This window comes from Chlorocebus sabaeus, chromosome 22 (genome assembly GCF_047675955.1).
Source record: "Chlorocebus sabaeus isolate Y175 chromosome 22, mChlSab1.0.hap1, whole genome shotgun sequence".
In the NCBI taxonomy this organism is placed as follows: Eukaryota; Metazoa; Chordata; class Mammalia; order Primates; family Cercopithecidae; genus Chlorocebus; species Chlorocebus sabaeus.
Window position 1 is genome coordinate 39,197,114 of NC_132925.1, and position 119,244 is coordinate 39,316,357.

Below are 119,244 nucleotides of genomic sequence, written 5' to 3' on the forward strand. Positions count from 1 at the left end.
TGTCTAGTGGGTATCCAGACAGGAAGGTGATTTTCTTCTGGTGAAACACAAGCAAAACCTCTTCCCCAGGTTATCACCTTCCTTATTTCCCATGTCTTATTTTTGTTATCTTTCCACCAAATCAGTTTTCCTTCATGTGGAGTGTTCTTTTTACCAGTAAGATGTTGCTCTGCAGAAGTAGTAGTCTGATTTCTATAAATGTTTAAAAAATTTGAAGTATAGAGTGCTAGATTAAGTTGCATCTGAGGAGTGGTATACTCCTTATTGTCTCCCCCTTCTTTTTGTTTAACTAACTGAGTTTTGAGTGTTCTATTAGTTCTTTCAACTATGGCCTGTCTTTGGGAATTATAAGGAATTCCTGTTATATGTGTAATTTTTCAGTGATTTAAGAATTTTTGGGAAGCTTTACTACAATATCCTGGTCCATTGTCAGTTTTAATTTTTTCTGGAACTCCCGTTACAGCAAAAGAAGATAATAAATGTTTTTTTAACATGGGAAATACTTTCTCCTGTCTGGCAGGTTGCCCATATGAAATGTGAATAAGTATCAACTGTTACATGAACATATGATTATTTTCCAAATGAAGGTACATGTGTGACATCCATTTGCCATAATGCGTTAGGACACAGACCTCTGGGATTAACTCCTGCCTCTTGAGTGGGCAGGTGTAGTACTTGACACTGGGTGCAATGTGGTACAGTATCTTTTCCCTGTTTCCATGTGACATCAAATTTGTTTTTTAACCCTGCTGCATTTACATGAGTCAAAGCATGAAGTTCTTGTGCTTTTATGAATGCAGAGGATACCAGTAAGTCAGTTTGTTCATTTGTTTTAGTTAAAGGTCCTGGTTAAATTAGTGTGTGCTCGAATATGAGTAATATAAAATGGGAAATTCCTTTTTCTTACAGTTTGTTGTAATAAATTGAACAGCTGGTTTAACTGAGCATCCATGCTATATTTAGTTAGTGCTGTCTCAACATCCCTTGTAGTCTGTACTACATATGCAGAATCTGATACAATATTAACAGGTTGATTAAAATCTTGTAACACTGTAATGACTGCAACCAACTCTGCCCTTTGAGCCGATTGATATTGAGTTTTGATTACTCGCTCTTTTGACCCTGTGTAAGCCACTTTTCCATTGCTGGAACCATCAGTAAATACTGTCAGAGCATTTTCTAAAGGTTCATATCTGGTAATTTTAGGTAAAATCCAAGTAGTCAATTTTAAAAACTGGAAGATTTTTGGTTTTGGGTAATGATTATCAATAATTCCCACAAAATCAGCAAGACCAATCTGCCATGCACCAGAATTGATAAAGGCTTGTCTAATTTGTTCCTTGGTTAAAGGAACAACTATTTTGTCTAGGTCATTACCACAGAATTTTATTATTTATAATCTTGCCTGACCAATTAATGTAGCTATTTGATCCAAGTACAATGTAAAAGTCTTAATTGTACTGTGAGGAAGGAATGACTGCTCCACAAGATCAGTATTTTGAACAATGATGCCTGTTGGAGAATGTGCAGTAGCAAAAATCAAAAGTTGGAGTGGGGCTATTTTACTTATTTGCGCTGACTGAAGTTTTTCTTCCACTAATTTAATTTTTTGTTGTTGCCTCTGGGGTTAATATTCTTTTACTATTTAAGTCTGGGTCTCCTCTTAGGATAGAGAACAAATCTGACATGGCATAAATAGGAATGCCTAGAGTTGGCCGAATCCAATTAATATCGCCTAACAATTTCTGAAAGTCATTTAATGTTTTTAATGTGTCTTTTCTTCTATTTTTTGTGACTTAATTTTTTTATTTTCTATCTGCATCCCTAAATAATGAAAAAGGAGTAGAGGTCTGAATCTTATCAGATGCTATTGTTAGTCCTGCGTTGGCAACCTCTGCTTGCAGAAAAGTGTAACAGTCAATTCATTTGTCTGTTTCTGTAGCACATAAAATATCATCAATATAGTGAATGATATAACAATCTGAAAATTTGTCTCTAACTGTTTGAAGGACTTGACCTACAAAAGTCTGACAGATAGTTGGACTGTGAAGCATTCCCTGAGGTAACACTTTCCACTGAAACCTGGTGGCTAGTTCCTTATTATTTATGGCTGGTATAGTAAAGGCAAAGTTTTCACAATCCTGCTCTGCCAGAGGAATGGTAAAAAAGCAATCCTTTAGATCAATTATAATTAAAGGCCAGTCTTTTGGAATCATGGCCGGGGAGGGCAACTCGGGTTGGAGAGGCCCCATGGGTTGAATTACAGCATTTATGGCTCTTAAGTCTGTTAACATACGCCATTTGCCTGATTTTTTCTGAATTATAAATGCAGGAGAATTCCAGGGCAAGAATGAAGGCTCAGTGTGTCCCTTTTCTAATTGTTCCTTTGCTAATAAACGTAAAGCCTCCAGTTTTTGTTTCAGTAGCAGCCACTGATTTACCCATACCGGTTTTTCTGTTTTCCAAGTTAATGGAATGGGTTTAGGAGGCTCTACAGTGGCCGCCCCTAAAAAGGATACCCTATTCCTTTTCTTTCTTGAGTTTTCTCAGTCTCAATTGGGACTTTAATGCCCTTTTCATTTTTTCCCATTCCCTTTCCTGGTATATATCCCATCTTAGTCATGATCTTTTGACTCGTGGGGCTGTATAATGGAGCGGGCATAATGATTTCTGCACCCCACTGTTGTAACAAATCTCGACCCCATAGACTAACAGGAATTGAAATAATCGTTGGCTCAACAGTACTTTCTTGATTATCTGGCCCTAAACAATGTAAAATCATTGTACTTTGAGACACTTCTGAAGCTGTGCCTACGCCGACAAGTCTTGTAACAGCCTTTTGTTTAGGCCAATTTTTTGGCCACTGATTTAAAGCAATGACAGAGACATCTGCTCCAGTGTCTACCAATGCTTCAAACTGTTTTCCTTGAATAATGGTCTTACAGGTGTGCTCTCAGAGACCTAACTTGCCCAACATGCAGCCTTTCCTACCGGATCAGTGCTTCCAAACCCTCCTGTTCTTTTTATCTCATTGTTTCCAACTTTAATATAAGGTAGGAGTAATAATTGAGCAATCCTGTCTCCTGGACTGGCACTCCAAGGAATTAAGGAACTAATAACCAATTGAATTTCGCCTTTATAGTCTGAATCAACCACACTAGTACGAATTTGAACTCCCTTTAGATTTAAACTTGATCTTCCTAAGATTAGTCCTACAGTCCCCTCAGGCAATGGGCCATATACCCCTGTGGAGATTTTTCGTGGAGGCTCCCCTGGAAGCAGAGAGACTGCTTGTATAGTACATAAATCTACTGCTGCACTGCCGCTTGTGGCGGGGCATAATTGCCGTACTGTGATAACTGGCTTATTCCCTGAGGCACTTGTGACAGTGGGGGTTGTTGTTCCTGAAAACCCTGAGGAACAAAGGGCTGAATTGGGAATGCCCCAGTTTGTTGCGGGGCCTGAGGCTGGCCCTCCTCTCGTTTCCCGACAGTGGTTGCCCATTTTTATGAAATTTAGAACGACATTGATTACCCCAATGTTTTCCCTTTTTACATCCTGTACATAGGCCAGGTGGCTCTTTATCTGTTGTAGTAGCTTGAGTAGTTACATTTTGTTTATTTGAGACTAGGCAATTCTTTTTTAGATGACCAATTTGACCACAATTATAACATTTTCCCCCAAATGTTCTAACTTGTCCTCTTAAAGTAACTCCTGTGATTGCTTGAGCCATAAACGTAGCTTTATGCATAGCTCCTCCAATTCCATCACAGGCTTTAACGTACTCTGAGATTACATCTGATCCTGCTGGGACCCTTCCTTTTAATGGCTTAATGGTTGATTGACAGTCAGGATTGGCGTTTTCATATGCCATCAACTCCACTATGACCTTTTGGGCATTCTCATCGGTAACTGACTTTTGAGCAGCATCTTGAAGCCTTGCTACAAAATCAGGGTAGGGCTTTTTAGAGCCTTGTCTTATTGTATTGAAGGAGGGGCAGGCAGTTCCTGGGTCTTGGATTTTCTCCCAGGCCCTAAGGCAGATAGTCCTAATTTGCTCAATGACCTCATTTGGCATTATTACTTGTTGACTTAGCAGTGCTCCAATTTTGACCTGTTCCTAATAGTTGATCTACGTCTATGATAATTGGAGGATTGGCAGTCATATTTCTTAGGACCTATTCTTGTGCCCCATCAATCCACCAAGTCTTAAATTGTAAAAATTGAGAGGGTGAGAGTGATGATTTTGCCAGAATCTCCCAATCATAAGGAATGAGTCTATGTCCATGAGCAATGGAATCTAATAATGTTCTCATGTGAGGAGAGTTAGGTCCATACTGTTTTACTCCCTCTTTCTTTTAGCATTTTTATAGAAAAGGACTCGTATCTGGCTTCAGCTACGGGAGGCTCTCCCTCTTGGGCCCCTTCTCCAGGTGGTCTTGATTCTAATATTACTGGGAATTGCCACGCTTCAATAGCTCCTTGTTTTCTTGCCTCATCAATAATTTTATGTAATGCACCACTCTGTCCACTAGGCAGTGCTGTACGATTACATCCCATGGTGGGCGGCTGAGGATATAGTGCCTGCCCTGTGGCGCTGGAAACATTCCTGGCTGTCCATATGGATTTTCCAGGGGCAGCTGATACTGAAGTTTGGCTGGCGGCCAGTATTGATAGGCTACTGGTGGCTGGGTCTTATTTTCTACCGGCTGATATTGTGGACACTGTATTTGGATTGGCATTGCCATGACAGAGACTCTGTCTTTTTCTGTTTGATCTTCTTTTGGAGTTTGTACTTGTTTAACCTGCATTTGAGGTTGTAAAGTTACAGGCATCTGAGCTGCTGTAAGAGGAGTTGGCCATCGTGGTTTAGACTCTGATGGCTCTGCTAATTCTGGACCTTTTTCTTCTAATTTTAACGTTTCAGGATCTATCACCTCCTGTAATTGATTATCGCCAACATTTTGCATTGACCGAGCCATTACTGGCTCTGATACACATTTATAATGTGAACTTTCTGTTCCTGTCCAGGATTCTATCCCTGCCTCTTATTCACAATCTACTGCACAACTTTCAGGGACATCAGAAACTGAAACACTATCTTCTTCTGTTTGAAACGGTTCTAAAGCTATTTTAATAATGACCCAATCATTCCATACTGTAAGTGGGATGATTTTACCTTCCCTACTTGCTTGTTGTAATTCTTTGCCAATTTTTTCCCATCTTTTAGATCTAAAGTTCCCTGTTCTGGAAATGATGGGCAAAACTGTTCTATTGTTTGAAATAGCATAATTAGATTATTGGTAAGAGACTTTAACTCCCCCTCTTTTTAAGAGAATTTTAATAAAGCTGCGATAGGCCGGGCGCGGTGGCTCAAGCCTGTAATCCCAGCACTTTGGGAGGCCGAGACGGGCGGATCACGAGGTCAGGAGATCGAGACCATCCTGGCGAACAAGGTGAAACCCCGTCTCTACTAAAAATACAAAAAACTAGCCGGGCGAGGTGGCGGGCGCCTGTAGTCCCAGCTACTCCGGAGGCTGAGGCAGGAGAATGGCGTAAACCCGGGAGGCGGAGCTTGCAGTGAGCTGAGATCCGGCCACTGCACTCCAGCCTGGGCGACAGAGCCAGACTCCGTCTCAAAAAAAAAAAAAAAAAAAAAAAAAAAAAAAAAAAAAAAAAAATAAAGCTGCGATAAGAGGCATATTTACTTTTAGTTTGCCCCATTGTTACCCTAGGTTCTTCCGAGCGCACAGGCTTACCGCAAGGCTGACTGTAGATGTACTCGGGAGTCTCTCGTCGACTTGTCCTCAATGACCAAGCTCGAGCGTACCTTCACCTTAGAGAAAAGCACCCACGTCGGGTACCAGATGAAGGGGTGGCCTGCCCCTCCACACCTGTGGGCGTTTCTCGTTAGGTGGAACGAGAGACTTGAGAAAAGAAATGAGACACAGAGACAAAGTATAGAGAAAGAAACAGTGGGCTCAGGGGACCGGCGCTCAGCATACAGAGGACCCACGCCGGCACCAGTCTCTGAGTTCCCTCAGTATTTATTGATCATTATCTTTACCACCTTAGAAAAAGGGAAGTGGCAGGATAATAGGATCATAGTAGGAAGAAGGTGAGCAGTAAGACATGTGAATAAAGATCTCTGTGACATGAATAAGTTTAAGGAAAAGTGCTGTGCCTTGATATGCATATGCAGACATCTCCATAAACCTTTTTAGTGCATAAAGAGCAGCATTGCCACTAGCACTTCCCACCTTCAGCCCTGAGGCAGTTTTCTCCTTTCTCAGTAAACAGAACATACAATCGGGTTTTACACCAAGATGTTCCATTGCCCAGGGATGGGCAGGAGACAGATGCTTTTCTCTATCTCAACTGCCAGGAGGCCTTCTTTTTCTCTTATACTAGTCCTCCTCAGCACAGACCCTTCACGGGTGTCAGGCTGGGGACGGTCAGGTCTTTCCCTTCCCACGAGGCCATATTTCAGACTCTCACATGGGGAGAAACTTTGGACAATATCTAGCTTTCCTAGGCAGAGGTCTCTGTGACCTTTGGCAGTGTACGTGTCCCTAGGTACTTGAGATTAAGAGAATGGTGATGACTTTTCACAAGCATACTGCCTTCAGGCACTTGTTTAACAAAGCACACCCTGCACAGCCCAAAATCCATTAAACCTTGAGTCACCACAGCACATGTCTCTTGCAAGGATAAGGTTGGGGGTGGGGTCACAGATTAACAGCATCTCAAATACAGAAAATAGAGTCTCTTATGTCTACTTCTTTCTATATAGACACAATAACAGTCTGATCTCTCTTTCTTTTCCCCACAGCATCCACTTCTGGTCTCGTGAATTGTGGAAGGCAGTTTTAGAGAAAGGAGTCATGAGTAACATAGACAGCAGTTTGCTATGTCTTTCCAGTTCTCTGCTGATGTCGGAAAGACCCAGAAATAAAAAGGAGGAAAAGCCATCTTAGGGATCTAAGGAGGCCCTATGTGAAAAGTTACTACCTTAGACATTTGAAGATAGCTTACTGTTTAGTGCGTACACCGTAAACAACAATCTCATTTTAAATGAGAACTTTCTCATAAATGGTTTACAAATGAGGTGAAACTAGCATAAAGCCATTTAAAGAGATTATCAGTCCAATATGAACCAGTTAAGTCTTTGGACTATCCCTTTCCTCCTTGACTACTGCTTTGAGGTACATAAATCATTCATCTTACATGTCAGAGGAAATTAGTTTTGGATAGTTCTACTTTCTCCTTTATCTCATGGGGGAGTGAGAGAGCAACAATAGAGAACACAATGAAAAAAATGGAATACTGGGTAAACAATAATATTTCCATTAGCCTTCTAAAGATATTCATGCCATACTTCCTATGCATTGCATTGGGCTTTTGTAAACAGCAATATAAAATCTACTCTGACATTAGGAAATCAGTCTCTGAAGTTGACCTGATATTGAACAAATTCTACTTCCAGCAGCACTTTGCCTGACATGTATATGTATACACCAGTTAACAGGCCACAGCCAAACTGATGAAGGGAAAGAGCACCAGAGTTAGGACATCTGGGTTCTGGCTCTGGCCTTTATAATTCTGGTCACCTCCCTGGCCCTCAGTGCCTTTGTCATTAATAACACTGGTATTCTCTAAAGTCCCTTCTAGAACTCAAGAATTCTGCATTTAAAAACCCGTTGATCAAGGTCACCAGAGCTACTTCTGTGCCCACCATATTCCTCTAGACACTTCCTGCAAAGCAACTGAAGTGAAGAAGCACCTAAGAACAGATACATAAAGGGCAAGGTGGGGTAATCTTGTCCATCTGAAGAAGTTCTCAGAAGAGGTCAATTGCAAATGGAGCTCGGACCTAAGGAAACAAATGATTACATCAAACCCTATATTGGCAAAGGAGGAGAACATCTTAAATTTATATATCCACATACATATAAATTTTAATGTTAATCTCTTAATTTAGATTTTAATCTCAAGATCAAGGGTATTCCCAACTTGTACAGAGTAACCTTGATAGCTGAAGAATATGAAGGGAGAGCTAAATTATGAGAGAACTTAAAACTACTCTGGCGATTTTTATCACATGAAATATTGATCAGGCAAATGTTTAGTTATTACCAGCTATTACTAAATGACCACATGCTTGATGAAGGTACTCTTCTATGTATGGGGCTATCAGGCATGGTTGCTTTTCTCAGTAAGCCTACATACAGTCCGGTAAAGGATGGAAGGAAGATGTGGTACATGAAAATCAACCTATGCTAGTGGTATGAGATGTGCTCTACAGGTGGAACTGCTTGAGCTGGATAAGATGGCCACAGAAGGCCTTGTGTAGAAGATTGGATACGTGGCTTCATTCTGAAGTATCAGCAGACTGAGCAGAAGACTTTTTAGATAGAAAGTCAAGAAAATAATGACAGAACTGAGCCACAGCAACATCCTGGAAAGGACATTCTGAGGAGTGAGCAAGCATTCAGTGGCAATGAAAAAACAGGATAGGAAGTTGAGAGACTACCTTGGAGGAAAATATGTATAGGCTGGCAGGTTGTAGGGAAAGGAACCTGAACTTGATGTCCAGTTTGAGTCTTGGTTTTATTCTTCCTCTGTATGACCTTACAAGCAAATTACTTAACCTCTGGGAGCCTCTGGTTTCTCTCCCATAAAATGGAAATAGATCCTGCTCATAGAGATTTTTATAAGACTAAGATGAAATCGTGTTTTTGCAAAACAACCTGTTGTATAAGTCTCAGGTATTATTTTTCATTTTTATTTCTATTTCCCCCTCCTGCCCAGGACAATTCTTGCTTTCTTTTATTTTTAAAGATAATTTTGTAGACTAATTTCTTATACTGGTGTTACTCCAGTCTTCACAAGTCAAAGCTGAACTGTTTAGAGAGGCTTGTAACTACCTTAGACCTGCTATCAGTCTCTTGGATTCTAATGTCCCATGTAAGTTTCTCTTGCATGAAAATACCTGGGGATTTGTGACTCACTAAAGCTAGTGCTGTGTTAGGCTCTATTAACAGAATGGACATTCCAGACCCCAGATAATAATTATCTCATTGTATGTAGAGTCATTAAGACCAAATCTAAAGTCTTGGGTTCCGTTTTCCCCATTCATGTGAGGCTCTGGAAACCATGCCATGTGAGGAACAACTGACAGAACTCAAAGGTGTTTAGACAAGAGATCAGGTGGAATGTAGAAAGTTAAAAAGCTTTGAAGCTTTTCCTGTAGGCACGGGGGTCTCTTCTGAGTTTTTGAGTGGGAAAATGACATGACAGAGTAATTCTTTATGAAATTTGGCTCCATGATTGGTCAGTAGGATGAGTCTGTTAGTAAGAGGCAGAGAAACCAACAAAAACGTTACCATATTAATACAAAGTGGCCCCAACCCATGTCCATCAATACTGAGAGATATAGGGAAAAATGAATGATCAGAATAAGACGTTACCACAGGAATATTCAAGACAAACTCAAATTAGTGTTTAATAGGTAATTAAGGACATTGAATTGGCTGACAGGGGAATATTTCAAGATGGCAGAATGGAAACATGGCAAAAGAAGAGGTTGCATTAAGCAAATTACATATGGGGAGAAAGGAGAGGGATGCCAGCCATCTTATAACTGTCCAGCTTAATCCAAAAGGGATTTTTGGGAAGGTGAGGTAGTAGGTAAAACAGCTTAAATTTACTACTAAGAGTAAGAAAACACTTCCTCATGATCCCCACGATCCATGTATCCCCAAAGAGATGACGGAGGCTACCTTCAGATCTTTTCAGCCCCTTGCTTCTGCCGATACGGTTATATAGGGCGTACACTTTCCCTTCTCAATGTCTCATTCCTTCTTCTCTCTCTGCATCTTGGGGCAAAACCTTGGAGACAAGAACAAACAATAAAAATGATTAGTGAGTTTCCCTTGAATTGTGCCCATATATTAATATTTACTTTAGCAAGGCTTCAGACTGACTTAGAACTGGAGCAGTGGTTCTTACATCAGGGGTGATTTACAACCTACCTCTTCACCTCTTTGTCAAGGGGACATTTGGCAATGCTTGGGGATATTTTTGGTTGTCACAACGGGCAAGGAGTGCTACTGGCATGTAGTGATTAGAGGCTAAGGAAGCTGCTAAACATCCTACAGTGCACAGAACACTCCAAAACAAAGAATTATCTTGCCCAAAATGCCAATAATGTTGAGGATGAGAACCCCTGAATTAAAGGGGTAACACTGGATAGTTGGTATTAGAAACATCCTTGAGCCCACCAGACCTCTTTATCCTACCCTTGGGATAAGTTGTTAACAGCACATACTCTCTAAGGAATTCACTGAGCTTTGGGTTTTTTTGGTGCTAAATCCTGGGAAAATCAGCAGATGTTGATCTTCCAATTTTATTTGATCTGCATACATGATTTCTACTCAAAGAAGAATTGGTACCCCTTCATAGTGATTATGGCCTTATTTCAGACCATAGAACTAGCAATTCCTCTTCATTTAATCATAGAGATTGAGGGCAGCATATGTCTAACACCCAAAGTGTAAATTCGTAGGGTAAAATATCTTAGAAATCTCTTCTTTCATCAGCCACTCCTGATCTTTCATCCAAAAATGTATTCTAAATAACTGAGAAAATTGACATTTTTCCAGACACCTATGTGTGTGGCACTCTACTAGGCACTGGAATTACAAAGACAAGAAGTCCTAGCACTTTGGAAAGCCAAGGCGGGCGGATAACGAGGTCAGGAGGTCAAGACCATCCTGGCCAACACGGTGAAACCCCATCTCTACTAAAAATACAAAAAAAAAAAAAAAAAAATAGCCGGGTGTGGCAGCACGTACCTATAATCCCAGCTACTCAGGAGGCTGAGGAAGGAGAATTGCTTGAACCTGGGAGGTGGAGGCTGCAGTGAACAAAGATCGGGCCACTACACTCCAGCCGGGGTGACAGAGTGAGACTCCATCTCAAAAAAAAAAAAAAAAAGAACTGAAAATGTGTGTGTTTGTTTTTTGAGATGGAGTCGCCCAGGCTGGAGTGCAATGGCGTGATCTTGGCTCACTGCAGTCTCCGCCTCCTGGGTTCTTGGGTTCAAGCGATTCTTCTGCTTCAGCCTCCTAAGTAGCTGGGGCTACAAGTGCACACCACCATGCCTGGCTAATTTTTGAATTTTTAGTAGAGACGGAGGTTTCACCATGTTGGCCAGGCTGGTCTCAAACTCCTGACCTTAAGTGATCCACCTACCTTGGCCTCCCAAAGTTCTGGGATTACAAGCGTGAGCCACCTTGCCCATCCCAAGAACTGAGAATTGGTAGGATCACCTGTAGCCATGTAGTTTCTCGACTGTATCAGTGCATCTTGCCCTCCTCCAAGAAAATGATTCTTGGCCCCAAAATTTGTCAATTTGCCTTTTCTCTAACTCCAAATCAAAATTAGAATATCAGCAGGATGGTGGCCATGGAAGTTGGAATTCACTAAGGAGTGTTTAACAACTCACCTGCCAAATTGACTAGCCCTTAAAAAAAATTAGAATATCATTTAGCATCAGAAACATTTTCAAATTAGTTAGCAAACCCCAGTCTCCAAAAATATATGAAGTCAGGGAAAAAATAGATGGACTAAACTAGAATGTGTCTTGAGGGCAGCGACTTCTTAGCTCTGTAATTCCAATGCCTAGTAGAGTACCACACGTGTAGGAGGTGTCGGAAAATGTCCAGTGAATGAACACAACTTACTGAGACAAGTAAAGGAGATGCTAATGTTTCCATAGACTTTCTGTAAATATGAGAGAGAATAGGCTAAAATCTCAGAGAGCTGCTGAACCATGCTAATAAAGTTTGATCTTCCAGAATTGAGATCAGGATGATAGTATGATAGTACTTACAGTAGGTCAGGCAGCATATCACAAAAATTCCATTTACTGAGATTAGGGTAATGGCCCAGGATGGGAGCAGGTTATCAGGAAAATGCTCTTGCTTGGCTGTGGAGGGAAAAGAATAATGTCAGCTGTAATGTGTTTCCTACTGCCTGATATTCATTCTGTGCCTTTTCTATTGATGCAACTGTGGAGTATTCTTTGTCTGGTCAGCCCTCCAGTATGCAGCTGCTAGCATTTTTCTTGCATAATTCTTCAATCAGGCACATACTTGTGGGCAACTAATATTCAGATGTCAGATACTAAAAGTGAAAAAGGCACTTTGAATGTCTGCATTTACTGAGTTAAGTTGATATAAGGAAGATTTTAAGGAAATCTTTTACAAGCCATCTTGTAATATCTTACTTTTATAGCTGATTATAACTATGTATTACTACTAACTGGTTGATGTTGTGTTCTATGTATACTTATTTTTCCTTCTCTAGCTCTGTCATGCCTTCTCCCTTTCTCCTACCATATTGTCTCTCAACACATACACATCACACACATCCTTACCTCACAGTAGCTGCCCTAAAGCTGCAGGAGCCACTTTGCATTCACTTTCGGATACAGGTTTTTCACCCTCTAGCCTAGAGCTACTGGAAATACAGAACAAGTCCAGCAAAGAAGTAAGTGTGGATATGGCTTGGTATTAGATGGGACCATCCTAGAAGAGAGCTCTGAAGGTTATCAGCTGTAGTTTCAGTCCCACAGAGCACAAGAAGTACACAGGAAGGATGAGGGTGGGGAGGAGAAAGGTGTTGGTGGATATGGTGCTGCTGGTCCATGCCTCCAGATCAGGAGCAGCAGCTACACTGTTTATTCTTCAGCTGCTTTGAAGAATAGTTAGCAACATCTGGAAAAAGGGCAGGGACACAAATTATAGCAGCTCATCTGGTTTCTCTGAAATGGCTTACAAATAAATGAATATTTACTAGCTTATTGTTTTTCCTTTTTTTTCCCCATGCTGAAGTTTTATTTAAAACATAAAAGAAATGTTCCCCAAAAATGCTGGTGAATAAAGCAAAATGGTACGATACAGTGCTCTCTCCCTATGAGTTAGCCAGCCTATCCAAGTACAGGGTAATATACAGTACTCAATGCTGGTAGAATTTCACAGTAGTTTAGTGTTAAAGATTATCTGTGCCTAGATAACGAAGAGATTATCAGTGTGTGATGCTTAGTTCTGGGTTTACACCTTACTGGGCATGAACAAGAGCCCCTGCTCCTTGGCCATAGCCAAATCCCTTGGGCCCAGAGTTCTTTGCATAGCATCCTTTACAATAGATTTCACCGTCTTTTTCAGTGGAGTTGTTGATTCAAGACTCTTCCCACACTTTGCACATCAGAAACAGTTTTTGTGCCAGGGCTTTCCAGCTCCAATTATCTTCTCAGCAGCATATACCGAGTCCCCACATCTGGAACAGTTCTCAGCACCTCCATATTTCTGAGCAAATTTAGAAGTGTTTGGATTTGTTGTAGGCCTGTGAGGCTGAACACTCTCTGGCTTGATGCCCAGCCTCTCACCATGTTAAGCATGCCAGCACCCTGGCCATAACCATAGCCGTTTGGCCCATATTTCTTTCCATAGCAGGATTTGCAGTAGATCTCTTCATCATGAATTGCCACTGTTGTGCTCTCTAAATTTTTCCTGCAAACCATTGAGTCAGAGGCAGGAGCATGCACCGGATGCGAAGCTAGCAAAGCTGGGCTGGAGACAGGGTCCAGGGAGTCTGAGATCCCTGTTTTTACTTTTCTGATTACCAAACCTAGTGGTAAGTTTTATTTATTTATTTATTTATTTATTTATTTATTTATTTATTTGAGATGGAGTTTCACTCTGTTCCCCAGGCCAGGCATGCAGTAACGCGACCTCAGCTCACTGCAGTCTCTGCCTCCCAAGTTCAAGCAATTCTTCTGCCTCAGCCTCCCAAGTAGCTGGGATTACAGGGGCATGCCACCATACCCAGCTAATTTTTGTATTTTCAGTAGAGTCAGGGTTTCCCCATGTTGGCCAGGCTGGTTTCAAACTCCTGACCTCAGGTGATCCTTCCGTCTCGGCCTCCCAAAGTGCTGGGATTACAGGCGTGAGCCACTGCGCCTGGCTTAGTTTTATTATTTTTCTTATTGGACTTCTCATCAGCATTTGGCCAGTTGGAATCTTCTCCTTCTTGGACTTCTGTGACACCACATCCTTCTGTTTCTGTTTGTTGCACTCAGTTTTCTCTGAAGGCTTTGCTTCGAAGACTTCTTCCTCTTCTTGTCCTCTAATTATTGTTATTCCCATGGTTCTGTTTGTGGTCCCATTTTGCCGTTACTGGCCCCAGTCTTCCGGGGTTATATCCTCCAGACCCAAGATTCGAAATGCCATTTGAGGCCGGGCGCAGTGGCTCACACCTGTAATTCCGGCACTTTGGTAGGCCAAGGTGGGCAGATCACCTGAGGTCAGGAGTTCGAGACCAGCCTGGCCAACATAGTGAAACCCTGTCTCTACTAAAAATGCAAAAACTTATCGGGGCATGGAGGTGCATGCCTACAATCCCAGGTACTCGGGAGGCTGAAGCAAGAGAATTGCTTGAGGCTGGGTGTGGTGGCTCACGCCTGTAATCCCAGCACTTTGGGAGGCCGAGGCAGGCGGATCACGAGGTCAGGAGATCGAGACCATCCTGGCTAACATGGTGAAACCCCGTCTCTACTAAAAATACAAAAAATTAGCCGGGCGTGATGGCGGGCACCTGTAGTCCCAGCCACTCGGGAGGCTGAGGCAGGAGAATGGTGTGAACCTGGGAAGTGGAGTTTACAGTGAGCTGAGATCGTGCCACTGCACTCCAGCCTGGGCCACAGAGCAAAACTCTGTCTCAGAAAAAAAAAAAAAAAAAAAAAGAGAATTGCTTGAACCAAGGAGGCAGAGGTTGCAATGAGTTGAGATCGTGCCACTGCACTCCAGTCTGGGTGACAGAGTAAGACTCCATCTCAGAAAAACACAAATTAAAAAACAAAAATGTCATCTGATTTTTAAATTTATATATTGGATGGATGCCAGAATCTCCACTTGATTAAAACTGAATTTACTACATACTTTCCAGATCATATCTACCACCTGTATTCTCCCATTTCAGTGAATAACAATACCATTTAGTTACCCAAATAAGAGTGTGGTATTTTCTTTGTGCTCACTTCCCAGTAGGCTCCCATGTATTTTCTGTTCTATATTCAGAATATCTCTGGAACTTACTGCTTTTTCCCAAATCTCTTGCAGCAACTGCCTTAGCTGAGATTTTTCTCATCTCCCACTTAGTAGCCTGCAAACCGGTCTCTTTGCCTCAGGTTTCCTAGGCTCTAATAATTCCTGCACATTGCTGTCACAGTAATCATTCTAAAACACCTGTTTAATCATAGTGTATCTACCACTTAAAGATAGGAGAGTTGGTTTTTCTTTTTTCTCTAAAACACCAGATTGCATGGAGACATCAAGTGATTACCAGAGTTGACCTCTACAGATTAGAATGACACAAAAAATAACAAGCCATTGCTGTTATCTTGGGCGTCTAGAAGTTTCACAGGCTTCAGCTCATTCCTGGCTTCCACTCCGCACCCATCCACAAGCCTCATTCAACCTAGAGAGAGTATGTGTGTGAGGGAAAGAGGGAGGCCTCGGTAGCAGCAAGCCAGGTCTGTCGTGACACCTGTTAGAAACCTGGTAACACCCCACAGGGGCAGACCCAGAATCCAAGGTGCACAGCTGTGTGAGGGTATCTGCACATGTAGCTTATTAGATACCATGAGTATGACTCTCCTAGATTTATCTCCTTCCAGTTTATCAAGGGAAAACAAATTTGGTGGGACTACACTAAAAAGAATCATATGCCCAATCTGCTTAATTAATACATTTGGGCTTTTTTTTTTTTTCCTCCAGATCAGTTATTTACTGATACGGTTTGGCTGTGTCCCCACCCAAATCTCATCTTGAATTATAACTCCCACAGTTTCCACATGTCATGGGAGGAACCCAGTGGGAAGTGACTGAATTATGGAGGCGAGTTTTTTCTGCTCTGTCCTTGTGATAATTAATGAGTCTCACGAGATCTGATAGTTTTATAAACAGGAGTTTCCTTATAACAAGCTCTCTTTTTAGCTGCTGCCATCCATGTAAGACATGACTTGCTCCTCCTTGCCTGCTGCCATGATTGTGAGGCCTCCCCAGCCACGTGGAACTGTGAGTCTAATTAAACCTCTTTATTTTGTAAGTTGCCCAGTGTTGGGTATGTCTTTATCAGCAGCATGGAAACAGACTAATACATTTTCACGTCAAAACTTTACTCACATTGACCTGTAACATTTCTATGAACTGTACATCTAATGTATATTTGTTAGTGCAGTCAGCCCTTGACCTCCCATAAATGCATTATTTGCTTTTGAATCTTATTCTAAAGAATCCCCACACGGTCCAATTAATGAGATTTGAGACATTTATACACGAAAGCTCTCCAACCACAAAATCTTTAAGTTAGCAAACTATAGCACATGGGCCAAACCTGTCCTGCCACCTGTTCTTAAAAATGAAATTTTGTGGCTGGGCGTGGTGGCTCATGCCTGTAATCACTTTGAGAGGCTGAGGCAGATGGATCACCTGAGGTCAGGAGTTCGAGACCAGCCAGGTCATGAGTTCGAGACCAGCCTGGCCAACATGGTGAAACCCCATCTCCACTAAGAAAATACATAAATTAGCCAATTGTGGTGGCAGGCACCTGTAATCCCAGCTACTTGGGAGGCTGAGGCAGAAGAATCGTTTGAACCTAAGAGGCAGAGGTTGCAGTGAGCCGAGACCACACCATTGCACTCCAGCCTGGGCAATGAGAGCGAAATTCTGTCTCCAAAAAAAAAAAAAAAAAAAGCAAAGAAAGAAAGAACGAAATTTTGTTGGAATATTTATGTCTTGTCTGTGGCTGCTTTCATGCTACAACCAGCAGAATTGACTTGTTGCAACAGAGACGGTGACTGCAAAGCTTAAAATATTTACTATCTGGCTCTATTCGGAAAAAATTTGCCAACCCCTGTCCTAGAATGTCACATATATCCATATTCCAATATGAATAATGTCCAAATCAAAATGTAGTTCAAGCTAGTATTACTGATTTAATAATCAGGACTCTACTGTTTTCTACCTTCAATCAGAATAATGTAAAATTCGTTAAATAATTCTATAACAAGAAGGTAAAAATAGAGACTTAATAAACTATCTTTATGATTGAAGCCTCATTTTAATAAAATTTTTACAACACATAAAAGATGACTGAGACTGGTAAGTTTGGAGTATCAATAGTCATGTCAATGTTTGGTTTATAGTTGACCTAATTTTCCCACGAAATTTTATCTCATTGAGGAAAATAAAGAATCTGCTGTAGCTGGGCGCGGTGGCTCACACCTATAATCCCAGCACTTTGGGAGGCTGAGGTGGGCGGATCACCTAAGGTCAGGAGTTTGAGACCAGCCTGACCAACATGGTGAAGCCCCGTCTGTACTAAAAATACAAAAATTAGCCATGCGTGGTGGCCGGCACCTATAGTCCCAGCTACACAGGAGGCTGAGGCAGGAGAATTGCTTGAATCTGGGAGGCAGAGGTCACAGTGAGCCGAGATCACGCCACTGCACTCCAGCCTGGGCAACAGAGCGAGACTCTGTCCCAAAAAAAAAGAATCTGCTGTAACACTGAAAGATCTAGAGTAAATCATATACTAGCATGAATTACTAGACCATCTAAAATAAATTATCCACTTCACAACTCTAAGTAAAGACATACTATATAATATATATTGTGCTATATACTTATGTGCAACTGTATATCAAACTCAGTGTATTGTTTCTTACTATAGTCACAAAACCTACCCTTGGGAGTGGGGCTAGGGGTAGGGAGAGAGACTGTGGTCTTCTGTATGATCAGCCATACAATTTAAACAAGCATTAATATTTTGAGCATCTGAGTTCACCTTGTAAGCCATCTTAAGCCATTATAGGCCTAAGATGCATATATTCATGTCAACCCAACGTTTTCATTTTACATTTTCAAGTGATTTCACCTCTTGGGGAAAGAGAATTCTCTGAGTTTACTACCAGTAGGGTAAAATATTTGCTCCAAAATGACCTCTTTTCAGGCGTTGTCTTCAAGCAGTTTGTCACTCACCTTTCCCAGACTTGGTTCAGAAGGAACCAATAGTTCTTAAAAAGCACATTCACCCACCAAAAAAAAAAAAAAAAAAAAAAATTGTTTGGCACCATGGAACCATGTGGTGGCATGCCCTAAAAGAAAGTACCAAATCCCTCAGGGCAATTCCAAAGGGCACATTTTAATACTTTCAATAACAATATTGTTACAATAACTTTCTAAGATGATGGATAGTGGTTATTAGTATATATAAATTTTAGAATATTTATTACAAGAAAATAAGGCCAGGCACAGTGGCTCATGCCTATAATCCCAGCACTTTGGGAGGCTGAGATGGGTGGGTCACGAGGTCAGGAGTTCAAGACCAGCCTGGCCAACATGGTGAAACCCATCTCTACCAAAGATAGAAAAAAATCAGCCGAGGGTGGTGGCTGGCGCCTGTAATCCCAGCTATTGGGGAGGCTGAGGCCGGAGAATTGCTTGAACCCGGAAGGTGGAGGTTGTGCCACTGCACTCCCGCCTGGGCAACAGGGTGAGGTGGTCTCAAAAAAATAAAATAAAAAGAAAATTAGTAACATTATCACACCTTGCACAGTGACTTTATTTTTTAAATTTATTTTAAAAATTATTTTATTTCTTTCTTTTAGAGACAGGGTCTCGCTCTGTTGCCCAGGCTGGAGTTCAGTGGCATGATCAGAGATCACTGCAACTTTGAACACCTGGGCTCAAGTAAGCCACCCACCTTACCCTCTCGAGTACCTGGGACTACACGTATGTGCCACCAAGCCCGACTAATTTTTTAAATGTTTCATAGAGTCAGGGTCTCATCATGCTTCCCAGGCTGGTCTTGAACTCCTGGGCTCAAGTGATCCTCCCACTTCAGCCTCCCAAACTGCTGGGATTACAGGTGTGAGCCACTGTGCTTAGCCCTCACAGTGACTTTAATAAGTCATAATAGCACATGGTCATTTGTGTATCTAAAAATACTATAAAATACTATCAAAGTAAATATGACAATTCTAAAATGTATCTGGCTGAGTTACAGTAATGTGCCACATAACAATGTTTTCAATGACCTACCGCATATATGATGGTAGTCCCATAAAATTATAATACTGTATTTTTACTGTACCTTTCCTGTGCTTACATATGCTTAGATACACAAATACTTATTGTATTACAACTGCCTATGTATTCAGTATAGTAACATGCTGTACAGGTGTGTAGCCTCAAGCACTAGGCTGTGCCATGTAGCCTAGGTGTGCAGTAGGCTATACCATCTAGGTTTATGTAAGTCCACTCTGATGTTCAGACAGTGGCAGAATTATTGCCTAATGATGCATTTCTCAAAATGTATCCACATCATTAAATGACACACGACTATATTGTCTTTTTAGATTCGATATAGTAGAAACTCCCCAGAACAATGTCACTTACGTGTATTCCAGTTGAAGGTCTGATTCACTCTTAAATGTCCATACTTGATGAGACACATGAAACTGTGATTGGTTGTCATATTGAAATCCAGTTTGCTGCTAACAGTATAGAGCTCAGTTTCAGGATCTTGGGAAACTGTTGTGTTGATGGCATTTAATTCTTCTCCATTTTCCAACCAGGAGAGGTGAGGCTCTGGAAAACCTCCAGAGGTTGAGCAAATTATCCTTCTAATGTTAGAAGGTAGAATTTCAAAGTCAGTTATACTAGGTGTAGGGAAGTCAGCTAAAGAAAGAACAAGAATATATAATTACATGTAGTTACAAACCTATGTGTGTAGAGGTTTATTTTTAAATAATTTTCTAGCTTTAATAAGAGTTGATTAAGGCCAGGCACAGTGGCTCACGCCTGTAATCCCAGCACTTTGGGAGGCCAAGGCAGGTGGATCACCTGAGGTCAGGAGTTTGAGACCAGCCTGGCCAATATGGCAAAACCCCATCTCTACTAAAAATACAAAAATTAACCAGCCATGGTGGCAGACACCTATAATCCCAGCTACTCGGGAGGCTGAGGCAGGAGAATTGCTTGAACCTGGAGGGTGAAAGTTGCAGTGAGCCGAGATCGTACCACTTCACTCCAGCCTGCGCAAAAGAGCAAGACTTCATCTCAAAAACAACAAAACAAAACAAGAATGATAAAATGAGATATAACTTGCAATTTCCCATTAATCATTAATAGTTATGTATAATCCAAAGACTAACTTTGATTTGAATTGGTTATATCAATTCTTTACCACTTTTGATGGAGATAGGAGGGCACTTACTAGAGAAAGGAGGTTCGTGTGAATAAATGTTGCCAGAGTACTTGCAATTGTAAGAGATGAAGAGAATAATAATAGACAACATTTACTGAGCTCTTGTTTGTTAGGTCTGGACTTTATCTCATTTTGTCTTCACAGAATCCCTAGAGAGGTAAGTTGTAAATCTAAAAAGGTCAAAGATCAGTAATTTCATATGATTTAACCTAATATAATTTCCATTTTATAAGTAATCAAACAGGTTTAGAGAAATTATAACCAACCAGTAGTGGCAGAATTCAAATCTGTCTGACACCAGAGCCTGTCTTTTCTTGACCTTGCCTTTCTTCCTTTCCTTTTCTTGTCTTCTCTTTGTTTCTTCCTGATGCCTGAGGTACACAGTGGCTTTCTTCTATGTTATCTATTTATTTACTAAACTATAGCGAACACCTGAAAACCCACCATTCAACTTGAGACCCAAAACACTGACAGTAACTGAGGTAAATCTGCTACTATGATGTCACCTATCCTGTCCCTCTCTTTCCCTTACCTAAGGTAATCGCTATCCTAAATTTATGGTTGCATCTCCTTCCTTTTTAAAACGTCGTCTTTTACATGAGGGGCCTACCCCTTTGCTCTTGAGAATGGTTTCTCATGTCCTCCTTTCTGGTCTTATTCTTTGAACATTGACTCTTAAGTCTGATACAGGTAAGGGCTCCATGAAGTTGTGTTCTCTCTTCTCTCTGACTACCTAAACTCAATACATAAATAGAGAAGGCTTTGCCTAACACAGAACTTTCGTTTGGAAAGGGTCTAGATGGGGAGAGAGAAAATATAAATCTGGTCAAGGAGAGGAGATCTTGGAGAAAGGAAAATGCTGCCTAATTTGCAAGCCTGTGACCTGGCTTTTGAGGGGGCATTGTGTGCGTGTGAGTGGGGGGCGGGCGCTGAACTATAGTCATGAGCTTTTGCTTCTACTGAGTCTCACCAACACCCGGCAGTCCCCCAAAAAAACACCCAGGACCAATATTTTTGAATTTGCATATCTATTTCTGGAAGGGGTTTCTCCTTTCTTTATTCTATCCTGAGACCATGGGCAAAGCTCTTTATTTTAGGTGAGAAGAAAAACTGTGAACCATATCAGTAATGTTTTCATTTGAAAATATCATTGAAATTTATTTGAATAAATTTATTTGAATTCATTTGAATTTTTTTATTTTGATAGTAGACATGCTGTTTATTTATTTAATATGTATACGGAAGCCTGAAAAATAGAAAGCTGTATAGATTGAGTTTAGTTGTTAATTGGTTTGGGAGTCTTCCATGTATAATTTATGACTTCTCTGTGTTCTGTGTATTTGTCTGAATTAATTACTGGGATGAAGCTATGCTAGCTTTCAAACAGGAGATACCTTTCAGAAATTTGTATATTGTGCAGTTGCCAGACCAATTAAATACCTGGTTGAAATTTTTTTTAAAAAGTAGTCTTTTACTCAGAAAAACGTATATCCAAACTACAACATTGAGCCTATAACCTCATCCACCATACTTTATTGATTTTCTTAATATTTTGATATGCCTTAAAGGGACAGCAAGGCCTTCCCAGCATTCCTCCAAGACACTTGAAGCACTCTTTCATTTATATATTTGATCCCCATAAGATACTGAAGTACAAAGTACAGGAAAATAAATGCAGAGAACATAGGAGAAAGATCCCCTAGCGACTTCCTCACTTATTCTTACACGTAAAGAGTTTAACTTCTTAGCATGAGTGTGGGGATTCAATCTCCCCATAGAGTTATCTTTCTTTTCAGAATTCTGAGCCCCACAGAGATGTCAAGTAGCATATGATCGTCGAGAGCAGGTTTTAAAACCACTTCTGCCTCGTGACCCTGGGTCAATAACTTACCCACCTTTAGTCTTAGTTTGCTCATCTATAAGATAGGGATACTAATACCCAGGGTTGTAAGAATTAAATGACATCATTCATAGAAATCACTTAGCACAGAGCCTGACACACAGGAAACTAAATAGTCTCGCTCTGTTGCTCAGGCTGGAGTGCAGTGGAACCATCTTGGCTCACTGCAACCTCCGCCTCCCGGGTTCAAGCGATTCTTCTGCCTCAGCCTTCAGAGTAGCTGGGACTACAGGCACACACCACCATGCCCAGTTAATTTTTTGTATTTTTAGTAGAGATGGGGTTTCACTGTGTTAGCCAGGATGGTCTCCATCTCCTGACCTCATGATCCACTAACCTCAGCCTCCCAAAGTGCTAGGATTACGGGATTACAGACGTGAGCCACCACACCCAGCCAATGATAGCTATATTTAAGTGGGTCTTGAATTTATCCTCTCTTAGGTAAGCCCCCTCATTTAAATCAGGTTGCCAGGCAAACACTTCCAGGAATGCCTTGTGGCACCTAGAATAAGATGATAAAGGGAAGCCATGACAAATGATTATAATTGCCAGGAAAGGGGGAAAGTTGGATTTGGTTGGAGGTGAAGTTACTTTTTTTTTTTTTTCAATGAACCCTATCCTTAAATGAAGTTTGATATGTTCCTGAGCCATTTTTAGTTGGCATTGTTATTTCCCACTTACTAATTTATCCTATAAGATTGACTCATGACACAGGCAGCTGACATCTAGAATATTCTCTGTTTCTTATAACATCAATATGTTTTGTGTTATAATTAGGAATAACAAATCCAAATAACTCATATCCTAAATTATTAATATGATTCATGTTAATTTTTGTTCTCTGCTTTTCTGGGAAATAAACTACAGGAATGCCACTTATACCAGGAATTGTATTAAAAATATTTTCAAGGCTGGGCACGCTGGCTCACGCCTGTAATCCCAGCACTTTGGGAGCTCAAGGTGGGATGATCACTTGAGGTCAGGAGTTCGAGACCACCCTGGACAACATGGTGAAACCTTGTCCCTACTAAAAATCAAAAATTAGCCAGGCGTGGTGGCACACGCCTGTAGTCCCAGCTACTTGGAAGGCTGAGACAGGAGAATCGCTTCAACCCAGGAGGCAGAGGCTGCAGTGACCCGAGATCATACCATGGCACTCCAACCTGAGTGACAGACTGAGAGACTCCATCTCAAAAAAAAAAAAAAAAAAAAAAAAAAAAAAATTCAAAATCTGTTTTGGCTTAGAACAGCCCAAACTCCATCTCCCACCATTTTTCTAGGGTGATCTGTTTAGGGCAACCACTCCTAAGGTCTTGTGAGATTGTGAACAATCAAAGACGTTGTAAGACTGTGACCTTTGTATCTCATTTTAATTAGTTAACCCAAGTTTCATAACTCTTAATAGGGAAGGGTAAGAATATCTTATGAGTAAAGGAATAGGTGCACACGTTTTAGAAGGAAAAATCCATTAACCTAGTTAAGCTGTTAACTAATGTAGCTAGTCCTCATACATGCCAGTTAATGGAGGTTTTCATATAGCTATGCTGATGTTATATTACCATTTTGCAATCTTAGACAAATATAGGGTAACCAACTTGTCCTATTTGCCTAAGGACCAGTTTTAGCACCAAAAATCTTGTGCCCCAAATAAACCCTTTGGTTCTGAGCAAAGAGGATAACTGGTCACTCTAGCCAAATGAGAGCTTAATTCCTTGCTTCTCAAATTGTGGTCCTCCACAGCAGCACAGGCATCACCTGAGAGCTTGTTAGAGGTGCAGAATCTCAGATCCAAATCCTAGACCTACTGAACTTAAATCTGCCTTTTTAACAAGACCCTTAAGTGACTCATAGGCATATAAACCTTTGAGAAGCACTGCTTTGACTCAGTTGGAAAATTCAGAATGCTTCTCGGTAAAATTAAGCAAGTAACCTTTTTGTCTTCCCTTTACTGGATTTTGTCCACCTCCACACCCTCGGTTCTGAGTACCCCAGAAATGTCACGTTGTCCCCTTATGGTAATCTGCTAATAGGGCCTGCCCCCTTGAAATGTTTCAACAGGGATCTTTTAGGAGGAAAATGGAGAAACTAGCAGGAATGGCTATGATGATGAGAATTTCAGGAGTCAATGCAGGTGAAAATTGTGGAAGAGGTAGGCTTCTTAGTACCCCTTAAATCACATCACCATATAATAATTTATTCTATCCAAGAGCAGAGAAAACACCGAGTGAAGTTTAAGATAGTTCCATGTAACTTTGCCTTACTCCCCAAAACTTTAGGTGTGATCTGGATGTCACAAGGAAAGATTCATAGCTAATGATCAAAATGAAGAACAGTAAGGAATTCACTAAGGATCTGCTGAAGTTATCTATTATCAAGATTAATCATTATGTTTTATTAAGTGAGAAGTTTGGTTTTCACTACAGGCTCAAGTGCCCAGGGAAAAAAAGAAAATATGTTCAAATTCCATCTGTGAGAAAGTGGCTGAGGCTATAATTTCTTAAGAAGGGCTCTGGCTCCTGCAGTATCCTCTGTTATACTGTGATTAAAGTGAAACCCCCTTTGCAAAATTATGACTGAGACAGTGAAAGAGATCTAACTTAACTGACTCCATCTTGCTTCTAACCTCCAAGCTGTCTTTGTTCATTCCTGGGCGTAGGCTGAACTAACTTTGGGAGAAACTTAGTTTATAGTTTATAGTTTAAACAAAGACGGTAACAGCCCTTTCCCAAAGCAGACCTCCTTCTTACCTGGGGAGTAGACTGCCTTTATAGGGCTAACATTAGCCACAAGATTAGAAATTATGGTTTAGGAGTCATAAAGCTGGAGGCTATGAGATTCTGACCCTCCCTAAACTGCTCCTAAGATCAGTGCTTGAGCTATTTTGCAGCCCCTGCACTTGATGGATCAGCTGGCACCACCTAGATCAATAGACTGGCTCATCTGATCCTGTGGCCCCCACCTAGTGCAAGAAGACAGCTTCAACTCCCTATGATTTCATCCCTGACCAATCAGCACTCCCAGATCACTGGCTTTCCCTGACCCACCAAGTTATCCTTAAAAACTCTGCTCCCCAGATGCTCAGAGAGACTGATTTGAGTAATAATCAAACTCCGCTCTCCCGCACAGCCAGTTGTGCATGAATTACTCTTTCTCTGTTGCAATTCCCCTGTCTTGATGAATTGGCTCTGTCTAGGCAGCAGGCAAGGTAAACCATTTGGGCAGTTACAAAAGCAAGGGTCCTTTCTTTCTGAGACCAGAAATGCTTGCCTTCCACAGTAGGTAGATAAATAGGGCTATGATTCATAGATTAGTTTTTTTCCTTGTGGCAGGAATTAATTATGCATTCAATTCTCTAACTTTTTTTTTTTTAAGACAGAGTCTCTACCACTAGGGAAATGTTCACCCTCCTCTGTAGTCTACTTTTTTTTTTCTTTTGAGACAGAGTCTTTGCTCTGTCACCAAGGCTGGAGTGCAGTGGCACAATCTCTGCTCACTGCAACCTCCACCTCCCAGGTTCAAATGATTCTCCTGCCTCAGCCTCCTAAGTAGCCACCATGCCCCTGGCTAATTTTTGTATTTTTAGTAGAGACGGGATTTCACCATGTTGGGCAGGCTGGTCTCGAACTCCTGAGCTCAAGCCATCCACCCACCTTGGCCTCCTAAAGCGCTGGGATGACAGGCTTGAGCCACCGCGCCCGGCCCAATTCTCTAACATCTAACTTTTCAGGACTGACTGCTAGATTAGAGTTTCAAATATGCAATAAGTAAATGATCACTTTGAAAATATTAGAATATAATAGTAAAATAGCCATAGTAATAGACATTCACATACTACCTGAAAGAGATTTTATGCCTCCATTGTTCTTTTACCTCTTCTTTTCTTTCTTTCTTTTTTTTTTTTTTTTTGAGATGGAGTCTTGCTCTATCACCCAGGCTGGAGTGCAGTGGTGTGATCTCGGCTCATTGCAACCTCCGCCTCCCAGGTTCAAGCAATTCTCTGCCTCAGCCTCCAGAGTAGCTGGGATTACAGGCATGCGCCACTACGTCTGGCTAATTTTTGTATTTTTAGTACAGACGGAGTTTCGCCATGTTGGCCAGGCTGATCTTGAACTCATGACCTCAAGTGATCTGCCCGCCTTGGCCTCCCAAAGTGCTGAGATTACAGGCATAAGCCACCATACCCAGCCCCGTTACCTTTTCAGCATACTTTCACAAGCAGATATTGCTGGGTCAAGTGCAGTTAGTAGCAAGGCTATATCAAGTCAAAGATTCCCCTTGGTAATTGAGAGGCTCTTTAGGTCATTACAGTGCCCCAGGATGATTGTCATGAACTTGGATTGTCAAAGAACAAGAAATGTACATTAACAGATATTTCCAGGACATCTTTAGAAACCAGTTAGGGTTTATCGTACAACTAGAGACTTAACCCCAAGACATGAAGTGAGTTACATCCCTCTTTGGTAAAATTTTCACCTAAATCAATAGTCATGTGTCTTTAAGGGCATTAGGAATCTGCCGGCCTAAAGTAAAATCAGAAAATCCCACCAACCTTTGACGGATAACATCACTTCAGCCAAGTGTTCCCGCTTGAAAGCATCTTTTTCATACTTCAGAACAACACACTCGTATGTGCCCTTGTCAGATGGGCGCAGAGCCAGAATCACAATGGAGAGGTTATTAGTGATATCAAAGATGGTCCGGTTCTTGTACTCGGGCCATATATTCATGTCCCCAGACATCATAGTCAGCACCATTTTCTTCTCCTTTTGCCAGTAGATGCGAGTTTGTGCCAGCTCTTCAACAGAAACATTGTGACCACAGGACAGCGTTGCCACTTCTTTCACTTCCTTGGTCACGTGGATAACACCTATGGAGAGGCAAACAGAACAGGATTGTATATTTATTAAATAAAGATTCCTGCACGGTCAGGAATCCAAAGTTGGCAGTAACAGAACTTAGGGTGTTGTGTCTAGTGACTAAGCATCAATCCAGTTTGACTTTTTGGGTCCTCAATGCTTTTTTTCTCTTCATTTTTTAAAAATTGTGGTAAAAAACACATAACAGGCCGGGCGTGGTGGCTCACGCCTGTAATACCAGTACTTTGGGATGCCGAGGCAGGCAGATCACTTGAGGTCAGGAGTTTGAGACCAGCCGGGCCAACATGGTGAAACTCTGTCTCTACTAAAAATTCAAAAAATTAGCCGGGTGTGGTGGAGGGCACCTGTAATCCCAGCTACTCGGGAAGCTGAGGCAAGAGAATCACTTGAACCCAGGAGGTGGAGGTTGCAGTAAGCTGAGATTGCACTCCAGCATGGGCAACAAGAGTGAAACTTTGTCTCAAAACAAACAAACACATAACATAAAATTTATCATCTTATTGATTTTTAAGTGTACAGTTCAGTAGTGTTAAGTATATTCACGTTGTTGTGAAACAGGTCTCTAGAAATTTTCATTTTGCAAATCTGAAACTCTACGCCCATTAAACAACTCCCTTTTCCCCCTCTCCCCTCAGCCTCTGGCAATTGCCATTCTGTTTGTTTCTATGAATTTGGCTACTTTAAATATCTCATAGAAATAGAATCATACAGTAACAGCCTGTTTATGATCGGCTTATTTCACTTAGCATGATGCACTCAAGGTTCATTCAAGTAGTATACGATAGGATTTCCTTCCTTTGGAATGGTAATGATGTGATCATGAGGATAATGAATAATATTATGCACACACACCCCCCGCACATTTTGTTTGCCTATTCATCTGTTGATGCACATTTTGCTTGCTTCCCAACTCCTGGCTGCTGTGCTGCTGTGAACATGGGTGTGCAAATGTCTCCTCAAGACCCTGCTTTCAATTCTTATGGATATATGGAATTTTGGGGTCATATAGTAGTTCTATTTTTAATTTTTTGAGGAACCTCAAAAAGTAGCAGTTGCACCTTCAATGCTTTTTAAAGGTTTTGGAAGTCACTATTTAGAAAAACTAAATGTGATTGCACAAAAAACAAATTTGGTTTTGAAAACAGTGAAGACAAATCACTAAAATCGGATCGTGGACCAATCATTATAACATAAACTATCCCTTTCCTTTTTCTTGAGAATTTTCCAATGACATGCAAGATTTAGGAGCATATGAGCCTTCTCTTACAGCAGGCGTGTTTAGTCCTATTACTTCTTATTTGGTTTATCTAACACAGTACCACCCCCAAGAGAAGTCAGTCCTGACTAAGGTTCTGGGCACTGTGGTGGTGGAGGAGGGCAAGGTGCTGCTGCCCACCTCTGTCTAGATAGCCTATATTGAATTACTCTTCATAATATTTCCTTTTTTTGCTTCCTCTGTGGTGGCTCTATGGAGGGGACAGGTGCTATTTCATTTAATCCCCCAACAACCCCATGAGATATGTATTATTTTCCCCATTTTGCAGCTGAGGCAACTGAGAGATTGTGAGGTTCAGGAAGTCTAGGACAGGGCAGGTCAGCCTAAGATTCCAAGGGCCTATGATTCTGCAGCCATGACGAAGAATAAGGGAGGGAGATGAGGTCAACTAAGAAGAAAAAAGAGGGCCATACTTTAAATAGGTAGGGAACATAATCAATCTTCATTATTCATGAATTCCCACTTACAGAAGGCCTCCTTCTTGGCTCTGTTGCCTGGTCACTTGATTAGGTAATTTTCAGCTACTACTGCCTTGAGAAATTAGAATTTCACTATAAAGACCTAGTCTCTGATGCTTACTGCCCTTTCCCTTGCGTTTCTCCTACAGCCCCTCTCCCCACAATCACATGATGCAACAACAACACACACACACACACACACACACACACACACACACACACACACACACACAGAGATATGCACATGTACACCCATTCATTTAAACTACAGAACTGCATTTAACCATGGAAAAAATCTAAGGATAAATTTTATCCAGATTAAGTGAGCTAAAGACAATCCATTTCATGTGACTTCACTGGCTTGGCACAGGAATAAAACCTTCATCTGTCACCTTAATACACATCCTGATTCCTCCTCTTTTCACTTGAGTGACTTAGGATTTAAAGCTCTCAGGACTGCCTACTTCCCTACTTACTTTAAAGGCAATCATGACTAAGTGCCCCCTGCTAGCATCCTTGCCTAGAGGCTCCTGGTTGTTGGTGTAGAAAGAACATGGGCTTTTTGTGTTTAATAAAATCCACAGTAGCTGTGTGACTTCAAGCAATTTGCTTTACTTCTCTGAACCCCAATCTTCACATTGGTTATTATGAGGATTAAATGAGATAATTTATGGCAAGCACATACTGTATTTCAGTGCCCAGACGCACACCAAATATGAATCCCATTCTCCTTTCTCCAAGGGGGTGGGGAATTTACTAACTTCTAAGGCTTTTGATTTCATCTTTGGACAGTTTGACTGAGGAAGTTTTGCTTTGCTTTATGTTGAAGTCTGTTTCCCTCTATCTTCTACATGCATTACAAAACACATCTCATTCTTCTTACATGACAAGACTTGCAGATATCTGAGTATAGTGATGTCCTCTCTCAGATAGTTCTGCAGGTTCCCATCTGCCCCTGTTCCTTATTGATGTATTGAAAGTGAGTGCCCTCACTTTCCTCACTACACAGTTTGATTTGTGTGTATATTTTTTTGAGAGAGCAAAGTCCACTAAATCTAACATTCCAGACATCCGCTGTGTGATTGGCTCAGAGTAGAACTGGGTTGTCACCTCCTTTACCTAAATCTATGTTTGCAGCCTAAAGTTGAATTCAATATATTACCAGCCACCTTACACCTTTGATATACCTATTGATATACCGACAAGCAAATTGCCTTATTTTTCCACCTGCACATACCACTGAGTGCTGCTCCTACATCCAGTTCAACACCCAACCAAAGAGGTAAAGCTCTTCCAGTGATGTTACCTTTCAAGAGTTATCCAGAATCTTCCCCTTCCCCTGCATCTCCATATGATGACACCTCTTTCTTTCTCTTCTTTCTTTCTCTTTCTTTTTTTTCTTTCCTTCCTTCCTTCTTTCTCTTTCCTTCCTTGCTTCCTTCTTTCTTTCTCCTTCCTTCCTTCCTTCCTTCCTTCCTTCCTTCCTTCCTTCCTTCCTTCCTTCCTTCCTTCCTTCCTTCCTTCCTTCCTTCCTTCTTTCCTTCCTCTCTCTCTCTCTTTCTTTCTTTCTCTCTTTCTTTCTTTTTTGAGACGAAGTCTTGCTCTTTTGCCCAGGCTGGAGTGAAGTGGGGCAATCTCGGCTCACTGCAACCTCCACCCCCAGGCTCAAGCAATTCTCCTGCCTCAGCCTCCCAAGTAGCTGGGATTATAGGCCCCCACCATCACGCCCAGCTAATTTTTGTATTTTTAGTAGAGACAATGTTTCACTATGTTTGCCAGGCTGGTCTCAAATTCCTGATCTCAGGTGATCTGCCCACCTCAGCCTCCCAACATGCTGGGATTACAAGTTTGAGCCACCACGCCCAGCATGACGAGACATCTTGAGCATTCAGAAATATGGAAAGGCACTTGCTTGTTTTATGTATATAGCCAGATGCCTATGGGCCAGGAGTTGGGGACAGAGACTGGGATCCCTAGCGAGGGAGAAAGTCCACTGGTCCCCTGAGAAGGGCTGGATATAAGTGCCAACCATGGGTTAAACAATGTACTCAGCCTCAGGGGATATGAAAGTCATAGTAAGGAATGTGAGGTCTGGAAGGGATTTCCATGATCATTCATTCTCGTGGCCTTATCTTACAAATGAGGAAACTGAGCTGAGGAAAAGAAACTGCCCCAGTTTTACACATTTTTTTCTTTCTGGCCCAGGCTTTTAGAGCCATTCTTCTTATTTATTGATTTCTCCAGTTTTAGGCCCCAGTTCCAGTAAGTAAGCCAACACTGTCCTCCCCCCACTCCAACCCAGCCCTACCACTGAGCCCTTTTGCTTTAAGAAACAGAGTCCGAGGCCGGGCATCGTGGCTCAAGCCTGTAATCCCAGCACTTTGGGAGGCTGAGGTGGGTGGATCACGAGGTCAGGAGTTTGAGACCAGCCTGGTCAACATGGTGAAACCCCATTTCTATTAAAAATACAAAAAGTCAGCCAGGTGTGTTGGCACACACCTGTAATCCCAGCTACTTAGGAGGCTGAGGCAGGAGAATCACTTGAACCCAGGAGGCGGAGGTTGCAGTGAACCAAGATCATACCACTGCACTCCAGCTTGGGTGACAGAGTGAGACTCCGTCTCAAAATAAATAAATAAATAAATAAATAAATAAGAAACAGAGTCCCTTTCTTTCCAGGTCTGATTGATCCCAATGGTTTCAGACTGAAATGACTCCCATGCTTATACCTTTGGACTATTTCTACCGTCTTCAGGTACCCTAAATAGATCCTATAGCCTGCCTTTATCTCTTTGGCTATCTGCAGTCCATGCTATACAGTTACCCTCCAGCCTGGATTTGCTAGAAGTGTTGTTTAAAACATTCTGTTCATTTCTCCATCCGTATAACCAAGAAATATCAGCACATCAATATCTAAACTAGTCTCTGTGTCAATAGCACCAAAATTCCTTAGCAGGCTATATTTTCTGATTTTTGGTTTAGAAGGCATGGTCATTCTTCCTAGGCTGTTGTAGGACCTAAAAGCAGCATCCCTCTAAGGCCCCAGTGCCCCCTGCCCGGTGCTGTCATGCTATGCCTTCTGGGCCCTGTGTTCCCTGAAGCCATACAGATCCCCTTAGGGAGACCCATGTCTAGGGACTTCATTTCCAAGCCCTCTCTCTTCTTAGATAGCAGGATCATGGGGCACTAGCACCTTTCCATCTCACCAGCCATTCTCAGGCCTCTGTGAGACTGGATACGGCCCCACCACAGCACTGAACAAGAGAGTGTTGTGATGGTGGGTATTTGCATAGCAAAATGAGGTAATGCAGAATAGTCCAAGCACACCTTCAGCAATTGTGTGGAATGTTGCCAGTCCCTGCTTTAGGGAATATATCTGAAAGAAGGGAAGAAATGAAAAGATATACTTGAGGGGAGCGTATTTCAAAGTGAAGCTATATTAGCTAAAGATCAAATGACAACCCAGACACTCCTAGTGTTGCAAGGAAAGCAAAATGAGACATAGAAGGAACATGGGCTATCCATCTCCATTGATTGGATTCTAGTTCCAGCTCAGCCACTTGCTGTTTCATCTGTTTCCTCATCTCTAAATTGGTATGACATCTTCCCCTTGGGATCACTGGAAAATTCAATTCAATTAAATGGTATAAATAAAAAGTCCCAAGGACATAGCAGGTCTTCTGTAAGAGTTTCAATTTTTCTTTCTCCCTCCTCCCACTGCTAACTCTTACCTTTCATTTCACTCAAGGGTTATGTCAGATATAGGACTCTGGTCTTGCTTTGGGCCAGACAGACAGCGACTCACTTATCTGGGCCCCCAATAATACGGTCTTTCCCCACCGAGCTATTTGTTCCCACCCAAAAAGAATCCCATATTTCTCACTGATTTTGGTATGGGGTGATGTTAGCAAAAGAGCGTAACTGAAAGAGAAACCATGTAATTTTGATGATGGCTTCTAAGGCGTTTTTGTCCAGCCTTCTGAGGGTAAGCGTGAGGAAGAATAGAACTAAAAAGAGGAACCAAAATCTTCCGAACAATTTGGAAATTCACACACAGAAACTCAGTTTTCAGGGTTCCACCACACAGAGACAGAAAACAATCATTATAAATTTGCCCAACAAATTTATTTCAGTTTTGTCTGTTTTAGGGACTCTGTCACACACAGACAAAAAGCGGTTGACACTGACATGTCTCTAACGGTTTTGTCTGCTTCAGTGACTCTGGCGGGGAGAGTCAGGGCCCGGAAATCTCAATATTACTATTTCAAACCTGGTTGAACTTCTGAGCTTGCTTTGCCATTTTTGAATGGGCATTGTGAGACCTACCCATCCCAGTGGGTGTGAGGATTCAAAATGAAGTACTGCTCATAAAAGTCCTCCACAGTACCTGGGACATTAAAGGGAGCCAATGTCTTCCCCAGAGATCCACACAGTTCAGGTCTCACTTTGCTCACATCTGCTCTCGTGGCCCCTTGTCAAAGAGGCCTTCCCTGACTCTCCTTGAACAGCATCATCCTCCCTGCCCAGCTCCATCCTGCTACTCTTTAGTCTCTTTGCCTGATTTGTTTCTCTTCAGGCTTGTCTCCAACTGATATATATTTTTACAACTGTGATGTATATTTACATGTATATGTAATACATAATTACGTATGGAGCTATGGAGCAGAGGCTTCCTCCTTTGTTCACTGCCATATCTGCAGTGTCTAGAATGGGACCTGGCCCATAGTAGGTGCTCAGTAAATACTTGCTGAATGCATGTCTAGGCATGAGGAAATGAGGTCTGGCTCCATCCACTGTGTATTAGAATCATAACCATGAGCAAGGTGGGTAACCTCTTTGGGCTTCAGGTTCCATCTCTGTAAAACAGTCATAATACTATTGCTATGATTTGAATGTGTCCCCTAAAGTTTTGGTGTTGGAAATTTAATTCTGGGTGTAACAGTGTTGAGAAGTGGGACTGCTAAAAGGTGACTAGGTCATGGAGACTCTGCCATCATGGATGGATTCATGCCATTTTCTTGCGAGTGGGTTCACTACAGCAGGAGCGGCTTCCTTATAAAGGATGGTTTTGGCCTCCTTCCCACTCTGTGTCTCGTGCATGCTCTCCTGCCTTTTTATCCTCTGCCATGGGATGATACAGCAAGAAGGTCCTCATCAGATGTGAGCCCCTTGACCTTGGACTTCCCAGCCTCCAGAACAGTAAGAAATAAATCTCTGTTCTTTCTAAATTACCCAGTGTCAGGTATTCTGTTATAGTAGCACAAAACAGACCAAGATAACTATCTTCCCTGCTTCACATAATTATCACAGCGATCACAGGATACCAGATGTAAAGTGCTTTCTTAAGTGTAGAAGGCTCTACAGATTTTTAATGGGGCTGTTCTTTCTCATGCACAACAGCCTGCTTTGCTGAACCACACCCCCACAGGACCAGCATCACCATGGTAACTGGCTGATTCTTGAACTAAGTTCAGTGCCCATAGCTGGCATGGGGAGCCCATCCAGCACCTCTACCCAGCAGCAGTCAGAAAGGGGCAGAGGCTGTGAGAGGAGGCGGACAGAAGGCAGAGATGGACAGCAATGCTGCTCGCCTTCTGGCGGATGTGTGGAAACTGCCCCCCTGTATGGCACACTGGGGACACTCAACAGTGCTGGCCTCAGCCTCTGCCTCTCCTAACCCCTTGGCCACCCTCCTGCTCTGACCACTTCAACTCTGGGCTGCTAGCCACCCAGGAGAGGAAGCTATTTGCCAACAAGTGTAGACCACTAGTTTTAGACAAATAATGGACCTCTGGGCCCGGCGTGGTGGCTCACGCCTGTAATCCCAGTGCTTTGGGAGGCCGAGGCAGGCGGATCAGGAGATCGAAGATCATCCTGGCTAACAGAGTGAAACCCTGTCTCTACTAAAAATTTAAAAAAAATTAGCCGGGCGTGGTGGCGGGCTAATTTTTGTGTGGAGGACTTTTATGAGCCGTAGTCCCAGCTGCTCGGGAGGCTGAGGCAGGAGAATGGCGTGAAGTCGGGAGGCGGAGCTTGCAGTGAGCCAGAGATTGAGCCACTGCACTCCACCTTGGGCAACAGAGCGAGACTCCGTCTCAGGAAAAAAAAAAAAAAAAGAAAAAAAAAAGAAAAATGGACCTCTCAGGGACTCAATCTAGGCCAGGCACCCGTAATCCTAACACTTTGGGAGCCGATCAAGGCGGGTGGATTGCTTGAGCCCAGGAGTTCGAGACCAGCCTGGGCAACATAGCAAAAACCCCATCGCTACAAAAAGAAAAAATAGATCTCAATCTACAACAGAATATTATTTCAGAATATTATTTGGCTGTAAAAGCGAATGGAGTACTAAGACATATGCAACATGGATGAACCTGAAAGACATAATGCTCAGTGAAAGATGGACACAAAAGGCCACATATTGTAAGAAATGTCCAGAGTATTCTTTCTTACCTAGATTCTGGAAAAAAAGAAGAGAAAAGAAATGTCCAGAACAGGCAAATTCATAGAGACAGAGAGTAAATTAGTAGTTGCAAGGAGGTGGGGTACAGGGGAATGAGGAGTAGCTGCAAATAGGCGCAGGTTTATTTCTGGGATGATGGAAATGTTCTGGAATTTGATAGTGATGGTGGGTTCACAACATTGTGAATATACTAAAACCCACAGAATTGTACACTTTGTTTGTTTGTTTGTTTGTTTATTGAGGCAGAGTCTCGCTGTGTTGCCCAGGCTGGAGTTCAGTGGCGTGATCTTGGCTCACAGCAACCCCCACCTCCCGGGTTCAAAAGATCCTCCTGCTTCAGCCTCCCGAGTAGCTGGGATTAAAGGCACTGGCCACCTTGTGTGGTTAATTTTTGCATTTTTAGTAGAGACAGGGTTTACCATGTTGGCCAGGCAGGTGTCAAACTCCTGACCTTAGATGATCCACCTACCTCGGCCTCCCAAAGTGCTGGGATTACAGGAGTGAGCCACCATGCCTGGCTGAATTGTATACTTTAAAACGTTGAATTTTATGTCAGTGCAAATAAAACATGAAGGGAAAAAAAGAATCCATACTAGGAAGACCTGAGTCTTCCCCACCCTCTCCATACAGCCTGGAGGCCTGGAGGATGCAGTGGCCAGTCTGCAGTGCCCCTCCCAGGGAGTTCAACCTCAGTAGTCGTTAGAGAGGCTGCCCTGGCAGGGATCTGGGAGCTGCATCGCCACTGCTGGTGGAGAAGGGAAAGAAGCAGTTGACACAACATCTTAAAACTTACCAAATGACAGGGCATACATGATCTCCCTGTAAACGCAAGTGTGCTTTTTAAATAAACATTTTCCCTGACTATAAAATAAACATTCTTAGAAAGAATGGAAGATATAGAAAAGCGTGAAAGTCACCTATTGTCTCACCACCTGGAGATTTTACTGTTCCTGGTTTGTTCACACCCTTCCAACAAGAGTGACCATCTTGGACCCCTCTAAATGTTTGATTAGGTGAACTAGCACCGACAGGGCTGGTGTCAGTCATGGGCTAGGTGCTAGCCACACAAAGGAGACAGGAAGAGCTGCCTCTGGCAGCCGCAGGCTTGAGACCTGTGTCTCCTGGTGTTCACACTGTTCCTGACTTTTCCCCCTGTTTAGACCCCGCTCATATACTCTGTACCATCTGATCCTTACTTTTTCTCTTTCTACACAGTATTTATATCCTTCAAATGCTCAGGGACTTGAACAACTGTTGTCAGGGTGATGATGGGAACAATCACTGGTCATGGGACCCCTGGGCCAGCAGCATAGTGGTATGCGTTGCGGGGAGAGGAGGATGTGTTCTGTGAATGGTGGCACTTTGGGGCATTCTCTTTTCTCCTAGCTCTGAGTTCTCAGACTATAAACTTATAGGCAATGCTTTTCCTGCATCTCTTGCCTCCTCCTGCAGGAGGCCTTTCCCCTCTCCTTAGACCTGACCCTCTCTTAAAGGACTCTGGCTCTGAAAGAAAAGCTGCCCACATTGGTCCTTCTGAGGGCTGCCCTGTTAGAGCCTCAGCCTTACTGCCACTTACTTACTGACCAAGCACTTATTGCACTTTGCTGGAGTACAAAGTCAGGCGTTTCTGCCCCATAGACAGTGCCTGCCGACCTAGAGTGGGAGAGGAGCCTGGCTGGTTCCACCCTGTGCATGAAAGAGGGGTCCCTTCCCCTGGGCATCAGTGACTGGGCAGGAGGAGAGGGGTACACCTTTGCCATGGTATAGCTTCCTGACCCAGGGCAGGAGGCGAAGACCTAGTGTGGCAAATCTCTGCCCTGAATAAAGCCCTCTATAATCCTACTCCACTTTATTCACTCAATCTCGCCTCCCACAGACCATGCACAACTCACACCTACACTCCCATTAGGCAGTCTTCACCAATTTTACATGGTACACACTCTCCATCAACTTCCCTCTGACTCAATTCTTTTCATCAAGCACATCATCAGTTACTGTAAGGACTGAAATAACCTCCTAATAGGTTTTGCACAGTCATGGGAGCTGCCCTACAAGCCCTTCTTCAGTAACACTTTTTCCTTTTTGAAGTTATTTACACCTTTACTACTGAAACTGAAAGTGTATGCAGAGCAGCATCAGCATCACCTAGGTGCTTCTTAGAAATGCAGAATCTCAGGCCCATCCCAGACCCACCTAAGTGGAAACAGCATTTAAAAAACTAGATAGACTTTATTTTTTAGAGCTGCTTTAGATTCATCGAAAAATTGAGTGTAAAGTGCAGAGGATTTCCATATACTCCCTCCCCACGTATTCACAGCTTCCGCCACTGTCTACATCCTGCGCCACAGCAGTCCACTTGTTAAAATCAATGAACCTACATTAACACATCATTACCGCCCCAATCCAGAGTTCACGATAGGGATCACTCCTGGTATTGCATATTCTATGGATTTGGACAAATTTATAATGACTTACATCTATCATTACAGCATTATGCAAAATAGATTCACTTCTCTAAAAAATTCCCTGTGCTAGAGACTGCAATTTAGCAAAACCCCCAGGTTACGGGTATGTGTCAAATGTGAACAGAGCTGGGGTAGACCGCGCCACTACCCTGGGTAAAGCCCTTCCAGCCTCCTGAATAACATGCGGATTCGTGACTATAGCCCACAAGTGCTGCAGGGTCTGGTTTTGCTCACTGGGCCAGTCCCTCCTCTGCTCCTCCCATAGCTCACTGCCCTCCTCACTGGCAGGGGAAGACAGCACTTTCTCAGGCAGTGCCTATGCCCTGCCTTCAAAGCACTTGGCTTTGTTTGTTGGCCAACAAACAAACACATTCATTTGAGTGGCTATTGAATTACTTTCCCTCTTCCCAATGATAGTAAATTTCACAAACGCCGGAGCCATGTCCCCAGGACCAAGAAAAGTCTCTTGCTTGTAGATGATGTTTGTTGAATTAATAAATGATTAAACAAAAGAATGAACACCTGTGCCAGCCTCATCCTTACCTTTGTGCCTTTGTCCAGGCTGTTGCCCTGACTAGAATTCTCTCTCCATCATCCATCTGCCTCTGTAAAGCCTGCCCTCCTTGCTGCAGCCCAGTCTGGTACCCCCTTTCCCAGATCTTGGGCTCCTACAATCAGGGCAAAGCATTTCATTGCTCTTTGCTTGTTTTACATGGGTTAGCTTTGCATTCCCCCAACTAACATATGCAGACCTCTTTGAGTGCAGGAATCCTAACCTCAACTTTATGGCCCACCTGGCACACAGTAGGTGGTTCATTGACTTAGTCACAGCAGCAGTAAAATCAGGATATAGCTGGAGAACAAGGTGCTTTCCTAAACATCTTTCTTTAGCTCAAAGATCTCTTTCCATTTAACTCTGACTCTAATTTTCCTGGTACAGTTTCTAAAGTTTGGGTTTTAATTTTTATTTTATGTCTTCTTTTACTTTTTTATCATTCTCCCTCTTTCTATTCTCTCTCCCTCCCCACCTCCCTTATTTCTGGGAAGCCTGTACAAATTTCCTTCTAAATATTTTAAACTCCTCTGTACTCCCCAGAAGACTAGTTTGGGAATGCTTCCCCAGCTCCCCAGAAGGAAATTGTAACTGTTGGAAATGTAATGTAACTGTCAAATATATACAAAATCTGAGGTGTAAATTGTGAAATGTAAGCCATGGTTCTCTTGGTTCTGAAAACAATGCAAAATAGCTCTGGAGAGAAAATTTTAAATGACTACTATTACAGTCAAGTAATCTGTGTGCCCCCATCTCCTCTTCCCTTCCCTCTACCTCTCTCTCACACCTCTGATATTCTAGCCAGTACTTTACGTGAGAAGTTTTTAAGACAAGGACCCTTAATAGTCGGGTCTTTGCAGACTGGCAAATCATGCTGGAGCCCAAACTTCTTGATTTGTGGGAAACCAGGAGGTATACTGCTCACTAGAAAACAGATCTTTTGTTTTCTGACTTAAAAAAAAAAAAATCAGAACCATCCTGCCAGCAGGGACAAGCCTCACCCTTCTTGACAGTCCCAAAAGTTCAGCACTCTTAAGATCACCTGAGCAGGAACAAAAGCCTCTAGAAGTCAAATTATTACTTTCAGGACATATATGTAATACCTCTGTGGCAGATTAAAAACAACTAAAAATATAATTTTATGTTAAATCTGATACCACTTAAAGTCAGATGCCAATGTTGAAAAAAGATCTCAGCATCCAAAACAGAACAAATAAGATTAATGTATTAAGAGGAACTTAAGAAGGTTAAGAAGATTAACGTCATTAAGAGGAATTGTCCTCAACTACTCTCCCGCCTTCAAATTGGAAAGAAGATCACCATTGTTCAAATTTAGAAGCAGGACACTTTCACTGAGCTGTATCATGAAAATATAGTTTGGGAATGGACTCTGAGGCTGGTATTAGCACATCACAAAATGTACATGAGCATCTAATACTCATCTAATGAAAGAGACCATTATGAATTGGCTCTATGGTTTTGTTAAAATAACACCATCCCTTCCATGCTTCCTTGTACATTCTTGAGTTAACTTGGTTACTAACTTGCTGTGTGATGATAGGAATGTCCTTTAACCTCTTTGAACCACAGTCTTCTCATCTTTAAAATGTTCTGAAAACACCCTGAAAGTTCCTTCCAGCTGATAGGATAATAGAAGGGAGCAGCTCAGAGGACCCCACCTCCTTTCTCTTAACCCTGTAGCAGTTGACTCCGTTAAGTTCCTGAAAGTTGCTTACCTGAACAGAAATGAGAAAGACTAGCCAGCACCAAGAGCTGAAAGAACTTGAGGTATGGACACTTGGATGGTGATATTCCCTGCCTCCATGTGTGGCCCATAGCTTCAGATGCTTAGGGTCAAAAGTGAAAGCCAACAATTTGGAGCCAAGTAAGACCAGGGCACTTCCCAGGCACAAAACAGGCAGGGTGGTGACAATCCAATTGCCGGCCTAGAGGATTCTCCAGTGATGTTAACAAAACACACAGAGATTGGAGGGTGTTCCTGGGTCTCCAAAAGTTGTGGATTTAGTTTCACAACCTGAAAAAGGAACAAATAAAAGTCATCCAGGAAGGAAGGTGTGCCTACTATGAGTTGTAAAACTCCAGAGTTGCCTGCTAAAATTAGTTAGAGAGTTTAACCTAAGCAACCTCTAAAGCAGGGCGTGACCCTGAGGGAAAGAAAGTGGAAATTCTGTGAGGGGACCAGTTCCAAGAACCAATCACAGCCCTTCCATGTAAAGGCTTTCTACTTAATAGGTGGGATTAAGATTTGGTTAGAAACACAGAGAGCTCTAAGGACCCTCCATATCTGCTAGCCAGCCTCCAAAAGTTCAAATTCTCTTCTGAACATACCAAGAAACACAGAGCAGACAGTAAGGGTGTATCTTGTCCAAGGCAGGACCTAAGTTATGAAATAACTTCTTTCTTGACATATTAACATAAGAAAACAAGTATCTCAATTCTTTAAACCCGCTGCTCAAATAGCATATCATAAAGGGGTATGAGATCTCAATAACCAGAAAAGTCTATCCGTAAAAAGGGAGGGAAAAAAGACACTGCACACGTTACTTATTAAAATTATGTACTCCAGGGCCAGGCGTGGTGGCTCATGCCTGTAATCCCAGCACTTTGGGAGGCTGAGGTGGGCGGATCACTTGAGGTCAGGAGTTCCAGACCAGCCTGGCTAATGTGGCAAAACCCCATTTCTACCAAAAATACAAAAATTAGCCAGGTGCGGTGGTGGGTGCCTGTAATCCCAGCCACTTGGGAGGCTGAGGCACGAGAATTGCTTGAACCCAGGAGGTGGAGGCTACAGTGAGCCAAGATTGCACTACTGCACTCCAGCCTGGGTGACAGAGAGAAAAAAAATTATGTGCTCTCATGTGAGACGGCTAGGGTTTAATTTTTCCAGTAAACACGTCAAAATTGAGAAATGAAAATGAACACTGTGCTCCCCCAGCCCCGTGCTGCTCAGAGAATACTGGAGTGTCCTCTTTGGAGACCACGCTGAAGCTAGACTTCGTCACGCCATATTGTTTTGTTAGCCATCATGCATTTTAGGCAGAATTAGCTGAAAGAGACTTATTCACCAGAATTTGTTTTTCTTAAGATAGAATCTTGCTCTGTCGCACAGGCTGGAGTGCAGTGGTGTGACCATAGCTCACCACAGTCTCAACCTCCCGAGCTCAAGCGATTTTCCGACTTTCACTAGAATTTTACTGGCTTGAGAAATTCAAATACAGCCCACAAAAATAATATTTGCTAGCATCTAGGACATTTTAAAATAAAGGGCCACAATTCTGACTATGATGCTCCAAATGTGTTGGGAAGCCACAGCCTCCTGTGGGAATGAGACCCTGAAGTTTCCTTTGAGGGAAAGCATGGATCCAGGAGGTGGTAGTGGCGGTGTGTTTGTTTAAAAAGCAGTGAGGTTGCTGGTAACTAGTTCTACCAAGCTATCCCACAGTAAGATAATAGTAAATGTACTTACTTGCTGAAGAAAAATTCCACTTTTTCTTTAACTCCTTTGATTTCAGATGAGACTCCACTTCTGAGATGTTCTCTTCTTATAGTCTATAAAGCAATGACAAGTCGCTCCGTTTTCTTCGGGAGGGTTGTCTATCAGAGAGGTGGCATTTCCCCTTCTAGCCTGCAGTTGCTCGACAGAAAATTTGAATTGACTCAGAAGTACTTTGTTAGCACCAGCAGTTTTATTGGACAGCAGAGGAAGCTCCCTCTGCTGCTGTCTTCTCCCAGTTGCTTTTGCAGAGGCTGTGTCTGGGGAAAATCACACGGCAGCCTCCCTCACCACCGTGCACAGACTAACAAACACAAAACACCAAGAGCACCACGCGGCATAGGGGAAGTGAAGAATGATACTCAAGAAGAGGGAGGGGCATCCCGCTAGCCTTGCTGTGTGATGGAAGGTGAACTTCATGGGCTGGCTGTTTCTGTGCTGGTCTCAAGTTTTGTTTTAGCACCCAGAGTTACTCCTGAGTACCTGCAGGAATAAGCTGTCAACCTCATATGTAGGGGACACTTCTGGGAGAGTGCTCAGCTCACAAGATCACCCTCAACTGTACTCCCACCTCTGCATCCCACCATCTTCAGAGTGGGCTCTTGCCAGCGATGCTGGACAGTGAATTCTGGTCACCCTAGCCACAGTTGAGTGCATCTCAGGTGGGGTGAGGAAGACTTTAGTCATGCCCATCACTCCCATTTCCAACTAGCTTGCCACCCACCCCTGTGTGCCCCTTTGCAGGATTCTGGAGCCCCTGTGAGTGAGCAGCTGACCCATGCTGGACCAAGATACTTGTTTGCACAGGTGGAACCTGATAGCACCTTGCATGGGCCTGCAGGATCCACACTTTGATTCCATTCTGTCCTCACCCAGGGCTTCTCTGCTGTCTTGGCATTCTTTGAAAGTTCACTCAAGCATCTGCAATCCAGAAATACAGGGAAGTCGATGCCCATGGAGCTGCTCTTGACCAAGAGGGTTGGAAGCTGGTGGATAACTGCTTCCTCCTTTGCCTCTCAGGTGAACAGTTCTGACAGACATTGCACGAGGCTCCCCAGAAAGTCCCTGTGGGATCAAGTACCAGTGGCCCCTAACAGTGGTCACCTCTGTGAGGCTTCCTTGTACTGGCTGTGCCTCCTTCCCAGGCCTGCATTGCTGGACCCATGTTTCCAAATAAATTACTTCACTCAAGCCTTTTCTCCAGCTTGGCTTTCTGGAGAATGCAGGCTAAGACAGCAGGGATATTCAGTGTAGTGGAGATACAATAGTTTTTTTTCTAAATTAAACATGTAGAATGAAGAGTACATTTAGAGAGAAATAAGAAAATGATAGTAGACATGGTATATGAACGTGACAAACATTGTGAATATGGTATAGAAGTGTCTGAATATTAACTTAAGGCCATTAGAAAACAAACTTTCCTAGCAAAAATAGCAATTGGAGCTGCTAGCCATCCTATATTTTTCAGTGTTACTGAAGACACTGAGATCCCTTTAAATAAAAAGATGACTAGGAAGGATGAAAGCATGAGGCTTCTGGGTGTCCATTGGGTTGGGAGAGTGAAAATCATCCTAAAGAAAGAGAGAGGAAGAATACAGGCATTTTCCACTTCTAAATAGGTCCACTTCTAAAGCATCACTACTACTGGCACCCCACAATGCATGCACTTCCCTGCCACAAGATGCATTCACTTGGGCTGAGGCAAGCTCTTCAAACTGAAATACTCGTATCCCTGAGAACAGTTGGGGATTTTCACAGGGTATGTGGGCACTGATAGTTTTTAAGAGAATCAATTCCTAGGTTTTCAGTCTTGTTATGTATTCTTTCCTAAAACTTAACTTGCAGTGAGAAGGATCCTGGCCTTCACCTCATGTAAAAAGAAAGGCTTACCTCTCACCCAACCTGAATCTTACTGTGGTACAACATTCTAGAAAGTAAAAAAAAACTTCAGAGTGTCAAATAAAGGGACCACTTGAAATACTGGTGCTTTTATCAATTTGGCCTCCTTAAATCAAGACAATATAAGCCCAAGATCAGGCCAATGTGTCCTTCCTATCTTGTCTATATTACTATTAAGTAGAAACATGGCATTAGAAATACATGTATTGCCGGGCATGGTGGCTGACGCCTGTAATCCCAGCACTTTGGGAAGCAGAGGCAGGTGGATCCCCTGAGGTCAGGAGTTCAAGACCAGCCTGGACAACATGGCAAAACCCCGTCTCTACTAAAAATACAAAAATTAGCCAGGTGTGGTGGCAGGAGCCTGTAATCCCAGCTACTCAGGAGGCTGAAGCAAGAGAATCACTTGAACCTAGGAGGCGGAAGATGCAGTGAGCCAAGATTGTGCCATTGCACTCCAGCCTGGGCGACAGAGTGAGACTCTGTCAAAAAGAAAAACAAAAAACAAACAAACAAACAACAACAACAAACAAACCAGAAACAAAAAAACAAAAAAACAAAAAAAAAAAGAAATAGATGTATTGTAGTGGGGTGGCAGGAATGACGGCAGCTTTTATTTAATAAACTTGCGTCTTCTACTTCCTACCTATCATCAAAGATGCCAGCCGGGCACAGTGGCTCACGCCTGTAATCCCAGCACTCTGGGAGGCTGAGGTGGGTGGATCACAAGGTCAGGAGTTCAAGACCAACCTGGCCAATGTGGTGAAACCCTGTCTCTACTAAAAATACAAAAATTAGCCAGGCATGATGGCTGGCACCTGTAGTCCCAGCTACTCGGGAGGCTGAGGCAGGAGAATCACTTGAACCTGGGAGTCAGGGGTTGCAGTGAGCTGAGATAGCACCACTACAATCCAGCCTGAGTTTTTTGAGACTCTGTCTCAAAAAAAAAAAAAAAAAAAAAAAAAGACACCATTCTTCCTATACCAGCCAGAAAGAGAGCAAAGTGTGTGGGTGAGAAATACTGACTGCAGCGGCGGCTTCCTTCATCTCAGCAACGAGTTTTTGGCAGGGCTTAGTGGATACTACCCTATTCACCTTAGATTTGGAATACTCAAGCTTTGGAAATCATGCAGGCAGAACTTGCTATGAAAGGACTCCACTGCACTATCACCTTCTGTACTGGCAGAAGGGGCCTGGTGAACACCCTTCTTCACCTGTGTCTTGTTCTGGTCTCAGATGCATATTTTGAATAATTGCAAGGAATATGGACGTGACAATTTCCGCCTTACCTCTGGTAGATCAACATTGAATTTTCAAGTAAAGGGAACACAGATTAGAAGTAAGTTCATGCTTTCTATTTTCTTGAACATTTACTCAGATCAAATAAATGTTTTCACTGATTTTTGCCACTTCTACTTGATACATTATTACAATACACTGGAAGTGATATTTTTTCCAGGTATTTGAAGTAATAGAAAGTTATAGATGTCAACTTAAAATGAGCAAAGAAATACAGAGTTTTAGAAATTTATTTTCTTTTTTTTTTTAGATGGAGTCTTGCTCTGCCGCCCAGGCTGGAGTGCAGTGGTGCAATCTTGGCTCACTGCAACCTCTGCCTTCTAGGTTCAAGCAATTCTTCTGCCTCAGCCTCCCGAGTAGTTGGGACTGCGGGCGTGTGCCACCATGCCAGGCTACATTTCTGTATTTTTAGTAGAGATAGGGTTTCACCATTTTGGCCAGGCTGGTCTCAAACTCCTGACTTTGTGATCAGTCCGCCTCGGCCTCCCAAAGTGCTGAGATTACAGGCGTGAGCCACTGCGCCCAGCCGAGTTTTAGAAATTTCATGAGGGACTATATGAATAAAAATTTTGACGATCACAGACACCCTCAAATTTTAAGAATCCCAGTGAAATCCTAACCTGCCTTGGTGAAACACCCATTAAACACCTTTGCCATTAGCATCTTGATGTGACTTAATCAAAGAGACTGGAAGAAAGGAACACCAGGCAGGTACTTTACAGAGTTTCCTCAATCCTGATTGTAAAATTCAGAAGGCTCCTCTTCCAAGATTATGTACTAATGGGATGCGTTTAATTCCTCTTCCTCCTTCAATGGGTCTAGGAGCATGACCTGTGAACCACAGATTACTAAGGTGCATTTCAGGACACTGGAGGTGGTGATGGATGAAGAAGGGCAAAGGAAGCTGACCCTGAACACCTATATTACTGGAAAACAAAACAAAACAAAACCAAGTAAAAGATCTAAAAGGAGGCTGGGCGCAGTGGCTCATGTCTGTAATCCCAGCACTTTGGGAGGCTGAGGCGGGCGGATCACTTGAGGCCAGGAGTTCGAGGCCAGCTGGCCAATAAGGTGAAACCCCATCTCTACAAAAATAAATAAATAAATAAACAAATAAATAAATAAATAAATAAAATTAGCTGGGCATGGTGGTTCACGTCTGTAATCCCAGCTACTCGGAAGGCTGAGACATGAGACTTGCTTGAACTTGGGAGGTGGAGGTTGCAGTGAGCTAAGGTTGCGCCATTGCACTCCAGCCTGGGTGACAGAGCAAGAGTCTGTTTCAAAAACGAAACAAAACAAAAATCACAAACACAAAAACACTTTAAATGAGTTTGTTCTGAGGAGCAGACCCAGGGTTGGAGAAGAATAGAGCAGGAATTATTGCTCCTCAGTGTAAATTTGTCACCGCCACTTATTTTTTTAATCCATCCTTGGCTTTACTGTAATAAAAGTGAAAGAAATTATTTAAAAAATTTTTATGTGAAAAATTTAAAGGATAAATTTATGAAAGTATATTTTTGTAATTCTAGGGTGAGCAAGCCACAAAACTTGGAAGCCATGAAAAAAGAAAAGATACACAGATTTGAGTTCATAAAAATTAAAAATATGTGTACAATGAAAGACACCATAAATGAAATGAAAACACAGTCACAGACTGTAGAGGACCCAGCAGGAAGAGATGAGGAGAGGGAGATGCAGCTTTGTGATTCAGGAAGCACACGTGGTGCAGAGGTTGTTGTGACACTGTAGGGGAAGCCTGGCCCTTTGCTTTACCCCTGAGCAGGATGATCTCTGTGGAAACGAAGATTCCATCTTTCCACTCTTGACCTCAGAGCCACTTCACCTCCTCATGCTGATAAAGCCGGCCTGAGCTCAAACTTCCTACCCTTCCTTCCAGCATCCACAGGGAAGGCTGGGCTGGCTCCAGGCAGTGGCCTCAGAATTACTGTAAGTGCTGCCATTTGTAGGTTGCCTACTCAGGGCCCACGGTGCTAGCCTGACTGCTGGGAAAACCCGTTTCCCACAGTGCCATGCAAACGAAACCCGTTATTGCACTGACAAAAATTTTCAGGGGAGTTTTTCATAGTTTTTCATGTTCTAACATGACCCTCCCATGGAGTTTAGAAGTTCATTTTTAGATGTGGCTGCAGTCTCGGCAGTGAAGGATAACAAGAAGCCTTCTGACCATTTCAATACAATTCCCCAGCATCTTCACACTGTTTTCTGTCACAGAATATGGTGGCAGTGACCGTCAGCTTCTCTGTGGAGGGTTGAAATGCTCCTGGCTCCTTTCCCTACTTTAACCCAGCACGTCTATAAGGCTTGCACCCCGCATAGGGCGGTTGATCTAGGCTTTAAGGCTATGGTGCTCCCCAGGAGTGTCACAGTCTGCTAAAGCTGGCAGCAAATGTCATCAAAGTGGAAGAGTTCACCTCTTCATCTTAAAATGCTGTCACGTTCTTTCTGGTTCTTCGAGATGGAAATCACCAAAATGCTAAAATGAAGAGAAGTGGACTTTCAGAGCTAGCCCTCATTCAGAGTGAGGGCCCTCTTCTTACTGCTCACTGCCCACTCTCCCTCCTATACTTGGCATCTTACTCTTCCTGCCTGTGACTCTTGACACACTGTCCCCCAACTTCCTTGGCTGCCTTTCCCCATTCTCTCTGCCCATTTAAACATCTTTCTTCCTCAAAGGACCAGGCCAAATGCCACTTCCCCAAGAAACTTTCCTGACTCTTCTAAATCTCTATCTGCTCTTTCCCTTCTCTGAGGTCCTATGTCTGTGTCTGTGTCACTCATTTGGCACCAATCCAATCCCTCCCCACCCACCCGCCCCCAAATTTATTGAGTGCCTGCTATGTGCCTGGAAGGGTTCAAACACTGGAGAAGCAAAGTGGCTTGACCAAGAGAGATAGGACAACGTGGGCAGATGCTAAGAAAAAGAAACAGCAGAAAAAGAGCAGGGCAGCTAGCTGAATTTAAGTCTGCAGTGTGGCGAAAATGCCAACAACATATTGCGAGGTATGAGTGGCAACATGACATACCATGGCCAGAAATTATCTTTTTGGATTCTTTCTACATGAACCCAGATCCTTATTGAAATATTACTTCCAACTTCAAACTAAATGTGGAGAGGATCCGGCAGAAGGTAACAAACAATAACAAAAAGGATGCTAAACCAGGCAGCTCAGAGAACAGAGGAATGGGGAGCCGAGATGTTTTAGACGGGCCAAGTGGTTTTGAGGCATTTGGTAATGATCCTCTGTGGCTTTGAGGTGTGTCTGTTTCTTTGTTTTGAGCTAGTCAGGGACATAAATGCCCTCTACGTCTGTAGGTGACCAAACTGGAGAAAATAATCTACATGTAAGCAGGATAAATTTTGATTGTGTTTAAGGAAAACTTTTTTTGTGTTGAAGCTGGAAAAGGTGACTTTCAAAGAAGGTTGCAAATTTTTATTGCCTGATGCTTTAAGAAGAGAAGAGACAAATCCTGTTTTGGGAAAATTCTAGGATACGATTCTAGGATCTGAGGCATTAAATGTCACTGCCACTGGCTGCCACTCCCCAGCCCTGACACGCTGTCCACCAGAACCACTAACGAAGTTATAAAAGTCACCCTTTTCAGTTTTCTATTTCATTTTCCCTGTCCCCTGAGAAACAGGAACCGAGGGCCAGGCAGTAGGAGAAGCCAGACATAATCTATGCTTTCAAAATGGGCCACCATGACGTGAATGAATTAGAGCTGAAGGGTCATGGAGACAGTCTGTTCCTCCTCCCTCCCTTCTCCCCAGCTCTGACCCATACTTCTTCCTTTTTGTGTATTATTCTGAAAAATAAATCAAACAGTTGCCATTTGTTTTATATTACGTTGGTCCACAACGTCAAAGGTCATGGTTTCCAGATTTCGGAAAAGGAGTTTGATTCTGTTCCTAAAATTAAAGAGAAATTGCAAGACTTGAATGGAAAGGGGAAGTTCCCCTTCACTAACTCTTTCTAGAAGGGTCAACATTTAAAACTTAACCTGTGGCCGGGTGTGGTGGCTCACGCCTGTAATCCCAGCACTTTGGGAGGCCAAGGAGGATGGATCACTTGAGGTCAGGAGTTCGAAACTAGCCTGGCCAACATGGCAAAACCTCATCTCTACTAAAAATTAAACAATTAGCTGGGCGTGGTGGTGGGTGCCTGTAATCCCAGCTACTCCGGAGGCTGAAGCATGAGAATTGCTTGAACCTGGAGGCAGTGAGCTGAGATTGAACAATTGCACTCCAACCTGGGCAACCGAGTGAGACTCTGACTTGAACAAACAAACAAACAAAAACCAAAAAAGTTAACCTCGTGTGGATATTTACCTATGATTTGAATACGAGAAGGAATTTGACCACTTGAGGGTCTGATTTATACAAGTTCCACATGATGAAGAACAGGATTTTATGGAGTGAAGATCCTTAGCAGCACTCTCAGACTGAATCTCTCCGGAGCCTGAATTGATTTCTCCAGTGGCCACTGGTAGAAGTTGAGTGACTCCTCCAATGGCCCCAGACACAACTAGGAAATGTGCCTAAACTGGCTGCCATTTGAAACCTTTTGGTGTCCTTTTTTAGATAGACCACCCTAAACTTCAGGAGTTCTCTCCAGAGAGTAATTTTAGGAATGAATGCCAGAGACCAAGGAATGAGGGACTCTTGCCTCATCAGAGGGAGAAGGAGCTAGCTGGAAAAACGAGAGGAACAAAACGTCCCCTGACTAGATTTTTCTTTACCTTTTGTCTCAAGGACTCTTCTAGAAACAGAAATGAGAGTAGATTCGTGTATGTTTGCCCAGGTTGACCCCAATGGAGGGATTGTGGGGCAGAGGCCGCATGAAAGAAAGATAACTTCAGTAAGGCTCTCCAAACTTTTGGTTTCAGGAGCAGTCACTTTTTACTTCCTAGAAGCTGTATTTTCACCTACTGAGAGTCTAGCAGGCAGTGAAGTCCCCTTAGGATGGGACCATGGGCAGGAGGATTGATGTTTCATTGCAAACCCTGGAAGCGGAACTTGGGACTCAGCTGGCCAGCTGAGCTTCTCTTCCTGTGGGAAATCCCAGCAAAACCAGGAGAAAGGCAGCAACAGAGGTCATCTGCTAGGAAATGTACCAAAGAAGATTTGAAAAGTACTGGTGGATCTCCAGAGCAAAGGCTGGAAAGCCCTGACCTACAGGAGCAGGCTACTGCATTGTTGGGAGGGGCGGGATTCACATCCACATGGACTTCCCTTGGGTCTCTTTCCACTCTACAGAGAAGGGTGGAAGCTGCTCCTAGGGTTTGTTTTTTTTTTTCTTTGAGATGGAGTATGGGTCTGTCACCCAGGCTACAGTGTAGTGGCATGATCTTGGCTCACTGCAACTTCTGCCTCCCAGGTTCAAGCGATTCTCCTGCCTCAGCCTCCCGAGTAGCTGGGATTACAGGCACCCGCCACCACGCCCAGATAATTTTGTATTCTTAGTAAAGAGGAGGTTTTGCCATGTTGGCCAGGCTGGTCTTGAACTCCTGACCTTGTGATCCGCCTGCCTCGGCCTCCCAAAGTGCTGGGATTACAGGTGTGAGCCACCACACCTGGCCACTCCTAGGTTTTAAAACACCAGTTTGAATCCACTTATCTCTTTTGCTCCTCTCCATATAGTCTCCCATCTCTACCTCTTGCTATATTTGATTACTACCTGCTTGTTAGAACTACGATGCATATCTTAGATTTTTCTTTAAATACAACTTTTAGACTGTCATCAAGAAGAGACTTAAGCCTCTTTGGGGGCAGGGTATAGAATATTTATTTATTTATTTATGTAGAGACAGGGTCTCACTCTGTCACTTAGGCTACTGTGCAGTTGTGTGACCCTAGCTTATTGTAACCTCAAACTCTCAGGCTCAAGCAATCCTCCTGCCCCAGCCTCCTCAGTAGCTGGGACTACAGGTGTGCACCACCACACCTGGATAATTTTATTTATTTATTTATTTTGCAGAGACAAGGTCTCACTTTGTTGCACAGGTTGGTCTTGCACTCCTGGACTCAAGTGATCCTCCCACCTCTGCCTCCCAGCATACTAGGTTTACAGGCATGAGTCACTGTACCCAGCAAATATTTTAAAAATCAGACTCAAGAGGTTCATATCTTTAATAGATGTTTAGTCTATCACATAATTTCAATTTTTTTCTAAGTGACAGTAGAAGGAATGGAAGAAGTCCTGGCTGGGAGTTCAAAAGGCATGGGCTCCAGGCCCACTTCTCTCCACGTGTGAAACTGAGTTATATAAACTCTGAGTAACTGTCTTCACTGGCCTCAGCTTCCTCCCTAGAAAGTTATTGTCAGCCAGGCACGGTGGCTCATGCCTACAATCCCAGCACTTTGGGAGGCTGAGGCAGGTGGATCACTTGAGGTCAAGAGTTCAAGACCAGCCTGGCCAACATGGTGAAATCCCCTCTCTCCTAAAAATACAAAAATTAGCCAGGCATGGTGGCAAGCACCTGTAATCCCAGCTACTTGGGAGGCTGAGGCAGGAGAATTGATTGAACCTGGGAAGTGGAGGTTGCAGCAAGCTGGAATCGCACCACTGCTCTCAGGCCTGAGTGACAGAGCCAGACTCCGTCTCAAAAAAAAAAAAAAAAAAAAAAAAAGAAAAAAGGAAAAAAAGAAACTGTTGTCAACTGAGAATTGACAAGTTTATAAATCTGGAAAGGAGAGCTTTATTTTTCATAAAGGGTTGCAGACCGCAGGGTGTCCGTTCTCAGTCTAAGAAGTATAGGCTTCCAGCCAGAAGCCAAAAAGAGGCACTTCGAGGGAAGGGCAAAGGGAAAAGGAATGTATGCTGAGCAGGGCGGCCAAATACACATATTTATTTATTTATGTATTTATTTATTGAGACAGGGTCTCACTCTGTCACCCAGGCTGGAGTGCAGTGACACAATCTCGGCTCACTTCAACCTCTACCTCCTGAGTTCAAGCGATTCTCACGCCTCAGCCTCCCAAGTAGCTGGGGTTACAAAAATACACATATTTAATAAGCTATAGGAGAAATAATGAATATTTATGAAAGGAGAAACATGTGCATGTGCAATTGAGCTTCATGCCCCTTTAAGGTGTCCCTTGTACGAAAAATGACAGCATCAGCATAATCTGAGGGTGGAGTTCTTGGCCCTCTGATGTTAAAAGGTGAAGCAGAGGACACAAAAACCCTCACTGCGGGTCCTCTGTAGACTGGCCAAAACCAATCTGTGACTGGTGGTCTCTCATCAGGACAGAATGACGGTCAGGTGTGTGTCAAAACTGCAAAAGGAAGGGACAGAAGTCATGTGGTTGGTTGAAATCAGCGGTGGAGTCTGAGCCTGTTTTCCTTGATGAGCTGATCTTCTGGATGCCGCTCTCTGAACACCCTGACTGAGCTGATAACATTAACTCTCTCATAGGTGCCAACCATGTACCTTGACCGTTCTCTCTTTCCACACTCTCACAGCCTCATGCCATTGTCCTGTACAGTGTCTCCTCTCCTCATGTGATTTTTGCCCTACCTCTGTAGCTGCAAGAAGCACCAAGCATGTGCTTGGCTGGCACATTTTATTTATTTATTTATTTATTTATTTATTTATTTTTTAATTTATATTATTTTTGAGTCAGAGTTTTGCTCTTGTCGCACAGGCTGGAGTGCAATGGTGCGATCTTGGCTCACTGCAACCTCTGCCTCCCCTGTTCAAGCAATTCTCCTGCCTCAGCCTCCCAAGTAGCTGGGATTACAGGCACCCGCCACCATGCCCAGCTAATTTTTGTATTTTTAGTTAAGATGTGGTTTCACGCTGTTGGCCAGGCTGGTCTTGAACTCCCGACCTCAGGTGATCCGCCCGCCTCAGCCTCCCAAAGTGCTGGGATTACAGGCATGAACCACCGCACCAGACTGGCTGGCATATTTTAGATACTGTATTAGTCAAGGTTCTTCTGAGAAACAGAACTGATAGGATGGACACACACACACGCAGAGAAAGAGAGTTTACTTTGAGGAATTGGCTTATACCATTGTGGAGGCTGGCAGGTTCGACAGGGTAGGCCAGCAGGCTGAAGACCCAGGAAAGAGTTGCAGCTCGAGTCTAAAGGCAGTCTGCTGGCAGAATTCCTCTTCTTTGGGGGAGGCGAGTCTTTTTTCTATTAAGGCCTTCAACTGATTGGAATGAGGCTCATCCACATTAGGGAGAGTAATCTGCTTTACTCAAAGGCTACTGATTTAGATGTGAATCTCATCTTAAAAAATACTCGCACAGAAACATCTAGAACAATGTTTGACCAAATATCTAGGTACTGTGGCCTATCCAAGCTGACAAAATTAGCCATCACAGATGCTCACTAAATCTTCTTGAATTGAATTGACAACACAGGATATGTGAGCAGCTACTTTTGGTTTCCTGTTTCTCCTGTACTAGCTTTCTTCTGCTTTCTTCATTTTCCTTCATTTAAATTCATTTTAACAAATGTATATAGAGGTCTAACCTGTAGTATGTTTTTCTTTAAGCTTTTTTGCTATTTTGTGTCTGCTAGTAAGTCCAAGCGACCCTGCCTATCAACCATTTCCTGTTCAACCAACTCCCTTTTCTTTCACTTTTTTTTTTTTTTAAAACTCCGATTATTCAGCTAGGCAGTCATGTATGTATAATCCACATATTCAGGCCCCAAAGTGGCAAAGCGTTAATTCCTGTTTTTTGATTCTGTGCTTCCATTTGCATACTGTTGAAGCAGTTTTAGCCACGGTGTGGTAGAGGAGCTGACCACTAGGGCCTTAGACTTTTTTGTGTCAAATTGGAAGGGAGTTTATTCAAAAAGTATGACCTTATCTGAACATTTAGAATCAATTACGGTCATAATACTATTGCAAATGAGACAGACACACTTATAATGTAAAAGTAAGTAGTTTTATTTACAGGATATAAAATTGCATACACAAAATTATTCCATTTTTGTTCAAAAAATATGTACATAAAATAAAGACTGTAAATATATACAATCTGAACCATGAACTGTGGATGGTTTCTATTTTGTCTATGTTTTCTAAAATTTCTTCATACACATAATATACAAAAATGCTTATTGCAAGCATTAAGCTTCCCTTTATCTCTCTTCCTACTCCCTGACAACTCTCTCATCCCCATCCTCAGAGATAACTGTAATCATTATTAGTAATTTGATATTTATCCTTCTATCCATTTTATACACATATACGTGCATTTGCACATGCACACACACAGAGCTTTTCTCACGAATATAAATAAGGTCATATATATTCATCTTTTTAAATCTTTTTAATTTTTTGTCTGTTTGTTTTGAGATGGAGTCTTGCTCTGTTGCCCACGCTGGAGTGCAGTGGCGCGATCTTGGCTCACTGCAGCCTCTGCCTCTGGGGTTCAGCGATTCTCCTGCCTCAGCCTCCCAAGTAGCTGGGATTACAGGCCTGCACCACCACACCCAGCTAATTTTTGTGTTTTTAGTAGAGACAGGGTTTTACCATGTTGGCCAGGCTGGTCTTGAACTTCTGACCTTAGGTGATTCACCCACCTTGGTCTCCCAAAGTGCTGGGATTACAGGCGTGAGCCACCACGCCCAGCCTAAAATTTTGTTTTTTTCAGTTAAGTGTCTCTAAGCTCTTCCCATGTGAGCATGTCTATGTCTACCTCACAGTTTTTTTTTTTTTTTTTTTTTTTTTTTTTTTTGAGATGGAGTCTCGCTCTGTCGCCCAGGCTGGAGTGCAGTGGCCGGATCTCAGCTCACTGCAAGCTCCGCCTCCCGGGTTCACGCCATTCTCCCGCCTCAGCCTCCCGAGTAGCTGGGACTACAGGCGTCCGCCACATCGCCCGGCTAGTTTTTTATATTTTTTAGTAGAGACGGGGTTTCATCGTGTTAGCCAGGATGGTCTCGATCTCCTGACCTCGTGATCCACCCGTCTCGGCCTCCCAAAGTGCTGGGATTACAGGCTTGAGCCACCGCGCCCGGCCTACCTCACAGTTTTAAGCAGCTCCATAGTTTTTCCATAAATAGTTATGTCACAATTTAGGGGAAGGAAATGAATACTCCCCTGTAGATGGATATTGAGGATATTTCCAATTTTCTGCCATTGGGAACATTTTATGCAGAACATCCAGAAACATTTATATTTGTGAATGTGTGTGGGTATTTCTTTTAGAACATTTTGACTACAATTATACATTACTTTTATTATAAAAAAGTTACTGTACTTATCTTCAAACTCATCAAGTTGTATACACTAAATATGTACCGCTTTTTGTATGCCAGTCATATCTCAATAAAGTTATTTAAGAAAACATATAAACACTTGTTTTGGTAATTTTAAAAGTAGTTCGCAGCCTAAAAGTAAGATTACTTGGGTACTCTAGAGGAGCAGGGGCTGTCAGGGCCTAGCACATACTTACACAGCAGGTGTTTAATGTCTGAAGAATGTATAAAGATCTTTCTTGTAAGTGACAAGTTTGTTAAGAACAGTGTCATTGTTCCTACCTTATACATGAAGTGTCTAAAGGATCTTAGAGATCAGGTCCAAGGCCTACAAGTTTATTTCTCAGCAAGAGCCTCAACATAGCAATTGATTCAGTATTGGTGAGTAATGAAGATGCCTATGATGTGTCTTCCTCAATAAAACTAAGAGCAAGGAACCAAGTATGCAATATATTTGTTTTTCCAGGACCTGTGCTAATGCCTAGCACCTAGTAAGATGCCAAGTAACTATTTGTTCTTTTTGGCAGAACAACCTTCACTGTTTCCTTCGCAAACAAACACTGGTTTTTGTAAAAGAACCTACCACTATCTCTCAGGGAAGACGTGTCTATCATTGATCTAAGGGAAACATCATAATCCAACCTGCCTGCCAGGAATTGGTTTAGACTTCTGGAGGATCTTTGAGAATAGTTTCTTTATCTTGAAAGAAGAGACACTCTCTTTTTCCACTGGACACTGTCTATAACTGCAACTGCAATGTATTATTATGCATACACATTATCTTAACTGCAATATAATCATAAATATATAATCTGAAATAATCAGAGCTAAACAAAAATTTTCAAAGGAATTAACAGTAAGTGGTTAATAGGCAAGGCCTCTTGGGCTCACTAGCAGACACAAAATAGCAAAATGGTTTACACAAAAACACACCAAAGGATAGGACCTCTACACACATTTGATAAAATGAATGAAAATGGGGAAAAATGTGATCTTGTGCCAGTTAAAAACATCAGTCTGGGGATAAAAATAACTGAAGATAGTAGGTCAGAAAGATAAGAAGAACAGGGCCTTTGATGATAGTATTGAGTTGCTGAATTAACCCTGGGACTTCTTACCTTTAGACATTTTGTTACATAAGATAATAAGTGTCTTTATTATTTAAGCCTGGTGAGTATGTGGTGTTTTGGGGGTGGGGAAGAGTGATGTTATTTGCCATTATTTGGAACCAGAAACATGCTAACTGATGAATTATTCTATTGGTTTACACGACAATGTCCTTGATGCCCCAGAAACATTTTCTAATTTTGACAGAGGAGAAAGGATGTCAGTAGGTGTTAACTAATGTGAAAAGAAGGTAGAATGGCTCATGTGTGTGATGGAGATGAGAACTGGGAATACAGAGAGGTATCTGATCTGGTAGTAATTTTTTCTTGCATGACTACTACGTTGATAAGCACTGTGCTAAAATTTTTCAATTAATTATTTCATGCTATCTTCAAACCAACTTTATGAAATATGTACTATTATTTTTCCTACTTTACAACAGAAAGTGAAGCTTAGCAAGATGAAGTGACTTGTCTAAAGTCACTTACTCAAGCTAGTGTTTTTTGTTGTTGTTGTTTGTTTTTGTTTTGTTTCGTTTTTTTTGAGATGGAGTCTCACTCTGTTGCCCAGGCTGGAGTGCAGTGGTACGATCTAGGTTCACTGCAACCTCCACCTCCGGGGTTCAAGTCATTCTCCTGCCTCAGCCTCCCGAGTAGCTGGGATTACAGGCACCCACCACCATGCCCGGCTAATTTTTTGTTTTTAGTAGAGACTGGGTTTCACCATGTTAGTCAGGTTGGACTCGAACTCCTGACCTCGTGATCCACCCGCCTTGGCCTCCCATAATGCTGGGATTACAGGCGTGAGCCATTGTGCCTGGCCCCCAAGTGTTATCACAAGGATTTGAAACCAGATAGCATGGATGTGTCAGGAGTCTATGCTAATGGTCACAAGTTCATAGGCACCATAAAGTTCAGAGCAAACTAATTGCTAACAACCCCAGTTTTTCTGTTTTGTTTTTGTTTGTTTGTTTGTCTGTTTGTGTTTTGAGACAGGATTTTGCTTTGTCGTCCAGGCTGGAGTGCAGTGGCACAATCTCAGCTCACTGCAACCTCTGCCTCCTGGGCTCAAGCTATCCTCCCAACTCCGCCTCCTGAGTAGCTCAGACCACAGGCGCATGCCTGGATAATTTTTGTATTTTTTGTAGAGAACAGGTTTCACCATGTTGCCCAGGCTGGTCTCGAACTCCTGGTCTCAAGCAGTCTGTCCACCTCGGCCTTCCAAAGTGCTGGGATTATAGGCATGAGCCACTGTGCCCAGCCCCAGTTATTTACATTTAAGCCAAAAACAAAAAATCACCCTTTCCCACGGATTCTCACAGAAAGATCACTATATAATATGAACAATATCCTCAGCAGACATCTTAAGCTGAAACTGTGTTGAGTTGTATCGGGATGCTTATTATTCGAAATGTCTCTTACTACGGAACTTGCTTTGACTGCATCCTCAGAGGCTGAAAATCTTTGATAGTTGAAGGAACGAAGGATGTGTCATCCCCAAATATGCCATATAATATATTGATTATTTTGAGTTGAAAACATTAAAGAAATTATAGTTTCAGAAAGGGTGAGTAAAACTGAGGTCTGACCTGATAAGGCCTGACATTTAATTTGTCTCACTTGCTTTTAGTCCCTTGTTTCTAGTCAATTTTAAAACCTGCATAGCTAAAAGTCACGTAGCTGTACAATACATAACTAAATTCCACTTGCCTCCTTAGAGATAACTTCTCTGATAGGACACCATGGAAATGACTGCTTAAGTTATTTTTCAGGAACTTAGAATCAGTTCTTGTCCAGTTCAAGCCACCAGCCCTTCATCTGGGCCTGCATGAGTGTCCAAGGGGTGAACTTTTGACATCAGAAGGTCCAAAACTCCACCCTCAGGTCATGCTAACATCGCGATTTTGTGAACATGTGTTCTACGAACAGCCATGAAGCTTGACTATGCTTGCTCAGATTACCGATTGCCTGTTTTCCTTACCTCATCTTTTTGGCCACCTTGGACCACCTTCCTCCCCTAACCTATAAGCATCCCTAAAATTCCATCTTTGGAAAGGCAGATTTGAGGCCTGTTCTCCAGTCTCCTGGCCTGGTTGCCTTGTGAATACGCGCTTTCTCTACTGCAAAACTCATGCGCCTCAGTGATTGGCATACTGTGTGAAAGGCAAATGAACCTGGTTCCCTAACAGGAGCTGAACTGTCTCTTCCTACATGTAGCCAGCAACAAAGATTCCTCTAGGAGAGGCATGTTCTCCACGCCAGAGTGAGAAAATAACCCTTATCACCAGAGATTTGGAACTGGAGGTGGCATTTGGACTGGAATAAACATTCTTGCAAAGTAACCATTATCTTCCACCTGTTTTACACCCCACCCCCGATATATCTCCTAGGGGCTCCCCCAGAAATTTTTACCACCTTAGCCAGATTTTCTTTGTCCTGTCATTTCTTCTTTAATTTATCACTCTTTTTCTAAAAAGTATAAAAGCATCTTGCTTTGGCCACTTTCTTCAGGATTCAGTCTCTTAACATCCCCGTGTACACGTACAATTAATAAAATTTGTATACTTTTCTCTTGTTAATCTGCCTAGTGTCAATTTGGCTTCTAGATGCAGCTGATTAGCCCACTAAAAGCTAAAGGGTGTGGGGGGTTGAGGGTGATCTCTGCCTCCCTTACTGGTGAACTTGATTTTTGTAAACACTCAAAAGTCACTTAGGCTAGAGTTGGAGATGGAGATGGGGATTCACTGGGAAGGCCTCAAGAGAATGTTTTAAAGTAATGGAAATATTCCATATTTTGATTATGGTGTAAGGGCATTTCATTATATATAAATTAGATATCAATTTTTAAAAAAGCTCTCAGACCAAAGCTAGTCATTACAGCAAGAAAACAGGCACAGCAAATTTAAAACTTTGGAGAAATACATAGAATACTTGCATATGGTGATTCTGATTTGCTTTAAAAGTGGCATGATTAATGTATTTAGACGAAAATAATCTTCGTTTTTCTTTGCTTTTATTTACGATCAGGATAAAATAATTCTACGCTGCTGCCAAATAAGAGACGAGTTAAAATTAACTAACTGGATCCTTAACAACCATTCTAAGAGGCAGATATTATTATCCCACTTTATGCGTGAAGGCCCAGAACCCGGGCAAGGGCGGCGCACTCAGTACGCTCTTCCAAGCATCTGGGCACACCCGGTCCACTACAGCCCTACAGGGTCGGACGTGAGCACGGGCGAAGGCGTCAGCCGGGTCTACGCGGGACTCACTGACCACACCCGGGCGACAGCCGGCTTTCCGGTGCCGCCACATTCCCGGCACCAGGCTCCGGGCCCTTCAGAGCATTTGGGGCGGGCGACGGAGGTCCTGTCCTCTCTCGCTTGGGTGCAGAAAGGCGTGGCGGTGCTGGGAAGCCGCCTTGGAAGTTCCAAGATTAGCTCAAACTCCGCGCGGCCGAGCGCAGTTGCTGGGGCGCTCGCCGCCTGCACGCTGACCTGGGGACAGTCCCGGAAGCCGGGGACCTGGCTCCGCCCCAGCCTGCGCCGTCGCCCACCGGCAGCAGCCAGGCCTCTTCCCCGGCCCCGGGAGCCCGCGCCGCGCCCTTCGCTCCCGCGTTCCAGTCCAGGCTACGAGCAGGTACCGCCCCCCGGCCCTCGACCCTGCGCTCCTCTCCCCGGCCCCTGGCTGGCGGGGCCGTGAGGATTCCCAGTCTTGCAAAGCGCGAGAGCTTGTCAACCGCCCCGTTTCTCTCCAAAGCCGGGCATGGCCCGGAAGCAGCTGATCAGATCTTAGTTCTGAATGTATAGTTCGGGTACGAGAATGTGACCCGTGAAAGTTCAGAGGAGTTAAGGAATTACAGCGTTCTGAAAGCGAACGTTAAAGGCAATTTACAAACGAAAAAAGATGCCGGTCTTCTTCACCCATCCCAACTTGCAACTCACAGAAACACACATTAGGGTGGAGCCAGAAGGAATTACGGAAAGTACAATGAGGACATTGAGATGGAGGGTATGGGGGGTTAACAGTTAGTCTTCAGAAGCCAAGAAGCGGAGCTAGTGTCTGAAAATCACAGCGCAGGACGGAACTTCAGGGAGCCTATACCTCCCCACTACCCCTCCAATTTACAGATGGGGAAACCGCAGTCCCGAGTGTCTGTTCTCCCACAACTCTGTCTCGGCAGAGTCAGGTCTAATAGCCCAGAACCTCAGTGCCTAGGCTTCACTGTAAATAATAAGCGATGTAAATAACATTTACAAATATCCTTTGTGAGCAGAAACAGCATTACCAGTAACTGGGTACTGGAACGCATCCGTCTTCGTCGTTTACTCCTTCTCCAGGGGCTCCCTAGTCTGCATTCCATGGACAACAGCAGTGCAGCTGCAGAAGCACTTCTGGAAGCCCCGTGACTTGAACTAGACCTTGAGTAAATATGGTTTAGATAAATGGAGGGGAGGGAAAAGTTTCACCTGAGGGGAGAATGAGCTAGTCTGCCGGACCCTTATAAAAGTATTGGCCTGGATGGGATGGAGGGCTTTGACCTGAAAGCCACAGGGAGTAGGGAACCCTGGGGAATTGCGTGAAAGAGGGGGGCTCTTAGGAAATGCAGCGACAGGGAAGCCAGCGCTTTACCAGGGATTTCATTCATGGTTAGTATATTATTAATCGAGATTCTAATTTTCTAGAAGCTGATCATTTCTAAGAGAAACAATATTTAAACATTGCTGTCGAAGGAAAGGTTGTGGGGATAAAATGTTCTAGTTCTAAAGCAGAACACCCATTTTCCCTGGTTGTATATGAATAATACAAATACGTCAAAAATCAAGCTTACTATGTGCCAAGCACTCTAATAACTTATTTATTTATTTATTTATTTATTTATTTATTTATTTTTTAATTTATTTGAGACAGAGTCTCGCTCTGTTGCCCAGGCTGGAGTGCAGTGGCGCAATCTCGGCTCACTGCAACCTCTGCCTCCTGGGTTCAAGCGATTCTCCTGCCTCAGCCTCCCTAGTAGCTGGGGTTACAGGCACGCACCACTATACTTAGCTAATTTTTGTATTTTTAGTAGAGATGGGGTTTCACCCTGTTGGCCAGGCTGGTCTCAATCTCCTGACCTCAGGTGATCCACCCACCTCGGCCTCCCAAAGTGCTGGGATTACAGGCATGAACCACCGTGTCCAGCCAACTTTATGAAATTTAATTTGTTTATTCCTAACAACAAATCCAGGAGGTTGTTACTTTTTAAAATCAGTGCCATTTTACAAATGTGGAGGCTGAGGCACCCAGAGGTTGCCCAAGGTAAGAAAATCTGGGCTGAGGCTGAGTGGTGTGATGCCAAGCATCCTGGCTTGGCTGGAATCAGAAGGTTTGGGTTCCAATACTTCCACTCCTCTTGTTTTGTGAATTTAGCTTATCTGAGCCTGCATTTTCTTATCTGTGAAATGCATACTGTAATCCCTCCCTACTAGTGAGACAATGAATGTGCAGGTGCTTTGTGAACTACGCATTGTGACACCAATAGGAAGTGTAAAGCCTTGCACTTCTAAGGCCAAATCCCAGCTAAGAAGAGAAAATGATGAGCTGGGTTTGACTTGCAGAATTTAATGGGCTTACTACTCACCAAGAGGCAAGAGATACAGTTGTAGTTATAATGATAGACTTTGGAGTCAGATGGACCTATGTTAGGATCCCAGCCCTGCCACTTGTTAGCTCTGTGACCTGAGACAAGTCACTGAACATTTCTGAAACTGCATTATCTCCATGATCCTCCACTTGCTCATACATAAAATGAGCTTTACTTTCTTCATAGAGTAGTGAGGAGGATTACATGAGATGCCCCTGATACAATGCCTGCAAGTAGTGAGTGCTCAATAAAACATAGCTGGAGCCATTGTTTTTTCTGATGCTTCTTCCTCCTCATCTTGTTTCCTTTGTCTTAATTTTCCCACGAAGACACCCTCTCCAGAGCCCAGCAAGTGTGAGGGACTGATGGAGAAGTATGTGGCTGCTATGGTGCTAAGTGCAGTTGGAGATTCCTTGGGGTACTACAATGGGAAGTGGGAGTTCCTCCAGGATGGGGAGAAGATACACCGGCAGTTGGCCCAGCTGGGCGGCTTGGATGCCCTAGATGTGGGAAGGTGGAGAGTTAGTGATGACACAGTGATGCACTTGGCCACAGCAGAAGCTCTTGTGGAAGCTGGGAAAGCCCCTAAGTTGACTCAACTGTATTACCTCCTTGCTAAGCATTACCAAGACTGCATGGAAGACATGGATGGCCGGGCACCAGGTGAGCACAGCCGGTGGGAGGTGCAAGGAAGGCAAAGAATAAAACAGCCTCGAGGAAATCATTAACAATGTTGATGGAGATTTAAATAACAAAGAAACAATAGTGTTTCTAAATGTGATAAAAATAGAAACAACAGCGTGGTGGTGGCTCATACCTGTAATTCCAGCTCTTTGGGAAGCCAAGGTGAGAGAATCACTTGAGCCCAGGAGTTCAAGACCAGCCTGAGCAATATCCTGAGACCCTGTTTCTAGAATGGGGTAGCCAATCCCTGTTCTAGAGACAGGTACTGGTCCATGGCCTGTTAGGAACTGGGGCACACAGCAGGAAGTGAGCGATGGGCGAAGGAGCATCATCGCCTGAGCTCTGCCTCCATCAGATCAGTGGCGCATTAGATTCTCATAGGAGCCTGAACCCTGTTGTGAACTGCACGTGGGAGGGATCTAGACTGTGGGCTTCTTATGAGAATCTAATGTCTGATGATCTGTGGGGGAACAGTTTCGTTCCAAAAGCTCCCCCAACCAACCCTGTCCATGGAAAAATTATCTTCTGTAAAACTAGTCACTGGTGCCAAAAAGGTTGGGGACTACCACTCCAGAAAAAAATTTTAAAACATTAGCCAGGTGTTGTGGCACATACCTGTAGTCCCAGCTACTTGGGAGGCTGAGGTAAGAGGATTGCTTGAGCCCAGGAGGTCAAGGCTGCAGTGAGCTGGGATCATGCCACTGCGTTCCAGCCTGAGTGACAGAGCAAGACCCTGACTCTAAAAAATAAAGAAATAAATAGAAAGAACCTAAATCTCTCATAATTAATTAAGCTGACACATTTGCAACCATTTAAAATTATTCAGGGTGACTGTAGTCAATAACAAGGTATTGTATATTTCAAAATAACCAAGAGAGTAAATTTCAAATGTCTCACCACAAAAAATAAGTGAGGCAATAGATATGCTAATTAGCTTGATTTGATCATCCCACGTTGTTTACATATATCAAATCATCACATTATACCAAATATATGTAATTATGATTTGTCAATTAACATATTAATAGAAATTTAAAATTTGCAAATAATATTTACTAATACTGAAAGGTATTATTATACACCAATAGGTTGTAAAATAATATGTATGTTATGAACCTACCGTCCTTTAAAAAATAGATCTTGTGGGGCCACGTGCTGTGGCTTACACCTGTAATCCCAACACTTTGAAAGGCCGAGGGGAGAGGATTGCTTGAGTCCAGGAGTTTGAGACCAGCCTGGTCAACATAGCAAAAGCCCATCTTTAAAAAAAATTTTTTTGAATGGCCAGTTGTAGTAGCAGGCACTCATAGTCCCAGCTCCTCGGGAGGCTGAGATGGGAGGCTTGCTTGAACCCAGGAGGTCCAGGCTGCAGTAAGCCATGATTGTACTACTACACTCCACCCTGGGTGATAGAGTGAGTAAGACCCTGTCTCTAAAAAAATTTTTTTTTTTTTTGAGATGGAGTCTCACTTTGTTGCCCAGGCTGGAGTGCAGTGGCACAATCTCGGCTCACTGCAACCTCTGCCTCCCATGTTCAAGCGATTCTCCTGCCCCAGCCTCCCATGTAGCTGGGATTACAGGCATGCACCACCATGCCTGGCTAATTTTTGTATTTTTAGTAGAGATGGGGTTTCACCACATTGGCCAGGCTGGTCTCCAATTGCTGACCTCAGTTGATCCATCTGCCTCAGCCTCCCGAAGTGGTGGGATTACAGGCATGAGTCACCATGCCCGGCCAAAAAAAAAATTTTTTTTTTAAATAGATATGTATTTCTGTGTTGAGAAAGGTCTTGAAGAACATGTACAAAGATTACTAATTATATTTGGGTAATGGGAGTATTTATAGTTTTTTATTTTTACTTATTTGTATTTCTAAGTTTTCTGTGATGAATAAGTAAAAAGAAAAATGTGTATTTTTTATTTTTAAAGAAAAATGCGGCTGGGCACGGTGGCTCACGCCTGTAATCCCAGCACTTTGGGAGGCCAAGGTGAGCGGATCACCTGAGGTCAGGAGAGACTAGCCTGACCAACGTGGTGAAACTCCGTCTCTACTAAAAATAAAAAAATTAGCTGGGCGTGATGGTACACGCCTGTAATCCCAGCTACCCAGGAGGCTGAGGCAGGAGAATCGCTTGAACCCTGGAGGCAGAGGTTGCAGTGAGCCAGGATGGCACCATTGGACTCCAGCCTGGGCTACAGAGTGAGACCTCATCTCAAGAAAAAGAAAAAAAAAATGCAAATGGTTTTCTAGAGACTTCTGGCCACAGGTTTGCTCACAAGTGGTTCTTGCCCACTTCGGCAACTTGTCACAGCCACTTGGGCCACCAGGTGATTTTCTCTGGCCCATCTGACCTACCTCTCCTTTTTGAGGCTACTAGGGCTGCCATAACAAAATGGCATAGATTGAGTGGCTGAAGCAATGGAAATTTATCTCTTACAGCTCTGGAAGCTGGAAATCCAAGTCAGGGTATTGACAGGCTTGCTTTCTTCTGAGGCCTCTCTCCTTGGCTTGCAGACGGCTGCCTCCTCGATGTGTCTTCACATGGTCTTTCCTCTGTGTGCATGCATCCCTGGTGTTTGTGTGTGTCCGCATTCCTCTTCATATAAGGACACCAGGTAGATTAGATTAGGGCCTACCCTAAAGGCCACATTTTAGCTTAATCAACTCTTTAAAGGCGGCCCTATCTCCAAATCGAGGTACTTAGAGCTACAGTGTTTGAATTGGGGGGACTCAATTCAGCACATAACACCTCCTGATGAAAGCTTCCCACCACCATACCAAGGGGTCCTTGTCACCCCAAAGATTGGCTTGAGATGCCAATCTCTGTTTATTCTTTCTTGGCATCCGATAGCTCATCAGTTTAGCAAGTGGAAACTTTTTTTTGTCCACCTGTGCCATCCATGAACATTGTTATGAATACACTGACTAGTAAAGGAACAGCAGTGCCACACTCCATCGTATGTTGCTTCCATCGCTTGGCTTGCATGTGTATTCACAGGTCTCCAGTAGGACAGGTCAGGGGGACAAGCCTGCTTACGTCACTGCCACGAGGGGACAGCTGAGGCCCAGAGGTTCAGTAACTCACCAAAGACACATTGTTTCCCTGAATCCACTGCTCCTCATCTGAGCCCAGGGCTTCACTCTAGAATTTTTGGCCTCTTTCTCTCTTTTTGATATTCAGGAACTCCAATTGTGAGGTTTTTGTTTTTTGTTTTTTGGGTTTTTCTTTTGAGACGGAGTCTCACTCTGTTGCCTAGGCCGGGGTGCAGTGGCGCGATCTCGACTCACTGCAACCACTGCCTCCCGGGTTCAAGCGATTTTCCTGCCTCAGCCTCCCAAATAGCTGGGACTACAGGCACGTGCCACCACGCCCGGCTAACTTTTTGTATTTGTAGTAGAGACGGAGTTTCACCGTGTTAGCCAGGATGGTCTCAATCTGCTGACCTTGTGATCTGCCTGCCTTGATCTCCCAAAGTGCTGGGATTACAGGCATGAGCCACTACTCCCAGCCTAATTGTAAGGTTCTTACTGGACTCCATAAGGGATTGGGCTTTGGAGTCCGATGGATTTTACCCAGCCATTAACTAGCTGATTATGTGATTTCGAAGAAGTTTCTTAAGCTCTGAGTTTAAAAGACTTATTTACTTAAAAAAGAGAATAATATACTTATTTCTTAAATTTGTTGTGATGTCTCAGTAATGACTGGTAAAGATTCCAAGCGTCCCTATATAAGTCTGTTGCTTTTATTAGCATTATCTTGCCAAGGGTTATACATAAAGAAAGGCACATTGTTGGGTGGGGTTTGGAGTTTTGGGGCATTCGTCATATTTTTTGGCTCTCCCTCTCCATCAAAAATACTTGGAGACAGAGTTTAGTTATTTATTCCTGCTGGGGCCTTTGCTTTGGTTATGCTAACCCCCATCCCTTATCCGACTCTTCCCCAGGTAATGCCTCGATGCACAACGCCATGCAGCTGGAGCCCGGCAAGCCCAATGGCTGGAGAATTCCCTTCAACAGCCATGAGGGCGGCTGTGGGGCCGCCATGCGGGCCATGTGCATCGGTCTCAGGTTCCCACACCATAGCCAGCTGGACACACTGATCCAAGTGAGCATCGAGAGTGGTCGGATGACCCACCACCACCCAACAGGCTACCTGGGGGCCCTTGCGTCCGCTCTTTTTACAGCCTATGCTGTGAATGCCAGACCACCCTTGCAGTGGGGAAAAGGACTGATGGAGCTGCTACCAGAAGCTAAAAAGTACATTGTCCAATCAGGCTACTTTGTAGAGGAAAATCTTCAACACTGGTGAGTCTGTAGGTGCACGCCCTGCTCAAACATGGTTGAATCTGTGTGTGCGCCTCCACCTGCACATATATATCTTGTATTCAGAGATCACAGCAACCCTCATGGTTTTCACCGCCCAGACCCCTTTCTACCAATCTGCTAGGGATTTCAAGGTCCTTTCCAGTAATGATTGTACAAAGTAGCCAAGTGGGTACCTCAATGAATAGGGCAGCTGTGGTGTTTCCTTCTTACACAGGGATCCTGTCGTTTTTATGGCTATCCTATGCTGCCATGAATTTTCATGCCTATTTCCTACTTTTGTTTTGGAATTTGCTTTTTCAGTGTTGTCTTGGTACGTACACAAATAATATTTTGAAATCCTTGGTTAAAATGCCAGAGACAGGTTTTTCCACTAGCTCACTAATAAGTGGTAAGGCCACATCTTCCCCTTCTTGTGAATTCACTTCACACTCTCTTTCTTAGAATAAAAAGAGGCTTTCTGCTGAAGTCACCCACAGTTATGATGTCCTGAAGTTCCCCCTTGAAAGGTCATTGCTCTCGACCCTCCCAGGAAAAACAAACCTTTATTTCCTACCCTTTAACATGAATGTATCTCTTTATTTAGCAACAGGATCAATGCCTTATTTATGTAGATCCTTATGAAAAATGTATTGAATGAATGGTACTTATATAGAAATAATTTTAATGTTTAAATAGTTTAAGATATTACTGCAAGAAGTCGAAGTTATGTTGGATTTTTCTCTGTTCACACATCCATCTGGTGCTTTTTGTTATGACTTTTCACCTTATTTTTTTCAACTGACTCTAGATTTTTTCCTTTCTACAGGTCCTACTTCCAAACCAAATGGGAAAATTACCTAAAACTTAGAGGGATTTTGGATGGAGAATCAGCCCCTATCTTCCCCGAGCCCTTCGGTGTGAAGGAGAGGGATCAGTTCTACACCTCCCTGAGCTACTCTGGCTGGGGTGGCAGCAGTGGGCACGATGCCCCCATGATTGCCTACGATGCTGTCCTTGCCGCGGGAGACTCCTGGAAGGAGCTTGCCCACCGAGCCTTTTTCCATGGTGGAGACAGTGATTCTACAGCTGCCATTGCTGGCTGCTGGTGGGGAGTTATGTATGGTTTTAAAGGAGTGAGTCCCTCCAACTATGAGAAACTAGAATACAGAAACCGGCTGGAAGAGACAGCTAGGGCTTTATATTCTCTCGGGTCAAAAGAAGACACTGTAATTTCCCTTTAGGAGATGTGATGTTCATTTCTGATGGATTCTTCTTTTGTGTATTTCCTTTTCTGCTATTTCTTTTCACTTTTTCCAAAGTCAAGAGTCTTAACCTTGTACTCAGGAAATTTTGAGATAACAAGTCCCTTGGGCACCTTGAGCTCAGTGTTTTCAGGCTCATCCTTTTTTTCCAGAATCTATCCCTGTTCTTACACTGAAGAGTCTTTTCACTCAGTTGATGGAGTCAGTGTCTCCCAATCAAAAAATCTCATAACCTCATATTTGAGTCTTCATTTTCATCATGTACTTGTTCTAAAAGTTTTTTCTGTTTGTCTCAAGTTGGGTTCCCACAAAGTGGACTTTGAGACAAAGATCAGAATGCAAGCAGTTTATCTGGGAGATGACTCCAGGAAGTACCGATATGAGAATGGGGAAATGAAACCAGGAAGGGAAGGGAGCTAGTACCGGGTATGTCAATGAGCGGGTTTCCACTGTGGGCAGTTGGCACTCTGCCATCTGAGTCCTCTGCCTAAAGCAGTCCTCAGAACTGTCCCATTTGAAGAGCAAGCAAACCTGGGGTATCTATCCACCGACTTCCATCTGACACTGCTTAAGGACCACTGCCAGGGATGCTAATCCCTGGTACTTCTTGGCTTGCCCTTTGAACAAACCAAACCTGAGTGTCTTCAGGTAAAGACTCAGAGATACTTGCAGGGGCAAGCTGTAAGGGGCATGGGAACAGTGAGGGATATATGTGGGGTCCTAACAATATCTGCTAGGCTGGTCTACCTCCTAAATATACTCTAAATCTATCACCTCTATTACCTTCTTGCCCTGAGGATTTTTCAGCTGGATTTCTGCAAGCCAAGCTACTCAAGTCTGGGACATGCTGCTCTGAGCTGCTCTCAGTACTCTCCTCATCATGGCAGTTAACACGTTACCAATTTTGTTATTATCTATTTGCTTGTTTGTATTATTTCTAGACAGAACCTAGCACAGTGCTTGGGCAGCCAATAGGCATTAATCAGTATCTATTGGGTGTTATGAACTAGCCTCCTAGCTTGGGCTTCCCTCATTACCCTCCAGAGTTATGTTTACGAATAACAAATTGACCATGCTAAACTAATCATGGCCTAATCATGTTCTTCATTTCTTGATGCTCTTCCCAATCCTTGTCTACCTGATAATAAATTCTTACTTGTCCTGTAAGACCCAACTCAGATAGATAGAGCTTCCTGGGTGAAACCTGCTCTGACTGTTCAGGCACTTGGCCACCTTCTCTTCACTCCTCCCACAACCTTCTGTCCTGGCCTTGTCACTGCATCAATCCTGTTGTGTGGTACTGTGTGTCTTCTGAGTCAGTCCTAGGCACAGGCTGCCCAGCAGATGTCCACCTGGGAAATGAGATGCCATCATCACATTCATTTGGTCACCCTCAGTCCAGCCAGTGGGCTTACTCTCATTTGGCCTATTCTCAGGGGTGGGAAGGAAGAGCGTCTCCTCCTTCTCCTTTTGAGAAAACCACAGAACTATGACTCTCATGATTTTTCCTTTGTGAAATCCCTGGTTTTCAGCTGAGAGTGGTGGGGAAATGAGGTCTGATGATAGCTGTCCTGCCACCTTCTGGTTTGTCCCATAGAAATGTTTTTCCAGGTCCTTCCAGTCTTTTTAGAACGTGGTGGAGGAGGGTTGTGTGTGTCACAGGGGGTAGGGGTTAGGGGATGCAGGGAGGATCTTAGCATTTGTTGTTTTCTAGTGCAAGGCTTTAGCCACAATTGTAAACAACAGGAAAACGCTCTTTAGGGATCCTATTAGATTTGCTTTGCCGATTGTCACTCTTCATCACAGGCATATTTCAAAAAGAGGTTAGACTTTCAGACTTCTTTTTTCTCGAACCTCAAAACCTCCACCCAAACTTCACTCTCAGCTGGTGACTTTGCTTCCTTATGTGTGTGTGTGTGTCAGAGAAAGAGAGAGAGAGAGAAGGGAGGATGGGAACGAATGGGGGAAAGAGATAAACTTTATGCATAACATTAGGGTAAATCAATAAAGATGGTCTGACACATTGTATGAATTTGCCATTCTTATCAAGTTAATCTATGTGTATTGCACAACAGAGGAGGTCATATGTGACCTTTCAAATGATACTTTTTGGACCTGCTGTGTGATGCTGTTTCATGTGCTTTCTTTGTTAGCCAAGATTGCTACATGTTGTCTAGAAGTCTTGGCAATAGTTGTTTTTTTGTTTGCTTGTTTGTTTGTTGTTTTAGATCTACAAAATTAGCATTGACCCTTCTTCAAGATTCTCCAACCACAACATTCTTAATTTATTCTTCTTTCTGTACCTCTCTGGAGTGAGTAAACTTGCATCTTTTTAAAACAGCCACTGAGCTACTGGGACATTGAGGGGAAAAAATGGGGACTAACTTCACAATCCAACCGGCCTCCCGGGCCAGCTCCTCAACAATGGCTGCCTGGGGTCAGGCTGAGGACCCACAGGTTATTTAGATGGGACTGGAGGGCAGCCTACCATCATTTGTTTTACTCTTTGGGCTTGGGGGTTGGGAAGAGTAACTCCTAGGGAGTAGGGGAGGCTCTTTCCATTTGGGGAAGGATAAAGAAGAGAGGAAGAGAATATTGCTGTGTGTCAGATCATTCACAACAACCCATGAATAGATGAAGAAATTGGGCTCAGAGAGGTTGCCATCTGTCCAAAGTCACTCAGGATGAGATGGAGCTGCGGTTTAAAACCGGGTCTGTTTCTCGTACAAAGGATGGAACCAAACCAAAGTGCTTTTCCCAGTCTCATGCAGCACTCACACTTCTGACACCCAAAGGTGTGGGAGTTGTTTCTCCACGCACCAAGCAAGTGTCTAACAGACACCAAGTGGGTGTCCTCTAATTCAATTCTGATGGTATTCTGGATGATAGCATCAGATTCCACAAGTTAAGGCACAAGACTGCCCCTCCTCACCCATACCACTGCTTCAGATGTTGACCACAAGTCCCAGGTTCTGGCCTGTGCTTCTGACCAACCAGCTGTAAATCAGAATTCCCACAAAACTCTCCTCAGGTTTGATTAATTTGATGGAGTGGCTCACAGAACTCAGGAAAACACTTAGTTTACTGGTTTGTTAAAAGATATTACAAAGGCTACAAATGTCTAGCCAGTTGGAAGAGATGCACAGGGCAAAGCATGTGGGAAGGGGTGTGGAGCTTCAGTGACCTCTCCAGGTATACCACCCTTTAGGAAGCTCCATGGGTTCAGCTGTCCAAACCCAGTTCTTTTAGGTTTTTATAGAGGTTTATTGTGTTGGCATGATTGACTAAACCATTGGCCATTCAGAATCAACTCAGCCTTTAAGCCCCCACCCCTCCCTGCGGGTCATGAGGTGGGTGGGGACAAAAGTTGCAATCCTCTAATCACATGATTGATCCCCCTGGCAACAAGTCCCCATCCAGAGGCTATCCAGGAGCCCACCAAAAAGTCCTCTCACTAGAACAAAAGATGCTCCTCTCACTCGGGAAATATCAAGGGATTTAAGAGTTCTGTGCCAGGAACCAGGGTCAAAGACTAAATATTTGAACAAAAGATTAGCACCCCTATCTACAAGGGTTTTAGCAGCTCTGCATCAGAAACTCAGGGGTAGAGACCAAATACATATTTCTTACTATGTCATCATAGCACAGTCTTTAAAGCCCATTTTCTTTGTACACATTCTACTACACTCTAATTGTTAGCTGTTTAAGTAGTAGAAAATCATTCCTTAGAGTCAAAATGGTATAATATGGTGACAGTGTAAGCCTGTGCTGTCTTTACCTTCCTACAATTAAGTGGTGATGTCAAGAGGAAAGACTAGGTGTGGGTTTGAGATCCACATTTGGCAGCAGGGGTAGGGAAGGGACAGAGTGAACCCAGGAAAAATTGTGAAGTGGGCAGAGAATCTTCACTCTCCTCTCAGGCTTTTTCCCCTTCTCAGGCAGTTCCCCCACCTCTGCACTCATTTTGCCCCTTAGCCACAGTGGAGACCCCACCCAATGCTTCGGACATGATCTAGACTTACCTGTTCACACTGTGGTTGGTTATATCTGTCTCCACTTGCCAAGGTCCTTCACTTTTGTGGGCCTTGAGGTCGTTGTCTCTACCAACTGGTGGCCTCAGGCAAGTGACCCCTCTCAGGGTATTTGAGCTTGGAGCCCCTGGACTTTCAATACTAACACCCAGAGAACATGAGTCTAAAATGGGGTTGTCTGACTTGGAGATATGAGCAAAGAAAGAATCTTTTGGTCTCCCAATCTACAGAGTTGTGGATAGAAACATGTACTTACTAATAGAGAGCCATGCTTCAAAGCGGTGTTTCTCATCATTTTGGCTGGTATATGGACAACCCTCCTCCCCATTGTCAATGTCAGCAAGTGAAAGTGACACAGTCCATCTGTCGGCCCACTTCAGGGGCTGGCTGTGTCTTCCTACTATATCTTCCTTCTAAAATACACTTTCTATTGGAGACTGCTCTAGTGGAGGTGACATTCTGGGGTGAGGTGGACTCTCTACTGTCCCTTATTCCACCAGCCCTGAATCCAGGAGACCTAAGAGGAGGGTGCTCTGAAGGTGTGAATTTTTTCCTTGTTGCAGGAACATGGTAATTGCTATGTAATTAGGACTAAGAAAAGTCATGCTCTGTGATCTTTTCCAGAGAGCCACCATTGAAACCTGGCTCTGCCACCAGATGCCTCCAAGCCTCAGGTTGCTCAGGACTAATGTAAGTTGAGGCTAATAATGCCCACCTTGAGAGTATGGTGAGAATGAGAGTAGGTAGCATGAATTCAGCAGAAAGGATAAGGACCTGTTGCTGGTGGTAGTTTTTCAAATTCAAATCCATGCTATGCCACTTTGTGTAGCCTTGGGCAAGTTATTAAACCTTGCACTGCCTGTTTCTGCACATGGAAAATGGAGTTAATAATAGTATCTACCTTGTGGGATTGTTGTGCATTTTACACAGCATAGTATCTAGCATATAATAAGCAGTTAAACAAAAAATGGAAAAAGATATGTTAACATATACTATCTATATATTACTGGTGGCTTTTAAAAAGTGTATCTAGGGTCTTCTTTTTACCAAGCTGTCATGAAATGAGAGACCCAGGGAAATTCCCAGACAACCACCTCCAGCCAGTTTCTTCTGTCATGTGGGAAACTTTTGACACAACCCCGGGTGCTCACAGGGCCTTCTTTCCCTTCAACCTTCTCACAATACTCCCTTGCCATAATGCACACCCAAAGATAAGCCCTTAAAGTTCACAATTTTATTTTGAAGTTAAGTGATCTCAGAGAATAAACACTAAACCATTGAATTTTAGTATCAAACTGTCATTTTAAAGCTACAAATAATTTTCAGCCCTCTCAACAGTTGCAAGCTTGGCATCACCGGCAGGGTACACAGCTTCTCTGTTCTGGCAAAACCACAAGTGACCTTTTTGTCTGGGCTAATATAAAGCTGGTCTCTACTTATTCTTTCTGGAAAAACAGAGACAGAATATAGATGTTTTTAAATGAAGGCTAAAATAATGTGGTTTGGCATATTAGGGGCATGAAATGTTCTCTTTCTCCGTAAGGTTTTAGACTGTCCTGTGTGAAAAGCAGGTTCACTGTGATTTGTCTGAGTCTTGGGAGACAGAATTCCTATGCACACAATAAGTTACAGGAATCTGGCTTGTTACTTACAGCTAGGCAGCAGATAACAGAAGCCTGAAATTCATGTGAGCCAGTCCCCCAAGGCTTAGGAAAGCTGCCTGGGGCACACGGAGCCTCATCTGCACATGCCCACTTGCACCACAGCTGAGGACCCCCAGGAAGGCAGCCCATCCTGGGTTTTATACTCAAGGGAAACAAGAATCACTGAGCTAAAGCATTGAAGGATATCGTGTAGTGGGGGGACTGGAACAGGTCCCAGGATGTTGGATTCCCAGCACATTCTACAGTTATTCTTGAGAACTATAAGCCAGAAAACTGAAAGAACTAGGCCCAGTCCAAGACCTTGAAAACTGTCCTTCACTGTACTTGTATTTTATGACTTGTTCTGAGAAGGTGCATGTGTGTGTGCGTGCGTGCATGTACCCATGTTCACATGCAGGACATACAGGACAGCAGGAGTGGAGAGCCTCCATAATTGTGCTCTTCACCTCAAATTAGAATCTGGCAAAAGATTGGACTTTCTGAAAATCAGGTAAGATAAGGGCTTCAGCCATTTTGGGTTGAGCACTAAAATTTCAAGACACATTCTATCTGATGGAATTCTGTGCAACCTTAAAAGAAGAATGAGGCAATTCCAAAGTATTTTGCTTAGTGTGAAACTCAAGGTTCAAAAGAGTTTGTGTAAGAATAGGCGTGGTGGCTTACACCTACAGTCTGAGCACTTTGGGAGGCAAAAGCGGGAAGATGACTTAAGCCCAGGAGTTCAAGACCAGTCTGGGCAACATGGTAAAACCCTGTCTCTACAAAAAAAAAAACAAAAAAACAAAAAAACAAAACAAAAAAAAACAAAGAAGGAAAGAAAGAAAGAAAGAAAAATTAGGTGGCCATGGTGGTGTGTGCCTGTACCAGCCACCTGGGAGGCCAAGGGGGGAGAATTACTTGAGCTCAGGAAGCCAAGGCTGCAGTGAGCCATGATTGCACTGCTACACTTCAGCCTGGGTGGCAGAGCAAGACACTGTCAAAAAAGAAAAAAAAAAGTAGTAGGTCAAAAGAAGGGTGTAAAAATCTAAAAAGCATGAGATAGAATATCTTTAGGAGGATGTGCAAGGAAACAATGACATTGCTTGATTTCTGTAGGATCTGGGAAACCTGGGGGAAGGAGATGGAGATTTATTTTTAACCGTGTTTTTGTATTTTTTAAAAAAGTGTATATGTGTAGAGCTATTAAAAAATGCATGTTAGGCCAGGTATGGTGGTTCACACCTCTAATCTCAATGCTTTGAAGTTGAGATGGGAAGATTGCTTGAGACCAGAAGTTTGAGATCAGTGTGAGCAATACAGCAAGACCTCCATCTCTACAAAAAGATTTTTTAAAATTAGCCAGGAATGGTGGTAAGTGCCTGTACTCCAGGCTATTTGAGAGGCTGAGGTGGGAGGATCACTTGAGGCCAGGAGGTTGAGGCTGCAGTGAGCTGAGATTATACCACTACACTCCAGCCTGGGTGATAGAGCAAGACCCTGTCTCAAAAACAAACAAACAAACAAATAAATAAATAAATAAAATTAGCTGGGTGTGGTAGTGTGCACCTGTAGTCTCAGCTACTCAGGAGTCCAAGGCAGGAGGACTGCTTGAGCTCAAGAGGTTGAGGCTGTGGTGATCCATTATCACATTACTGCATTTCAGAATTTTGAACGTTGATTCCCTGGTCACTTGCTCCTTGTGTACCTGGATCCTAGGCAAATAGAACCATCTGACTCCACTTTAAAATGAGTGAGTGGGACCCCCTCTCTAAAAGAGGGGTGGGGACTGACCAGCACACCCTACCAGTTGAACAATGCCTTCCCCTAGCAAATATTTATCGACTACTGACTGTGTAGCAAGTACTGTGTTAGGTACTGGGGTATCTCAGTGAGCAAAACAGGCCAGGACTCTGCCCTTCTGAGGCTGACGTTCTCCTTGGGGGAGACAGACAGCATACACTGAATATGAACTGTGGCTCTCTCAGTGTCTCCAGGTAGAAGGGTCTCATCCTCACCTTCTAAAACATGTAATCTCACTTTTCAGAAGGACGAGGTTTAGTCCAGTAAAACTCTTGCATATCTTGTTTCGCCTTGGCCCTCTCAAGCAGTGTCCCTAGGCCCCTGGCCTATCTGAGCTTCAGTTTCTCCACTGGTGAAATGGACATGGCTGTTGTAAGTATTAACAGAAGACTAACGGTTCTAGCAATCACCCGAGGAGCCTGCTGGAGCTGCAGAGTCCTGGGCCCTGTTCCAAAGATTCTCATTCTGTGTGTCTGGAGTGGGTCCAGCAATCTGTCCCAAGTCAATTGGAAGGTTGTGAGGCAGGTGGTTCTGGAAGGGACCACTCTGACCCTGCTCGGAGAGCACTGTGCTAGATGTTGGATGTGAAAGAAAGTGAAAGTGCTCTCTCAGTGTCAGCTGTGTTCATGCCAGGCACAAGGGCGCCCGGGATTAACTATCTCTGGCCACGGTGTGGGTGGCCAGGAAAACAGCCCTCAGGTCTCCTGCTGTAGGGAAAATGATTGACTGATGGCTCCAGCTGCTGCCTTCTGAATCTACCTCTGTCTTTGTGCTGAGGTTGACCCCAGCTAATGACTAAGCAGGATGTGGCTGCTAATGCAGGCTCATTTCTACAAAACACAGATCTGCTGTCACAAAAGACTTTGGCCTGAGGAGTCCCCATTGGCCTGGTCAGAATATTCTAGAAACTGTGCTGCAGCCCGAGATTCTTCCTATGTAATCCTCTGTTTCCTGCCCGTTCTCTTTCACAGGTGTCAGATGTGCACCACAACCTAAAGGCTCTTCCTGCCTTCTCTAGCACCTTTTATTCTTTACAGGTGTTAGTCCGATAAATCTCTTGCATATCTTGTCTTATCTTGGCATCTTCTTCTCTGAGGACCTGAACTCATACACTCAGCTTCATCTCTAACATCAAGACTGCTTTCAGTAATGACCTCTGCTGTGCCCTACTTATTGCCACACTCCTTCCTGGTTGCAGCAACACTTGAGCAGTGAGATCATGCGCAAAGGGGAAGTAAGGGCTAGCCCCTCCAAAATAATCCTATCCTGTGTTCAGCCATGATGGCATGGTCCCAGTGCCTCTTCAGGAGTTGTTGCTGTAGAGTATCATTGCTCAGAGCATGGATTCTGAGGCTGGCTCATCCTGCTTTAAATCCCAGCTCTGCATGATCTCAGGCAAATGACTTAAATTCTCTGTGCCCTATCAGCTGTGTAAAACACAAATGTTTGTACTTAATACACATTACTTAACTTCTGTCACAGAGAAGTAATTCGTACTTATCTGTGATTATTAACTGTGTAATTATCACAGTTAAGTAATTTTTACTTAATACAGTAGTTATTAATACTCTTTGATAATACTCACCTCAGAGAGTTATTGTTCAGAAAAGATGATCCTGGCCCTGCTGGTGGGCTGTCTGCCTAACAGCAATGTGTTATGATTTAGGGAACGGCAGACAAGTGCCCCGCCCTCTGCCCCAGCCCCACTGACGTGCCTAGAAATAGTTCTGTGTGGTTTCTGCCACTCCTTTGGGTGGAGAGGTCATATGGTGCTGGAACCACCTTGGTTCCAGGCCTGGCTCTGCCACTTCCACCAATGTGATCTCTATAGGTCATTTTCTTTTCTAATATTCAGTTTCTTTGTGAATTCAGGAAGTTGAACATCTCCAAAGTTGGACTTGACTTCTAGCCCCAAGATTCTACAAAATGATAGTACTCTCCAGAGGGAAACTTTATCTTCTTCCCTTCTGTCCGTTAAATGGATACTTATATTATTATTTCAGTCCTGTGCTAGGCACTGGGGATTCAAAAATGAAAAGAGAAAGCCTTTGCTCTCAAGTCACTCAGAATCTTCTAGGGAGACACACATGTCCACAGATAATTCCAACACGATGAGGGGTTTCTGGTCACCCAGAGATGAAGGACTTCTGCCTTGGTTATTAGTAACATCCTATCATGGGAAGTGGGAGAGGTGCAGGAAATAGTTTCTTGATCATGTTTGGCTCAAAGAGGAAGGACAGTGTGTTTCAGTGCACTCTGGTTAACACAAAAGAAAGTGTATTTATTTTCATTGAGAAGAAGAAACCGAAAACTCTGGCATTTAAATAAATAAGGAAGAATTTATTTTTCCTTTTCAGGTCATGAGGCTAGTTAATGATTAGTGAAATCCACGTGGGTGTTTTCTGAGAGGCTGGGTTATGTGATCTCTTTGGCTTTAGGGAATTACTCCATACCAGCTCTGAGATTTCCAGCTCAGCAATGCCCCCAGGTCCCTGGAAGAGCCGCTTCTGGGTGGGGGGCCTACTTTTGTGGCTCAGCGTTGGAAGTTCAGGTAAGCCAGGGCTCAGGCCTTGGGAGGAACTTATTTCAGTCAATGATCATATATCTCCAACTACTTATGCAGTACCAACTTTTGGAAGCTCCCCTAAAAGCCTTTTGCCTCTTCTGAGGTGAATTTAAAAGAGTAGGGGGGAAAAAAACCCCTTTTATCATAATCAGAATGATGGTAAACAGGTCACAGAACCTGAACTTTCCCTGGTTATCCGACTCATTTTTTCTAAAACCCACATAAAAAACCCCTTTCACCTTGCACAAGCCAGCACCCACTGTAAGAAAATAAAATTTGGTTAATTTTAAGATATTCATTTTTCATCCCATAAATATCCACCATTCTAAGATATATTTAATTTTAAAATTTAGGTTTTCCAAACTAATAACGATTTTGTCACTGAGATTGTTAGATGTCCTTTCTAATCTGGCAACCTAACTCAAGTGGTTTATCATCCCAGCTAGGTGATGGGAACTAGTCCCTGCTAACCCCAGATGCCCCTAGGAAAACTTCCCTCAGATGCCAATTTGCATTTATCTTTCCCCAGTAAAGAACTGACACACTGATCCCACTTGCCTAATATAGCAAATTAACCTGCTCTGCCTTGGGTTCTCAGAAGTTCTCAGGAGACTTCTTCTCACTGTGGTGGTGACCTCACCCTTAGAAAAATCCCCTCCCTCTGCTCCCAACGCAGGCTGCTTTTCTTTCTTCTCTGCCGGACATTTAATTCTCATTCCCTGGCTCTAGAATATGTCATTGCTTCTGCCTGGAGTTGCTCACATCACCTTTGGATTGATTTCTGTTCTTTGCGTCTTCCAAGGGGGCTTCTGTATTCCTATCTCCCTTGTATTCATTATTTTTCTGCTCAACACCCCTCCCTGCTACAAAGTTCCACTTAGGTGACTGCATACTCTCCTTGCACTCATGGGTGGTTTCTCAGAGGTGCTGTTGAGCTCTGTATGTGCTTTCTCCTACCTCAATTATTTGTTCCTAAAAGGCGAGGATTTGAGGTTTCTGTCTCTTTTAACATACTTAGTGCTGTGCTCTGTATACTGCAGATGTCCAGTGAATGTTGCTGCATTGCTGCTTAGAGGAGGCAATGGGTTGAGCTGATGGGAAGTAGGCTCTGTCTGGGTCAGACTAACCCTGACTGGAATCCTGGCTCTGTTTCTTTGTAGCTATGTGACCTTGAAGAAGTGGCTTTCTTTACCTGTAGTTGGAGATGATCCTTACCAGATAGGAATGCTGTAAGGACTGAATGAGATCATCTGTGCACAGGGTCTGACTTTTGCAGTTGCTTATTCCCTTACGATTTTATTATTAGCAAATTGTTGTCTAGGCTAATGGAAGTGGAGGGAACAGGGCTGTCATGAGCCACCTTGGAGAGAAGGTGGGAGGTATCGCCTAGGAGAGCTGTGGGTCCCATTCTGAGAAGTGGGCTTGGCAGGCCCACTTTGTCCCTGCTCAGGAGCCCCAGGCCTCCTTAGGGGCTGAAAGGCATTTGCTAGTTGTCCTGATTTGAAGGTTGAGGAGTGGGAGGACTAATAGTAAATTGGCATCAAACTCCTTTTGGAAGCTCATCTGTCGGTAAGCCTGGGGTCTCTGTCACACAGATAAGAGAAGCTCAGAAATTCGGAACCAGGTAGCAGGGTTAGGGTCAGGGCAGAAGCTGATCAGGTTCCATCCACATATGTGGGAATCATTCTAGATACTCTGGGCAGGAAGTGGGCTTATGAAAACATGTTAGCAGGACCTGGGTGTTCCCTTGCCCTGTCCTCTTGCCTTTGTCTCTGGTGTCTTTCTTTTCACACTTACCCAGTGAGGTATTCTCTATTTCCCATTTGCTTCTCTTCCTTTCCCACTGTAAACAGCAACAATATTTATTAAGTTAATGTTCCTTATTCTTACTTTTAGCAGTGCTATCTCAGAAAGTAAGTAAGTTGATGGATAGGCAGAGATAGAAGTGTGTGTGTGTGTGTGTGTGTGTGTGTGTGTGTGGCTGGCAGGGATAGAAATATGCCAAAGGGAAAAGGAAAAAGGATATAATTGTCTTTAGACAGCCTAGATGAAGTAGGTGGAAATAAAGAGGATGCCGGATGCAGAGAGCTCAAGGTAAAGGAAAGGAAGAGCTCAAATGATCGGGAGGGAGGAGGTTCAGGAGGTATCCAGGTGCCTGCTGTCACACAAGGGCAGTAGCTGACCCACATGGGCCTCTTGGAAGTTCAGCCTCCACTCACTTTCCTGACTGTGTGCCCACACAATCTTTCATGGCAACCCCAGTCACACCCAGCTTTTCCTTGGACTATGGAGCTTGAGATTGTTGAGCTCCTTGATCAACCTGGCCCTTGAGCTTCCAGGCCGGCTCAGGCGTCCTCTCCTCCAGATGGGTGCACAAGTCTTCCTCCATCTGGGGTAGATGGCCTTTCTGTGTGTTCTCTCAGTACCTATGTTTCCTGGTCACAGATCTTACATCCCTATTTGCTGTGGGGCTTCCGGCTTATTTTCCCCTTCTCCGCTAGACTTTGAGCTCCCAAAGGACAGTTATGGCTGGCGTCTTCTTCATCCTGGAATCCCCAGAGCCTCACCCAGGCCCTGACACACAGGACACATTCAATAAGCCAAAGGTCTTGGTAACTGAGAAGAAAGAAATTGAGCGGGCTGCAGTCCTCATCTCTACTTCCTGACATTAGGGCAGATTGATTAAATGACACTCATCCTGAAACAATTCAGCCAAAGAAGGGTTCCAGAGGTTGGCCCATTTCAAAGACACTCCTGGCTGCTGATGCCTCAATCCACAGGTCATCTGATAGCACAGCTCTGTCTGTGGGGAGCCCAGGGCTCAAGGGGGTGGCAGGAAGTTCAGGGGCCCGTAGTGCTGAGCTGGCGGCAGAGACAGCTGAGTAGAAGCAGCCTGTGACACCAGCCTCTCCAAGGTCAGCCTGGACCTGAAGGTGATACTGCACCCTGCATGCATGGCAGAGCCACCCTCAAGTCAGCTACTGGGAGGGGGCCTCCGCCCTCCTCCCCTCCTGCAGTGTCCTCCCGAGGAGCCTGGAGAAGGGCACCCGCTTTCCGACACATGCACCAATGGCTCCTCTGTCATCTCCACATTTGATAAAGTGTCTGATATGGTTTTGTGCCAACTCTGTCACTGCCAGAGCACCCATCCGTTCTTGGTCCAGGTCACACAATCAAAACCGTTTTAGCAAAATAACACTTCTATGAAACAAAAGCACATAGGGGATACCGATCTACAGAACACAGCTGAGAGAGGTGCAGGTGGCAGCGTAGAGGAGCACATTTCCAGCATTTACAGATCACAGAGGCCACCCATGGGAACCACGAGCATCCCAGGAGGGTGAAGGGAACTCTGTCAAATATGCCTGAGAGTCACTTCCCATTATGGAAACATGGTTGTTACCAGGCTTTACTCACCCTTCTCTAACACTTCTTCAGTGTCAAAGATTCAAGAACAGAAAACTATAGGCTCTTTTCAGACTCAGACAAGCCAGTATTTCATTCTTCACCCCTCCTTTCTATTGTTTGTAAACCTCTGGTCAGCCTGGCCAGATACTCAGCTGTCACTGTTCTTTGGTTAGAGTGGTGCTAGGTAGAGTCAGTATCTGAATATGCTTCCCTATTTTATCAGCTTCAAATACTGGCAATTTTCTTCTCTCCCTTTTCAAACTTTATAACTTTTATCCCATTGTATTGCCTTGTTTCAGTGGTTAGGACTAGGACCTCTAGCACAATATTTAATAGAAGCAGTGGTAGCAGACATTTCTCATCTGTTCCCAGTTCTAGATGGAATACTTCTAATGTTTCCCAGTAAATCTAATCTTTACTATAGGCTTTTAGTAGATATTCTTTCTTATGTTAAAGAGTGTTGAATTTTGTCAAGCGTTCTTTTTTTCTGCTCATCCATTGAGATGAGCATATGATTTTTCTTCTTTAGTTTGTTCATATGTGAATTGCATTAATACTTTTTCTAATGTTAAAATAAACTTTAATTCTTTACAAAGAATTGACCCAGCAAACCCTGCTGGGCCATGATATACTTTGTGGTCTTGTTATCCCGGATGGATTTAGATTTGCTGACATCTTATCTTAGATTTCTGTTTATGTTCATACATGAAAGTAGCCTTTAGTTTTTCCTTCTCGCCTGTCCTTGTGCAGTTTTGGTATGTTGGATATTCTCATAGAATGAACTGGAATCCTGTCTCCCATTTTCTGTTCCTGGAACAGCATGTGTAAGCTAGGGATTGCTGGATTCATAGAATTCCTCTGTAAAACTCTCAGGCTTCTTAGACTTTTTTGAGGGATAGTTTTGAAACTAGTGTTTCAATTCCTTTATGCTATAGTTTTACATTTGATTTTCGGTTTTTCCTTTCTTGACTAAATTTTGGTAAGTTACATTTTTTCTAGGAAATTATCCATTTTCTAGCAAAATATCAGTATTTTCAGTTTTGGGGTACATATAAACTTTTTTATGGTTCAAGGAAATCTACTGTATTCTGTATTTATATCCCCTTTTTATTCCTGATATTGTTTATTTGTACCTTCCCTTTTTTCTCTCATTCTGTGTTATCAAAAGTACATCTAGCTCATTCTTTTTCAAGAGCTAGTTTTGGGTACTGGCCCTTCGTGTGTGACAGTTACTTCTTTAGGCAGTAGAGTGAATAAAATGGATTTAAAAAATCCCTGCTTTGTTCAAAAGTACATTCTAATGTGGACTGACCACCAATAGACAATAGTATAATAACTTGGCAAATTCCATAGTAGATTAGAAGGTGATGATTGCTAACAAATAGACCAGGGTAAGGAAGATTGAAAGAAATGAGGTGAGGAACACAAGCAGGTTACAACTGAAATAGGATGTGAGAATAGAGAAGAGAGCACTTGACAAGCAAAGACTTGAAGGAGGGGAAGGAAGTGCCATGTAGATACATAAGGGAAATGCATTACAGGCAGAAGGAATGACCGGGCAATGACCCTCAGGCAGGAAGCCATCTAGAGTGAGGAAGGGCCAGGAGAACAACTGGCTGCAAAAGTGAGTGATTGTAGCATAAGGCAAAGGACTCTTGGAGTGGGGTGGATTAGCTCAGTTAGGGCCTTACAGTCCATTGTTAGGACTTCAGGTTTCTATCTGAGTGAAAAGGCTTGGACACTCTTGCACAGAGATGTAACGTGACTCGACTGACTTAAAGAAAAATCTTGACTGCTGTGTTGCAAATAGACTGAAGGGGCCAAAAGAGAGGGCAAGAAACACAGTTGCAGGCTATGGCAGTGGTTGTGAGAGATGATGATGGCTTGGACCAACGTGGTGAGAAGGGTTAGATTCCGAATATTTCATTCTGATGTTCAAGCTAACAGAACTTACCAACTGTATGTGGGAAGTGAGGGACAGGAAAGAGTCAAAGACATCCCAGGCAACTTTGCAAAGCCTGAGAAATTGTAATGACTAAGTTGCTACCAATGTTGCTCATATTTCCTTATTTTCTATTTCTTCCATTTCAACTATTACCTTTATATTTCTTTCCCTATATTTTATTTGGGATTTCTGTGGTATTCTTTTCTGAGTTAAAATATTAACTTATCTAATCTAAGTCTTTCCCTTTTCCCCCCTAACATTTGCATGTAAGGTTATACATTTTTCCCTATTAAAAGGTAAACTTAACACATTAAAATTTTAAAGAGATTATTTAAACAAACAGTGATTCATGGTTTGGGCAGCTTCACATTGCAAGTGGCTCAGGGCTCCACCAAAGGTGTGTGAGGAAGAAATTTTATAAGGTGCCTATGGAGCAAGGCAAAGAAAATATTTGATTGATTAAAGTGGAGCAGTACCTTAAGGTCCCTAGGTTAGTTGGCAGCTTCTGAGTGCTAAAGCTTAAGCCTCATAGGACATAGCTGTTCACTATGAGTTGAGGTTTGGTGAGCTTCTATAGGAACTCAAGCACTAGAGCTGCCTCAGTCTAATGGCTTCCCAAGTAATTATTTTAACAACCCAAGTGCTGTTTTAGCCACTCTTTGCAAGTTTTGATATGTGTTGATTTTATTGTCATTTAGTTTTTAATATTCTGTAGTTTTCATTGTGATTATTCTTTAACCCATACATTCCTTAAAAGGTTAAAGGGTGTTTTTCTGTGGGTAGGAGTGTAAATTAGTATAGCCACTATGGAGAATAGGATGGAGGCTCCTCAGAAAACTAAAGATAGAACTTCCATATGATCCAGCAATTCCACTACTGGGTATATATCCAAAAGAAAGGAAAGGAAGTCAGTATATCAAAGAGATATCTGCACTCTCATGTTTATTTCAGCACTGTTCACAATAGCCAAGATATAGAACCAACCAACCTAAGAACCCATCAACAGATGAATGAATAAAAAGAAGATGTGGTATATATACACAAAGGAATACTATTCAGCCTTTAAAAAGAAGGAAATCCCGTCACTTGCAGCAACATGGATGGAACTGGAGGCCATTATGTTAAGTGAAATAAACCAAGAACAGAAAGACAAATATCACGTTTTCACACATATGCAGGAGCTAAAAAGGTGGATTCATGATGATAGAGAGTAGTAGATTGTGGCTCCCAGAGGCTGAGAAGGGGAGAGGAGTTGGGAATGAAGGGGAGAAAATAATATATGTGTATTTATTACCACTGAACTGTACACTTAAAAAAGGTAAAGATGATAATTTATATATTTTTTTACCGGAATATAAAAAATTTTTAAAAATCTTGAATAAGTTTCAGCAATATATGTCCATGAGGAATTGTGCCCAGGAGCTTCTCTTTTTATGGGCTGGTAAAAATACCACAGGCACATGGGATGGGCTTGTCTTATTGGAAAAAATGGGAGGGGGTGTTTTTACATTTCCAAATGTATATTAAAATAATTTTTGTTATTGATTTCTAGTTTTATTACATTTTATTTAGATGATATTGATTCTTTGGTGATTATTTGGGCCTGCTTTGTGACATATTATGGTTATTTAAAAGGACTCAGACTCTCTGCTGGATGCAGGCTGCCCTATATGAACAGCAGAGCAGATTGACTCATTAATGTGGTTCACATCTCATGCTGAAGCACAGTCTTTTCGTCTTTTCTTTAAAGAGCCAAACACTGGGGGAGTGTTTATCCCCCAGTTTATCATCGCTGATAAAACGATGGAGTCAGGCACTAGCTCTCTCATGTGCTGTGGGAGTTCAAGCCGCAGGCTGAAGAGCTTAGGGCCTGCACTCTCAGAGTGAGCTTCTTCCCAGGAGCCTCCAAACCTGCCTGCTTGGTCTGGCTCTGCAAGGGGATTGGGGATAAAGTCTGGGGCTCAGAAGCAGTGATGGGGAAACCTCTAGTCTACTTCAGTGATGCTCCAGAAGGCCTCGTGGCTTGAGGTATTCTCCACACTCATAGCACCATATCCCAGAGCATCCCAGATCCACACCCCAGTTGTATATGGGCTCCCAGTTACCTCTGATAGCAGATGATCACTCCAGAAACCTAAAGTCACATCTTCCTTGACAAAAGGGCCCACACAAACCAAAGTCTGCAATCCGGACCTCTCCTCTGAACCTCTGATTCTGTGAATCACTTTGTCTGGTGGCAGCAATGCTGTGTGGGGCTGTTCTGTGGGTCAGCGTGCACCCTGCTGCTCTTGCCAGTCTCCCTGTGGGATGCATGGAAGTCAGGGACCACACCTCTGCATCACAAAAGTGGGGATTAGGGTGGGATGCTAGGTACTGAAAATGGGCCAGATTTTCAGCTCCCTGGGAAGCAGGAGTTTCACGTTGCCTTTTCTGTTCAGTGTTTTTTAAAGGCCTGCAGTTATCTTGGCCAGAGAATTTCCATTGTAAAGGTATCTATTGTAAGGTGCTGTGAAGTAGGTGGGGCTTGTTAAGGCTCTTCTCTACCATCTCTCTAGGCCATGGGCTGGGCACTGGAAGGCTATGGCAGGGCTCTTGACTGCTCATAAGGACAAGAAGTGATTAGGCGGGGCTAAGCGGTTGGAAATCCTTCTGGGTCAGAGTGTTCAGACTAGAGTGAGGCTAGTCCCCAGGGCAACTGTTCATTTGGCTGACCAAGGTTCTATTTAGACTTCTCTACTAGTTTACTAGGGATGCTCTTATGAAGTGCTGTGGACTGGATGGCTTGAACAATGGAAATGTATTGCCTCACAGTTCTGGAGGCCGGAAGTCTGAGATCAAGATGTTGGCAGTGTTAGTTCCTTCAGGGCAATGAGCAAAGGATCTGTTCCAGGCCCCTGTCCTTAGCTTGTAGATGGCCACTGTCTCCCTGTGTCTTTACATTGTCTTTCCTCTGTCTGTGTCCAAATTTCCTCTTTATATAAAGACAATAGTCATATTGATTTAGGCCCACTCTGTTGCACTCCTTTTAACCTTTGTAAAGACCCTATCTCCAAATACTGTCACATTCTGAAGTATTGGGGGTTAAGATTTCAACATATGAATTTTGGGGGATAAGACTCAGTTCAGCCCAGAACAACAGCCATTTCACCATGGCCTTTAAGCTCATCTAGTTGAGCAATATCCCTTCTCTGCTATTTTGTCCTTAGGCATGAAAAATATTCACAGAGTTTCATTACAGAAGTGATGCAGGCTGTAATAAATGAGTGATTATTGCACTAAGTGATGTATAATAAACCCCATGACTGCAGGCTCCTGTTTCTTGCTTCCTTCCAAGGTTGTCTTTCTTCCTTCTAAGAACAGATGACCTCACCTTTGGATGTTTCTTGTTTGTTTTGTTTTCCTCCAGGGGATGCACCTCCTACCCCACAGCCAAAGTGTGCTGACTTCCACAGCGCCAACCTTTTTGAAGGCACCGATCTCAAAGTCCAGTTTCTCCTGTTTGTCCCTTCGAATCCTAACTGTGGGAAGCTAGTAGAAGGAAGCAGTGACCTCCAAAACTCTGGGTTCAATGCCACTCTGGGAACCAAACTAATTATCCATGGATTCAGGTGGGAGTTAACTAACCAACAGGACCTTTCAGCTAAGAATGATCAAGTAACCATAATACCATAAGAAGTTAGTGGGGAACAAGAGGCAGAATGAGTTTACCAAAGGTCACATGTTCCATCCCTCATGTCCTGCTGTCTTTGATGGGTCTCATGTCAACATGCACACATGGTGTTCATTCTTATTGGTCATGTATTGTACTTCTCCAGCCAGTCTTGTCTACACACTCACAAACAGTACATGTCTGTTACTCTGGACAAATCTCCATACACAGAGCCTTTATTACCCAGGGTTGTATTTCCCCTTCTTCACTTCTTCCCTGGTTTTATGACCTAAGAAACTTCCATTTATGGGTGCCACTTCCATCATACCCAGAGGTTATGGGTGTGATGGAGTTATGCACTTCTCTTCTTCAATTTCTCTGACACTCTCCAGTCCACATTTTGTTGTAATATACAGTCACTGAGTCTCAATTCCAATCACCATCCTTTCTTTGAACAGCTTTTCTCCAAAGCCCATCAATAGGCCCAGAAATAGAGAAAGGTTTATGGGAGGAAAGAGGGAGAGAATATGGTAAAGTAACAGCACCATGGAGCAAGTAGAGTTGGGGGCACCCAATGAAAAGGTAGACACAAAGGCCATGTACAAAGGACCACCATTTCCTGATCTCTGGCCTATCTCTGCCTCTCAGATCCCTGGACTCCAAGGACTCAGCCACATGTTTCCTTAGGCTTCTCTTCTTGCTTCCTTGCTCTTGTGCCAAAGCCTCTCCTCTAGCAAAGCTTACATTCGACCACTTTCCAAGGCTGAGTGTGTACCTCCAACCCAGGGATAGCTAATAGAGGTGGAGAGCTCATCAGGCGAGGCACTCTGTCTGCTCTTAAATCCCGCAACCCCATTCTCTGGCACACACCCAGTCTGCACTCCTCTGCCCACATGAGTGTGCTCTCTTTGCTTCTATACTGGGAGCCATCAAAAAACTTATTTCCTGATCCCAATCTGTTGGGAAAGATTTCTAAACATTTTTCTATTATTTTCCTTTTCCTGGAAAACTCCCATTATACTGTAAGTTCCAGAAGGATAGGGACGATATCTTATTTGTCTTTATTTTTTGGAAAGCACCTAACATACTGCCTGGCCCATTGGTACTCAATAAATGTTTGTTGAATAAATCAATGGGTGAATGAGAGAAAGAAACAAAGAAGGAAGGAAAAAGAAAGAAAGAGAAAGGAAGAAAAGAAAGGAAAGGAAGGGAAAGGAAAGGAAGGAAGGAAGGAAGGAAGAAACAAAAAGAGAAAGAAAGAAAGAAGAAAGAAAGAAAGAAAGGAAGAAAGAAAAGAAAGAAAGAAAGAAAGAAAAGAAAGAAAGAAAGAGAAAGAAAGAAAGAAGAAAGAAAGAAAATGTCCACAAAGAAAGAGCCTATATTTTAGAATGAGAATTAAGATTGCAAATCTAAACTCTAGGGCACAAAGCTATCTTTTCCTTTCCACAAATAACACAAATGGAGCGATGCAATGTATACAGTTTATGTGGTTTATGCATTGTGCAAAGGTGCCTGACAAAAGGCTGATGGGGCTGAAATCCAACCTGAGTTCTGAACCCTGGCATGAGGCTGCATCTACCTGGAACAAAAGGCAAAGTTTTATAATTTACACAAAGACTGCATATGTGCTGGTGGAAGGGCTGGCAACTTTGGAATTGTGTCCTCTCTATGCTCCAAGTGCTGTGTAATAAACTCCTCATATATGCCCTTCTCTAGTTTTGACTTCTTTTCTGGGTTTGGGATTAACAGAGGTTTCCATGACAATGAATATCCACTTGGTGGGTAATTTTTCCATCCTTTTTTGGCCCCCTCTCTAGTGTTTTAGGAACAAAGCCTTCCTGGATTGATAAATTCATTAGAACCCTTCTGCGTGCAACGAATGCTAATGTGATTGCCGTGGACTGGATTTATGGGTCTACAGGGGTCTACTTCTCAGCTGTGAAAAATGTGATTAAGTTGAGCCTCAAGATCTGCCTTTTCCTCAATAAACTCCTGGTAGGTGCAGAAGAGCTTAGGGTGAGTTTGGGCTGCGTATGAGGAGAGAGAGTCAGAAAGACAAAAGCACTGCCTGAGGAGGCTTAGGGTGGAAACAGAGTCACCGGGTAGCTTGGTGGTCTTGGGTTCAAATCTTGACTTTGCCACTCACAGCACTGACCTTAGGCAGGTTATTGAACATTCTGAGCTTCCCGCTGCTCCTCTGTAAAATGTGTCATGGCACATTGGACAGCGAATGCAGATGGCCTGGCACTTAGTTGTCCCTCAAGAGAGAATGGCCGTGGTCATTACTCACATACTTTGGGCACCAAAAGGAGAGTAAGTGGGTTGTCAGCGTGGGAAGCCCAGGAAGAGAAGAAGTGATTAATGATGAGAGTGCTGTCCATTTTCCCTCCAAAGTAAGTGTGGTGGGTCTGTCATGCCCAGGGCCTCGGCTTCTGAAGCTTTCAGGGAAAGCCTGCCACTGCGAAGCCAGCAGACTCTGTGGTCCACGGGGAACTGACTGCCCCTGCTCTTCTAGGTGCTGGGTGTGTCAGAATCCTCAATCCACATCATTGGTGTTAGCCTGGGGGCCCACGTTGGGGGCATGGTGGGACAGCTCTTCGGAGGCCAGCTGGGACAGATCACAGGTAACATTAATCCCTGCCCATCCTCCAGGCTTTAGAGATGGAAAAGCTTTCCCTGAAAATGTCTCTTCTAAGGCAAGCAGAGGGGAGTACGGAGCCTTCGTTCTTACAATCAAGTCACCTATTACCACTAAAATCTATTTATTGTGGTTTTTTTGGTATAAGATGGTGTATGTTAATATTGCATGATTTCTAATATCAATGTGAGAGGCCATGCATTTCTTTTTTCACTTTTTATTTTTAGATTTCTTATTTTAAAAACTTTATTTTAGATTCAGGGTTTACGTGTGCAGGTTTATTACATGGGTATAGCATGCGATGCTAAGATTTGGGCTTCTAATGATCTCGTTGCCCAAGTAGCAATCAGTACTTGATAGGTAGTTATTCCACCCTTTCCCCTTGCTTTTTCCTCCTCCTTTTGGAATCCCCATTGCCAATCGTTCCCATCTTTGTGTCCATGTGCACCCAATGTTTAGATCCCACTTATAAGTGAGAACATGCAGTATTTGATTTTCTGTTTCTGCATTAATTGGCTTAGGAAAATGACCTCCAGTTACATTCATGTTGCTGCAGAGGACATAATTTCATTCTTTTTTATAGTTGTGTAGAATTCCACAGGGTATGTGGACCACAGTTTCTCTATCCAGTCTACCATTGGTGGGCACCTGGGTTGATTCCAGGTCTTTGCTATTGTGAATAGTGTTGCAATGAATATACTAGTGCAGGTATCCTTTTGGTAGAAGAAATTCTTTTTGTTTGGGTATATATCTAGCAACAAGATTGCTGGGTCAAATGGTAATTTTATTTTTAGTTCTTTGAGGAATCTTCAGATTGCTTTCCACACTGGCTGAACTTATTTACATTCCCACCAACAGTGTATAAATATTCCTTTTTCTCTGCAGCCTTGCAAACATCTATTTATTTTCTACTTTTTAATAGTGGCAATTCTGATTGGTGTGAGATGGTACATCATGGTGTGATGATTAGTGATGGTGAGCATTTTTTCATATGTTTGTTAGCCACTTGTATGTCTTCTTTCAAGAAGTCTCTTTTCATGTCCTTCACCCTCATTTTAATGGGGTTGTTTTTTCTTGTTGATTTGTTCAAGTTCGTTATAGATTCTGGATATTAGTCCTTTGTCAGATGCATAGTTTGTGAATATTTTACCCCATTCTGTAGGTTGTCTGTTTACTCCATTGGTTGTTTCTTTTGCTGTGCAGAAGGTCTTTAGTTTAAGTCTCACTTGCCAATTTTTGTTTTTGTCTCATTTGCTTTTGAGGACTTGGTCATAAATGCTTTGCCTAGGCTAATATTCAGGAGAGTATTTCCCAGATTTTCTTCTAGGATTTTTATAGTTTGAGGTCTTACATTTAAGTCTTTAATCCTTCTTGAGTAAGTTTTGTATATGGTGAGAGCTATGGGTCCAGATTCATTCTCCTGCATATGGTCAGCCAGTTTTCCCACACCATTTATTGAATAGGGTATCTTTTTCTCTAAAAAAAAGTGTTAATTTTTGTCAACTTTGTCAAATGTCTGATGGTTATAGGTGTGCTTCTTTATTTCAGTGATCTCTATTCTATTCCATTGGCCTATGTATCTATTTTTGTACCAGTACCATACTGTTTTGGTCACTGTAGGCTTATAGTATAGTTTGAAATTGGGTAGTGTGATGCATCCAGCTTTATTCTTTTTGCTCAGGATTGCCTTGGCTATTTGGGCCCTTTTTTTGTGCCATATAAATTTTAGAATAGATTTTTATAATTCTGTGAAAAATGACATTGATAATTTGGTAGGGATTGAATCTGTAGATGGCTTTGGGCAAAATGGATATTTTAATGATATTTATTCTTCCAACCCTGGATAGAATACAGAATACTTTGGCAAATACTATGCAAAAACATAGAATACTTTTCCGTTTGTTTGTGTCACCTGTGACCTTTTTTTTTTTTTTTTTTAAGCAGGGTTTTAGAGTTCTCCTTGTACAGATCTTTCACTCTTTTTGTTAGGTGTGCTCCTAAGTACTTTATTTTTGTGTGTGACTATTGTAAATGAGATTGCATTCTTGATTTGGCTCTCAGCTTGAATGTTCTTAGTGCATAGAAATGCAACTGACTTTTGTACATTGATTTTGTGTACTGAGACTTTGCTGGAGTTGTTTTTCAGGTCTAGAAGTCTTTTGGTCAAACCTTTAGAGTTCTCTAGAATCATATCATTGATGAAGAGAGACAATTTGACTTCCTCTTTTCCTATTTAGATGTCTTTTATTTCTTTCTTTTGCCTGATTGCTCTGGCAAGCACTTACGCTTCTATTTCTTTCTGAGCTGCAGTTTCTACATCTGTAAAATAGTGGTAACAGCCCACATCTCCTTGGCCCACTGTGGAAATAAACTTTAGACAGTTTTGCTATATACATGTAAAAGTGTGGAGGACTTTATGCTTCCGGAGCCACTCTCAGTTAATAAGGGACTGGAGTTGTATGGCAAAAACCCTCAGCTTCCTGGCCTTTCAGTGGGACAATTCTGGGTCTTGTTTTACAGAATCTCACAGAGGCACCCCAGTGGGGTGAAAGCCCATGGGGATATCCTACTCACTACTATTTTCCTTTATTTCCTGACCTGCTTTCCCACTCCCTCACCATGCTTTCCGAGACTTTCTCCCAAATCTACCTTGAACTCTTGTGGCAGGGTCTGCTTTTTGTAGGAGAAGGGAAGAGATCCAAACTGAGACATGGGAATAGTAGTATTCACAGTAATCACTGTGTTATGGTGAGGACTACAGTGTGTAAAACTGCCCAGCGTAAAGCCTGGTCCATAGTTACTGCTCGAAGAAATTGTAGCTATTGCTGTTACTACATGAAGGCAGTAACAAGTTTTACATTACATTAACTTCTATCAAATAATTGGTGTTATCAAGCTCATTTTTTTTTTTTTTTTTTGAGATGGAGTCTTGCTCTGTTGCCCAGGTTGGAGTGCAGTGGCATGATCTCGGCTCATGGCAACCTCTGCCTCCCGGGTTCACACCATTCTCCTACCTTAGCCTCCCTAGTAGCTAGGACTACAGGCGCCCGCCACCACACCCGGCTAATTTTTTGTATTTTTAGTAGAGACGGGGTTTCGCCATGTTAGCCAGGATAGTCTCAATCTCCTGACCTCGTGATCTGCCCGCCTCGGCCTCGCAGAGTGCTGGGATTACAGGCATTAGCCCCCACGTGCAGCTTCAAGCTCATCTTAGAGCCAGAGAAACTGAGTCATTGAGAGGTTACCTCTAGAGAGACAACAGAGAGTGGGGTTTCCTGAGGAAGATGGTCCTCAGCTAATTCTCCCAACCCTTGGGTCTTTTCAAGGAGGCTCTATGATCTGCACTGGAAGTGGTGGGTGTGTGGTGGGTCCATGAATGTTCCTGCAGCTGAGAGGAAAGTGGTCCCTCATATCAGTCTCTTCTCACAGGCCTGGACCCCGCTGGACCTGAGTACACCAGCGCCAGTGTGGAGGAGCGCTTGGATGCCGGAGATGCCCTCTTCGTGGAAGCCATCCACACAGACACTGACAGTGAGCTGGGGTGACCTTCCTGGGGTGAGGGAATGAGCTCAAGGCAGCGCCTAGGAGGCTGGCATCTAGCTGTGTGACCCTGGGCAGAGATGCTCTGCCTCCTCTCTGAGATTCTGCTGCACAGTGAGGAGTTTACCAAAATGCTATTGAAAGTCTCTTCCGACTCTGTCTCTGTGACCACTGAGGTGAATGGTTGTATTTTTAGCCACCATAGGCAGGAGGATTCTCACTCACAGACTGAAAGTACTTGGTTATGAGTCTCACTTTCTGATTCAAACGCATGCAGCAACAACAGTGTGCTAAGCAGTACTGGGTAGGGCATTGCTGTCTGGCTGACTTATGGGAAAGTCATGAAGATTTTTTAGGATGGGTGTACCTGGTCCCAAGGGATTGGGCCCCCGCAGGCAGGCAGGCGTATCACAACTTCCCTCCTCCCCAGATGACAAGCTTGGCCCTTCAGTCCAGTGGAGAATAAGAATCCCTCTTCTGGGCAGGGCGCTGTGGCTCACGCCTGTAATCCCAGCATTTTGGGAGGCCGAGGTGGGTGGATCATGAGGTCAGAAGATCAAGACCATCCTGGCTAACACGGTGAAACCCTGTCTCCACTAAAAATGCAAAAAATTAGCCAGGCGTGGTGGCAGGCACCTGTAGTCTCAGCTGCTCGGGAGGTTGAGGCAGGAGAATGGCATGAACCCAGGAGGTGGAGTTTGCAGTGAGGCGAGATTGCACCACTGCACTCCAGCCTGGACAGAGCGAGAGTCTGTCTCAAAAAAAAAGAAAAAGAAAAAGAATCCCTCTTCCAATAGTGACGGGCACAGGAAAGACTCTCCAACTCTCAACCCGTTATGACCAACTTAAGTTCTTCTGACCAGTTGGGAAAGGTGGGGGCATTCCTCTTCATTTCTGCTCCGCAGCCAATGCCCATGAGGTCTGTGCTTAGTGTGGTGGGTGCAGGGAGAAATAACTTCTGTCCCTGACCAGAGGAGCTTGCAGCTCAAATGAGAGATGTCCACGTCTCTTTTCCTGTGGTCAGAAGCCTCTTTTTGGCATTTAAGACTCACGATTCTGAAAGAAACACATGCAGTTATATTGTCCAACCCTTCTTCCCACCTTTATTTCACAGATAGGAAACCAAAGCCCACAGGCCTCATCCTAGCTATATTAGGTGAGTTAAGCTTGTTCATTTAAAAAGTGAATCCTGGCTGGGCACAGTGGCTCACGCCTGTAAGCCCAGCACTTTGGGAGGCTGAGGCGGACAGATCACGAGGTCAGGAAACCAAGACCATCCTGGCTAACACGGTGAAACCCCGTCTCTACTAAAAAAAAATTCAAAAATTTAGCCGGGTGTGGTGGCAGGCGCCTGTGGTCCCAGCTACTCGGGAGGCTGAGGCAGGAGAATGGCGTGAACCCGGGAGGCGGACCTTGCAGTGAGCAGAGATCATGCCACTACACTCCAGCCTGGCCGACAGAGTGAGATTCCGTCTCAAAAAAAAAAAAAAAAAAGTGAATCCTTTCTATCCTTAAATTTGCTAAATATGTGACTTATTAGGTACCCATTTATCTAAGCGAGGCCTCTCAGGCCCCTTCAAAGTTGGAGCCTCTCCCTTATGTGACTTAAAAAGAAAAAATTATATTTATTCAATCACTATTTATTAAGCTACGTGGCAGGTGCTGAGAATTTAGCAATGATCAACACATTGAATGAGGTCCCTGCCTACATGGAGCTTACAGGCTACATGGACTGTAGGAGTCACCAAGGGAAGCCCGGATGCCCATTAGAGAGTGTCTGCAGTAGGGGTCTGGGTGAGAGATGATGGTGGCTTGGGTAAAGGTGGTGGCACTAAAGACAGAGACAAGTAGACAGATTCAAAATATGCTTTGGAGGTAGAGTTGACTAGACTCGTGAAGGGCTGCACGTGGGGTATGAGGGAAAGGCAAGACTCAAGGGTGGCTTCTAGGTCATTGCTTAACCTCCAGGTCAATGGCAGTAAGCAAATAATACACAATCATTTTCTTCCAATAGTGACAGGTGATAGGAAGGAGAAAGTCGGGGTCTTCAGCAGCTGGGCCTGAGCCAGTCTGAGGCCTCAAGTCTGCCACAGCAGAGCATCCAGGACTTGGTCACAGGGACAGAATGAGGGCAGAAGATGCTCTCTTACCTCAGCTCTGGAGCCGTGTCCTATTTCCACTCAGGAGAGCACAAAGATATGTTTTAGGGGGGACTGTGGAAATGTGACCCCAAACATGTTTACCTGAACTATTACTCAAAAGAAAACTGATACTACTCAATGAGGAAATTTACCAAGTTTATAACATTTACTGAGTTACAAAAACTTGTGTTACAGGATATTTTTCTTGATTTTCTTAGGCAAATATGAGCATCTTACCAACTGAATCTCTTTGGTTCCTTTTAGCATGAAAAATCCCTTTAGAAAACTGAGAGGCTGAGGTGGGTGGATCAACTGAGGTCAAGAGTTTGAGACCAGCCTGACTAACCTGGTGAAACCCTGTCTCTACTTAAAAACAAAAAAACAAAAAAACCACACAAAAATTAGCCAGGTGTGGTGGCATGAGCCTGTAATCCCAGCTACTTGGAGGCTGAGGCAGGAGAATCATTGAATCCAGGAGGCAGAGGTTGCAGTGAGAGATCGCGCCACTGCACTCCAGCCTGGGTGACAAGAGTGAAACTCCGTCTCAAAAAAAAAAAAAAAAAAAAGAATAGAAAAGGAAAGGAAAGGAAAATCTGTCTGAGGGCTCATTCTGTGAAGTCTCACAGCACTTAGAAGTGACGGGGCAGAGAGTGGGTGGGTTCCTGAGGTCAGAGTTTGAGGTCTGCTGCCAGCCAACTCCCTGAAGCAAAGAAGTTAATGGAGTTCTGTCTCCTTTCAGATTTCGGTATTCGGATTCCCGTTGGACACGTGGACTACTTTGTCAATGGAGGCCAAGACCAACCCGGCTGCCCCACCTACTTTTACGCAGGTCAGAAATCCAGTAAAAGTTGGTATTTGGCGACCCCAGAGATTGGAATTCACCAACAGCTGTTGTGTTGAGTCAGCCAGAATGGCCCACAGAGGGTCTGCTTGACAAGTGTCCTTTGCTATGTCCCATAATGCCTTACTCAGAGTGTATTCAAGGATGGACGTCTTCAGAGCCCAGGCATTTGAGGGGAGGGTGTGGCACAGTCCATACCAACTGCATCCTCTACAGAGCCTTGCTTTGGCAGAAGCAAGTCATCCTGCCCAAAGCTGGTGAGCAGAAGGATCAATTCACTGCCCAGTCATTTCACCACATTTACCAACTCTAACAATTCTCTAAAATTGTTTTCAAGATGATCTTTTTGAACACACTCAATGACCGTACATTTCCTCTCTTTAAATATAGCCTTCTGGAATGTTCTTTTTAATATATTTATTGATATATTCTTAGCATACTAAATGTGTCAAAAGCTAAGATCAATAATTATTTGGTTTTCTTATATCTTACCAATATAGCCAATATATCAGCATTTCATATAAAAATTAAAAATGCTGAGTTCTGTTTACTATGTTTTTAGTCTTGTCTTGCCTTACCAAATTTTTAACATTTTAAGGATTCCTTTGACAATCTTATTGAATAACTACTCATCGATTTTACCAAATTTACTAGTTTTCCAAAAACATGCTTCTTTTTGCAATTTGTGAATTTCTCAGCAATTCTGATAAAATAGGAGTTTGGTTTCAATGGCTTTTGAAGATTTGGTGGCATTTCAATTGACCACTTTTCACTTTTTCTCCATAACACAATTTGAGAAGGGTTTAGGTTGTCTCTGCCCCAGTTCCCTGTTGCAGCTTGAAAAAGCTTGACCATAGAGAGTGTCCCAACCACAGGGGAAAGGAAAGTCAAAATTCTGCTTGGCTTTGGTTGCAGGTCTCAGCAATGAGGTCTCAACGTGTAGGGAGAGTTTGAAGACCCCAGGACCCTGGAGTTGTAGCTCACCACATACTTCTTAGTTCCAGCCAATTTAACCAATGTCAAATGCTGCAAACTTAAATAGTAAATAACAATGAAACTAAGTTTTGGTAAACTGGGATATTTGACAAATTCAGCATATCAGTCATTTGGCCCGGTGAACCTCAGCACATTGGCTGTAGAGAGTGATCGACCATAAACTGCGGTTGATGCAGCAGTCTCACTGCTGGGTTGGGTACAATGAGGTTGTAAAAAATTTGTTGTATGGGTGATGATGAAGAAAGTAGAAATACGCACAAATACCCATTTTGAGAAGTGGGGCAGCATCATCAACTCTCTATATATTCCCATTTTATGAAGGAGAGTTTACATGATCATATAAGAATCCATCTCAAGGCCAGGGCATGGTGGCTCACACCTGTAATCTTAGCATTCTGGGAAGTTGAGGCAGGTGGATCACCTGAGGTCAGGAGTTCGAGACCAGCCTGGCCAACATGGCAAAACCCTGTTTCTATGAAAAATGCAAAAATTTGTGAAGTGTGATGGTGTGCACCTGTTAGCCCAGCTACTCAGGAGACTGAGGCAGAAAAATTACTTAAACCCAGGAGGCAGAGGTTGCAGTGGGCCGAGATCATGCCATTACACTCCAGCCTGGGCAACAGAGTGAGATTCTGTCTCAAAAGAAAAAAAGAAAAGAAAAGAAAAAAAAGAATGCATCTCAAATCAAGCAATTTTCTTGATGGATTATGCTTATGTATCTCAGGAAAAGTAAAATGAAAAAGTAGAATGTAGTAACCATGTACACTAATATTTTGAAAAAGTGATTTGAGGGGACTCACATGCATTTATTTACAGCTTGCTGGAATATAAAATTCAATAGAGTTTCAGTGAGCAGCACAGAGGGAATTCCATTTGTCTTGACTGAAACTTTGGTTGTGTTTTTTCTCTGTTCAGGTTATAGTTATCTGATCTGTGATCACATGAGGGCCGTGCACCTCTACATCAGCGCCCTGGAGAATTCCTGTCCACTGATGGCCTTTCCCTGTGACAGCTACGCGGCCTTCCTTGCCGGACACTGTCTGGATTGTTTTAACCCTTTTCTGCTTTCCTGCCCAAGGATAGGTAAAGTGCTTCCCCTTTGACTTCCTTTGACAATGTGAGGAAAGTTCAAGCCCTACTACTTGTCCCCTCTTAATGTCCTGATCTCCTGTGGTCAAGAATTCTATCCAATTGGGGAAAAGAAAATTAAGCAATGAGGTGCTCAGCCTGTTCTTACTTGGAGATGGATGGTTGGTTCTCGTGCCGCAACCCTCACCCTTTATAGTGTTCCCTATGGCCATCCTTGCTCCACACACACCCTCCCCACATACAGGTCCCCCCACTCTCGGACCAGATGCTGCTTATAGATCTTTCTCACTTCTTACCATTCTCCAGTTCTTCATAGACCCTAATTCTCTGTGTGGTGGGGAATCCCTAAGAGTGGAACACAAGACCCACATTAGAGGTCTGAGATTCTGGTGGCCTCATGGCAGCTGGGGGGATGCCTAGTTGCTAGGCGGCTTGGGTACCTTCTTGGATGATCCAGGCCAGTCTGGGGAAAGGATGCCAGGAAGGCTGCAGGATCTGGCCTCTAACTCACTTGTGTAGACCATTGCTATGAATATCTTGTGGTTATTCCAGGATGAAGAGCTCCAGGAAAAACTCCTGGGCAGTGGAAACGGTTTCTCTCCTTCCCACACTCTCTTATTTCCCGCTACCCCTGGCTGCCACTCAACTGTAGCAGCTTGCTACTGCTTATATGAGTGAAGTGGGTACCAGCTTGACAAAATAGTAAAGTAGGGTAGCTTCCCATGATAGAACAAGTCAACATTATTTCCTACTCATTGTGCATATGTCAGTTTCCCCTACATGCCATGGACCCACAGACATAACAGCCACTTCACACTGTCTGCCCAGCCTCATCTCTCACTACACTTTCCCTTGCACTGAACACCGGATGGTGCTAACTACTTGTACTTCCAAGTGTACATCAGGCTTCCTCACCTGTGTGCCTTGGTCCTAACCATACTCTCTTCCCAGAATGCGCTCTCCCCACCTGTCATCCACTAGTCTTCAGGTCAAACACTTCGTGCTTCACCGTGCTCCCACTGCCCGGGATGTAAGTGTCATGAAAACAACTGCTAGAGGAGATTGGTTTGCAAGTTAGAGATGCAGTTTCAGATTTCTTATAATTACCTGCCAAGAATGAGTCAGATGATCTAAAAAGCATAGTGCCATTTATGTGTGTGTTTACTGCCCGCTGGACCGAGTTGCTGGGATCCCAGGACTCACCTCAGAATATAGCATGAGGACTTGGGGCTTCTTACCATCTATCTACTGGTCCTATTTCCTCCTACCCTCCAAATTTACCCTCCAGTGGGTTTTCTCTCTAAAGTGGTGTTTAGGAGTGTCCTCTGGCTGTCTCCTTTCTGCATTCTCCTTTCTGCGCTCTCATAGTGCGTGTGGAGTGTAGATGTCTGTGGAATAAATGGGTGCGTGAATTAATAAACATGTGGCTGGGTGCTGTGGGACCCTAAGATAGCCTTCTCAGGATTCTGCTGTCTTTGCTTCTTTATTTTCAGGCCTGGTGGAACAAGGCGGTGTCAAGATAGAGCCACTTCCCAAGGAAGTGAAAGTCTACCTCCTGACTACTTCCAATGCTCCATACTGCAGTGAGTAGGGGGAAATGCATGAGCTCAGCTCTGCCAGGGCGCCACCGGAAGAGTCCAGGGCTTCGGCTTGGGCTGTGCCCAGCCCAGTGTGGTAGTCTGGGTGGGAGTGAATGATAAGGGCAAAGGCAACACCGCAGGTGGGGCAACAGCCCCTGGTCTGAACCAAAACTTTCAGAGTGAGTCCAACCGATTGCTCTTCAGATGAGGACTTGGGGCTTCTTACCGTCTATCTGCTGGTCCTATTTCCTCCGACCCTCCAAATTTACCCTCCAGTGGGTCTTCTCTAGAGTGGTGTTTAGGAGTGTCCTCTGGCCATCTCCTTTCTGCTCTCTCATTTCCCACTTCTTGGCGCCCACCCTATGTGGTTCTCACCCTGGCAGCCTCCAAGGTGGGGGTCCCTGGGAAATACTGAACCTTTCCCTCTGCTCTCCTTCCCCTTCACAGATGCATTCCGGCTTCCCACCATTACTCCTAACCATGGCATTTCTTTGAAGCTAGGATGCTAATGGTTGTAACAATGTTAAATGTGAAAGAAAAGTGTGTCCAGAATCCATGAAATACATTACAAGCTGAACCATCATCCTTCTCTAAGCTATGTGCATCTTAACTAGGGTGACTATATTTCCTGGTTTATGCTGGTTATCCTGGGATCCTGTCTGCTTTATCCTGTGTACAGGATAAAGCATGCTGGTTTGGATGATAAACTGTATGCCACCCAATTTTAACTGATTTTCTGGTCAGCTTGTGTGGGGTCAGTGGAGGGATCTTTGTGACAATATCTTCCTGGTACTAGAAGGCCTGGTACCATGTGATATGGAGCCCAGAGCTCAGACTCTGTGCTCACCTAGACCTGGATTGGAATCTCAGCTTCTCTACTTACCAGCTGTGTGATCAGGAGCAGGTTATTTAAACTCTCCGAACTCTATATCCTTATGTGAAAACGGGAACCATAACAGTACCTACTTTAAAGAATCAATTGTGAGTATAAAATAAAATGGACACAGGAGGTCACTAGCACAGGGACTGGAACCAAATCAGTAATAATTTCCTTCCCTTAGTCAATCGGAGAATTTGGGAGAGGAATAGTTAGGGTGTTTCTACCTTCATGCCAGAGAAAATTTATGGCTACCTCTTAGGAACAAAGTGGACTACAGGGTCAACTGTGGCTTTTCACATCCTTATCAGCTCATTTGACAACCCAACTGGGAGACGTAGGGAAAGGGAAGCTCTGAGAGACCAAGTGGCATGCCTAAGGCTCCACAGCTGGGTGAAAAGGTCAGAACTCAATTCCAGGTCTTCTGACTCTAAAATCTAAACTCCTTCCTCGCCACCACCATGGTTCCATCTTCTGAAAACCTGCTGTCTGCAGGCCGTATGTCTCAGCTCCCCTTCTGTCAGCGCCACCCCATCAGAGTTGGCATGCGGGAGGGTGTTTTGTCTGGTGTGGACGCGGTGCTGCCAGGACCAGATGTCCTGGCTTTTAATTCCAGCTGCTGGGCAGATTCACAGCAACCTGAGCTGGCGCCTCTGTGTCTGTGCAGCTAAGAATACACCTGGCAGGAAAGTTTGGGGAACGCCTGGAGGTTAAAAGCATGTTAAGGTCCCTGCTGAGGGGGTTCACAGAGCCATACTTTTTCTGACTGTTTCATATTTGTTGTGAGACCACCTCTCCATGCCTCCAGAAGCATAGCCCTGTTGGTTCCAAAACCACAGAGGGGTACAGAAACAGGCATGCCTGCCTGCATGCTCTGCCCTGAGCTGTCACTTCTAGGGATGGAAGCTGGATCCTCCCTGCTCTCCCTGGACAGATATGGGTATGTTCAGGAGTGTAGGGAGAAGCAGCTCTCCAGCTACTCTTAGGCCATCATGGCACTGGGCTCCCATGCCTAGCACCCTTGGCCTGCTTTGACTTCAGCAATGTTGACCTGTGCCAGGCACGCACCAGCATGGGCAGAGGATCTTCTAACAAACAATTTTTAAACAATATATTCCCTCATAGAACAGTTTTTCACATAGTGTACCTTGTCTCCGTTACTTCGCCCCATCCTTACCATGTCCTGTGTGATAAGTTGGGGGCTATTGCAGCAGATGAGGGAACTGAAGCATGGAGAGGCTTAGTGTCTTAGGCAAGGCAGCATGGCTTGTAAGCAGCAGGGTTGGGACTTGGATCCAGGCCTCCTGACCCCCCACCCAGGACTCTGTGTTGTATGACATGAGACATGTTCCTGTGCACATTTTGTTCCACTAATTCCCACCCACCCAACATTAGGCCTGGCTCCCTTGGGGCCTCCAGGGTAATTTAGTGAAGAAAGAAGCAGGCCAGGCACAGTGGCTCGCATCTGTAATCCCAGCACTTTGGGAGGCAGAGGTGGGAGGGTCGCTTGAGGACAGGAGTTTGAGACCAGCCTGAGTAACATAATGAGACCCAATCTCTACTAAAATTGTTTACAATTAGCCAGGCATGATGGTGCTCACCTGTAGTCCTTGCTACTACAGAGGCTGAGGTGGGAAGATTGCTTGAGCCCAGGAGTTGGAGGCCGCAGTGAGCTGGTTATGCCACTGCATTCCAGCCTGGGCAACAGAGCAAGAACCTGTTTCTTTAAGAAAAAAAAAAAAAGAAAAGAAGAAGAAGAAGAAGAAGAAACAGAATCTTAGAAAACTTTCTTAATCAATGATACCAGTTAGCAAAGGAAGAAGTATTAATAATATAATATAGCAAACTCAGCCCTGAGAGTTAAATTCCTAAAGCTTGTGTAAGTTAGTTATTTTTTCCACATTGCAAATATCATCCATTCCAGTTCAGCCCTTGCCTGTCCCCATAACAATTGATATCCCACAGTAACAGCTGAGAAGGAGAAACAGATGGGGTGTGGTGTCAGATGTCCTCCTCTGTGGAGGGGAATCATTCAAGGCTCTTTTCTTCTTGTGGATTCTTGGCATCTTGGCACCTTTTGGTGAGCCCTGTTACTAACCCCAGGGAACCCCGATGGGCCATAGCACTCCTCCAACTTAGTGCTGAGTTCACCTGCATCCAGTTTATGTTCCCCTCCCCAATGTTAGCCCATAAAATATGGCAAATGAAAAAGTACAGGTACAGTAAAGACGAAGGATTGCATCTCTAGCTATGTCTCCATCACCAAAGGAGCCTGGGAAAATTCCCTGAGACTAAAGCAATTGCAAAATGCCACCAGGTGCACCTACCCCTTAATAAAAAAAGGACAGTTTGTTAGGGAAACTGTAATCTTTCTTTTCTTATTTATTTATTTATTTATTTATTTATTTATTTATTTAGAGACAGAGTCTTACTCTGTCACCCAGGCTAGAGAGCAGTGGTACGATCTCAGCTCACTGCAACCTCTGCCTCTTGGGTTCAAGCAATTCTTCTGCCTAGCCTCCTGAGTAGCTGGGATTATAGGCATCCGCCACCATGACCGGCTAATTTTTTTGTATTTTTAGTAGAGACAGGGTTTCACCATGTTGGCCAGGCTAGTCTCGAACTCTTGACCTCAGGTGATCTGCCCGCCTGAGCCTCCCAAAGTGCTGGGAGTACAGGCATGAGCCACTGCGCCCGGCCAAGTGTCTATTTTTATTATCCTCAATTTACACTTGAGGAAACTGAGGATCTGAGATTATAGGTAATCTCCTCCTGGGCACACAACTACTAAGAGATAGAGCCAAGATTCCCAACCACACTGCTGCTCTCTGGGGTTTTTGCTCATTGCACCTTCTGCCCTCTGACCCAGTCTCTGTTGTGCTTTGGTTTCCTAGTGCATCACAGCCTTGTGGAGTTTCACTTGAAGCAACTGAGAAAAAAGGACACCAACATCGAGGTTACTTTCCTTAGCAGTAACGTCACCTTCTCATCTAAGATCACCATGTACGTAAGTGTCCCACCTGGTTGACCCCTTCCCTTAGGAGCTGGTTACTTTTTCATTTTACACACATGGACAACCCAGGTCAGGTACTGCGTGATTGCTAATTCCGGGGCCCAGCCAGCTCGGCTGGGGGCAGCACCTACTCTAGATCCAGCCACAGACACAGGCTGGAGAGCTGCTCAGTAGTGGGTCCAAGTATAACAGATTCAGATGAGAGCAGGCAGGGCAGGCAGGCAGCAGGGACGGCATGTCGCAACATGCCATGCCAACATGGTGGAGAGGACCTAGGAATCAGGTCCCTGAGAGGAAACAGTACTCTAGAATCCAGGCAGTGTGGGTATCAGGGATGTCAGTAGGGAGGAGGGCCTCAGTCACCAGCCCAGGGAGGGCTAGCCAGAGCCTGGAGAGCACCCACTCCTGGGAAAGGAGAGCAGTTCTAGGTTAGTTATCAGAATGGAATCTGAGGCACAGGGTCAGTCAGCAAAGGAGTTCAAGCTGAGGGCCAGACTGGCGGCCAGGAGGGTTTGATGGGTGATTCCTGGAACTGGGGCTAATCATTCCCTTCCTTTGTTGGGGCAGACTTGGGTTTGGGGGCTGGTGGAACTACGCTTGAAGTAAGAGGGTAAAGAACCCCAACTGTAGGGAGCCACAGCCTGCAGGGGGTAGGAAGGCAGCAGTCATGGTGCATACTTCTTTAAAAAGCAACTGGTTCGTTGTTCACAAGCCAGCGGGAGACAGACTGTCAGATAATGTCCCTGTCTCAGTCAGAGTCTGGTCAGGAAAACAGAGGAGGTCCAAGAGAAGGAATTTAGCACGGCGAACTCATTACAAGTATGTTGGATGAGCTGAAAAACTGAGAGATGGGGACACAATGCAGAGATTACTCACAACAGGAGCCACTACCACCCTAAGCTAGAGAGACAAAGCAGGAGTGGCACTGGCAAAGCTGGGTTCACAGGGAAGGCTGCTTGGCAGGAGCTGAACCCATGGGAAGTGCAGCCCCTCTGGAATCCCTGCCCAAAGCAGCCACCCACCTGAGCATGCCTCCACTGGGTTAGACCTCACTGGAATCTGCTGGTGGGGGAACCTGCAGGGGAACAGATCAACCCAGAGCAAACAGGGAAATGACCGGTGCATACACACTTAAATGTGTCAGCAATGCCCTGAGAGTGACAGCATGGAAGACGGAGCCCGATCAAGTCTAAGGAAATGATGAGCAGAGATTTCAAGGCTTTCCAGGAGCTACCCAGGCCAGGCTTAGGGAGAATGTGACACCTCTGGTGTGTATGGAGCACAGATTTCGGGTTATGGGGATGGTGTGGGGCTGGAGAGGCAAGTCAGGGCCAGACTCTGCCAGGCCTTGAAGGACAGGTTTTTATCCTGAGAGTAGTTTGGAGAGCCACTGGGAGTTTTAAACAGGACAGTGATGAGATCAGATGTGAGTTTGGAGATGTTTCTCAGGCTGGGATGTTGGACGTGAACTCTGCTAAGAGGCACTACAAGTTTCTGCTGGAAGGAGCGCACTTCTTCGCTCCCAAATCCCTGGCCACTAGCTGGTGTTCCTTCTGGCTCACCCAAGGTCACACAGCTACATACAGCCATCAGGATTCCAACACAGGCCTGCAGGTGCCCACAGGGCCTTGCAGACTGTGGCTATGTATCAGTAAGCCAAATACCTTTCATTAGACCCGCTCAAGGTTGTGCTACTGCTAGAAGGGTGTTTTCATCATCTTCTAGCCCATTGGTAGGTCTGACAACACTGGCAGGAATCATGAAAATGACCCAAACCTCTGGCTGCACATTAGAATCACCTGGAGAGCTTTAAAAAATATTGATGCCAAGCCCCCACCCCAGAACAATCACATCAGGGTCTCTGGGCACAGGCTCCACAGCTACACTTTAAAACTCCCCGAGGAATTCCAGTCAACATCCACAGATTAGCACTTCTTCCTCCCTGAGCAGGTTCACATAACTCTTTTGAAGAAGGCACCAGAACATGATTCACTTCTTGCAGATCAGAAACTGGGGGAAAAATGGGGAGAAGGTTACTGTGGTCTTTCTCCAAATTTCTATAGCTGTACGCAACTCTAAGATTTCATTCTAATTGGAGAATTAACCTGGGCCAACTCCCCAAATCACTCACTTAAAAGATTTTTCATATTCCTTGAATTTTACAAACTCTTCAATCTAAGCTGTTTCTTAAAGGAAACAATCTTATTTTTTCCTCTGAGGTATTTCCAAAGACTTGTGAATTTAAAAAAAGAGGGGCTGGTTTTTAAACAAAATTATAATGATCTTCCCTTAGAAGGAAAAAACAAGATATATGACTAACCCTGGACCAAAAAGAACACAAAGAAGCCTTGTCATCACTCTGTGAAGGCCAGAAAGGAACAGGAAACCGAGTTGGCAAGGGTGGCTCCCCACACCCCCCAGCCCCCGCCGAGAGGAACGCAGCGCCCTCCTTCTTTCCTCTTTCTCAGAGTCCCACTCAGAGGCCAGGGAGGATCACAAAGGGCCCCACAAATCGAATTCCTTCCCTAGCTGGGTGGTGCAGCCTGCTGGGCGCTCTCCCTGATCCCCTGCTCACCACCCTCAGGCTCTGCTGGCTGGGCTGTGCCTTGCACTCAGCATGAAGACTGTCCTCACTGAATCTCACGATTTTTTGCTTTTGTCTCCAGTACCTAGTACCTAGGGGGTACCAGAGCCCTTTTGGAAGCACCCTGCTAGGTTGATCACTTCATACTCCTCCCTCATCTTTGTCTCAGTCCAAAGTGGTGCCTGAATCTTTAAACAGATAGGGAATCTGAGGGGCAAAGCCAAGAGGGTGGGTTAAGACAGAACTGGATACTGTTTTCACTCTGAGCCTCCTAGGCTGAAGTCAGTATGAACCAAACCCTGTGGTTCAAGTTCATAGCAGCATGTCGGGAAGCTGGGACTTACACCTAGTTGCTAGTGACTCCACAGCCACCTTGCCAGGTTAGGTAACTTTTCCAAAGCCACACAGCTGGGAAGACAAAACCTGGGTTCCACCCAGCTCTGTCTGTGCCTCATGATCTGTTTTCTTGTTGCTGTTCTCACCCACACATTCATACTTAGCCTAAAACAGAAAAGTCCTTACACAGAATTCTTTCAAAAGGAATGTCCTAAAAGAGGGTTTCTACTTCTGGGTAATTGGATGTGAAGGTGAAGGTCTCCTCCAGCTGGGAATCCAAGAATGAGGAACAGTTTTTCCAGATATGAAAATCCAGGAGCTACTATTTTGTTGCAGTGTCTACTTGTTCACTCAAAAAAATCAACAACTACTTTCTCGGTCATATTCAAAGCTGGAGGTGTGGGCAGAGGGGCTGGTGAGGGTGACACAAAGGACTGTGGTAAGGAGCTAACCCCTTGGTGCATGACAGCCAACCAGTGCCATCAGCAGAGCCTGATTGGAGACAAAGGGAAAGTACAGGCCGTAAGGGCTGCAGTCCTTTACTTTCCCTTGCCCCTTTCCTTGCAGACCTAAGCAGCAACTTCACGGGAAAGGAATCATAGCCCATGCCACCCCACAGTGCCAGATAAAGCAAGTGAAATTCAAGTTTCAGTCTTCCAACCGCGTTTGGAAAAAAGACCGGACTACTATTATTGGGAAGTTCTGCACTGCCCTTTTGCCTGTCAATCACAGGTAAGCCCCAGTATCCACTTCCCCCGCAGATGCACACATACATCAAAGATCGGTCCTGGCCTTAGATGTGCTGCCTGTTGAGATTCAAGCTCATCATAGTGATTACCATCTTAGAAGCAGAAATGACAGAGACCCAGCTTTCCAGAACCTCCTGTGGGACCATCGTCGGTTGGGGAAATTCCACTGTGTTTGTTCTACATATTTGGTTTCTATGTAAGATTTCATTAGAACAAAGTTTTCTCATTGCATATTTTCTCCTCTGTGGCCTCCACTCCAAACGTATCATGGGTCACATTCATGGGTGTGGATCCAGAATCCACATCCCCTTTCCCTTCCTCTAAAGGCATTTATGTCATTAACCTTACCACCCCCCGGCCCTTAGACCACAGGAACTGGCTCTTAATTGTAGGTGACTGCAGACTTCTTTCATCAGACATCACGGAAATTCAAAAGCACAGAATGCCAAGCCCTGTCTCCTCACCAGCCACTGCTCTCTTATTTCTCTTCTCTTCCAGAGAAAATGTGATCTGCTTACCTGAACCGGTGAACTTACAAGCAAGTGTGACTGCTTCTCATGACCTGAAGATAGCCTGCGTATAGTTTAACCTGGGCAGGACACATCTCCCTGCATTTTTTTTTTTTTTTTTTTTTTTTTTTTTTTTGGAGGGAGGTTTGATGAGGGATGTGTGTGTGCAGCTTATTGTAGACCATTACTGCTACGGAGAAAGGCAAAGCTCTTTCTTATTTTCTCCATAATGAGCCACCCTGGAGGGGACGGAGAACTCATTTTACAGAGCTTGGTTTCTGTTGCTGATCTTATGTACATACCCATTTTAGCTTTCCCATGTATACTTAACTGCACTTGCTTTAGCTCCTTGGATATCTGTACTTAGGATTCAATAGAAACATGTACAGAGTAAACGATTTTTTAAAAATAAAACTTCATGGAGTACCTGAATCATTGAACTATTTTACTTGAATGGAATTTTGTTACCTACAAAAAGTTGAGATTTATACTCTGTGGGATTGCAGAAAACAGTATTGCATTATCTGTATTAAAATAGCAACTAAAAGAAGTACTTGGAACAAGAGAGGGGATGAAGGGTGGGGAGGAAGATGGCACCATTTACTAACCCTTACCATTACCTCCTCTGGATATTTGGAAGGTTTGAAGGATCAGAGAGATCTTGGGGAATACAGGTAGATTTCCTCTGGGTTACTGTTTCCCAAACTTTGATCTTTGTAAATAACCTTGTATCAGCCGCAGCCCAGCGAAAAACAGATGGTACGCTCAATCTGTGTTGGGAGAATTTAAGAAAAGGACTATTTGCCATAGTCTTTTGTGGGGAAACCACAGGGATAATGCAGTTCCCTGAAGCTACTGGCAGTAGAAGCTGCTACTACGCTACCCTTGAAGAGGCCAGAGGAGGGGAAGCACCGGGGGCTGCAGACCTGCAGTACAGGGACACAGTCAGGCAGCAGCAACCCCGCAGGGAGGGAGCAGGAGCAGATTCTCTGACTTCACTGTTCCTCCTCCCCCATTTTCCTGCTAGTGCTCCCCATTAAGGACCCCCAACAGAATCCAGAGGGCAAATCACACATTGACATGGCCAGGCCTGGGGCATACAGCAGGACAGAGAAGGGTGTAGAGTGGATGGGAAGGGGGTGGGGAACTAACAGATATGGCACACACCCTCACCACTTTCCTAAATCCAGGTTTCCCCTGGATTCTTTTATTCTTTAAATTCACTTTTTTAAAAACATAAATAAATGAGCTTTAAAAGGAAACTGCTGACTTGCTGATTTGCTCTCCACAATAAAGACTGGGAGAATGATGGAAGCAACAGGCTGCAATTACTCCATCTGGGCCAAGTCAGCCAGGGCACTGAGAGCTTCGGCCTTCGTCCAGGCCTTGGAAATGCAACCAAAAGGACAGGTGAGGCTCACAAAGATGTTTAACTGTCTGCATGATCACAGTCATGTCTAAAGAATACACATGTTCCCTACCACGTAGGCTTTCAATTTTCTATTTTTCCTCAAACCAAAAACCCTCCTTTCCTTTTCCCTCTCTTTACTCCATGCAGGTTCCTCCCTGGAGACAGTCTTACCCTGAGCTGTATTACGCTGCACTTCCATTTGCCATCCTGGGAGACACTGCTTAGCACATACTTCTTCCTTAGTTTTCCCCACTGCTCGTTGCTTCATTTCCAAATGTGTATTACATTTCTGTGATGAAAATCATATTGTGGGCTGGGCACGGTGGTTCACACCTGTAATCCCAGCACTTTGGGAGGCCAAGCTGGGTGGATCACTTGAGGTCAGGAGTTGAAGACCAGCCTGACCAATATGATGAAATCCCATCTCTACTAAAAATACAAAAAAAAAAAAAAAAATTAGCTGTAAATTAGTCAGTGTGGTGGCACACTCCTGTAATTCCAGCTACTCAGGAGGCCGAGGCACAAGAATTGCTTCAACCCAGGAAGCAGAGGTTGCAGTGAGCTGAGATCATGCCACTGTACTCCAGCCTAAGAGACAGAGTGAGACTCCGTCTCAAAAACAACAACAATAACAACAAATCATGTTTTGTGATGTTGATGCTAACTGGTGTTAAACTGACTCAGTCTGTTTTGCAGTGGCCTCACACTTCCATTCTGCTTTTGGCCATAGCCCTGGGTTTCTTTGCGAATATTTTCTTATTTTTAAACACTGTTAGACTTTCTCACATGTTATTTTGCCCCTAGTTAGAAACTTTGGATTACTACCTTACATGGAAAAACCAGTTTCTCTACTCATAAATTAATCCTAGAAAGAAATATAATGAGAACATTATAATGTTTAACATTCCAACTAGATACTGTGGTCTGATGCAGGCTCAAAGTCACGGGCCAGTTTTTCCCTTTTTTTTTTTTTCCCCCTTTCATGTTCAGGAGGCAAAATTTTTTCTTTACTAAAAAGGGAAAATTTGCAAGTATGTGAGAGATGTTAAAAATTTATCAACACTGGCCAGGCGTGGTGGCTCATGCCTGTAATCCCAGCACTTTGGGAGGCCGAGGCAGGTGGATCACCTGAGGTCTGGAGTTCAAGACAAGCCTGGCCAACATGGTGAAACCCTGTCTCTACTAAAAATACAAAACATTAGCCGGGCATGGTGGCAGGCGCCTGTAATCCCAGCTACTCGGGAGGCTGAGGCAGGAGGATCACTTGAACCTAAGGGGTAGAGGTTGCAGTGAGCTGAGATCGAGCCATTGCACTCCAGCCTGGGCAACAAGAGCAAAACTCTGTCTCCAAAAAAAAAGTATTAACACTGAGTGGAAACATTTTTCTATATATAATCACTGGATGGAAAGGATATAAGAAATGTATAACTGTCTATGAGATGGAATGTTGTTTAATGCTGGGTCTATGTGGTACCTAAAATCATCCTGTCCAGGGGTACGTGGCCCACACTTTGGGAAACATGGCTTTAAGTAGATGGGATGTCTGTGGGGTCAGGAAAAGGGAGAGCTAACATGGAATTCTGCTCCATGGTGGAGCAAAAGCAGAGCTTGGGTCTCCCTTCCACACCCACTTTGCGCACTCTGCTGCAGTCTTTTCATGAACAGAGACTATTACAGAGCTAATTAAATCCAACAGGCAGATTCACCACCAAGTGCGAGATACACTGCTGAAAGATACAGAGCAATGTGACCTTGGAATAGCCGCGCAACAAAAACATCCAACATTGCACAGCTTTTTACTATGTTCCAGGCACCATTCTGAGTGTGTCATATGTATTAACATATTTTATCCTCTCAGCGAGCCTATGAGATACATGCTATTATTATCCCACTTTACTGATAAAGAAATCAAGAGGCTGAGGAACTTTCAAGATCACAGGTCTAGTAAGTAAAGGAGCCAGGATTCAAATGCCAGCTGTCCGCCCCAGAGCCAGGTGATTAATCACCACTCTAACCAGACTCAGAAACACGACAGAGAAGTCCCCCTAAAGGTCCACAATGCAACCCTGTGGGACTGGATACATAATTCGCAGGGTCCAGTGCAAGATAAAAATGTGGCCTCCTTATTTAAAAAGTTGAGAATTTCAAGATGGTGACAGCAGAGCATGAAACCAAGTGTGGGGCCTGAGTGGAGCCCTGTGCCCAGGTGTACAGGTCGCATGCCCAGGAAGCCAGCCCTGCAGCCAGGTGAGCCACACTGTCAATCCCCAGAGCCAGGCATTCCAGCCGAGCTTGTGTAGTGCTGCTGACTGTGAACCCAGACAAACCTCAGGTGGCTAAGGAAGAAAGTTGTGAAGGATGAAAAAAAGGTTATAGGGCCTTTGAGAGGGGTGCTAGCGTTTCTTATAGAAAATATTCAGACCCGGTTGGGCGCGGCGGCTCATGCCTGTAATCCCAGCACTTTGGGAGGCTGAGGTGGGCAGATCACCTGAGGTCAGGAGTTCGAGACCAGCTTGGCCAACATGGTGAAACCCTGTCTCTACTAAAAATACAAAAATTAGCCAGGCACGGTGGTGGGCACCTGTAATTCTAGCTGCTTGGGAGGCTGAGGCAGGAGAATCGCTTGTACCTGGGAGGTGGAGGTTGCACTGAGCCGAGACTGTGCCATTGTATTCCAGCCTGGGCAACAAGAGTGAAACTCTGTCTCAAAAAAAAAAAAAAAAAAAAAAAAAAGAAAAGAAAAAGAAAAAAAGAAAAGCAAAAAATAATACAGGGGACGTTCCTGTATTAACCCTCACCAGATTTTCAGATGAATGTTGTTTAAGGTTCCTCTACATTAGAGGCTGTGGGAGCTTGGTTCCCACTGCACGGCTTGGTGACAGGTAGGAGAGAGCCCATCTCCAGCAGCATTTTGGAATGCTGTCCTCAACATCTGGAGCACAAGATGCCAGGGAGAGATTGGGATGGGTTGATAAGGGAGAAAATGACTTCCTATCCTCTTTCGAGGTCTGACGATCCACACTTTGAGAACAGACGTAGGAAAGACCTTCCACTCCTGTGTCTACAGGTGAAATTGTCTAGCAACTGCAGAGTGGTTAACAGCAAAGAAGACATGTGTACTCACTTCTGAATAGCAGGGCTGGCTGCTTCAACAGAGGGAGAAAAAGGTGGGAGCAGAAGGATAGGGGAGAGGAGAGAGGAAATGGAAGCATGGATGGAGGTGACTGCAGTCAGATAAACAGTTGTTTGCACACAAACCCAGCATTCCATAAAGTCCTATGCAGACTCCGTGAGTTCACAATAGTTTCCCTTGCAGCTCACAAACTGTGCCTTGATTAAAACTCTTCTCATGACAAATCAAGCCCTTGGGCAGCAGGGACTTTGTCTTGTCTATTGTTGTACTCTGAGTCCCTAGCATACAGTAGGTTCTCGAATATTTGTTAGAAAATGAATAAATAAGTGGTCCCAGGAAGTATTTTCACGTCTAAGGCTTCATTATTGGCAGAATTCACCAGTGAAGCTATCTCAGTGTTGGCTTTTCTTGCCGAGTAGTTTTTCACTAATTTAATCTCTTCACTTGTTATAGATGTATTCAGATTTTCTTTTTTCTTGAGTCTATTTCAGTAAGAATTGTCCACTTTATTTAAGTTATCTAATTTGTTGGTACACAATTGTTTGCTGTATTCTCTTGTGATTCTTTTTATTTCTATAAGGTCAGTAATGATGTCTCCTCTCTTATTCCTGATTTTAGTAATTTAAGTCTTCTCTCTTTTTTTCTTGGTAAGTCTAGATAAAGATTTGACAATTTCATTGATCTTTTCAAGGAATCAACTTTGGTTTTCTATTCTCTAGTGTGATAATTGCTACTCTAATCTTTATTGTCTTTCTCGATTAGATATTATCCCATATCACTTTGAAAAACAGCTAAAGCCACAAATCTGCCTTGACCCTTTTGTTTTTGCTTCTGCTCTGTCAGTCTTCCTTGGGGCACCAGATCTTTCATGATCTATTGCCCAAAAAGGATAGCGTCATAGGATCACAGGCAATTCTTGGGAAAATTTACATTGGTTACTATATCAAAAAGATATTCTGCTACATATGCCTAACTTATCTTCACTCTTGGACCACAAAGATCTATTTCAGAGACAAATTTGGAATGGAATTTTCCTTAACATTATCCTCAATAGAGCCTGAAGTACAGAATATACTCATTTTCTCACTCAGATCCTGAGACCTCAGTGGTCATTTACCAGACATTGGAATTCCTGAATGAATAACATTGTCTTAAAAATCATGTTCCTCAGGTCAGAAGGCTAGAGTGCTCTAGTACAGGAGTCCTCAACCCCTGGGTGAGTGAACATTACCACGGGAGCTCCATCTCCTGTCAGGTCAGCTGTGGCACTGGATTCTAGGAGAGTGAGCCCTATTGTGAACTGCTCATGGAAGGGATCCAGATTGTGCTTTCCTTATGAGAACCTAACTAATGCCTGATGATCTGAGGTGGAACAGTTTCATCCTGAAACCATCCCCCTCCCCACCGTCCCCGCACTGCACTGGTCTGTGGAAAAACTGTCTTCCACAAAACCAGTCCCTGGTGCCAAAAAGGTTGGGGACCACTGCTGTAGTAGATACCTAGTCAGTTTGAGGTGTCTTTTTTTTTTTTTTTTTTTTTCAGGTGGACTGAAAGTAGGATTTATTGTTGGGCATTAGGAGGGGCAGCATAGTGGAAGCCCTCATGAGTTCAGGGCCCACCACTTGTCCAGAGGGCCATGATTGGGGATGTACTTGACCCTGCAGTCATCTGGAATGAGCTGTTTCTCAGCCACCATGTCTTTGCATTCATCCACATTGAACTTGGTAATAATGCCCCACTTCTTTGAGATGTGGATCTTCTGGTGGCCAGGGAACTCGGCCTTGGCCCTGCGCAGGGCCTCAATCGCATACTCCTTGTTCTGCAGCTTGGTGCTGATTGACATGATGACTTGACCAGTGTGAACCCTGGCCACAGTGCCCTGGGGCTTTTCAGAGGTACCTCATATACCTGTTTGGAGCCTGTCAGCCCAGCACAGGACAACGTCTTGTTGATGTGCATAACGTGGAAGGGGTGGAGCCACACTCAGATGTGAAAGCCATCTTTGCCACAACTTTTTATCATGTACTTATTGGCACAAATTCGGGCAGCCTCCAGGGCTCCATTCATCTGATACCATGTGGCCACAGAGTGGAAACTCAACCACTTTTGCCCTCTTCTGCCCCAGGTCAAAGATGAGAATCTTGGCATCAGGAACACCTCGCCGGAAGAGAGGCTTCGGGTTGTTCTTACAATAATGGTAACACCAGTGGGGCGGCGGCCCATGGTGACACCAGAATCTTCAGTGGCACGCTGAAGGGAAAGAGCTTGAGTGTCTTTTGAGCTTAAGAGTCATTCCTTTCTGTAAGAACTGACCTCCATCTAGAAGATGGGCAGCCCCAATTGTACTGCATGACCCGGTCCTCAGGCCCAGCTGAGTGGACCAGAAGTAGACACGTGACTGAACCTGGACAAGGTAGATTTCCTTCCTGAAAGTCTGAAATTATGACTAAGAGGCTGCCATACTTGTCTTCTGGTAGTTGGAATTGTTCCATATGAACTCAGGAGCTGAGGGCGAACATATTCCACTGTGAGAACAGAGAAACAGGAAAGACTGCTCTGTTGGAAAACAGAAACATGTTGCAGTTCTCCTAAGAGAAACAGAAACAGAAGATGATGACTGGGTCCCTGACGGCTTTCTGCTTTCCCTGATGGCTTTCTGATCTAGTCCCATATTAAAATCTGGAGGCATTTCTGTCTTTGAATTCTATAAGGCACCCCCGTGTCCTTTTAAGTTCTCCTTTGCTTCGTCATCATAATTATCAACATCGGCAACATTATCAACAAAAAAGAGAAAACTTCCTGAGCAGTTAGTATATGCTAGGTAAAGTTTCAGTTAGCTTATAAAGTTTCAAATTATCTTATTTAATATTCCCAATAAATCCATGTATTACTTCATTTTACATATGAGGAAACAGGGACAAGGAAATTAAGTAACTTGTCCACTATAGTTAGCAATGGATAAAATCAGGATTCACACCAAGGCCATCTGACTTCAGAATCTGAGCTCTAACCACCATGTTTTTATACAGTTTAGCCTGTTCACGTTGGTTTCTAGCACTTGCAACCAAGATGTATTAGCTCAATAGGGTTCTTCAGTCTGGCCCTACTCTGCCTAACTAAAATTATCTGCCACTTTCCCCAGTGTGTTGAAGCCAGTATTCCCCTAAAACATACTATGGTCAATGTCATCTCCATGTCTTTTTGTTCCTTCTCCTTCCCACCCCCGCACTTTTATATTCTACCAATAATTCAGGGTCCACTTCCATTTCTATCTCCCCCAGGGAACCTGGTCACCCATATGTTCTATCAGTCAGTAACTATGCTGCCTTGCAATGGTGGTTAATAGCTTACTGCAAGTATATCAGGCCTCTATGATGAGATTGTAAGGTCTTTAAAAGCAGGGGATATGTTTTCTCTTTCACTGTGTCCCCAAAACACTGTAATTCATTGTAAGCATACAATAAAAGCTCCGTGAATTGAATTAAAGGCAGTAATCTTAGTGGCATAGACAAAGGCAGGGAGAGAAAGTCAGACACAGAGAGGCTTAACTTTAAAGGAGGGCTTAATGTCTTCTCATAAGTGTCAGGAATGGCCTTCATGTACTCATCTTGTTTTAAAATTGTATGTGTAAACTTTTGAAAGTTTTAAATCTCTGTAGGAAAAAGGATATTCCATTGAAACATAAATCTTCTGTAATTGCTGAATTCTCACCGAGCCGTTGATCTCCTGGTTGAGTGGTCCCAAGTCTGACATTCTGAAAGTGATATATGCTGCTCCCCACAGCCACAAACACATATCTGATCTCACTCTTGGGCACACCCCAAGCCCTGGGATGACCATCACAACTCCCCGCTGCCCCACCATCTCAGAGGAGGTAGGTTTCGTACCCTTAAGAAGAACATGGGGGTGATGAGAGTATCCAGTGCCTGAGTCTTTCTAGGCCCTAAGAAGGCCTTGGAATCCTCTCTGATCCTTAGCATTCACCCTCATCTATGAAAACAACTGTTTGCATTTCTGTGTCCACTTAGTGTCCTGACAAGAGTCAAAACTCAATCCATCCAAAAGGAAATCAACATCTTCCCCAGTTATTCCTCCTCTTTTTATGGTAATAGCTGCCACCACGATCCAATCATCCAGGCTTGAAGCCTGAGTCATCTTTGACTCAGAACATCACAGTGCTAAAAAAAAATTTTTTTAAAGCCATTTGCCTCCTTCCCCCAATTTATACTCAGTCTCTGTCTCTCAATATCTTAAAATGCATCTGAGATCTGTCCCTTCTTGTGTATTGCCCCTGATAAGGCTCTGGATTTTGGCACCAACCCCTGAACTACTACACTCTTTTCCTGCTGGTTTGAATAGGGAGAGAAGAAAAGAAAATTGGAAAGTGGAACTAGAAATCTCTAAAACCCCAAGTGTTAACCTTACCCTTGCCAAAATGCGCACATGAATTGTCCTACTAGCAGTTAACAGCTGAGTTTCACCAACATTTAAGCATTACCAACTAAATGTCACACAAGTGGCCCTGTGTGAGGTGCTGGGGCTACAGCAAATAAGTAAGACTTCCCCAGCCCTCAAGTGCCTAGCGAGGGATGAGAGCTGAGGGGGGTGGCCCCAGAGGACTCTGCGAGTCCTGAAGGGGATTGGTCAATGCTGAGGGCGAGGTGAAGGCCAGGAGAGTGTGCATAGGGAGAAGACATGTGTATTAGGTTTGAGGGGTGAATAGGATTTCAAGCCTGAGGGCTGAGGGGTGGAGGGCAATTCCAGGCTATTAAGCAAAGGCTCAGTTTACAGGCTGGACTAATCTGATTTCTGTGCTGTGTCCTGGGCTCCCCTGTGGCAGTGACGCAATCATGTGACAGTTGGTGATCATGTGCTGGGTAAAGACACTTTCGGGAAGGATGATATCACAGAAGTGAACCACAGTGAAATAAAGTATAATCACCAGATAAATTTCCAAGTAGGAGGCACATGTCAGTGCATGAAATCAAAGACAACGACAGACGTAAAACTGCTGACAGTATTGTTTTCACTTCTACCTCAAGATTTGTGTGGGTGTCTACAGGAAACCAGGGTGTCAAAAAAAGAAAGAGAAGAGGTATGGCCGGGCGCAGTGGCTCACGCCTGTAATCCCAGCATTTCGGGAGGCCGAGGCGGGCGGATCACAAGGTCAGGAGATTAAGACCATCCTAGCTAACACTGTGAAACCCCGTCTCTACTAAAAAATACAAAAAATTAGCCAGATGTGGTGGTGGGTGCCTGTAGTCTCAGCTACTCAGGAAGCTGAGGCAGGAGAATGGCGTGAACCCAGGAGGCAGAGCTTGTAGTAAGCCGAGATTGTGCCACTGCACTCCAGCCTGGGCAACAGAGCGAGACTCCGTCTCAAAAAAAGAAAAACAGAAAGAGAAGAGGTACTGAACATTGGAGATGGACTTAGTTTCCCCCTCCAGGCAATTCTTCTCCCCATGGTCTCTCACGGGTTTTTGCTTTATACATATATGTAATGCTATTTTTCAAATATATAAAGAGACTGTTGTGGCGAATTTTTAAAACCTGTAAATTTATCTAAAAATCCTACTGAAATCCAAATGTCTTTTGCCTTACATACACCATTAGATAATAAAAGCACAACTTCGACAATGTAAGGTCTGATTCTTTGGTGGAGAAAAGGGATTAAAGAAGTCCTCATCTTGAGAAACCACTGCTATATGCCATAGGTGTGTAATGACAGCCCTGCCTTGGTGATCCTCCAGGTTGGGCAGTGGCACCACATCCAGGTTATGTTGAATCTCAATTTACAGTGTACAGTGTACTTTTTTTTTTGAAACGGAGTCTTGCTCTGTTGCCCAGGCTGGAGTGCAACGGCGCAAATCTTGGCTCCCTGCAACCTCTGCCTCTCAGCTTATTCAAGCAATTCTCCTGCCTCAGCCTCCCGAGTAACTGGTATTATAGGCGCCTGCCACCGCGCCCAGCTACCTTTTGTATTTTTTTAGTACAGACGGGGTTTCACCATGTTGGTCAGGCTGGTCTTGAACTCCTGACCTCAAGTGAGCCACCTGCCTCAGTCTCCCAAAGTGCTGGGACTATAGGTGTGAGCCACTGCACCTGGCCCAGTGTACTTTTTTGTTGTTTGTTTATTGCTTTGGTTACTCTCCACAATAGCCCTCTAGGGTTACCCAATGCCTGAGTAATTCCATTCCTAGGTATATATCCAAGATAATGTATACATATGTATACCGAAAGACATGTACAAGAATGTTCATAGCAGCACTATTTGTAATTGCCCCAAGCTGGAAGCTATCCAAATGCCCATCAATTGTAGATTGGATAAATAAATTGTGGTATAGTGATACAAAGAGCACACAGCAACAAAAACAAAAAAGCTATTGAGAGGGAGAGATGCCCAAGGATTCCCAGCTGTTTCAGCTCTCAGCTGTTTGAGTCTTCCCAGACAGGTGAGTGAAGAAACTTAGAGATGATTCTAGACTGAGCCACTATCTGAC

General features: G+C 43.8%; 3 protein-coding genes and 2 pseudogenes across 7 annotated transcripts; 2 read left to right on the top strand and 3 right to left on the bottom strand.

The window, feature by feature from the left end:
* Positions 1 to 6,703: 6,703 nt before the first annotated feature.
* CD80 (CD80 molecule) lies at positions 6,704 to 41,912 on the bottom strand. The gene is made up of 7 exons (XM_007985705.3): positions 41,814 to 41,912; positions 40,063 to 40,361; positions 26,787 to 27,104; positions 19,527 to 19,808; positions 11,897 to 11,992; positions 9,783 to 9,891; positions 6,704 to 7,873 (listed from the first exon to the last, which is right to left on the bottom strand). Exons 2-6 carry the CDS (start codon positions 40,160 to 40,162, stop codon positions 9,821 to 9,823), a joined length of 867 nt encoding a protein of 288 aa, XP_007983896.2. The 5' UTR covers positions 40,163 to 40,361; positions 41,814 to 41,912; the 3' UTR covers positions 6,704 to 7,873; positions 9,783 to 9,820.
* LOC103228227 (cysteine and glycine-rich protein 2 pseudogene) lies at positions 12,750 to 14,990 on the bottom strand (annotated as a pseudogene).
* A 17,716-nt stretch (positions 41,913 to 59,628) lies between the features above and the next one.
* ADPRH (ADP-ribosylarginine hydrolase) lies at positions 59,629 to 70,293 on the top strand. Of its 5 annotated transcripts, none has more exons than XM_038003369.2 (5): positions 59,722 to 60,026; positions 60,664 to 60,813; positions 62,343 to 62,676; positions 66,643 to 67,003; positions 67,830 to 70,293. In XM_038003369.2, exons 3-5 carry the CDS (start codon positions 62,379 to 62,381, stop codon positions 68,242 to 68,244), a joined length of 1,074 nt encoding a protein of 357 aa, XP_037859297.1. In that variant the 5' UTR covers positions 59,722 to 60,026; positions 60,664 to 60,813; positions 62,343 to 62,378; the 3' UTR covers positions 68,245 to 70,293. The 5 variants fall into 5 exon arrangements, with proteins under 5 accessions (XP_007983889.3, XP_037859298.1, XP_037859297.1 ...); XM_007985704.3 differs by having other exon boundaries at positions 60,728 to 60,813; XM_007985698.3 differs by lacking the exon at positions 60,664 to 60,813 and having other exon boundaries at positions 59,629 to 60,026.
* Positions 70,294 to 77,958: 7,665 nt separating this feature from the next.
* On the top strand, positions 77,959 to 108,632 carry PLA1A (phospholipase A1 member A). The gene is made up of 11 exons (XM_007985697.3): positions 77,959 to 78,290; positions 87,065 to 87,266; positions 89,125 to 89,302; positions 89,823 to 89,931; positions 93,375 to 93,476; positions 96,366 to 96,455; positions 98,379 to 98,546; positions 100,046 to 100,135; positions 103,904 to 104,012; positions 107,510 to 107,674; positions 108,190 to 108,632. Exons 1-11 carry the CDS (start codon positions 78,218 to 78,220, stop codon positions 108,272 to 108,274), a joined length of 1,371 nt encoding a protein of 456 aa, XP_007983888.2. The 5' UTR covers positions 77,959 to 78,217; the 3' UTR covers positions 108,275 to 108,632.
* Positions 108,633 to 114,344: 5,712 nt separating this feature from the next.
* On the bottom strand, positions 114,345 to 116,497 carry LOC103228674 (large ribosomal subunit protein uL16-like; annotated as a pseudogene).
* Positions 116,498 to 119,244: the final 2,747 nt, after the last annotated feature.

Bases quoted from the DNA above. Each gene is read 5' to 3' on its own strand.
- PLA1A (XM_007985697.3), top strand. From the start codon at position 78,218: ATGCCCCCAGGTCCCTGGAAGAGCCGCTTCTGGGTGGGGGGCCTACTT. The intron at 96,456-98,378 runs GTCAGAAATCCA...TTCTCTGTTCAG, and splicing joins CCCCACCTACTTTTACGCAG to GTTATAGTTATCTGATCTGT. The intron at 100,136-103,903 runs GTGAGTAGGGGG...TTGGTTTCCTAG, and splicing joins TTCCAATGCTCCATACTGCA to TGCATCACAGCCTTGTGGAG.
- CD80 (XM_007985705.3), bottom strand. From the start codon at position 40,162: ATGGGCCACACATGGAGGCAGGGAATATCACCATCCAAGTGTCCATAC. The intron at 11,993-19,526 runs GTAAGTGACATT...TTCCCTCCACAG, and splicing joins GACCTTCAACTGGAATACAC to CCAAGCAAGAGCATTTTCCT. The intron at 9,892-11,896 runs GTAAGTACTATC...CTTGTCTCCAAG, and splicing joins GATATGCTGCCTGACCTACT to GTTTTGCCCCAAGATGCAGA.
- ADPRH (XM_007985698.3), top strand. From the start codon at position 62,379: ATGGAGAAGTATGTGGCTGCTATGGTGCTAAGTGCAGTTGGAGATTCC. The intron at 62,677-66,642 runs GTGAGCACAGCC...ACTCTTCCCCAG, and splicing joins CATGGATGGCCGGGCACCAG to GTAATGCCTCGATGCACAAC. The intron at 67,004-67,829 runs GTGAGTCTGTAG...TCCTTTCTACAG, and splicing joins GAGGAAAATCTTCAACACTG to GTCCTACTTCCAAACCAAAT.